Consider the following 144,179-nt stretch of genomic DNA (forward strand, 5'->3'; position numbering starts at 1 on the left):
GAATGCTATACCGGGAGCCCCTCTCCCGCAATATCACCGTAACAGATCCTGTTTCAGGATTAACACAAATAAGTAAGATTGTAGTTTCTGCAAAATACCCAGTAAATCTCTTGGGCAGGGATCTTATGCAGTTGTTTGGCATAGCGGTGGTTCCAACTATGCAGGGCATAGAAGCGCAGTGACGAACTGACACCTTTATGGTTCAATCGGGGAGTGAAACATTTTATTGGTACAGTCAGGACCTGGTTACGACTGGTCCAGGGACTGTGACCAAAGAACTGATGAATGTAGCCATCAGTAAGTTTGCCTCCCTGGACATTGATAAACAGCACCTGCTGCATTGCACCCTGTATTTTTGTAACACACCAGGGCCTGATAATGAGCATGAAAAATAATTATTTAAGCATCGTACAAACAGATTGGTACTAAGAAACTTATACTGGGATGCAGAAGGGAATAGTGTAGCCAGCTGTTCGCTGCCCCAGGAGTTTTTGACACTTTATAAGTCCAATCGACTACCACATGTAAGCTTGACCAGGAATAAAAACATACGGTGGGCAGACATAGGGGAGAGAGTTACAAGATGGGAAAAACAAACAGAACTGGAGTTGTCAGGACAGGGAATACAAGTGCAAAAATTGAACTGGTTGACTCAAGCTAACCCAGCTGTACATCTGCAGTCTCGCGGAGACAGCTGATGGATACTCCTACTGACGGAAGAAGAAAATGCCTTACGAGATATACCAGAGACCCTCTGGTCAGCAGGAAAATCAGATGTAGGACTTATCCGTACTGCAGGTCCAGTTAGTATTACACCAAAATCAGCATTTAGACCACAAAAAAGACAGTATCCCTAAAGAAAGGATGCAGAGGCAGGAATAAAACTATTATAGCAGCATTACTTAAGGGAGGGGTGCTAGTAGAATCCCCTAATTCTCAGTGTAATACACCTTTATTTCCAGTCAAAAAAGGTAATGGAGAATGGCGTATGGTTCAGGATTTGCAAGCTGTAAATGATGCAGTAATACCAAGGGCACCTATGGTGCCGGATCCACACACCTTGTTGAACGACTTAAAACCTCAACAAGAATATTTCTCTGTGGTAGACGTTAGTAATGCATTCTTTTCAATACTAATACACCCAGACAGCCAGTATTGGTTTGCATTTACGTTTCAGGGAAAAAGATACACATTTACCCTATTACCAAAGGGATATTGTGAGAGCCCTACTATATTTTCACAAGAAATGTCAAATAACCTGGCAGAATTTAACCCACCAAGGGGTAGTCAAGTCTTACTTTATGTTGATGACATTCTATTAGCAGCCCCCACCCTGCAGGATTGCAGGGAAGACACAGTAGAACTTTTACGATTTCTAGCTGCTGAGGGACACAAAGTGAATAAGAACAAACTGCAACTTTGGAAAAAAACAGGTAAAGTACTTGGGATATGTAATATCCAAGGGAGGTAGAACTTTAGATGAGGACAGGAAGTTGGCAATTTTGCAGGCACCAAAGCCCACCACCAAGAGGGAAATGATGTCCTTCTTGGGAACGACTAATTTTTGTCGGAGCTGGATTCCAAACTATGCTTTGGAAACTGCACCTTTAACTAACCTTATTTACAAGACACCTATGGCAGCGCAGGACTTGTTACAGTGGACAACGGAGGCAGAATCTGCCTTCTGTAAGCTGAAACAGTTAATAGCCTCCTCTCTAGTTCTGGGTTTGCCTAATTACCATAAGCAATTTTTCCAGACCGTAGATTGCAAGCAGGGTTATATGACATCAGTACTAACACAACAACATGTGGATAAGCAATGTCCCATAGCTTACTATTCATCACAATTAGACCCAGTGGCACAATCTTTGCCACACTGTGTGCAAGCAGTAGTCGTGGCAGCAATGGCAATGCAGGCTTCAGCTTCAGTAGTCTTGTTTCACCCATTCACTCTAAGGGTACCTCATGCAGTCACGATTATTTTATTACAAGAAAAAGTAGCATATCTCTCTCCTGTTAGGCATCTCTCCTGCATGACCATATTGTTGAGCCAACCTCATATGACAATTGAATGATGTATGACCTTAAACCCTTCTACCCTGCTCCCAACTCCTGAAGACGGCACACCACATCGTTGCCTGCAAATAATCGAGCAGAAGACATTACCTAGGAAAGACCTCACGGATGTCCCCTTGGATAATGCCAAGGTGACATACTACATGGATGGCTCGTGCAAAAGGGGCCCTGCAGGACAGAACCTAGTAGGATATGCAGTAGTCTCTGATACTGAAGTTATAGAAGCAAAATCTTTACCGCATCATTTATCTGCACAGGCAGCAGAATTGATTGCTCTGACACGAGCATGTACCTTAGCAAAGAATAAGTGTGTAAACGTCTTCACTGATAGCCAATACGCTTTTTCCACTGTACATGTGTTTGCACAACAGTGGAAAAACCGAGGAATGATAACATCTACTGGCAAACCTATAAAACATGCGCAGCTTATTTTAGATCTCTTAGAATCCATTCAATTGCCTCGAAGGGTAGCTATTTGCAAATGTACAGCTCATACTAAACAACAGGACATAATTTCAAAAGGTAATGTGAGAGCTGATGCAGCTGCAAAACAGGCAGCTACAGAGGTATTCCTTCTAGATAAGGAATTACAACCCTCTGAAACCTTGAATTTAGATATGTTAAAAACAATGCAGACACTCACTACGCAAGCAGAAAAACAGCGATGGATAAAACGAGGAGCAATCCTCGAGAAGGGGCTGTACTTCTCTAAGGAGGGAAAACCAATACTACCCTCTAACTTGTTCCACTATGTGACATTGTTGAGCCATGGGCAGTGCCATGTCTCAGCAGGGGGGATGGTACAGCTGGTGAACCAGGTGTTCACAACGTACAGATTTAAAAGTATTCTAAAAAATGTTGTTTAATGTGTCAAATCTGTAACAAACACCATGCACAGGGGGCGATAAAGCCTAAGCAAGGGAGTTTTCCCACATCACCATATCCGTTTCACACTATCTGTATGGATTTCATAGAACTAAACAAATGTGAAAACAAGAAGTACTGCCTTGTCATTATAGATATGTTCTCCAGGTGGGTGGAAGCTTTTCCAACTAAAAATCCGGATGCAGCTACAGTAGCAAAGGTACTTGTTAAGGACATTATTCCTAGGTTCGGTATTCTGGAAAGAATCTATAGTGACAACGGTACACACTTTGTAAATCAAACCATACAGCAGCTGAATAAGTTTTTTGGTATTTCTCTTACAAATCATTGTGCATATCATCCGCAGTCTGCAGGGCTGGTTGAAAGGCATAACGGCATACCAAAAAGCAAACTAAGGAAATTGATAGCAGAAACAGGAAAAACCTGGCTGTACTGTTTACCTTTGGCATTGTTGAGCATGAGAACTGTCCCTACAGCAAAAGGACTGACTCCTTTTGAAAAGCTGTATAGAAGGGCTTATTACACACCCCAGAGGAAACCTCTCATGTCATCAGACCAGGAAGCTGATTTTACACAAGTAGAATATATGAAAAAGTTGTTGAGTTCTAAACATCTGTTGCAGTTTAATTCTTTTTCAGGTCAGAAGCAAGCCGAAACATCGGAAGTGACAGTGACGCCAGGAGACTGGGTGTGGATTAGAATCGTGAAGCGAAAGAACTGGGCATCGCCAAAGTGGGAAGGTCCCTACCGGGTGCTTCTTTCAACACCCATTGCAGTCAAGATAGTAGAACGGGCTTCGTGGATACACCTGACACACTGCAAGTTGATGAGAAACTTCGAATTGGACAAAGACCTTACCTTTCCATCGGGACCCTAGGCACAAAAGTCTGGCTACAAAGGGGGGGGTCAGATCAATAGGAACTGATCCATCTCAAACGCAGTGAAGCAATCATCGGTGCTAAGGTCCTGTAGGGAAGAGAGTAAGATCATGTGTCTGAATAAAATGACTGAATCAAGAAAATATCTTTTTGGAAGAACCGGAGAAGACAGAGACAATACGGAACAATCATTTCCACAGAAATATTGCATGACCATCCTACTGATCATCATGGTAACAATAATCTTTTTGTTATGGCCATTTCTCTTCTCTGTTATGCAAGTAAAATTTAGTAAGCATGAGTGGCACCCGAACTTCAATACTTACCAGGCAATCAAATATGTGTATGCTGAAACCTTCAATGTTTTGAATTGCTGGATCTGCACAGCTTTACCAACAGCATATGGGGGATTACTGCTAACTTCAACTTTTCTCTCAAACCCATGCTAGCAGCACTTGGAGACCAGTTCAAGTAGAGAGGGTCAAGTCCCTGCTTTATCTCTTCTTTATGTATAGAGAGGCATCCCAAGAATCAAAAGCTGTTTTGTTTTTCTAGACATTCAAGTTATTTTTGTGATCACAAGACTGGGGGAATGAGTGTGAGTCTCACAAGCAGAATGTTGTAGATTATGCTTTAAATTTCAGGACTTAGCTCAGAGAGCTCATGTGACTGGCACAAGAGCCCTTAGCAGAGACAGTGTCAGCAAAAAAGTTTGGCAATGATAGGCCCGTGTGGGCCCAATAATATACAGTCACTCAAAAGAGAATTATACTTAAATTTCTTTGGCACAATAAGATACAGGCAACAAGGGAGAGTGCATTTATAGTAGGTCAGAAAGTAAGTGAAGTTAAGTAAATGGCAAAGTTACCGACCAGGAGGTGAAAACCCAAATGTTATCATGTCATTATGATAAGTCTCTACCAAACTCTAATGCTACTCATAGTGGTTCTTAGCCTTTCTTCCCTTTTGCCTTAGTATTCACTCAAACAACTGCAAGAATATATATAGAAATGTATATATTCTCAATGTACTCTACTGCTTGGTTCAGCCTTTACTGATGTGCAGCAATGTTCTCCATCATTATTTCTTGACTATTTTGATACAATCTCAATGTCTAGTTATTTTCTAAATTACTGTTTATGACTTATATGATATAATCTGATGTAATAACCCTATATTATTTGAATGTACTATGTTATACTTGATTGTTAAATGGTTGTAATTCTTGTGGAGCTTTTCTTTCTGGGCCTCCGCTGTAAAAGGACCTGTGTCCAGTCAGACTTTCCTGGTAAACAGATGTTAAATAAATAAAAATAAATAAAATGACAGAGATGCTCTGCTATGTAGCAGCATCAATGGTTCACAAGAGGATTCAGATGGGAATCTGGTGGTAGATCTCCTAGTCGACACTCATATTAACACCTCAGTGAATAATGTGGCATTGTCACACCAACTATCACTTACACTGGTTCAAGACATGTTTACTGCAAAACTACTGCGTATCCAACTTGTAGAACACAATGCAGACAAAGAAACATGGTAGGGTGTTAAGAAAATGTATAACTGCAATGTGCAAGCTTAGATGCATTTAGGGTTAAAAAGAAATTAATACATTCATTCTGCTTATTCTGTGTGAAATATGTGCAGCTGCAGAAAACCTTGATAAGAGAACAATTGACACTTGAAAGTCTACCATGGTCAGCAGAATGTGTATTGAGGCCAGGGTTGTATCTTGATCCTGGGCAAATGTATCATATCAAGAACTGAACAGCTGAAGAAATGAAAGAAACAAAGAAGAGCTGAAATTAGCCCAAGGCCAGGTTGTTTTTCTCAAACATGTTTTGCAAGACAGCAATTTTCTGACCATGTCAGCAGTAAATCTAACAATGTCTTCTTTCTGACCATGTCAGCAATTAAACTAACAATATGTTCTTGTGTACATGCAGAGAACTGTATAAGAATAGCATGCTGAACCATGGAAAATCAGACAAACCTTGTACCTACATGCTTTGTCTCCTTGCTGCAAGTAATAAAGGATGCCTTACTTGAACCTTACATGCATTGATCTTTGTGTTTTCCTTTACAGATTGGTCCTTCGGACCAGAATCCCTCACTTCACCTTGGATCAGATGGCCAGGTGGCTGAAACCATACGGGCAAGAAACCAAATCAGTTCTTCTTATGTGAAAAGTCCTCTGACTGAATTGTTGTCAAAACAGGCCAGCCACTTTCTGATCTGTGACTGAAGGACGGGTTTTCCGCGAATCAGCGATCAATCATGTGAGCTCAGGTAAGGTGAATCTACTTTTTCTGTTACAAGATCAGGGACTAGATGTGTATTGTTTCTGTCAGATTGTGTTTTCTTACAGTCAGGGATAGAAAAGGTACAATCTTGTCAGAGATCAGGTGAAACAGATCAGTAGGCTTTAGACATTCATTCTGAAGAGACTTTAACAAAATCTGTGGTACACGTAAAATCTGAAGGCATCAGGTAATATTTTTCTGAACAGTCTACGTAGCAAACAAAATAGGGAAAAATGGGTAATAATTGTACAAAGACACCCAGAAATCCACCGTTAACAGAAGATGCAAAATATATGCAGTCACAGCGCGCAGACAATATTCAATACTTTTCAAAATGGGTTAAGTATGAATTTGACAGAAAATTAGAAAAATCCTCACTTATCAAACTTATCAAACAACTCAAAACTGATTCTAAGGGTCAAATTAAAAAACAACGACAGTTAGGAATTCCCCAGGCACACAGGTGGCTGGAGGAAGCAAAAAGCAGAGACCAAAAGAACAAAAACTCAAAAACAATGTTTTTAGATAAAGAAGACAATAACTTGGTAGTGGCATTGGCACCTCTACCTCCCCCTTCTCTGCCAGAGTACGGAGCAAGCGGACAGATTGACCCACCCCCGTTATATCCTATGCTCACTAGAGAAAGAGACTTTATAAAATTGAAACTAGCTAAAGTTAGAGATCCCATTGAAACTAGGTCCCGAACGAAGGGAAATAATCAAGAAGAAGGCTCCGAATTATGGCATGTAGTTAAGGATACACAACCTGTAGAAGAAGAAATATGCCCACTTATAGAAGTTCTGAACCCTCAGGCAGGACAGGAAGATCAGACTTCAACTATCTTAGTATATCGACCCTGGACTCCGGAAGATATCCGGAAAGCTACAGAAGGGATTCCCCATCCGAAACTTAATTTCAGAAAATTTTCGGAAGATTTACAAGGAATGAGGCTAAGTTATAACTTGAATGGGGAAGAGATGGAAAAAGTAGTTTGACAGATTGTAGGACCAGATTGGTACATGATTTGTGGCAACTGGAATCCTCGTGACGCTGCACAAAAACCCCTTCCACACAGCAGCGCAGAATTAGACACTAGAGTGAACGGACTTGCAAACCGCATTTCTGAGAAATGGCAACCTAGGGCAGACTGGACTTGCATTAATCAATGTGTCCAGCAGGAGGGTGAATCAGTTGACCAATATTTTGCTAGACTGTTAGAATGTTTTAACAACCACTGTGGAATGCAGGTTCCTGAAGATCAAAAACAAGATTCCCCATATGAACAGCAGCTGAAGAATGCATTTCTAAAAGGTAGTAGTACACCTATAAGCAGTTTCATTACAAAACACATGGTTGACCATCAAACTAGTAGATTACATTCACTACTCGAATATGCTAGACATGCTGAAAGGCATTTTAATAGCAAAAAGAAGAAAAAGGCTCAGGTATTTTCCGTAGAAGACAGAGCAGAAGTTAATGTAGTGCACCCCGGGAAAAAGGGCAGGAAAAATACACACGGAGGTAATCAGTCTGATCAGCGATCAGAAGACTTTGAAGGATGCAAGAAAAGGGGAGAATGTTTTAAATGTGGTAAAAAGGGACATTTGGCAAGGGATTGCAGGAAAAATAAGAAAGCAACAACGGAAGATAAAGAAGGTGAGGACTGACTATATGATAGTCAGGAATCACAAGAAGAGACCAGTAGAGAAAGGACAAATGAGGATGTGAAAAGGGTAATAGAGGAAGTACAGGAAATCAATAATGGTGCAGAAGAAGATGAAGTACTAGATTTAACTTTATTGAGCCTGGAGCTCTATTTAGCAGATACAAAACTGGAAGTTACACTTTTAGTGGAAGGCAGTGAAGTTAACTTTTTGTGTGATTCAGAGGCATCACGGACCCTGATACACCCCTCCAAATTACCAGACAATTCAGAGTCATCTGATTACATATTGGTCAAAGCAGCGAATGCTATACCGGGAGCCCCTCTCCCGCAATATCACCATAACAGATCCTGTTTCAGGATTAACACAAATAAGTAAGATTGTAGTTTCTGCAAAGTGCCCAGTAAATCTCTTGGGCAGGGATCTTATGCAGTTGTTTGGCATAGCGGTGGTTCCAACTATGCAGGGCATAGAAGCACAGTGACGAACTGACACCTTTATGGTTCAATCGGGGAGTGAAACGTTTTATTGGTACAGTCAGGACCTGGTTATAACTGGTCCAGGGACTGTGACCAAAGAACTGATGAATGTAGCCATCAGTAAGTTTTCCTCCCAGGACATTGATAAACAGCACCTACTGCATTGCACCCTGTATTTTTGTAACACACCAGGGCCTGATAATGAGCATGAAAAATAATTATTTAAGCATCGTACAAACAGATTGGTACTAAGAAACTTATACTGGGATGCAGAAGGGAATAGTGTAGCCAGCTGTTCACTGCCCCAGGAGTTTTTGACACTTTATAAATCCAATCGACTACCACATGTAAGCTTAACCAAGAATAAAAACATACGGTGGGCAGACCTACAGGAGAGAGTTACAAGATGGGAAAAACAAACAGAACTGGAGTTGTCAGGACAGGGAATACAAGTGCAAAAATTGAACTGGTTGACTCAAGCTAACCCAGCTGTACATCTGCAGTCTCGCGGAGACAGCTGATGGATACTCCTACTGACAGAAGAAGAAAATGCCTTATGAGATATACCAGAGACCCACTGGTCAGCAGGAAAATCAGATGTAGGACTTATCCATACTGCAGGTCCAGTTAGTATTACACCAAAATCAGCATTTAGACCACAAAAAAGACAGTATCCCTAAAGAAAGGATGCAGAGGCAGGAATAAAACTATTATAGCAGCATTACTTAAGGGAGGGGTGCTAGTAGAATCCCCTAATTCTCAGTGTAATACACCTTTATTTCCAGTCAAAAAAGGTAATGGAGAATGGCGTATGGTTCAGGATTTGCAAGCTGTAAATGATGCAGTAATACCAAGGGCACCTATGGTGCCGGATCCACACACCTTGTTGAACGACTTAAAACCTCAACAAGAATATTTCTCTGTGGTAGACATTAGTAATGCATTCTTTTCAATACTAATACACCCAGACAGCCAGTATTGGTTTGCATTTACGTTTCAGGGAAAAAGATACACATTTACCCGATTACCACAGGGATATTGTGAGAGCCCTACTATATTTTCACAAGAAATGTCAAATAACCTGGCAGAATTTAACCCACCAAGGGGTAGTCAAGCCTTACTTTATGTTGATGACATTCTATTAGCAGCCCCCACCCTGCAGGATTGCAGGGAAGACACAGTAGCACTTTTACGATTTCTAGCTGCTGAGGGACACAAAGTGAATAAGAACAAACTGCAACTTTGGAAAAAAACAGGTAAAGTACTTGGGATATGTAATATCCAAGGGAGGCAGAACTTTAGATGAGGACAGGAAGTTGGCAATTTTGCAGGCACCAAAGCCCACCACCAAGAGGGAAATGATGTCCTTCTTGGGAACGACTAATTTTTGTCGGAGCTGGATTCCAAACTATGCTTTGGAAACTGCACCTTTAACTAACCTTATTTACAAGACACCTATGGCAGCGCAGGACTTGCTACAGTGGACAACGGAGGCAGAATCTGCTTTCTGTAAGCTGAAACAGTTAATAGCCTCCTCTCTAGTTCTGGGTTTGCTTAATTACCATAAGCAATTTTTCCAGACCGTAGATTGCAAGCAGGGTTATATGACATCAGTACTAACACAACAACATGTGGATAAGCAATGTCCCATAGCTTACTATTCATCACAATTAGACCCAGTGGCATGATCTTTGCCACACTGTGTGCAAGCAGTAGTCGTGGCAGCAATGGCAATGCAGGCTTCAGCTTCAGTAGTCTTGTTTCACCCACTCACTCTAAGGGTACCTCATGCAGTCACAATTATTTTATTACAAGAAAAAGTAGCATATCTCTCTCTCCTGCAAAGCATCTCTCCTGCATGACCATATTGTTGAGCCAACCTTATATGACAATTGAATGATGTATGACCTTAAACCCTTCTACCCTGCTCCTAACTCCTGCAGACGGCACACCACATCGTTGCCTGCAAATAATCGAGCAGAAGACATTACCTAGGAAAGACCTCACGGATGTCCCCTTGGATAATGCCAAGGTGACATACTACGTGGATGGCTCGTGCAAAAGGGGCCCTGCAGGACAGAACCTAGTAGGATATGCAGTAGTCTCTGATACTGAAGTTATAGAAGCAAAATCTTTACTGCATCATTTATCTGCACAGGCAGCAGAATTGATTGCTCTGACACGAGCATGTACTTTAGCAAAGAATAAGTGTGTAAACGTCTTCACTGATAGCCAATACGCTTTTTCCACTGTACATGTGTTTGCACAACAGTGGAAAAACCGAGGAATGATAACATCTACTGGCAAACCTATAAAACATGCGCAGATTATTTTAGATCTCTTAGAATCCATTCAATTGCCTCGAAGGGTAGCTATTTGCAAATGTACAACTCATACTAAACAACAGGACATAATTTCAAAAGGTAATGTGAGAGCTGATGCAGCTGCAAAACAGGCAGCTACAGAGGTATTCCTTCTAGATAAGGAATTACAACCCTCTGAAACCTTGAATTTAGATATGTTAAAAACAATGCAGACACTCACTACTCAAGTAGAAAAACAGCGATGGATAAAATGAGGAGCAATCCTAGAGAAGGGGCTGTACTTCTCTAAGGAGGGAAAACCAATACTACCCTCTAACTTGCTCCACTATGTGACATTGTTGAGCCATGGGCAGTGCCATGTCTCAGCAGGGGGGATGGTACAGCTGGTGAACCAGGTGTTCACAACGTACGGATTTAAAAGTATTCTAAAAAATGTTGTTTAATGTGTCAAATCTGTAACAAACACCATGCACAGGGGGCGATAAAGCCTAAGCAAGGGAGTTTTCCCACATCACCATATTCGTTTCACACTATCTGTATGGATTTCATAGAACTAAACAAATGTGAAAACAAGAAGTACTGCCTTGTCATTATAGATATGTTCTCCAGGTGGGTGGAAGCTTTTCCAACTAAAAAGCCGGATGCAGCTACAGTAGCAAAGGTACTTGTTAAGGACATTATTCCTAGGTTCAGTATTCTGGAAAGACTCTATAGTGACAACGGTACACACTTTGTAAATCAAACCATACAGCAGCTGAATAAGTTTTTTGGTATTTCTCTTACAAATCATTGTGCATATCATCCGCAGTCTGCAGGGCTGGTTGAAAGGCATAATGGCATACCAAAAAGCAAACTAAGGAAATTGATAGCTGAAACAGGAAAAACCTGGCTGTACTGTTTACCTTTGGCATTGTTGAGCATGAGAACTGTCCCTACAGCAAAAGGACTGACTCCTTTTGAAAAGCTGTATAGAAGGGCTTATTACACACCCTAGTGGAAACCTCTCATGTCATCAGACCAGGAAGCTGATTTTACACAAGTAGAATATATGAAAAAGTTGTTGAGTTCTAAACATCTGTTGCAGTTTAATTCTTTTTCAGGTCAGAAGCAAGCCGAAACATCGGAAGTGACAGTGACGCCAGGAGACTGGGTGTGGATTAGAATCGTGAAGCGAAAGAACTGGGCATCGCCAAAGTGGGAAGTTCCCTACCAGGTGCTTCTTTCAACACCCATTGCAGTCAAGATAGTAGAACGGGCTTCATGGATACACCTGACACACTGCAAGTTGATGAGAAACTTTGAATTGGACAAAGACCTTACCTTTCCATCGGGACCCTAAGCACAAAAGTCTGGCTACAAAGGGGGGGGGGGTCAGATCAATAGGAACTGATCCATCTCAAACGCAGTGAAGCAATCATCGGTGCTAAGGTCCTGTAGGGAAGAGAGTAAGATCATGTGTCCGAATAAAATGACTGAATCAAGAAAATATCTTTTTGGAAGAACCGGAGAAGACAGAGACAATACGGAACAATCATTTCCACAGAAATATTGCATGACCATCCTACTGATCATCATGGTAACAATAATCTTTTTGTTATGGCCATTTCTCTTCTCTGTTATGCAAGTAAAATTTAGTAAGCATGAGTGGCACCCGAACTTCAATACTTACCAGGCAATCAAATATGTGTATGCTGAAACCTTCAATGTTTTGAATTGCTGGATCTGCACAGCTTTACCAACAGCATATGGGGGATTACTGCTAACTTCAACTTTTCTCTCAAACCCATGCTGGCAGCACTTGGAGACCAGTTCAAGTAGAGAGGGTCAAGTCCCTGCTTTATCTCTTCTTTGTGTATAGAGAGGCATCCCAAGAATCAAAAACTGTTTTGTTTTTCTAGACATTCAAGTTATTTTTGTGATCACAAGACTGGGGGAATGAGTGTGAGTCTTACAAGCAGAATGTTGTAGATTATGCTTTAAATTTCAGGACTTAGCTCAGAGAGCTCATGTGACTAGCACAAGAGCCCTTAGCAGAGGCAGTGTCAGCAAAAAAGTTTGGCAATGATAGGCCCGTGTGGGCCCAATAATATACAGTCACTCAAAAGAGAATTATACTTAAATTTATTTGGCACAATAAGATACAGGCAACAAGGGAGAGTGCATTTATAGTAGGTCAGAAAGTAAGTGAAGTTAAGTAAATGGCAAAGTTACCAACCAGGAGGTGAAAACCCAAATGTTATCATGTCATTATGATAAGTCTCTACCAAACTCTAATGCTACTCATAGTGGTTCTTAGCCTTTCTTCCCTTTTGCCTTAGTATTCACTCAAACAACTGCAAGAATATATATAGAAATGTATATATTCTCAATGTACTCTACTGCTTGGTTCAGCCTTTACTGATGTGCAGCAATGTTCTCCATCATTATTTCTTGACTATTTTGATACAATCTTAATGTCTAGTTATTTTCTAAATTACTGTTTATGACTTATATGATATAATCTGATGTAATAACCCTATATTATTTGAATGTACTATGTTATACCTGATTGTTAAATGGTTGTAATTCTTGTGGAGCTTTTCTTTCTGGGCCTCCGCTGTAAAAGGACCTGTGTCCAGTCGGACTTTCCTGGTAAACAGATGTTAAATAAATAAAAATAAATAAAATGACAGAGATGCTCTGCTATGTAGCAGCATCAATGGTTCACAAGAGGATTCAGATGGGAATCTGGTGGTAGATCTCCTAGTCGACACTCATATTAACACCTCAGTGAATAATGTAGCATTGTCACACCAACTATCACTTACACTGGTTCAAGACATGTTTACTGCAAAACTACTGTGTATCCAACTTGTAGAACACAATGCAGACAAAGAAACATGGTAGGGTGTTAAGAAAATGTATAACTGCAATGTGCAGGCTTAGATGCATTTAGGGTTAAAAAGAAATTAATACATTAATTCTGCTTATTCTGTGTGAAATATGTGAAGCTGCAGAAAACCTTGATAAGAGAACAATTGATGCTTGAAAGTCTACCATGGTCAGCAGAATGTGTATTGAGGCCAGGGTTGTATCTTGATCCTGGGCAAATGTATCATATCAAGAACTGAACAGCTGAAGAAATGTAAGAAACAAAGGACGGCTGAAATTAGCCCAAGGTCAGGTTGTTTTTCTCAAACATGTTTTGCAAGACAGCAATTTTCTGACCATGTCAGCAGTAAATCTAACAATGTCTTCTTTCTGACCATGTCAGCAATTAAACTAACAATATTTTCTTGTGTACATGCAGAGAACTGTATAAGAATAGCATGCTGAACCATGGAAAATCAGACAAACCTTGTACCTACATGCTTTGTCTCCTTGCTGCAAGTAATAAAGGGTGCCTTACTTGAACCTTACATGCATTGATCTTTGTGTTTTCCTTTACAGATTGGTCCTTCCGACTGGAATCCCTCACTTCACCTCGGATCAGACGGCCAGGTGGCTGAAACCATACGGAGAAGAAGCCAAATCAGTTCTTCTTATGTGAAAAGTCCTCTGACTGAATTGTCGTCAAAACAGGCCAGCCACTTTCTGATCTGTGACTGAAGGACGGGTTTTCCGTGAATCAGCGATCAATCATGTGAGCTCAGGTAAGGTGAATCTATTTTTTCTGTTTCAAGATCAGGGACTAGATGTGTATTGTTTCTGTCAGATTGTGTTTTCTTACAGTCAAGGATAGAAAAGGTACAATCTTGTCAGAGATCAGGTGAAACAGATCAGTAGGCTTTAGACAGTCATTCTGAAGAGACTTTAACAAAATCTGTGGTACACGTAAAAGTTGTTGAATTCTAAACATTTGTTGCAGTTTAATTCTGTTTCAGGTCAGAAGCAAGCCGAAAAATCGGAAGTGACAGTGACGCCAGGAGACTGGGTGTGGATTAGAATCGTGAAGCGAAAGAACTGGGCATTGCCAACGTGGGAAGGTCCCTACCAGGTGCTTCTTTCAACACCCATTGCAGTCAAGATAGTAGAACGGTCTTTGTGGATACACCTGACGCACTGCAAGTTGATGAGAAACTTCGAATTGGACAAAGACCTTACCTTTCCATCAGGACCCTAAGCACAAAAGTCTGGCTACAAAGGGGGGTCAGATCAATAGGAACTGATCCGTCTCAAACCCAGTGAAGCAATCATCGGTGTTAAGGTCCTGTAGGGCAGAGAGTAAGGTCATGTGTCCGAATAAAATGACTGAATCAAGAAAATATCTTTTTGGAAGAACCGGGGAAGACAGAGACAATACGGAACAATCATTTCCACAGAAATATTGCATGACCATCCTACTGATCATCATGGTAACAATAATCTTTTTGTTATGGCCATTTCTCTTCTCTGTTATGCAAGTAAAATTTAGTAAGCATGAGTGGCACCTGAACTTCAATACTTACCAGGCAATCAAATATGTGTATGCTGAAACCTTCAATGTTTCGAATTGCTGGATCTGCACAGCATTACCAACAGCATATGGGGGATTACTGCTAACTTCAGTTCCTCTAGGGGCTAATAAGTCCTGGGAAAACCTAATTCATGACACATCGAATGTTACATCAGAAGATAAAGTAGCATTACAATTGTCTATTTGTCAAAAGGGAACTGTGTGTTTTCATAAGAATGATACAGTCAGGGTAGGATGGAGCCATTGCAATGTAACAGTTCCTTATAGATGCTACACTAAACCTGATAACACCGGATATTATTGCAATACAAGATATGATTTGTTTTTTGAATTGATGCATAAAAAAATGAAGAAGTAAAACGTGATTCTGTTCTCTACAAACAACTGTCCATAATTTACAGGAAAATGTTTCACGCAGGACAAGTGTATGCTTATAGTAAAGCTACCACTAAAGTAGAAGATTGTTACTTTATATGCGGAAGAAAAGCATATAAATGGCTACCTGAAAACTGGTCCGGTAGCTGTTTTTTGGGGTACCTGGTTCCGGCCATACGACACACGGCAGTTTTACCTCAAGGGAAAATTCAGAATGCCTGAGAAATTAAGAAGCCTGCTAATCCAGTGGGACAAATCAATGCACCTTGGAAATACCATCACGACTTAGGCCCTGGAAATAACAAAGGACTATCGCACATGGATCTGGGTGATGACGACATATCATGGGCTGGCATATTACCAGCATATGGAGCAATGAAATCGATCTGGGAGCTGAGAAAACTAAACTTCTTGAAATAATGAGTAATGCAACCTTTTTCTGCCCTAGAATTGGTAACCGATGAACTGACTGCCATGTAAACAGTCGTACTTCAAAATTGCATGGCTCTTGACTTCACCCTAGCGGCGAAAGGAGGTACGTGCACTTTAATCTAGGAGGAGTGCTGTTCGTACATTCCTGACAACAAACACGAGATAGACAACCATCTTGAAGTAATTCAGCAGGTGTCGGCCATGACCAAATCAGGGCCAAACCCATTGACGGGCTTTTTCCAGAAATGGTTCGGGATTGGGGCAGCATCCTGATGAACATTCTGAGTGCCATCTGTGTAGGAATAGCCTTACTGATGGTGTGTGGATGCTGCTGCATCCCCTGTATGAAAGGACTAGTTAAGAATATAGTAGACGTTTCAGTTTCAGAAACTTTATACCAAGATGCTGAATTCGAGGAATTCCTTAAAACTGAAAAAATGCTTTCACAGGCCTAGACTGAATGACTCTCTAACTGCAAATCCTAAGTATGAAATGGTTATGAGAAGAAAAACTGTTTATGCTTGTTTTGAAGGTAGAATAAAGTATTAAAAGGGGGGAAATGTTAAGAAAATGTATAACTGCAATGTGCACGCTTAGATGCATTTAGGGTTAAAAAGAAATTAATACATTTATTCTGCTTATTTCTGTGTGAAATATGTGCAGCTGCAGAAAACCTTGATAAGAGAACAATTGACGCTTGAAAGTCTACCATGGTCAGCAGAATGTGTATTGAGGCCAGGGTTGTATCTTGACCCTGGGGAAATGTATCATATCAAGAACTGAACAGCTGAAGAAATGTAAGAAACAAAGGAGGGCTGAAATTAGCCCAAGGCCAGGTTGTTTTTCTCAAACATGTTTTGCAAGACAACAATTTTCTGACCATGTCAGCAGTAAATCTAACAATGTCTTTTTCTGACCATGTCAGCAATTAAACTAACAATATTTTCTTGTGTACATGCAGAGAACTGTATAAGAATAGCATGCTGAACCATGGAAAATCAAACAAACTTTGTACCTACATGCTTTGTCTCCTTGCTGCAAGTAATAAAGGGTGCCTTACTTGAACCTTACATGCATTGATCTTTGTGTTTTCCTTTACAGATTCGTCCTTCGGACCGGAATCCCTCACTTTACCTCGGATCAGACGGCCAGGTGGCTGAAACCGTACGGGGAAGAAACCAAATCGGTTCTTCTTATGTGAAAAGTCCTCCGACTGAATTGTCATCAAGGTTCGGCTACAGCCTGTTGAAGAAGAGGCATACTCTACCCCAGTTACCAAAAGCAAGGTAAAGATGTTCCTTTGAAAAGTGAGTTGCTACAGGAAGTTTGTTGCCCACTATGGTACAACAGCTCCATATTAAAATGTCGGCATGGCAAATAAAAAGCACTGAAAATCAAAGAGAAGAGCAACTATTGAACATCCCTCTTCTCCTTTCAACATTTTTTTGGGGGGCAAGCCCCTTGTACCACCCCCCAAAAAAGATATTATCAGGAATGGCCATCTCAGACTTAATATATGTACAATTTCATTTTTTGACCATTCAGTCTCAGCATTATAGGACTCACTGAAGTTGGTCCTGGCATTTGAAATGGTTACCTAGTACCACAAGTACTCCACTGATATACCTTAATTGAACAAACACAACAGATCATATTATCTGGCTACCAGCTTGACAGCAAGCATTCCAAAATCTTAGAGGCACTGATATGGCCTCCTGTCCTTGCCAGTAATAATTATAAACATTATGCAAGTTGATGTTTCATATCATGGGTAAGGACTAATACATAGCCAGGTTTTTTCACAGGGAGATCATCCAGTACTATACCTGAATTTCAAACTTCATTGTAGAGATGTACCATATGCAACCACAAAAGAAGATGGTTTCTGAATAGTTTGGCCTCTCCAAATGTTCCTTCCCTATCTGTATGGCAGGAACCTGCCAGTAAGAATAGGCCACAATCCCTTCAATTGGTTACACAGAGCTGGTGGGCATAATATCAAGTTTCTTGCAGGAAGTATAGGATTATAGTTCTATAACACAACCATCCTACATGGAAATGATGTCAGTAATGCAAATGCAGATGGCCTTTGTAATCATGGAAGAAGATACCATGTGTTCAAAAATAAATTAATTTTCCTCACACTCAATTTCTTGAGGAGTTCTCAATAAAACTCACTTGAGTCTAGGGAGAAAGGACATGAGTGAAGAAAACTATGCATAGCAAGTGAACTAAGATGTACTAATGCTAAACAAATACATATCTACACACACACACACACACACACATATATATATATATATATATCTGTATATGTGTATATATATATATATATATATATATATATATATATATATATATATGTATATGTGTATATATATATATATATATATATATATATATATATATATATATATATATATATATATATATATATGTATATGTATATTTATATATATATAATATATATATATATATATACAATTTTAAACAGATAAAAGATACATTTTATCTGCCTTTTCAATGAATGTTAATGCATAAACGATGTGCAAAATGGTATAAAACTTCATTTGCCTCTGTGAAAATATATTACACCTTAACTCATTCACTCAGGAGGATATCAAGAATCGAAACAAAGAAATGCACCACACAGTGGATAAATAGTCCCTTGATAAACAGAACAGCAGCAATCCAAAAGGCACAAAAGACCAACCACATAGCTAAAAACTGAAAAAAAAACTTTAATTGGTAGGAACTTTCACCCCTTACAAGGTACTTCTTCAGACCATAAATACAAAATACATACAACGAATCCTGTATTAAAAAAACAAAGTATTAATTAGCTTCACTTAAAAAGATCGCGTGACTTGAGGAGAGATTTTAAAGAGCAATCCCAATTTTAAATAAACCCCTTGTTTGGTTGTAACATGACCATCCATCTAAGTTAATGTTTTTCAGTTTTATTTCTAAAATCATCAAGCCGCAAATCCTTAGTTAATAACTGTAACACCATAAAAGAAAAAGAATGTGTTGATCCACAATCACTAACGTGTTTAGCTAGTGCATTCTTGCAATCAGTTGTACATATCTCATACAAATGCTCTGAAACATCCTGTTTCAAAGAGCACTTGGTCTTTCCTACATAGAAGCAAGGACAGGCCTTACATCAAGCTAAATAGACCCGTCTCTACTCGCACAGTCAGCATAAAATGTAAACGTATACCTTTTGTTAGTAGTAGGGTGAATGAAACAGTTATCAGTGTTGACAATTTTTCCTCAGTATCTGACATATGGTATCTTTACTTTCAGAGTTTGTTGAGTTTCTTAATACTACTACCCCATTTCTGAGGTTTACCATTAACTTTTCATTTAAAGAAATAGAGCTCCTAGACGTCAAGATAAGAAAGACACTTGATGCACAGTTCAATACTATTCTATACAGAAAATCATGTAGGAAGAACAACATCTTACATAAGAATAGTATGCACCACAGATATATCTATAACAATAATTTGAAAAGTCAGGGAATGAAGGTATCAAGATTAAACAACAATGACAGGACCTTGAATGATTTACTAGGTGCTCTACAAGAAGAGTTTGTGGATAGAGGATACTTGAGAAGACAGGTTAGTATTTTTAAAGGAGACAAATGATGCAAGGAAAGGTAGAACTAGACCTTACTGTTCAGCTGCAGCTATTAGTGAGTTACTGAATATAGTTCAGGAAAAAAGACCAGACAATATGGGTATACTTCTATTTTATTCGAGCAGTCTTGATGCCATATGTGGAATATTGAGGAAAAATTGTCTGATTTTAATGTCCGATGGTAAAATTATACAAATAGTGGGTGAACAGTCTATGTTTTATTTCAAGAATAAAAAATCTCTTAAACGTTTACTCTGTTTTAAAAATTAGCCTAAAGTTAGGGATCACTCTCAACAGACTACCACATTTATTTGAAGATCATGCATTTTTTGTAGCTATGTCAATAATTATAACTGTTTCATTCACCCTACTACTAACAGAAGGTATACGTTTACATTTTTTATGTTGACTGTGCAAGTAGAGACTGGTCTATTTAGCTCAATGTAAGGCCTGTCCTTGCTTCTATGCAGGAAAGACCAACTGCTCTTTGAAAAAGCATATTTGATAACATTTGCATGAGATATATAGAGCTGATTGCAAGAATGCACTTGCTAAACATGTTAGTGATTGTAGTTTGACAAATTCCTTTTCTTTTATGGTGTTACAGTTATTAACTAAGGATTTGAGGCTAGGTGATTTTAGAAATAAAACTGAAAAATGAGAACTTAGATAGATGGTCGTGTTACAAGCAGGCAAGGGGTTTGTTTTAAATGTGACTGTGCCTTTAAAACCTCTCCTCATGTCACACTATCTTTTTAAGTGAAGCTGATTGATACTTTGCTTTTTATATAGGATTCATTGTAAGCATTTTGTATTTAATGTCTGAAGAAGTGCCTTGTAAGGCATGAAAGCGCTTACCAATTAAAGTTTTTTTTTTTTTAATTTTTAGCTGTGTGTTTTATCCTTTGTGTCTTTTGGATTGCTAGAATATCAGGAATGCTAGACATTACTGTTAAGAATTTTGGATTGCTAGGATATCAGGAATGCTGGACATTAATGTTAAGAAGTGTGTGCCTGTTTTTATATTCACGTCATTAGTATAATACCACAAAGACATTAAAAGCAGTTTAAAACATTTTATTTTTCAAATAGATAACACCACATCTAAACTATACTAGTTACAAGCTTAGACTAATTGTAAACACAATTGCAGACTTTTATTTACATGAAAAAAGGGTATCCCTACACAATTCTGCGGAAACATTTCCCAAGTGTCTGTAGCCTACAGGAAAAAATATATGAATTACATACAGCTGAACTCTTTTCTCCATAGGAAATCATTGCTGATGTGATTTCTAATTGTGCACAGGCAATGATTCACTTTTAGGGAACTTTTTCCTTTCTTTGAATCTTTGAGTTGGTACAAAGGGACTTGTCCCCTGCAAAAAAAAAAAAATTCACCTTCTTTTTTTTCATTCTTTTCAAGCGCCAAATTACAGAAAGTCAGAGTTTCATAGTACAACTGAAATAAAGAGAACAGACAGGTTCTGGAATACTTCTTCCTATCATAATTCACAACCGTGATTGGCAGAAGAAGTGTGCAGTTATTATTCGGAGACTGTTGGTCAGCATATTTTCACATTCTCTGCACTTTCTCATGACTTTATTCACTTAGTTACACAAAGCTGTATTTAATATGGAACACAGACCAAGGTCATTCCTTTGCTTCAAAACAAAGCAGCATTATGTGGCTTATTTAGCCTGCAATATTATACAGCTTGCTGTAAATGTTTCTGGCCTGAAATAATTCTACTGCAGAAAACCTTTTCTGGCCCATATTTTGGATATTTCAATATTAGTCCAACAGGTCTTCCTTTGGTTTATTCTTTATCAATAACTCAAACTTTTATCTACTTAAGAAAACGGATATAAGAGATCTGACTCTAGGCTACTTCAGATAACCATCTGATCGTTTTAGCTTTAGACTTACACTGAGAAATAACTCACAAGGATAGACATAAGGTACAAGGAAAATAAACACTAAATTAGAAACACACCTACTGGCTGGAGTGTTTGAATGGTAACACTCACTCCATGCAGTTACATGCTCTGTTATTATCAGTTTTGTAGTATCTATCTTGTGCTATTTTATTAATGTCCTATACATGAAGCACAGCAAGATTAGAATCATGAATACAACAACTAAACACCTTTTAAAAATATTATTTCCCAGCCTGAAAACAGACTAGTGAGCCATTAACTCATGGCATATAGAACATTTACAACTCTCAAGGGTCCGAATGGAGAGATGATGGGGTCCGAATAGAATGATGATGGGGTCTGAATGGAGAGATGATGGGGGTTAAATGGAGAGATGATAAAATCAGCAAGCAAAGGAGAGTAGTGCTGCTGGAACTGAATTCATCCTTAAGTCTTGGTGAGTACCTTCATGAGGTGGACCCTGTTTTTTTTTTTTTTTAAATCTCACCATGGCAACACTAATATATAGACTGTCCTTTACATTCCATGAATCATGGACAGAAGTAGGTTTAAAAATAAAAAAGACATCTGTGTGCAGAAGTCTCAGGATAAAAAAGTCCCCAATTCTGGAAGGCACATTGGCGCCAGGATTGGAAAAAATGACAGTGCTGAATCCTCAAGACACGGAAACATTCTTACAATGTAGTTAGGCCAGGCTTAGGGGGAGGATGCCCCCATTGTAGAAGGAAGTAGTAGTTCACAAAAATCACAAAAAAATGATAGGCCAAAAAAGAGCCATAAAAATGACAGAGTGGACTACTGAGGATAAGAAAGAAATTATGTATTGTTACTACTATGCGAGAAGCCCAGAATTCCAGACAGAGGATATACAAAAAAGATTAAGACAGAAATTAGAGAAAAGAAAAATACTTGCACAAGAAAAACTGTCAAAAGTTTCAAATGCACATTTGTGTTCATTAATACAACAGATTCATGAACAGCACTATATAGACCAAGAAACTGTGGGTCTTTTGAAAAAACAAGCGATTGAGGAAGTGCAAAAATATAAAAAACAAAATCTAGAGATTTTTGGAAGGTATAAAAAGGAAATATGAACATGAGAAAGAAACAGAGATCTGATATGATGCAATACTTATGCAAAGGAGAAAGCCAAATTAATCACTACAAAAACAGCAGTCACAAAGATATTCAATGAGAAATACAGGCAAAGGCACCCAGATATGAAAAATTTCACAACACAAAAAATAAGATCACAAGCAGGGAATGTATTACAGAGGATTAGAAAAGAAGAAGTTAAAAAATAGAAGCAGAAGTTATGAAATACCTGCCAAGTGAAGGATTTAGTGTAAAAAATCTAACACAGATTTTATCACAGCATGATGGAACAGTGAATCCCCCGAGTAAGGAGAAACAGGAGGAACAGGAGACATCTGAAGAAGAAATAAGGACATGGGAAAGAAAAGAGATTTAATATAGTGCAATATTTATGCAAAGGAGAAAGCAAAATTAATCAATACAAAATGAACAGCACCAAAGATATTTGAAGATAAATGTAGGCAAAGGCATTCAGATATGGACATTTTTACAATACAAAAAAAAATAGAAAACAAATAGGGAAAGTAGAAATGAGGATTACCAATGGAGAAGTTAAAGAAATAGAAACTGAGGTTATGGATTACCCACAAAGTGAATGATTTAGTGTAGAAAATCTAACTCTGATAATACCACAGTATGATAGAATAATGAACCCCCAAATTGAGGAGAAATCAGTGGAGTGGGAAACATCTGATCAGTTGTCATATGAAGATATATTGGAGCCTTCAGTAAGAAATCAGTATAAAAGTTCAATTACAGTTGCACAGCAAGGGAAGAGACAGAAAACTGTGGCAGCTCTCATGTAGTCAGTGTTGTTGAGTCTGTGAGTTCCCATATGAAAGAGCAAAGGAAGACACGTGAAGACATTGAAGAGAAAGTGGCACAGGAAGATGCTAGGGAATTTTCTGTGGAATGCCCACAGGAAATGGAGTACAAAGAATGTACCCTCAGTTTAGAAAAAATGATATAAGGAAAGGGATGCTTGATTTAATAGAGATAGATGTATTAAGATCAATGAAAGAAATAGACTACAGAAAGTCAATAAGATGCAAATGTTACAACTTTGATAAAAAATGAATACAGTAATCAGGACTGTTCACAGAAACTCATGCGATATAACAGACGTAAATAGGATATATTACTGTGCAGCTAAATTAATAACAGATAAAGTCTTACCACAAAAATATAGGGAGTAAGAGAAAGGAAGGAGAGAAATCAAACTCCATCATGGGAGTTGTGAAAATAAGAGGAACTGCCAGCCATGCCAGGAGAAGTAGGGCAGTGGATGTGTAATATATGCCAGCACAACTAGTTGAAATTTTGAAAAGAATCAAATGTCATTTGTATATCAAATTGATTTGTGCAGATACTTATGTTGGAAATGTATTTGAAAAGCTGCTTGCGTTAAAAAATGCAACAACAGTATGCCTGCTGGAAAGCAAAGAAATGTGCATGCATTACTGTAACTGTTTAAATGTATATATTGTAACAGAGGATACTGGAAGAGATGAGTTTAATCATATTCCAGCTGCAGCAAACTTTGAAAAATAGCTGAAATTAAATTAGGCCATAAAGATTGTATCTAGTTCTGGTTGCAGCCAGAGGCAAAATGTCTGGGGAAACCAAGTATTAAGAAGCCTTCTTTATTACCTCTAGCAGGAAGCTAATTCCAACTCTGGGAGGGTAGAGGTTTTATGACTTCCAGGAGCTGCAGCAGATCTGAGCAAATGTCTATCTGTGTGTATGGTAACACAAAGGTGCTAAAATATTGGCAGCTTCTAGTGTTGGTGATACTGTGGGAACCAGAAGTCAGATGACCAGATGTATGTGATGTCAGTCTATACAGAAATAATGTTTTAATATTAGAGGAGACTGAAGTTTCTTGGCACTCTGCTTTAGAAACCTGACCAAGAATGAAGATCACTCACCTGCTTCATCTTGCCTTGCACTAGTAAGTAACCATGGACTAGTACTCTTTAGATTAGTCAGGAAATATATAATGAGAATAGTTGAGTATTGTTTTTCTATAAATGTGTGAATATTTCCAGCTATGTTACTTTTAATATTTCCTTTGATTGAAACTCTGGTGTTTATTGCAAATAGATATTTAGTATTTTCATGTTCTTTTATTATTTATTATCAAATATATTTAAACTTTTCATTGTGGCTGGTCCTTTTAGAAAATATTTAAGCTTTGAGAGCATTTGCATATATTTATTTGGTGATTACTGTGACCACTCCTGAAAGCCTGGCTGTTTGGTCAACATTACCACTTGCATTAATGTTAACTTCACTTGACATAATTGGCTACCCTTTTAAGAGCCTTATAGTAACTGATTGGTGGCAGTGAATCTACCTTATACTCTGGGCAAAGTTGATAGAGCAGGTAATCAGTGCTAGCCTTTCCCAGGTGTGCGTGTGTGTGTGTGTGTGTGTGTGTGTGTGTGTGTGTGTGTGTGTGTGTGTGTGTGTGTGTGTGTGTGTGTGTGTGTGTGTGTGCGTGCAAAAATTAAATCTCAAAGAGTGTGCATGTAAGCTACTTTGAGCAGGGACACAAAGCACTGGTTTCACAGAGAGGGTGCTGAACAAAGTTGTGCCAGTGGACAGCTTTACTGGGGACCTGGGCAGAGACAGATATGGAGATATCCAGACCCCAGGCTGACTGTTTGCTCTGTGCTCATTAGGGAAATTGTGTTGATACTGAGAGGTCTGCATCTGGAAATACTGAGCGTACCAATTTGTATTCCAAGTGAACATCCCTCTCCAATGTCAGTGGTGAGGATTCAGGCTCTTGACTACTGGTCCAGAGTGGGGATGTCACATATTGGTGAACATTGGTGTGGATATTAATTGAAATTCTGTAGCCTGGAGGCAGTTGTCACTAAAGGTGCATTCTCTCAGCAGCCACATGGTAAACATTCAGAGTTTCATATCACAACATTTTTTATTTATTTTGTTAGTTTAGTCAGGGTAAGCAGGCACAGGTGTCAGCAGAGGATTATGGCAAGCTGACAAAGAACCAGTTGGCCAAGGTGTGTGAAGCCAAAGGACTGGTGCATGCCAACCTAACTAAAGAGGAAATGGTTTCAGCCTTAGTTACAGCTCAGACCAGCATCCAGGAGGATAACCAGTTTGTTGATGGGAATTGCAGCCCTCAGAAACAAGACAGTTCGACTTTTCCTCAGAGGACTTTGAATCTGTCTGGAGTTAAAGAGACTTCAACTGGAGTCCAAATATTTGGAATTAGAATCAGCACAGAGTATGCGGCATTTGGAGGCAAAAAAAAATGAGAAACAGCATTAATATGAGCGGGAGATGCTGATTCTGCCAGGGTCATGGGGGTAATGGGGAAGGGAATAACCAAACACCAGAAGCCTGCAGTGATTAAAGAGGAGCAGTACTTGCTTGGGCAGTCCATCCAGTCAGACCTTTAGCAGGGACTCCATTCCAAATGCCTTTGGCCAGGGTTCACCTTGACTAGGAGGGTGGAAAAAAAGCAAGCAAGTAGGTGTGTTTGATGATATCCCTGCAGATGTCTTGACAAGGAATGATTTTGATAATGCAGTACCTTGTGTGCATGCAGTTACACATAATAAGGCTTGGAGACAGGCATGTGGGTCTGGTAGCCTGGGGAGGCCCAGTCAGACACCACACCTGAAGCCAAAGCTGGTGGTGTGGCTATTTCAGGGAGGGAGCTACCCTGTAGCAGTAAGCCTGAATGTGAGCCACAGCTGCTGGTAGGTACTGATGTTCCCTTGGACAGAGTAACTGCAAAGGCAGAGGACAGTAGTCGTATCCAGGCTTACAGTGAGGCCCCACTGTCAGAGGATACCAGACTTCCTGTGGAAGGAGAGCTGGGAAAGGTAAAAAAAAGTAGAGCTGAGACAGACTCAGCTCTCAGACCCTACATTACAAGGCTTTAGGGAGGTAGCTAAGGCACCTGATTCTCAAGGAAAGGTGGGAATCAGTATACTTGAACAAAGAGTTACTGTACAGAGAGTAGACCCCTGAAGGAGGGCTAGAGGTTGAGGTAATATAGCAGTTGCCAGTGCCTAGAGCCTACAGTCTGGCGCTTCTAGCCATAGCCCATGATATTTCATTTGAAGGTCATGTGGACATAAAGCATACCAAGAGGCATATTATGCAGAACTTGTATTGGCCTGGGATTGTAAGGGATGTAACAAGGTACTGCAGGACTCGTGAGCAGTGCCAAAAAGTAGGCAAGGCAGGAGACAATGTCAAGGCTCCTTTGACACCTTTGCCTGTGATTGTTCAGAGGGTAGCTATGGATATTTTGGGGCCTCTGAGTACCTCAACTGCCACAAGTAAGAAGTATATCCTGGTGGTAGTAGATTATGCTACTAAATACCCTGAGGAGGTGGCTCTGTCCTCCATTGAGTCAGAGAAGGTGGAAAATGCTTTGCTAGAGATTTTCAGCAGGGTTAGTTTCCAATGAGAAATACTGACTGACAGAGGTGCCAATTTCATGTCAAACCTGCTGGCTTGTCTGTGGAAGCACTCTTGGGTGAAGCATCTAAAGATCACACCCTACCATCCCCAGACTAATGACCTTGTGGAGAGGATAAACTTTGCACTAAAGACCATGCTATGGGCATTTTCAGATCAGTTTAAGAGAGAATGGAACAAATAATTGCCCCATCTGCTGTTTGCATACAGAGAAGTACCCCAGGAACCCACAGGTGTTTCACCCTTTGAGTTGCTGTATGGACATAGGATGGGGGGGGGCTTTAGATTTGATTCATGATGAGTGGGAGGATGAAAGTGAATCACACAAGTACTATGTTGTGGCATATGTCCTAAACCTCAAGACAAGGCTTAGGGAGCTCATAGGTTTGGCCCAGGAAAACCTGACAGGAGTCCAACAACAGAGAGAGGTCTGGTATGACAGGAATGCTTGAGCCAGAGAGGATGCTGTGGGAGAGCAGGGTATGGTTCTCATGCCTGTCCAACACAATCAGCTTCAGGCTCCTTGGGAGAGACCCTTCAAAATAGTAAGGAAGGTCAGTGATGTTAACTACATGGTACAACTGGTAGGCAGGAGACAGGGGCACAATGTTAACATGCTGAAACCTTACCATGATAGGGAGGCCCTGGTGCTGAGTATTTGTAGTAGGAGGCAGGAGGAGTCTAAGAGGGATATATAGCTACAGTGAGCCAGCCAGCAAAATGCCAACTTACTAAGGCGGAGAGTAGGGTTGCAGGCATATGATATGACAGTGCAGCACCATAGTGAGGTTAGCAATGACAATGCAGATGGGCTCTCAAAACAATGTATGGGGCAATGTATTTGCAGACATGTTCATTTCTCTAAAGCAACGTTTCTCAAGGGGCACTTGAAGAACTAGCTTGAGTCTTCAAAGGGGTGACAGATGTGATGATAGGAGGTACTGCCAGCCATGCCAGGAGAATTAAGAAGTGAAAGTATAACATATGCAAGCACAGCTAGCTGGAATTTTGTAAAGAATCATATGTAATTTGTATATCAAACTGATTTGTATAGATGCTTGTGTCAGAAATGTATTTGTAAAGCTGCTTGTGTTAAAAATGTAACAACAGTGTGCCCAGCTGAAAGGCAAAGAAATATAAAGGCATTATTGTAACTGTTTAAATGTATATATTGTAACACAGGATACTGCAAGAACAGAGGTTAATCACAATCCAGCTGCAGCAAACTTTGAAAAAATAGTTGAAATTAAATTAGGCCATAAAGATTGTATCTTACAGTTGTAGTTGCAGCCAGAGACAAAATGTCTGGGAAAACAAGTATTAGGAAGCTTTCTTTATTGTCTCTAGCAGGAAGCTACTTGCTACTCTGGGAGGGTAGAGGTTTGAAGTTGTTTTATGACTTCCATGAGGTGAAGCAGATCTGAGCAAAACTCTATCTGTGTGTATGGTAACACATAGGCGCAAAAATCATGGCAGCTTCTAGTGTCGGTGATAGTGTGGGAACCAGATTTATGTGATGCCATTCTGAACAGAAATAATGTTTTAATATTAGAGGACACTGAATTCTCTTGGCACTCTGTTTTTGAAACCTGACCAAGAAGGAAGACTACTCACCTACTTCATCTTGCCTTGCAGTAGTAGGTGACCACAGACTAGTAATCTTTAGATTAGTCAGAAAAATATAGTGAGAATAGTTGATTATTGTTTTTTTCTGTAACTGTGAAAATCTTTCCAGCTGCGTTACTTTTAATATTTCCTGTGATTGAAACTCTGGTGTTTACTGTAAATAGATATTTAGTATTTCCATGTTCTTTTATTATTTATTATTAAATATATTTAAACTTTTCATTGTGGCTGGTCCTTTTAGAAAGTATTTAAGCTTTGAGAGAATTTACATATATTTATTTGGTGATTACTGTGGCCACTCCTGAAAGGCTGGCTGTTTGGTCAACATTACCACTTGCATTAATATTAACTTCTCTCAGCATAATTGGCTACCCTTTTAAGAGCCTTATAGCAACTGATTGGTGGCAGTGACTCTACCTTATAGTGAGGGCAAAGTTGTTAGAGTGGGTAATCTGTGCTAGCCTTTCTCAGATGTGTGTGTGTGTGTGTGTGTGTGTGTGTGTGTGTGTGTGTGTGCATGCGTGCATGCGTGTGTGTGTGTGTGTGTGTGTGTGTGTGTGTGTGTGTGTGTGTGTGTGTGTATGTGGAAATTAAATCTCAAAGAGTATGCGTGTCAGCTACTTGGAGCTGGGACATGAAGCACTGGTTTCACAGAGAAGGTACTGAACACAGCTGTGCCAGTGGACAGCCTTATGGGGACCTGGGGGAGACAGATATAGAGAAATCTAGACCCCGGGCTGACTGTGTTCCCTGTGTGCTCTTAAGGGAAATTGTGCTTGATGCTGAGAGGTCTGCATCTGGAAATACACAATGTATCCATTTGTATCCCAAGTGAACATCCCTCTCCAGTGTCAATGGTGAGGACTGAGGCTCCTTGATTACTGGCCCAGAGTGAAGACATCACAGATGTATCAAATAGGGAAAAGTATAATGCAATTAAGACTGCTGGAAGAATAGAAAAGATGGAATAGATCAACAAAAATACACAAAAAGATGTGATAACAGTAATGCATTGTATCAGAACAGATCAGGGTCTATCATGGATAATTGCAAATAGTAAACTAAAGATATCACCACAGGCCAAAAGGTTTGGAAGATACACAGATGGATATAAAAGAAAAGTACAAAATAAGCAATTTATTGATGACCCAAAAAAAGTTTTATAAAGAATTGGGAACTAAGGCAAAAGAAACTAAAACACCACCAAAAAAGAAAAAGCATGCACATTTTGGAGAAATATCTATGAGGATCCTGTAGACCATAACAAAGATGCTAAATGGATAGAAGAAGTAAAAGAAAGAATAAGAAGTTCAAATGTACAGGATATGAAATGGGATGAAGTAATGGCCAGAATAAAAATTGAAACAAAATTAAGAAAAACTTCTAACTGAAAAACACAAGGCCGTGATGCAGTGCCTAACTTCTGGCTAAAAGTGCTAACATCTTTACACGATGACTTAGCCATGAGTAAGACGTATTTATATGTGTACCATGAATAGACACTCACCTGGTTAACAACAGAAAAAACAATACTCCTCCTTTACAGCGAACCTACAAGCTATCCTAAAAACTATAGACCAGTAACTTGCCTTCTGATGATATATTGAAATTGATACTGATGGAGTTTATAGTCATTTAGAAGAAAACTCAATCATGGCAATGGAACAAAAGGATAAAAGAACAAAGGATCATTTGTAGTTAAAATAATCATAATGGAGAAGTGTAATAAGAAGAAGAATCTAACTATGGCATGGATAGACTGCAAAAAACTCACTCATTTGACAGCATCCCACATTCATGGATAAAAGAGTGCTTACAAATGTATAAGACACACCCTACAATGATCAATTACATTACAGTGACAATGAAACAGTGACAACCCACTTTGCATTTAAGACAAGATAAAGGACATATTATTATTTCATGGATAAAAAATATTCAAAGGGGGATATTCCAGGGTGACTCTTTGTCACTGCTGCTCTTTTGTCTTGCCCTTAACCCATTAAGTTGTCATAGATTAGATCGTGGCTACAATTTGGCTCCTAGAAAACAAGACAGTGTAAAGACTTTTCATCTTCTTTTTGTGGGTGATTTAAAACTATATATTTCATTAGATGAGGAACTGAAAACACAGCTGCCAAGTGGTCAGGACATTCTCAGATGATATAAAATGTCATTTGCTCTTGAGAAATGTGCAAAAGCAACCTTTAAAGCAGGAGAGATGCAGCACCAAGCAGATATCAGTCTGGGACAGGAATGTGATTGATATAAAAGAACTTGAGCAAGAGGGAGTGTAAAAATATTTGAGAATTGATGAAGGATCAACAATAAAACATGAACAAGTGTGAATAAAACTTAGTAAGGAATATTTTTAGAAGAGTAAAATTAATATTGAAAACACTTCTGATATCTAGGAACAAAGTCCAGACAATAAACCAATTTGCCAAATTTGCCCTTCCTGTTCTAACTTACAGTTTTGTAGTGATTGACTAGCCCCAAAAGGTATTGGATCAGTTGGCCAGAAAAATAAAAAAATGCTTCATGCTTATAAAATGATTTATAAAAATCAGTGTATACCAAGGCTATATATTCCCTGATCTGAAGGAGGTATGGGCCTCCTCGAAATTGATTACATGTACAGATTTGCAATCATAAGACTGCATACATATATGCCGACCTCACAAGACCCAAACATAGTAAAAGTTTTAAAACATAAGGAGAATAAGTCTAAGATGACTTCCCAACTAAGTTTAGTAGAAGCATATCATTGTCAAGCGAGAATGGAAATCAAACCAGAAATAGATAAATATCAGGCAGCAAATGAATGAGCCAAAAAGAAAAAGAAAGAATATAAAGTGAAGGATCAGATGAGAAGGCAAGATATGTGGAAATACATAAATATAGTAGCAAGTATAGAAAACTCTTGGAACAATCTCGTGTTGATCAAGATCAAACTCAGCAATTGTTAAGGAAAGGTGAATTTAAACCAAAAGACAAAAGGTTAATTATTGGTGGCCCAAGATATTGGACTACATACACGTTATTCTGCAAAGTCCATTGAACATATGGGAAAAACAGACAAATGTAGGTTTTGTAAAACAGAATTGTAAACAGTTGCACATCTTGTTGCTGGTTGGGATATATTAATGGCAGAAGGACTGTATACTGAAAGGCATAATAATGTGGCAAAACTGTTGCATTGAAGATTGTGCAAACATTATAATGCTGAAGTAGCTGAAAAACAGAAATATGAGCCATAAAGCATTATAGAAAATGATGAAGTTTATATCACATGGTATCACTCACTACCAACAGTTCAAAAAATAGATGTGAGAAAAACATATATAGTAATCCATATAAAGGAGACAAACGTAACATTGATCATTGAAATTGCTACACCTGGTGTCTACAGTGTCTTATGTACAGAGAGACACAACTTCATTAAAATAAAAAGATTTGCAGGCAGAAACAAGAGCAATGTGGAAGAAGGATACCCAGACAGTTCCAATAGTAGTAGGAGCAATGGATCTTATAGAAAAGAATTTACAGTCATACTTAGATATGTTAACATTACATGTAAGTCTGTATGAACTGCAGAAGGAGTCAGTACTGGGCCCATAGCAGGTGCAGTAAACAGCACTTCAGGCTAACATCAAAGAGTGAAATAATACTATTTTCATGAGCTTTAATCATACTTTGGCTTAGGAATGGTGTTCATTCCAGTCATGGTATTAGAAACACAAAAGTCCTGGCAAAATTAAAAAGAGAGAAAAACTGAACAAAAAAATGCCTTTATAATGTTATCTTCTCTAATTCAATGTAATCTCATGGAAAATGACTTTTGGTGAAAAATTTACAAATTTGCGTATTTGGAAAGATTATGTAAACACTGCTGCAACACATTAATTATCATTAGTGTGAAGCAATTAGTATTGGTTACCACCTCTACATGAATGAAATTTTTTATATCATTATCATCACCAACCCCTGGGCGGCCGTGGTCGTGCAGTAGTTAGCATTGCTGCCTCACAGCAAGAGGTTTTCTGGTTCAATCCTCAGCTGGGATGCCTTCTGTGCGGAGTCTGCATGTCCTCCCTTTAGTCGCGTGGGTTTTCTCTGGGTGCTCCAGTTTTCTCCCACACCCAAAGACATGCTGTAGGTGGATTGGACACTTTAAATTGGCCCTAGGCGTGAGTGTATGTGTGTGTGTGTGTGTGCCTTCTGTGGAAGTAAAACTCCACTGCCAATCATGAGCGGACAGGTGATCTGCGGTGGTGAGCCCTAACCGGGAAAAGACGAAAGAAGAAGATCATCACCAACCCCATTTTTCCCATTTTTTTACATGAGGTCCAGGTGTTGTGTCAACTGTTGCCATCCCTCTCTATTCACTGCCACTCTCCTGGCTTCTTCGATGCTCATGTCTGTCTATCGCAGGTCTTTACTCACACAGCCCATCCACCTCTTTGCTTGAAGTTCTTTCCACTTGTCTTCTTCCTGTCTGTCACAAATTTTCTTCAACAAATTGTCTTCTGCTTTTCTGCACATGTGCCCAGACCACCATGATCTGTTCTTTTACCTTTTCTGCAAGTGGAGCTACTCTAGTTTCTGCTCTTGTGTCATTTCTTTGTCAGTCTCACAATGTGCATCCTACCTCCCATCTCAGGCACATCATCTCCATCAAGTCTAATTTCTTCAATGTCTCTGCCTTTACTGCCCAGGTTTTGGTACCATACAGTAGTACTACTTGCACCACTGTTTTATACACCTTTCTTTTCACCTTCTTTGGCATCCTTCTGTCATATACCACACCTGACACACTGTGCCAGTTGGCTGCAGTCTCTCTCCCCCTAGCCTTGACCTCCTCATTCAGACTTCCCTCCTACCCTATCATCTCTCCTAGATACTTGAAGTGGTTAACCTGTTCCACTGTTTTTCCTTCTGAATCAGTTCTCATCTTCTTCTGAACTCCAACATTTGCTGCCATTACACCAGTCTTATTTATAGTCAGTTGCATCCCATATGTCTTCATTTTGCATTCCACTCCCCTGTCCTTTGCTGAAGTTCTTGCTCAGAGTCTGCCTGTAATGCCACATTGCCTGCATACAGCAACTTTGTTGATCTATTCCCTCTGACCAATTTGCTAATGTAGTCCGTCACTAGTATGAATAGCAGTGGGCTCAGAGGAGAACGCTGGTACACACCCACTCCCACTGGAAAATCTTCTGTGAGACTGAACACTGTTTGTACTTCAGTCATTGGGTCCTTGTACATAGCCTGCACTAATTCTACCAATGTTTCTTGGACTTTGAACCAACACAGGACTGCCCAAATCATCTCTCATGGGATCATGTCATATGCTTTCTCCAAGTCTAGGAATGCCCAGTTGGACTATTTCCTCATCTTTAGCTTCTCCTCAACTATCTGTCTCACTGCAAACATCTGGTCATTTGTGTTGCATCCTGATCTGAATCCAAACTGTTCATCTCCCATTTACCTTCTACTTGTCTGCATATTTGTTTATCAGTCACCCTTTCCAGAACTTTCATGAAATGTGACAGGAGTTTGATACCTTTGTGCTCCCCACAGTTATATATGTCTCTTTTTTGTTGAACACTGACACTAGTATGCTTAGTCTGCAGTCATCTGGGATATACCTTTCTCTCCTTATGAGCTACTTCTCCCCTATAACACCCAGCATCTTTATCATATCTGCTGTGACCTCATCTGAGCTTGCTGCTTTCCCTGACTTCCTTTTCTATAGTCCTATTCTTACTTCTTCCAGGGTGGGCTCCTGCACATCTATCATCATAGGCTGTGTTGGGGCAGTACAGCTTCTGTGGGGTTTTCTTCATTCAGAGGCTACTGAAAGTACATCTTCCACCAACCTTTGATGTCCTGTGGACTGGTGTGCAGGTTGTTCACCAGTCCATGGGACTTTATCTTTATGTCTTTGCCTTGCAACCTGATATAGTGTCTTTGGGCCATCTACTGACTTACTTTCTAAAAGCAGGTAAAGTACCTCTGATGCCTTGTTCTTTGCTATTGCAACCCCTTTCTTAACTTCTTTGTTAGCCAACCAGTATTCTTTCCTGATCTAGTCCATCTTTTCTATTTCCCACTTTTTCCTGCAGTCCTTTTTTTCTTTTGACTTCCTGGACTTCATCATTCCACCACCTGGTTGCCTTATGTACCTTATTTCCATACCTGGCTTGGCCACATATCTGTTCTGTAGTCCTCACACATGCTGTTTTGAGGGGCTGCCATTCTTCCTCAACTCCACCTATTTCTTCTCCTTATTCTTGAGGTGCTTGAGTCCTAAGCAATTCCTTAAACTGCTTTTCTTTCACTCCGGTCAACTTCCAGGTCTTCACCTGGTCTCTGTTGACCTTAGAGCCTTCTCTGACCACTGCTTGCAACTGACTGTGACAACTATTATTATATTTATGCTGTGGGATGACTGTTTCACTGAGATGATTTTGCAATCGCAGATTGTGCTCCAGTACCCTTTCCTTACTAGATGGAAGTTTATAAGTTTTTATATGTTAACTTAGAATTTTAGCAATGTTGAAATCCTTTTGTACAATTTAGGTTTTTTTTTTTTTTTTACAAACTATGGAAAAGTTTAAAAACACTGTTTGCGATTTTTTTAACACAAAACAAATACTTTTACAAAACACCTATTTATTTTTTTTATGTGTCAGACTTGCAGTCAGTGGTTAGTCTGGAAATTAACCTTGAATCCTTTGATTTACATAACTTAAATGTCTCACTTAGTTTCCACAATGAACATCTTTTTTTAGCTTTAAAAATTTCAGTCATATAACAGTCTATCCTTATCTGTGCTTAAAATTTAACTCTAGCTAATTAATAATAGAAGCAACTGAATTTTTTATTACAACTCTTTGTTTTCCGCAGTTGTTGCTGATTTTTAAATATAGGTAGAATTTAGAAAAGTGACTACTTTTTAGCCTGTTTTCTCCATCGTGTATAAAACCGTGATTGATCTTAACTCCACTCAGAAGTCATTGAAATTTCTTTTTTTTTTTTTTTTGTTAATGGTCAGTACATAATTATTTTAGGAGATATGCCTGCCTTATCATTATGTGTTCACTGAGTAAAAGCATATCAAAAAAATTATGTGAACAAACTTGTCTTTCTTGTAACGTTGTTTTATTAAATTTACTGCTGATTTAGGTTTATTTGGAATGTTTACCTTGTGACAATAAGAAACAATGTGAATGCAATCACAATAACGTTTGCCAAAGAATTTACACTTTCACATATTTTCCCTTGGCAATAATGTTATTTTCAGCAATTTGGTCTGTGGCCATTAAGTTAAGTGCTATAGTTTAATATTTTGGAGTTTTAAAGCTCACAAATTATTTTTCACATAACTATAGTGTTGTACTACAATGTTAGTGTTAAACATGTAATACACTTATTGATTATTTTTATCAACAAATACAGTTTGTAAAAAGCATATTTTACCAAAAAAAACTGATTACTCTTCTGTTTTGTTCTTTTTGGAAAAGTAACAAATTAAAACCAAGCCAAATGTATTTTGCAATATTTAATTATCAATTTAGACATACAAAACAATATAATTTGCCTGAATTTCTGTTATTAATGACTTAACAGTCTTGTGTGTATACATTTTTGCAATCAAATTTTGTGATTTACTAAAAAACAAACTTGTACAAGTAATTTTAATGAAATCTTTAGCATTAGAAATGCTATATGAAATCAAATAAAACTCAAAGATACCTGAAAAAATCTTAGTTGCTCCTCCAGTTTATGGGGCTGGGGGATAATAGACTGTATGTCTACATGTGTGTACTTGTGGATGCATGCCAGAATGCATTTATAATTACTTGGTACAACCTTGCACATGCCTTTTACAGCAAATGCCTGCAAACATATTAGAACATATTAACCTTAATATAATACACATTTTTCTGTGTCTAATTATTAGTCCTGTCATTAACACAACAATATAACATCAGCAGTAAATAAAGAGTCACACTGTAACTTTGTAAAAGTGGGAGAAATTACATTTAATACCCTGTAATGTCACATTTAACTAAGCATGAGATTAGTTTTTGAACTTGTGATTTATAACTGTGACATTTTGGCACATTGACAAAATATGGAAATCATTACATATGAATGACTGGGGAAATCTAGAAGGAACATTTTTTAACTTAAAATATTTACTTTGTAGAATTAAGACCTGTCTAGATATGGCTACTTTAGAATATCACTGCACACAGAACTTGTGAAAAGAAAAAAGGTCATTAAAAATGTTTGTGTAAGAGTTTTTTTTAAGCAGCCATTTTGTGGGTGGTATGAAACATTGTTGTGTCTGCATTTTACAACAGACCTTTCCTATCTGAAGCTTTACAACTTATAGCTGAAATTAGTGGAATTTTTTTTCATATGTCGGTTTGAAGCTTTAGGATTTATGGCCCACAGTTATTTCTTACAAAAAGAAGAGCAGAATGGATTCTGTTTTTAAAACTGTCCAGACACGGTGCAGTCTTAATTTATTTGGGAGTAGAACTGCTTAAGAATATTGCCAGGTGAAACACTATTTTAAATTACAACATATTTTTATCTGTCTTTCTTGGGCAACTCAAAAACAACAAGGACCATGTGATGAACTCACACATGCTCTACTACCTTTAAAACAGCTCACAGCTAAATAGTGTGCTGCAATTTGTTTTTGTCATTAATAGCTGCAATGGCAAAGAGTCCTGTCTATAAATGAGAGCTTTCGAGTATCCTGTGAATTTACATTCATCAGCCATTTTTACCTTATCAGTTTTTATGTGCACAGCAGTTAAATATTACTTTACTTATCTTTTTTTTTTTTCATTCATGCGGTTTGGCAGAGATCATCATTTACTACAGCATTAACCTTGTTACCTCAAAGGAATATTTTCTTTGCAAACTTATAGTCACAGCTCATGCATCATATAACAAAATACTGAAGCTGTTACCTATACTGCAGTTCCACTTTTGTTGCTGTTCTAGCCTCCATCCATCGTCATCACTGAACATGCTTCAGAGTCTTATCATTTGGCTAGTTATAAGTGATAGAGATTGCATAAATTAAAATGCTTTTCCCCAAAATTATACTGCGTGCAGTAAAGAAAAACAGCAGTTTTCAAAATAATATGGCTTGCTTTGCAAGAACAGTTAAGTGAAAAAAGATTTCTTGTAAATGTTCAGCTTAGATATTAATAACATATAGCTGTGGGGTTACTGTAAATGGCATCCTGTTATAGAAAAAATGAAGTTGACTTTCTGCAAGCTTTCAGATGCAGAAATAAATTAAATAAAATACAGACACTTCAAGTGACGCAAAGATGACGTGGAGAGATTTTTTGTGAAGTCTTCGGATACAGTAAGGAAGAAAATAACCAAAGAAGGACATAAAACAGAAGTCAATCATGCAAACCAGAAGAACAAGTCACAAGGACATTAAAAATAACATTGGTTGACATTTAAAAGAGTATATAAACTGGACAGTATATTTCACTCTTCAGTGACATCTATGACTAAGTGTGCATTAGTCTGTATCTAGCTGTGTTATAATAGAATTGAAATAGCTCTGACAGTATTAACTGTTTGGCAAGAATTTGTACTAATACAAATAAATATTAACAGATACAGTAGTATGGTGTCAGCCTAGCTCACTGGTAATAATATTTTACAATAAGATTACTTGGGATTTTGTACTTCTTTAATTTTTTTTTTTATCATTGCTTTCTCTGGAGGTGCTCCAAACGATTTGCTTGATGAGCTCATCAGCTATGCAACAAAGGAATGTTTTGCTATTGCATCCACTGAGCTCCTGGCTGGTGTGCCGAACGTCTAGAAGTGTGTTCCTCTTCTTATCTCCTCATGTCATTTGTGCAAAAACACTAAAACATTAAAAAGAGTTCAAAACATGTTACTTTTAAATAGATAGCAGCACATCTAAACTATATTAATTTCAGGTTTAACTCTAACAGAGCAGAATTACAGACTTTTATTAACATGAAACAAAGAACAGACAGCTTCTGAAGTATTTATCCCAGTCATACTTCACAGCATAGACTGGTAGTACAAATATGCAACTATTACACAGAAACTGACGGTCAGTTTATTTTCAATTACCCTGCACTTTCTCATGACTTTATTTGCATAGTTACAGAATCAAAGCTGTATTTAATATAAAACAGGGAAAACACAGACCAAGGCCATTATTTTCTTTCAAGACAATGTGGCACTATATGGCTTATCTAGCCAGTAACATTATAAAGTTTGCTGATAAAGTTTCTGGTCTAAAATTGTCAGTTGTGATAACTAAAACAATTCTACTAAAAAAATCTATCCTGACACTTATATTTTCTGATATTTCAATATTAGTTCAACAATTACCTTCCCCCCAGCAATGTTACAACCTATAACCTGTGGTAATTTTCAGATAATCCAATTATAAAATCATACTTGAATCACATTAAGAACTCATGGGGAATGAAGGACTCAAACCCAGGACTAAAGGCAGTACTTCTTTAATACCCTAACTTCTAAATTGTATGTGTTATCAGTCATACTGCTTGCTTTTTTACAATGTATTGTGGGAATTAAGCTATGGTCATCATGGCCCTCATGTGGAACAGCTTTTTTACAATGCATTCTGGGAATTAAGCTATGGTCATCATGGCCCTCATGTGGAACAGCACCTCTCACAATGGGGAACAAACTGGCAAACTGTGCAATACTAAACACTTTCCAACAACTCCAACTAGGAAACTCAGGAGTGATTGTTTATTTACACATACAAAAAGTTATATTGACTAATTAGTAGGATTCAATGTTTATTACAAAGCATATATGCAGAGCTGGATCCAGCGGTAAGTGACCTAGACAGTTGCCTAGGGCCTGCTGGCTGGGGCGGGGGGTGTACTGGCCAGAAGGCTGCCACATTTACTTTTTAATTAATTTTAAAAAATTAAAGCATTTCTGTAATGCGGCATCTTCTTCTTTAAGAAGGCACACTCAATCTGCATACATTTGAGTGCATGCATGTATTTTTAGTACAATGCACGCACGCCAACTTGGATATACATTCTTTCTTCATTCTATGCAGATGTAATATAAAAACATTCCACATGGAATTTAATTTCTGTAGCCATTCCATTGCAGACTTGCTTTGGTTGCTGTCTTGATGAGTTGCAGACTTTCCTTGTTGCCATTCTGCCATTCATTCAGTAAGTTGAGTTTGTGTATATAACTTGCTTGCTTCTGACATTCTTTTAGTAAGTTGGTGTGTGTGTGTGTGTGTGTGTGTGTGTGTGTGAGAGAGAGAGAGAGAGAGAGAGAGAGATACCTCTCACACTTTTAATACAAAAAAATGGACAAAGCCTAAAATAATTGAGAGGACAAAGATCCAAAATCAGGGACAGATTTTAAGTTACTGGAATAACAGGATCTGTGTTAGCATGCATTTTCTGAAAGATATTAAGCCTGGGTGTCATTATTTAGTGACTTCAATCTTTGGTGATTTGCCAGAAAACCAACAATTTTATGAGGACCAATCCAACAACGTGAGGCAAAAATCTTGACAGTTGAGAGTGTGTGTGTGTGTGTGTGTGTGTGTGTGAAATGCCCTAGTTAAGGATGACAGGTTAATTAATTAACTTACTCAGGTTCAAACCTTCTACCTTGGTTATAAAAAGAAAGAGCCTTAATCCTCCACACCAACTACCAGACTATCCAAGGGATTGGGAGCTTCACTGTATTTTCAAGGAATTGTCAGTTTCAGTGCATTTTCAATTGAAGAGAAGTTTATCATTGCTCATGCTAAGCCTGTTTTCAATGTGCAACTGTTTTGTTTAACAAATGGCAGTCAGTGTTTGCGCTATAGAATTTGAAAGCAGTGCTAGTAGCAAGAAAGGTAGCAAACTTGCCTTTTGTGCAGAATGTTGTGTGGTTCTAATCCCCACCATGTAGATGGATTGCTGATACTGTGATGCACTTAAAGAGGGAAATGGGGATATTGTACGCCTGAGTGTGTCTTTCTTTGGATGAGATGTCTGGTAACTATGAACTTGTTCTCGGATTACCAGCCATTCCCTATTGCAAAATTACCAGTTTACCATCTTTTTTTTTTTTTTAATGTAAGATAGGCAATTAATTCTTCAAGGGCTGCAGGCACTGAATTTGTAGATGAAACACTGAAATGTAAAGTTGTTTGCTAGTAGCAACATCTTCATTAGTTACATATCTCTTTAATGTGGAATTATTCAATTACTTACCGTTTATGCTAAGTTTGTTTTCATTGTGAGACTGTATTATATGTTTAGCAAATGACCATCAGTGCTTCTGCTATAAAACTGGAAATAAAAGTTTTAAATTAAATGCAAATATTTGTAATCACTGTAAAAGTATGGAAACAATAGTATGTATACTATGTATACTAACAGGTTTGAACAGCGTTTATGCTAACTGGGGAGAAATAGACAAGTAATGGGACACTGGAATGGCTGGGGGGGGGGGGGTGAGCCACTACCCTGACTAGGGACCCCATTTGACCATGATCCGGCTCTGGATATTTGCTGCAAAGCATATGGTCGGTGTATGACTCAGTGTAGCGGTTGTGTATGATACTTTGCAAATACTCTGTCGCCCCCTATCCGTTCTTCCCTGAAACGTCCTCGGTCCACTACCAACCGGTGAATGAAGTACATCAAACGAAATCGCCTATGTAGAAATTATATAAATTGCTCAAACTCAGAACTCACACGTCAAGGACTCGGTCTCCAGCTTCTGGTATACCCAAATAAGGATATCTAAGTGGGTACGATTAGTAGTTACACAAAGCCACGACTTCTCTGCAATCGGTAAACAGTAAAACGATGCACTAATGGAAAACAGTAATGACAGACTAGATAAGCAAGTTTTCACACACAAGCTATATATATATATATATATATATATATATATATATATATATATAGACACACACAAACACACATATATATAAATATATATATATATATATATATACACAAACCTTTGATGTAAATTCATCTGTTGCAAAAGGCATATAATTTAGTAAATCAGCCCCCCCCCCCAGTTCCGGCACACACAGTCCTCCTGGGGGCGGAACCTTGAGGATGATGCAATATGTAGGGGGCACTACCTTCTATTACTACAAGTGACAGCGCCACGGTCCTGCTCAGTGGAGTAGCTGTTTGATTGGGGTAAGGTCGGGGAGGTACGCTGCGGCTTCAGTTGCTAGATTACATAGTGCTCATAAACCGGCAACTGACATATACACTGTGAGGAACAGAAACACACCATCATGGCTACGCTAGTAAAGATCGAAAAGAGCACATCGAATGGAGGCATCCACATGGAAGATGGCAAAATCGCGAACGGTACCAATGTGGTTGTCGTTGAGCCCACTGGCAGCTCAAATAGCAAGGCAGCCAAGGTGATGGGATGTTTCCGGGCAAATGCACTAGTACTACTCACAGTGCTGGGGGTTATCATCGGGGTTGTGATCGGACTTTGCGTACGAAGCCTGGACCTTTCCCGTACACACATGCTTTATTTCTCCTTCCCGGGCGAGTTGCTCATCAGACTTCTCAAAATGATCATCATTCCTTTGGTGGTGTGCAGCTTAGTGTCTGGTGCTGCTAGCCTCGATCCTAAAGCTTTAGGCAAGCTAGGCGGGTGGGCAATGCTCTTTTTCTTGGTCACCACTTTGATTGCTTCAGCCATTGGTGTGATCATGGCATTTATCATACAACCAGGGGTAGGGGCTGGAGCGAAACCGGACCTGGGAGATGATGTCTCAGATTTACCTCAGAACAAAGAAGTGGTGGATTCCTTTTTGGATTTGATCAGGTAGGTATTCACCCTTGTTAAATCTAGTTGTTTTTCCGTGTCTTTTATGATTCGAGAGCAACACGTGGCTACCCTAGGAGTGTAATGTAGCATTTTGTTGCATCAGCTTTTCTACCCATTACATACCTCTCAACTGTACATATTTTCACAAACTGTACATTTGTCATGGCAGGTTTCAGACTTCTTATTCTTCAGAATAGTCATGTTAATGCAAAACCTGCTATTCTAGCAACTTTCTCGATTTGTAAGAGAAATATTTAAAATTTTGTCCTATTTTTGGGCATTTGCTCCACTTTTATTTACGACTTTGTCTTGCTCTGAGAGAGAGGTATAAGTGATGGTGTATACCTCCCAACTGTCCAATTTCGCAGAATGTCCATATTTTTGGTTGGTTTAGCACAAAATTGCAGTTTTCTGGTGAATCATTGGTCCGAAAATAATGAGACATTTGGGTTTCAGACTTCGTACCCTTCAGAAAATCCGTGCTAATGCAAAACATGTTATTCTATCAACTTTCTGAGCGATCTTTAAAAATTGTGTTTTTTTTTTCCTCCGTTGTTATGACTTTGTTCGGATTTCTTGCTTGTAGGAGGTGAACCCCAATAGTTTTGGTAGAAAATTGCACGCTGGGCGCCAAGAACAAGCAGTTATTGAAAAACTAATTTGTATGGAAACACAGTTTATGTAAAAATATTTATAATGTGAATAATCACTTGTTTGATGAATCTTTTGGAACGGTTTGGTAACAATTTTAATGTGTTTATTTATGTCCAGTGATTCTTGATTTTTGCGTCTTTCGGCTTTTCCCGGTTAGGGGTCGCCACAGCTAATGATTGGCAGTTGATTTTTACTTGCCAAGCCTGACGGTGACGCTCAACCTTCAACGAAGGTACGCCCATTCACGCGAACCGGCCAGCGTCTTACTGTGAGGCGACAATGCTACCGCAGCACTACCACCGCGGGTGGTTATTGGATATTTTCCACACCTTGTTGTAGTGTGTGTACAATGTTATCTTTGTGCCATTACACTTCTATGTGACATTTCATCTGCTTCAGTCGTAACAGATGCGTAAAAAGTGTAGATGTATATTCTGAATAAAAAAAAGTTACGTAAGTAGTGTAGAGGTCTGTTCTGGAATGGGCAGGCATGAAATCTGTACAGACTGGTCTCACGGGGATTACGCGCAATTCACAGAACTGTCAGTCTGCCCGTAGGAGAGAACGAATCCCCTTAACTCAAGTAGTCAGGGCAAACCCCCAGAAAGCAAATTTAGCTATCGCTCTTGTAAACGTAGAAAGTTGCTAGGACAACATGCTTTGTGTTAGCGTGCAGTTTCTGAAGGATAGAGATTGAAACGCAAATGTATGTTATTATTTAGGTAACTTCATTTATCAGTGATTTGCCAGAAAGTCATATATTTTATGGGGGAAATGGACATTTCAGAGTGAGGGGTATGTTAGACTATTTTTTACTTCAGCAAATGTATATTAATTAATGTGGCACGTTAATCGTTCTAATGTTTTAGAAATGCCCTTTGCTATGCTTATTTGTGCCCCTAATTCATGGAAGCTTCTAGCGTAAAAGCAAACCTACGTACACTGGCGTATTATTTGTTATGGTCCATGTTTGCTTAAATTTTATTTTACTTTTTGGTATTTAAAATTATGTAAAATTGATATTTTTCTACTCCGTGTATCTGAGTTAACATACCTGTAGTCATTAGAATGTTATCTGATGCAATGTTAGTGGTAGGCGTTGATATTTACTTTGATGTTGCCACGTGACGCGCGCGCTCTGACGTTGCTAACCGCCATAATAACTGATATTGTCTACATTATGAAGAGTGTTTAACTACAAGCACTTGTTTAACACTTAGCGTTACTGTATGCCTTCATTTGGACATGTAACAGGTTACAGTTCAGCAGACATCTGTAGATCAGATACTTGGCTGTACATTTTAGAACGTATAAACAAAGAATCCACGTACGCGGTAAAACAAGATGCATTAAACAGTATCTGGGTTGGCATAATGGACAAGGTGTTTACCTTATGAACACAAAGTGTAGGTTTTAATTCTTCCAGGAATCGCATATATGGTTAGGCTTAAAGTAGTTTGCAGAAGCGGATTACTTATTACAAAACCCCATTACACACAGAACTGAAAAAATGGCCACAAACTCTGTGTATTCGTGGAACAGAGCAAATGCGTGATAGTCAAATGTATTTTACAAGTTTGGCTGTCTCTGTATGTGTGTATAGTGGAGGTTTAACGTAAAAGAGTAAAACCTGTAGCTTGACTGCGTTTTTCATGCAGCTTTTGTGTGGCATTTTTGCCCTTCCGTTTATATATTTATGTTATATATTATATGTGTGTGTATTGTTTGAAAAAATGTGTGTGTACTGTGTATATGTATGTATATATGTGTGTGTACAGAATATACATATACGTACTGTGAGGGATGCATTGAGCTGCAGCTTGAAATCAACCAATAATTCAAAACCATGTACTTCTCCTTAATTAACATGGTACCACCACTTTACATGTAATTAAGAGTCCTTGTTGAATACAGCGTTTTGACCTTGTAGAGTGTGTATTATTTGGCCATCTGAACTGCTGACTGTACATTCTGTGTTTCCTTGTAAAATAAAAAAAAAATGTATCCATTTCTTTAGTGATTTGACAGGTGGCATCGGTCTGGATCAGCAAATCCTTATGGGAGTAAGGAAATTCACCCTGGGGATCACGTCAGTCGCCTGCAACGGAGTACTATGCCAACTGAGTGTCACGTTGCCCCATATTACTCTGTTTGCTGACAGCATGTCTGTTGTAATGTAGTCTGCATCAAGCACTTTAAAATTGTCAGCCAGAGTCTGCAGTGTCTAAAAGATTAGCCATGCCAATCAAACTTTAAATGTTAACTAAAGGAAGAGATAAAGACTGAATAAGGAAAAAGCCATTTACATTTACATTCACATGCAGTAAATTGGTTTGGAAGCAGCAGGAGAACATCCAACCAGGTATTACCTTGAAAGCGACCAGTGTTTCTTCAGATATTGATTGACAGTAGAAGCTGTAGATGGCTCCAAAAACAGAATTGCTGTTTGCCATACAGTGCTCTCAGATCAAAGCAACTGGCAGTATGATAGTAATGCAGAAAGTAAAGGTTTGCTCTTGTCCATTGTATCTCAAGGGCTTGTGGGGGTGTTGCAGTGCTCTTTCTGTACAGGACACTTTTCTGGTAACATTACACATGTCTCTGTATACAAATACACTAGCCAGCTGATTAAGCAGCTGCCTTGATGTGCATTTGCCCTACTTTTTTTTACCTATTTTGTCTGATGACTAGATTCATGAAAGCCAATCTCCACAAGGTCAGAGTAATTTTCACTGAACTCCCTTTTGGCCCAGGTAGATTATATTTTCTGTTCATTAGTCCTGCCTCCTCTGGAATCCACTAAGGCGTCAGCCTTCCAAGCACCAGTTTCTCAAGTTTTACATTTTGTCGGATATGGTGGTTGTTTCTAGTTTTCTTTCTGAATAAAATAATGTTCATAGGTGTTTGCTAGGCTAACAACCACAAGAGCCTTTTTAAGCCTAGCCATGCATCCCAGATCTCTGGCAAGTTCTGATACCCTTGGTAAGTGTAAGCGTGGGCCTGGGAGATGAACCATTTACATTTGTTTCCTTCGTATATTTGAAGGTTTGCAGAGCTTCTTTGCTAGGAACCTTTCAACTCGGACCTATGCTGAGGGATCCATTTCTGTCTTATAGATTTCTTTTGTAATTTTGTAGAGGTATACAATAATGGAGTCATGGAATGATAATATTTATAAGTACATTGGGAAGGAATAGTCTAGTGTAATCGTTTGAGTCACAGATGCAGTTTCAGGCTGCATGTTCTCATCTGATGTGGTAGTTCCACTGCATTTACACTCCCGTGTTTTTACTAATTAATTTATTATCCAGGAGCTGTATCAAAATGTGTTTCTAGGAGTAACTGGCTTATTCCGTATGTCATTCGAATGTGCAGTGGTTTGAAGGTTTTCTGAATGAGCTTCACATTTAACTGCAGAATTGTGTACTACAAGGGAGCTACTGACTGCAACCGTTGTCCATCTTATTTATTTTATCTATCCAGAGCAGGATTCTGATCTGTGTGACCTTTTTACTGATCAATGTAACTTTATTAAGACTTTGTCTTTGAGCACCGCCTTGTTATGTACATTGGTCAGTCATGCAGTAGAAAATGGAGACACGAGTCAAACCATGAAATGTGGGTTTATATATATATATATATATATATATATATATATATATATCATATGAAACCATAAGAAACATGCTAATTAATGGCTCATAGCTTTAACACTCTGCACTAATTGCCAGATCATCATGCTATCTTTTCCAACAGTACTCCATTCAGAAAACAGCTTTTCATACTGTAGATATTCATAGTTATCTGACTGACAGGATAAAAAGTTTAAAGAGAGACCAAATGGTTTTATCATCTTTGACAAAGAACACAGTCAGGTTAGTAAACTGTGTCTATTTAAGAGCTCTTTGTTGTCCGATACAGTTATGTCACATAACACTGGATCGTGAGAAGAAACTGACTACACAAAGCGTCCTACCCTTCCACATTCCTTGTCCTTTATCTCATCTTGAGTTGTATATTCCTTTTTAAATTTTTTTCCTGAGTAAGAACTTGGGGTTTCCTGGAAAGTTGTGCATTATGAGAGCATAGTGGGCAGGGTTTTGCATCTCTGCAAATTTCCTTGAGCATGCAGCCAGAGCTTTTTCTTATAGATGCAGCATTTGGTGAACATCCTTAACTTTTTGTTTTGTCTGTAGAGGAAGTTAAATACAAGTGTCACTGTAGTTGGTGCAGCTACAAAGAAGCAGTACAATAATTTTGAGCCTTTGTTATATTTCATTTTCAATTTTTTTGTAGTGATATTACATAACGAATGCCTATTTTTCAAGTAAAACACAGTGAAAGAAATATACATTAGTACAGTACTCTTATCTCCTTAAGTAATTCTGCAATAACCAGTAAGGAAATAAGTGTCCCAACACAGGTTTTTACTGATTGAGCACTTTAAGTAGCACTTCATAGTTTCATAGTTTGGTACTAGGCTATCTGCCCTGGGGCATTTATAAGCCTAGCCATAGTGATGTGGCTTTCGCCACCCCATGTAATGGTACAAAAGTGTACAGAATAGATTTAGAATACTGTGCCTCTGTCTAGTAGTGACACAGAGATGACCCCTGGAGTAAACCTACGATCTCCCATCCACTCGTCAAGATTTCTCTTGAAGAGAGTCAGTGAGGGGCTCTGCCTAACATGAACTGGGATTCTGTTCCAGAGTATGGGAAGCCTGTGAGTTATGAATCTGTCTCTCCAGCATGTCCTATTCATATTTGTGCTGAGGTTCAAATCTTTAGCTCTCGTGGTTCTGATGGGTTTGGATTTTTTGAGGTGGAGCATATCCATCAATTCCTGATTGGACATGGCCGTGTACGTCAGGCACAGATCACCTCTGAGTAGGCGGTATGCTACTGAATAGAGTTGGAGTTTCTTTAGTCTGGCAGCATATGACATATGTTGGAGGCCCTTGATCCTCTTGGTGAGGTATTTTTGGGGTCTCTTTAGCTGTTTCAAGTGCTGGGTGAGGTACATACCAAATGGGGCATTGTACTCAATCATGGGCCTGATAAGGGAGGAGTACAGGGGCACAATGACCTCCTTTGATATGGATGTGAATCCCTTCATGATAAGGTGGGCAAGGTAGAAAGTCTTTCTAACCACTTTGGCAACGTGGGTGTCAAATGAGAGGTCACTATCGACTTGGGTCCCCAGGTCTCCGATTACTTTTTCCGTACTCAGTGGGTTACCGTCTATGTGATAATTTGTGGGCACTTTGTTTTTCCCAAAGGGGATGACTATACATTTTTTGGCATTTAGTTTAAGGCCATGACGCCGGCACCAGTTGTCCATTTCAGTGAGGCCTTTCTGTAGGATGTATGTGTCAGCTGGTGTATCGACTATGGCGCCTAGTTTGCAGTCATCTGCGAACTTTGTCAGCCACAACCCTCCCATGTTTGCTTTCACATCTGAGTTTTAAAACGGTGTGGTGTAATCGCACGAGTCAACTCAGAATCTTGCTAATTTTCTTAAAGAAATTGTGTGTCTAACAATCATTAAATACAAAATGTAATCTGATGGTTTGATTTATGTTGTCATCCACCTCAGACAAAGTTGAAAAACTTCAAATATGAAATATTAGTATACCTATAATATCATCTCAAGCCTTTGTGCCAATTTAATGTTTATGGATTTGTTGAGACTAGGTGGTTTGTCAGCACAAAGGCAACTTGACTCATGGCATTCCAGTTGGGCATTGTAGTTGCCAACAAAGTCATTCAAGTACATAAAACTGGACTTTACTGAAATTTGCACATGTGAGGGCTAGGGCATATTCTTGATAGCTAAACAATGTTCATATATTCTTCTGACAGTTTTCCCTACATAAAAACATGGGCATGAGTCACAGGTTGCATAGTAAACCACCCTTGTGAATTACAGTTGTACCTGGTTCCAGCCCAAAGGTGAAAATTCAGTGCCCTCATATGTACATTCACAGTGTTTGATATAAATCTGCACTGCTTACACTTGCTGCACTTGTAAGTGCCAAAGAAATTCTGTGTCAGTTGGTTCCTTACACTCAATTTCCAGTAAGGATTTAACATTTCAGCCACTTTTATAAGTGGATGCAGGACGTCCACCTAAAATCTTGCATAATTCCATGTTTCCCAAGATGACTTTGTCATTCTCCTTGAAAATGTCTCTGATTACAAACATATCAGTAGAAATTGGAAGCGAGAAAGCCCTGCTGTACTTCTCTACCAAATTATTAAGGGTGGTGACTGGCTCTCCCCTATCCAAATCTGCTGTAGACTGATGTTTCCTCAGAATAGGTGTCTCTTTACTCGGTCTTAGTGCCTCCATGATGATCATTAATCGGTTTACGTCATAAGCTTTCTGTAGGAAAAGTGCTTCTCAAAAATTCAACTTCCACATTATACATAGTTTCCTTACTGGTGAGCCTACTGAGTCGGATGAACTGTCCCTTTGCTACCTCTTTCTTCATGTGGTAGGCGTATAGACTTCCTTTATACAAGTATTGATTCACAGAAGTTTTTTTTCTGAAAACTTGACTTGCAAACTCAGTGGCACCTTCTTCTAAGGAAACAGTGATATCCAAATAGCCCATCATTTTTACATAGCCACTCAATGTGAATTTTAGAAATGAAGTGTTGGAATTGATGACATCCAATAGTTGATGTAATTCCCATTCAGTTCCTGTCCAAACCAAAATGTGGTCATAAATAAATCTCCTGTAGAAAACCACCTTCTCAAAAAGAATGAGGGACATGCTCCACCAGGCCATGACCAAATTTGTACCACAAGTCTTTAAGATAAAATTCTGATTTTTGAACCACTGGGTTGGGTAGATGATCTAAAAGAATGGAATTGGGTTCTATTTTATAGTGGTCAGCAGCAACTACTTGTCTGCAGGGTGGACGAACCATATCTTTGTGTATCTTTGGAATTCTGAAGATCTTAGCCATTTTTGGTTGATCAGTTCTTAATGTATAAATTTCATGGTTGTAGTTCCCTTGACACAGCAAATCGAAAAGGATCGTATCAACATGTGCAAAGCTTCTGTTGATCTCTTCCACCGTGATTTCCTTAGGGTTTCTTTCATCAGCCAAAAGACTATTAATAGCCAGATTGTAATCTTTGTAGTTCATTAACACAGCCATACCTCTTTATCAGCTCTCATCACATGTATTTCTTTGTTGGAGGAAAGTTCCCTTAAAGCTTGTCTTTCATTAAACTCAGGTTATGCACTTTAGTTTTTCCCCCCAACTTTCTTCTTAAGTCCTCCTCACATATATCATGGAAGACCTGTATGGTGCTGTGAAGAGAGGGGTTATATGTGCTTCTCCTTGTGAGTGTGTCTTGTTTCTGGCTGAATTGGGGGATGTTGTGCAATACAAACTGTAAATTTAGTTTTCTCACATACAATTTGAGATCATGGGAAAGGAGTTCCACAAATAAATGTTTGACCTTGATTATGAAGGAGACTATCAAATAGCCAGTTTCCCATCCACCCAACAGCTGCTGTTATCACAGCCCCCTTGTGCTTTGCTACCATTCTATAAATGGTAGCTCATTTTTTTCTTAAAGTACATTTTGAATTTTTCTGTATTAAAACTTATTGGAATGTGAAAAGTGGGGGAAGAAAGAAATTGTAAAAGGTTACTAAACCCATGTAGCTTAGAGTTCAAATACTTAGTGGGATGAAGTAATGGCCACAATGAAAAGATTTTAAAGATAATCATAAACCTTTTTTTGCTCAGGAAACACAATATAGTAATTATTTACAGTGCTTTGCATGAGTATGTGAATTTAATATAGCAGATTTGTATTCAAATTTATGTTTTTCCCTTTTTCTTAGGAATATCTTTCCTGCCAATCTGGTGTCTGCTGCTTTTGTGTCGGTAAGCATAACCTTAGTTTTTGTTTCCTGTATTTTGTGATTCTTATTTCTGACATTAATTTCATTTACCACTTTTGCATAACTAGTGTGACCTGCTCTGCTTCCTTGCATTCATTGTGCAACTTTTTAATGTTCTCTGTGTACTTCATCTGGAGCAGGAAGGGAACCTGCATAGGCAGGTAATGAAGCAATGGTAATAGCTGTAGTAGTTCTTTAAACAGATGTCAGCAAGGACTGAAAAAAAAGCCAATTACCCTTTTCAAAGTTGCTAAAAGATTGTCTTAAGGTAGATAAGCCCTGCATTTGCACCAACATATAAAACTGCATTGTCCCAAAATTGATGACATTACCAACAGAGTACCAGATTAAAAGTTTACAGTTCTCAAGATTGTCCTCCTCAGTACAGTATCTGTGCCAAATGCAATGATTTCGCAGTGCCTCAGTGACTGTGCCATGGATGACGGTGACATCTTAGATTTTGTAGCTGTTGGACAGTTACAGCTTGTAATTACCTGCAGTGAGACAGCTTAGCAATTTTTTCCTTCCAGCTCTTTTTATGCCGTGTCCCCTGTGACAAATCTAGCCTCTGAGCTGGATTGCCCCCAAACTTTAACCTTCTTTTCTTTCTTTCTGAGCTTGAGGTCAGAGATTTTCACTGAAGTTTCAACATCTTCTTCAAATTCTTCAGAAATATCTTCTTTCCCAAATGTACTAAATTATTATTATTTTGAATAGCTATTAGCTTGTGTAAGTAGGTGGTGCTGCTTTGCATTTGCCTTTTTGTAAGGCAGTAGAAGCAAAGCAATTGGTAATATCGTTTGCTATGTAGAGATGATAGGTGGTCAGAATGTCTCATGAAGTATTCTGAAAACAAGCCTCTGGTGTATGTTAGTTTGTCAGTACAGCATACTTATGGATGGTTTGTAGGCAGTACTGCAGTAGTTGTTGAACCCCTCACGCCACTCATCCAGCATTGCAGAAGTGTGTGTCTTGTGCCAGACCCTAGCACTGGTAAGAATAAATCAAACTATTGACTGTTGTGTAATTTTAAAGTCTTCTTAACTTAATTGTTTTATTTGTTTTTTTGTATCCTTAGTATGCCACTAGCTACAAGTTTGTTACTATTAAGAAGAATGTCACGGATGAGTTTGGAAACTGGAATCGAACAATTACTGTGGAAAAGGTATGAGCAATGGGATATTTAAAAAGTTTGAATCCTTATCTTGATGTATTAAGTATGCATTCACCTTTTTTTTTACTAGACAGGCATGTGAACTGTAAGCTAGTTCATTTTCAGATGAGACTGCAGCTGCATCGAGCATGTTTGCAGAGTTAAGCAGGGTGAAAGTGTAACCTTTGGATAATGTGCCCTAAAGAGTAAATACCTTGCTTTGGGGGAATAAAAATGAACAGGGGTTATCTTAAAAGTTTTTCTTATCTTGGTTATGCAATTCACTTTCAGGCTCTACTGATCCTGGTATTACATTATGCTACACTGCCTTTTTTGCATTTATTTTTTTACAGCTGTGATTCTCAGCAATGCATTTGTTTTTTATAATTTTACTTACCATATTTTAAGAATCACAGATGTATGAATGCAACGGTCTTAGTTTTAGTTCCAAGCTACAGCTTCAAGAATACTTCCCTTTCCAAAAAAGCCATAGATGAAGCCAAGACCGTGGTAGAGTGGGCCTTGACCATGTCTGGAATAGTTTTGTTGACAACAGTTTGGAAATAGTCTGCTTTGAGACAGGTTGTCTTAACCTTTCATCACACTTTTTGATGACCTTTGCAGCAGATGTGCCAAAATGAAATCCACAGGAGATTTTAAAATCTGCATTTTAATATCATCTGGTGATCTGAGAATGCAGTTGGCTAAACTTCCTCAAAACAAAACTACATAAGGGTTGGTTCATCTAGAGATATTACTAACTACCGTCCCATTGCCATCCTCTCCTATAGGAAAAATCCTAGAGAAATGTATTCATTTACAATTCATGAACCACCTCACTACTTACAACCTGCTTTCCAGCTCTCAACATGGTTTCATACCTAATCATAGTACACTTACAACCCTCCTATCCTTTACAGATGCCATTTGCCACATCAAAAATGAAGGACAACTAGTCTTTGCTATTTTTCTAGACACGTCTAAAGCTTTTGACACTGTATCCCACCAGCTACTTCTCAACAAACTTGCCTCTTGTAATCTCTCTACCTCAAGCTTAACATGGTTCCATAGTTATCTCTCTACTTCATCCTTAACATGGTTCCATAGTTATCTATCTAACCGCCAACAAGCTACTAAATGGACAAATAACCTGTCCCCACCATTACCGGTCACCACTGATGTTCCCCAAGACTCCATACTTGGGTCCCTCCTCTTTATCATATTTACCAGTAACCTTAATACTGCCACCCAACATGCCACCATCGGCCAATATGCTGATGATTCCTCTTATCTGCTCAGCCCACTCCCTTCAACAACTTCAACATAATATGCAAACATCTTTCCAGGACATTGAACATTATCTAAATAGCCATCAACTTATCCTCAACCCAAATAAGACCAAACTCATTATCTTCTCTAACAAATCATCTAAGCTCAGCACTCTACCCCTCTCCATTTACTCTTCCAATGGTACAGTTATTGAACCCACCAATCAGACCAAGCTCCTAGGTGTTACTATAGATGGTACACTAAAATTTGATAAACATATCTGCCTTACAATTAAAGTCCACTGCAAGCTTAGTCCTCTCTACAGGGTTAAACCTTACCTTACTCGGAAAACTAGTTTGGCCACTGCAACATCTCACTTACTACCCACCCTCCTGTACTGCTCTTATATCCTTACCAACCTATCCAAAACTTCCCAACCTGTTAGCACTGAAACAACTTTCTTTTGTCCATTTCATTAAATCAATTCAATCATTTACAACCCTACAGACTGCATTTCTCTTTCAAACCTAGTCCAACCAAACTCTTAACTCTGGGGTCCTTAGGTCATCTAACAAACTAATGTTAAAAGTGACCCAGTCTCTCAATTGTCGTGGCAACTCCCTCTATTCCTACAAAATAACCAAGGACTGGAACAGTCTACCTCAGCACGTCCAAACAAATCCCAATCTGTCCGCATTTAAAACTCCCCTGATAGATTATTTAAAGACTAACTGGCTTTGCCCTTGTATTTCTCCTGGCTAGTCTCCCTTCCTATTACTGCTCATCTCTAGCATGACATTTTCTGTTACTGCACTTCTGTTGCATTACTTGCATACTATCTCTCTAATGGTACTTATTAACATTGTATATTATCATAATCTCTATGACCTGTATTCCTTGTTTAGACTTGTAACATTTTTTTTAATTTATTCTTTTTCTGAAGTAATTGTATTTCTACTAATCTGTAATCTTGTGGAGTATTTCTCCCTGGGTCTCCACTGAAAACGGGTATTTTTATACCCAGTCAGACACCACCTGGTTAACAAATGTAAATAGAACAGTATCAGTGGCCATAACCTTGAAAGATTATTAACTGATTAATATATGCAGACTGTAAACATTGAGTTCTGACGTGTACATTACAAGAAACACCTTCTTCTCCTTTTCCCATTAGAGGTCGCCTCTGTAGAATGATTAGCAGTGGACCTTTCCTTCCACAGAATGCACACATATGCACACACCACGACTAGGGCCAATTTAGAGTGTCCAGTACACCTGCACCATGTGTTTGGGAGGTGGGAGGAGTCCAGAGCACCTGGGGAAACCCACACAACTACAGGGAGGACATGCAGACTCTGCAAAGAAAGCACCGAGAATTGAACCAGAGAACTTCTTGCTTTGAGACAGCAACGTTAACTTCTCAACCACTGTGGCCAACCCTGTACAATGGAAGAAACTAAATTATTTAAAGCAGATTTTTCCTCACAATAAGAAACTGCCGGTGAAACATTGCTCATACTTTCACAATTAGTCAGACTTTAACATATGAACCTGACAATTCAAAATTTTGAAAATAAAGTTCATAGGCATACACTTTTTTTCCGCATACTTATCAATAATCTTTGACAGAAAGAATAGGATTGGAATTGACTACGTGTTTTACCAGTAGTAAGCTATAGCTGCTGAGTCAGGTTTGGGAAGAGTGCATAAAAACTTAAAAGATTGAACTTTATACATTCTATGTGCCTTTTTAGGGGCAGCTGGCTGACAGGAAAATTGCAGTCAGTGACACACACATGTCTTCCAAAGCTGACAGAACTGGAGAAATGGGTGAAGGTCCTGGAAATTCCTTCTGGAACAGTGCATAATATTTTCTGAGGGACTGACAAACCTCTGTGTTCTCCCACTGAAAGCATTGGCACATTCTGGAAATAGCCTTCGAGAAAGGAGAGCCCTGACAGGGAGAGCCCAAAACTGAGCTCTCCACTGAGTTTGAATCAGAATTCTAAGGAAAAGACCCACCATCTGCTCCTTCAACTTCCTATCCATATTCAGAATCTTGAATCTCTTCATTAAAGGGGGGGGGGTGTCCTCTATTACTAGAAACTACCTTTTAAGAAGGATCGGTAGCCTAAATTAACCCTGAGCCAGACCCCGTACACTACTCCTGTTTAAGGAAATTTGAGGAATATGTAACATGCTTAGTTTTCAGTTCCTTTTTGACAGGAGAACTGGACCGTCGGTGTTGGCAGTAGCAGTTCCCCAGAGATGGGCATGCATAACATTCTAAGAAAACAAGGAAAGCCTTCCCTGTTCCTTTCCATAAGAATGGCTCTTCTTGCCCATTGAGGGATCCACAATAGCAACAGAGGATGTGGCTTACCCCTAGTCCGCAGTGGGTGTAGGTGATACACCAGAGGCAAATTGCTAGCCTGCTGTTGTGACAAAGGCTTTTTGCTTCTTTTTTTTTTTGTGACTGGAAGAAGGACAGACCGTGGGACTGACAGTTTTTGTTTCATGGTCAAGCTGAAAATGGTGCCTCTTTCCTGGGGTGGAGGGAAGGGAACGGCAAAAGCCTGTAAAAGTTTTTTTAACGTCACATTTTTTTACATAAATGCACAGTAAAAAGCAGTGTAAAACATTAGTCACATTTAAACAACTTTTAAACTGACAAAAAAGGAGCGTTCTCTCTCAAAATTTTGTGTCTTGTAAATTGGTATTCTGTGTTTTTTTTTTGCAGTACTTGGAGACAATTGAAGGGCTGTAGCTAATTTAAGACAATGCGTGAATGTCATTTTGTGATTTCTCCAGTACTAAAATTATGTGCATTAGTCGGTTTAAATGTATTTCATTCCAGTTGTATGTCTATCTCATTATATAAATCATTCAATGATTTTATATTAAATATATTTTGTAAACTCAGTTATTTACTGATTTCATATTTGCAAGTTTGCCACTCATATTATATATGTAATATATAATGTGTGTGATATATGTATATGTACGTATGTTAAATGGTATATTGTTTACTTTTTAATTTCAAAAGTTACATTTATAATAACATTAACTTAGAAGTTGTATTTCAGGATTTACTTGTAGTACATTTCGCTTACTGTTGCCAGTGTTAAAGATGCCATTCATAGGAAGAGCTACATGAAAGATGCCATTCATAGGAAGAGCTACATGAACATTAACTTTTAATTGTCTTTAAATTGTACTAGGTTTATTGCTAAGTTATGAACAGCTCTTTCAGAATGTGTTTGATCATGTAATGCAGTTAAGATATGAATGCCTGTATGTATGCCTGCTACACTTCAAAAGACCGAGAGAGTGCAGAATTATACCAACTGAAATTTTCAGTGCACTAGTTGCTCTGATGATTTTTACTGAGACAGTTTCAAACTCTAGATGTGTCTCACTCTTTTTTTCTAATGTATAATGCAGTGCAGTTAAGTACACACAGACACACACACACACACACACACACACACACACACACACACACACGCTGCATCAGATGGGTCACACATTGTTCTATTCTTCTTCTATTCTTCCATTCCATCTCAGTCAGCTAATAAAGAGCTCAAACTTATTCTTCAAGATTTGCTTGTAATTCACATTATTGTGTTATGCTGTTTTATCACATTTTCCATCCTGGCTCACTCTGCCAGTTCTGTAAAGAAATTATGATTCTGGATCGGCTTTCATTGCCTTTGATGATTCTGGATCGGCTTTCATTGCCTTTGTTTGTGTTATACAGGAACCTATCTTTGTCAATGTGACCATGAGATGATATTGTGTAAGACCTTCCAGAAGTACTTGTGCCCAATGCTCTTTCTTTTCACATAATAAGGAAGAGCATGAGAAAAGCTGAATCCATACTAGACATGTGCAAAATGTGAAAGGGGGGGAAATAAACTGCTCCATGGGGTATTGTCTTCATCTGGTAGTGTCAAGTTTCCTTCTGTAATAGTAGTCATGCAGATGCTGGTTTGTGTGCCAGTTAGTGACATTGTGCAGTTTATGCTTTTCCTGTTTTCCAAGCTGTTTAAGAATTACACATCTTCATTGCTAGTGGGATTAGGTTCTTGCACAGGTCATCTGGTGTTGAGGTGGATGTTCTGTCCTCTCTGCTGTTTTCCAGTCCCAGTTAAATCCACTAGTTGGTCATTTAATTCTGATCAGTGGAGCAGACTCTTCTGTTCTTTCCCCTTTTTTCTTCTCATTACAGGAAGTCTGCTAAGAAATCTTCAGAGTTTTCATTTTCAGATGTTAGAGAGAGAGAGCACTGCAGACAAACATCTCTTAGCATACTGCCCCTTCTAGGGCTTTATCTCACTTGAGGTGCCGGGTAGGGTGATAGAGGTTTGGTTTTACTCCTGTTGGTATTCAGGGAGAAGAATGATTCCTCTTTGCAGGAATCTGTCACATGTGTCGATGTGTAAGAAGAGCCCATCTGGCCAACTGGAAAAGAAATGTTTTTTCAGAGTTTCTGAAGATGTGTCAAGAGAAGTGGAAGTTGGCTGTGGGTTTGATGTAATAGTTAAGGTTTTCACCTCATAGACATAAGGTACAGGGTTTGATTTTTGACCTCATTATTGACTAGTTTTAAAATGGCCATTCAGGGTAGTTAGCCTAGTATTCGCATATTAACCATCACTGCAGTATAGGTAAATATCCACTCTTTTGGAAAATGCCCACTGCAGGGACCAGTAGGAACGTGTCTTGTGCAGTCTCATATCTGAGTTGGAAAGACATAAGATGGTAAGGGACCAGGAAGCCAGGCATTAGCCAAAACTTCCCCTCAAAAATTCCATTCTTAAGATGTATGGCTTCTCATGTGCCCCATGCACTTCCTTGTCTGACAAGATTCCATTCCTTGAGTGCCTTTGACTAATGGTGAAAGTGACAAAGGGACAGATGAAATTGATATTGGCAATATTGTATGATGTGTCTTGGGTTGTTATATCTGACTTGATTGTGCTGGAGTGTCCTGATCTTGTGTGTACCAGGTCAGTTTGCATGCAGTGGACCCTTGATTCACGACAGAGGAAACATGGGCAGTCTTTACCTTTCACCTTCTCCCTTTCACAGCGTCTGGCCATAGACCTAGACCTAAGCAGTCTGAAGTAGATGCTCCTCTTTATCTAGATGTTTGGCTTCTCAAGAAACACTGATCTTGAATCTTGGTGAAACTAGACAAGTTACAGCACTGAAGGATTAACCGTATTGTATCTTTGTACTAGGCAGTAGCTGCACAGATGAAATATCGCCCAGGGCAGCTATAAATGGATGGCTCCAGAATGTTATGGAGAAAAGTTAGAAGTATGCTGAGAAGTTGTGTATGAGAACAGTCTTTTTAAGTGGCTCCTCCTGCACAACATGTTATTTCAGTAATGCAAGGTTACGAAGAGTACCTCGTTGTCTTTGTTTAGCTTTGACTTGGTAACCGTACTTGATGCATTTCTATTTTTTATAGTGATTATAATCAGTGCCTGAGGTATAAACACTTGTTGCTTGCTGGCTAATTTATATTCTTAGTTGAATCCATAAATCTTTATGTTTTATATGAAATAGGTCCCATTTGGTGTTGATGTTGACGGGATGAACATTCTGGGACTGGTTGTCTTTGCCATTGTTTTTGGAATTGCCTTGCGAAAACTTGGCTCAGATGGCGAAAACCTTATAAAGTTTTTCAACTCATTTAATGAAGCCACAATGGTGCTAGTGTCATGGATTATGTGGTAAGTGTCAGTGCATATCAATTCAACCAACATGTTGTTGAGTTGAGAATGGGTGCATGATTCCCAACATTTTTGATTGGTTGGGACGCGGTGTTAATGGAGAAAGTGTTATGTTTGCAACCGATGGTTAATGTCTACTAATTAGTGATTTTATGATGTCAGATGAGTTAAATAATGACGCAATATTGTCTGGGTGCATTTCTGGTATGGATTGGGTTGGTTTATTCTACCTGGGGATACATTTTTTTTGAAGGAGCTCCAGAGAGTAACATGAGTTTTTGGCGAATGCAAATTAGAGATTTATTTTATTGCGTTTTAACTTTTATTTTGGATCGATTTGTGAAGGTATTTCAAGTTATGAAGATTTTCCTAAATTTTGTTAACTTGCCATGTTTTCCATCCTTATCCATGTCCTGCATTAATTTTTTGGTTGTTGCAGATATCCAGGGCAGTGTACATGCCAAAACAAAAACACGTGCAAGAAGTAGATGAAGTTTTAATGAAATTCTTTGTAAGCTTTTTCATCCATGTTGCACACTTCAGACTTGACAGAAAAGTGCGTCTTTTTCTATCCTCATAGTAATTCTAATAAGTTGGTCCTTTAGTTTAGTTTAGAGAAGCCACTGGATAGTGTTTTGATCCAGTGTGTTTTAAAAGATAATTAGAAGATTTTGAAAGGAAATTTAGACTTAATAAAAATGATATTTGTAGGGGTCTGTACTAAGAGGGATGAGTGACATGGTGTCAGAATGGGATCCAGAAACCGAGATTCTGGACCGAGAAGGCACTTAGTTAAAACTGGAGTAATATAGAGGAGTGGATCATCCCTACTGCACGTATAACTCGCAAAACAGGTCAGAAACAAATTTATCAAAACTTGCTTAAACTATTTCTTGTACGCAAGATATGAAATAAGGCATTCGGAATGCTCTAAACAAATTTCCAAGTAACAGAAATATCTGAAACTGCGACATATTAATAGAAATATTTTAATAACTACGGGAAATGTTTGAAATGAAGTCCAGATTGCATTAAACGAATAAAATAAGGGAAACAACCACTATTTTTGCTCAGCACTACTTTTTCACATGAATCAAAGCTTTTCGTGTTATCTGAACTATAAGAAGTGTTTGCATGCTTGTGCAGTATTACAATAGTTATTTTAAAAAAATAGCTATTTCCAAGCATCTTCCACAAAGTACAGTATTTTGAAGAGTTTATTATACATTTGAATGTTATTACAAGTGTTGGCTATGTATGCTTGTTTTGTGTATGCACCTGTTGTCTTTGCAGGAGAAGAGGAAACAGTCATATAGTTGTACAAGCTGAGTCAAGAAAGGACCCCAAGTGCTTAAGTGCTTAAAACATAATTTGAGAGAAATTTGTAACCCCCAAACGAATGTTACAATGGAAAGGCACTTATATTACACAAAAGATTAGAAGCCTGGTGAAATGTTTGCAGCATATGTAACTGATTTAAGAAACCAAGCTAAAACATTCAGATTTGGTGATTTAAGGGATGGGTTGATAAAAGACAGACTTGTGTGTGGTATTAAAAATGATGCTGTGAGAGAGATTTTGGTTCGTGACAGTGATTTAACTTTGAATAAGGCCACTGAGATTTCTCAGGTATATGAGCTTATAGAAAAGCACACAAGCATGCTTACAAATGAAAGTGGATTTGGAAGATACTGCAGTAAAGCCAATTTTGATAGTATGTAGCACATGGTTAAAAGAAACAGACCCACGTACATGGCAGCAACTGTAAACCCTGCAACAGTCACTGGGAAACCCCATAACTTTCCATCAAATTCCAGAGTTTGCATACAAGGGTGAAGGCACTTGTTTACCTAGTTTCATTGCCAGCTATTAAGTGTTTAGCGTTTGGTCAGCAATGTCACAGATGTAATAAGTGGAATAATTTCAAAAGGTTTTGTAAATCAAAAGGCACACATCCTTTTATTAAAAGGGAACATTTCAAAGAAACAAGTTGATCAATTAGAAGTCGTGACCCTACATTTTATGTTAAGGGTATGTCCGTGCGTCATGAAACAGTCAATGCAGTAGATTTATGGGCAAAGGATGAAGTATTTTGTACTGTTCAGATAAATGGAGCTCAAAGTTGACACCGGTTCAAAGTGCAATGTTATGTCTGCAGAAACATTTGCTAGAGTATGTGGTGAGAAAGCCAAATCAAGCTTCATGGCAAAGTGTGCAAAGCTTGTTGCCTATGGTGGTGAAGATTCAAACTGAGGGTTCAGTAGTACTTTCATGTTGCTGTTGCTCTACTGGGAGAAGCTACCGTTTGTTGTTTTATGTGGTAAGCTACCGTTTGTTTTATGTGGTCAATAGGCATGTCCAGTCAGTTAGGCCTCGCAGACAGTGTGCAAATAGGACTGCTCTGATTCAGTAAGGAAGTCCATCATGTTAGCTTGAAAGACCACATTTCTAATTTTGTCCAGTATATTTTCTGTACCTGTGCTGATCTTTTCGAAGACAGGCTAGGCGAGCGTTCATTTGTATACTCCATGATGTTAGACCCAGATGTCAGTCCATTTGTCAGACCAGCCTAGAAAGTTCCAGTAGGTATGCAGAAGAGTCCAGGTCAAGCTAGATAAAATGGTGCAACAAGGTGTAATTTGTTCAGTTGATACTGAATGGGTATCTTCTGTGGTGGTAGCTCATAAGAAAAGCTCAGATGATATTAGAATATGTATTGATCCACGAGATTTATACAAGGCAATGAAAAGACCTCATCATCCAATGCGCACAGTCGAAGAAGCTGCAGTACTGATGCCAAATACCACTGTTTTTTCTGTCTTGGATGCAGCGAGTTCATTTTGGCAAATTTTGCTTGACGAGATCCTGTTCAGTCCTCCTTTTGGCAGGTACCGATTTTTGAGAATGCCATTTGGGATATATTATGCCAGGGAAGTCTTTCAGTGTGCAATGGAGCACATTTTTTCTGGGTATCCTAGTGCTATTATAGTAGACCATATTCTTGTAGGAGGTAATGGTGAAGCTGAGCATGACAAACCTCAGTAAAGTTCTGGAAGGAGCACTTCAAGTTAATCTTAAGCTGAATCTCCAGAAGTACATGTTCAGGTTGCAAGAAGTCACTTATGTTGGTCATTTTTTTACCAGTTCAGGCTTATGACCAGACCCTTCCAATCAAACCTCCATTTTTGAGATGCCAGCTCCAGACAGTGTTCAAGCCCTTCAATTTTTCTTGGCATGGTTAACTATCTAGGCAAGTTCATTCCAGACTTAAGCCAACTAGAAGCATCGCTTAGAGAGCAAACACAAAAAGATGTGTCCTGATCTTGGTCAGAACAGCACCAAAGAGCATTTGATGTCCCGAAACAGAGAATTGGCAATCCATCAACTCTCAGATACTATGATGTTCACAAACCAGTTACTCTTTCCTGTGATGCTTTGAAATTTGGTCTTGGTGCAGTCATTCTTCAAGAGGGTCAGTCTGTTGCCTGTGTGTCCAAAACTCTAACCCAAACTGAAATGCAGTATGCTCAGATAAAGAACTCTTGGCAATTGTGTTTGCATGTTCGAAGTTCCATAATTCTATTTATAGTAGACCTATCCAGATCAAAACAGACCACAAACCTTATAGTTACTATTTTGAGAAAACCTATGGATACAGCTCCAGCCAGATTGCAACATATGATGAGATTGCTGAAGTATAATTTCAGTCTTGTCTACACAAAAGGCAAACTTCTTTATCTTTCTGATACTTTATCCACATCACCCAGAAGTACCACTGAACAGCATGAGAATGAGAACCTTTATTTTGAAGTCATGGAAGTGAGAATTTTTTCTTCCATATCTCTTGATGAGCTTAGAAGTTTTGTAGCCTCAGATTCTGTTCTACAGAAGCTCACCCATTTTATCAAATATGGATGGATGTCAGAGCAATCTAGTTTACCTGAAGTGCAACCTTATTTTCCTTACAGAGATGAGATTTTGTCTGACAATGATTTCATTATGAAAAGTCGAACAGTCATTGTTCCCAAGTCCTTGCAACCAGAGTATATTGCTATCTTGCGTTGTGGCCACCCACGAACCGACTCTACTAAAAGAAGGGCGAGAAGACTAGTATTTTGGCCTTATTGAGAGAGTACTTTCATCTTATTCTGTATGTAATAGTAGTAAGCCACATCAACAGTGGGACTTTATCCATGTTACGAGTAGCCCTGAGTACCCAAAGTCAAATGGTTTGGCAGATCATGCAGTTCAAAGTGAGAAGTGGTTACTAGAGAAGTTGAGATGAGATGGTGATGTTTTCCTAAAATCTGTTGAATCTCAGAAATATTCCTCGTGATAAATATTTTGGTTCACCTGCACAGAGACGAACCAGAACTACATTGCCAATCAGTAGTAGTTTATTGGCTCCAACTGCTAAGAATAACAAATTAGTGAAAGCCCATCTGTTAAAGAAGCGCCCGGCCCAGAAGTTTTATTATGATGAGTCCAGCAAACCGCTCACTTCATTACATGAAAATTGGCTAAAGGATAGAACCCATAAAGTCAAAATCGCTGGAGCCATGTCAGACTCAAAGCCAGTGACAAGTGGTGTCCCACAGGGCTCTGTCCTGGGAACCCTCTTGTTCGGCATTTATTTCTCAGATGTGAAAGTAAACATGGGAGGGTTGTGGCTGACAAAGTTCGCAGATGACTGCAAACTAGGCGCCATAGTCGATACACCAGCTGACACATACATCCTACAGAAAGGCCTCACTGAAATGGACAACTGGTGCCGGCGTCATGGCCTTAAACTAAATGCCAAAAATGTATAGTCATCCCCTTTGGGAAAAACAAAGTGCCCACAAATTATCACATAGGCGGTAACCCACTGAGTACGGAAAAAGTAATCTGAGACCTGGGGACCCAAGTCGATAGTGACCTCTCATTTGACACCCACGTTGCCAAAGTGGTTAGAAAGACTTTCTACCTTGCCCACCTTATAATGAAGGGATTCACATCCATATCAAAGGAGGTCATTGTGCCCCTGTACTCCTCCCTTATCAGGCCCATGATTGAGTACAATGCCCCATTTGGTATGTACCTCACCCGGCACTTGCAACAGCTAGAGAGACCCCAAAAATACCTCACCAAGAGGATCAAGGGCCTCCAACATATGTCATATGCTGCCAGACTAAAGAAACTCCAACTCTATTCAGTAGCATACCGCCTACTCGGAGGTGATCTGTGCCTGACGTACAAGGCCATGTCCAATCAGGAATTGATGGATATGCTCCACCTCAAAAAAATCCAAATCCATCAGAACCACGAGAGCTAAAGATTTGAACCTCAGCACAAATATGAATAGGACATGCTGGAGAGACAGATTCATAACTCAGAGGCTTCCCATACTCTGGAACAGAATCCCAGTTCATGTTAGGCAGAGCCCCTCACTGACTCTCTTCAAGAGAAATCTTGACGAGTGGATGGGAGATCGTAGGTTTACGCCAGGGGTCATCTCTGTGTCACTACTAGACAGAGGCACAGTATTCTAAATCTATTCTGTACACTTTTGTACCATTACATGGGGTGGCGAAAGCCACATCACTATGGCTAGGCTTATAAATGCCCCAGGGCAGATAGCCTAGTACCAAACTATGAAGACGAGACAGTGAGAATGCAAACATGCAAGGTTATGATCTGATTGGAGTCATGAAAAGTGTGCGCCGGGATCATACATTGTGGAATCACAAGCAGCAGAGTTTAGGCGGAATCAGAAACATTTGATGCCAGTGTCAGAGTCTATACTACAGCAGCTAGCCTGTGAAAAAGACTCTATCTCACAGTGAGTTATCCAGCATTCCAGTTTCTGAGGACTTTCCAGTAAATTTCACTGTTCCTGAGATGAATCACGAAGTTCCTGATAGGAGTTGTTCACCGAACATTGTCCCAGTTGCTAAACCCGGTTCTGATTACTATATTACTAGATCGGGTCGCATTTCCAGACCGTGTTAGAAATACATGGCAACTTGGGCATGGACAATGTCCTTGTTTCTAATGGGAATATTATTGCATGTCTTATTCCAATGTTATCTCATTGAGGGCAATCTTTTTAAGAGGGGGGATGTAGATCAATGTGTGTATATCTTTAAGAAGTTTTCTAGGGGCTTGCACAAGTGTGTAAATACTGAGCATGTATGAGCCTGACTGCCAATTTTGTAGTAAGCTGTTGAGATGTAAGCATGTATGCCTGGGTAGTCTGTCAGTTAATCAGTTTGTTTATATTTTGTAAAGCTGCTGTCTATCCTGATGCTTCTGTGTAATAAAGCATGTAAACAAATTACCCCACCTATTCATCTATATTAGAGAGGGACGAGCGATTAATCAACCACTTTTTGAATATAAAAATATGTAATACTTTCAGTATTTAAAAACATGCTGGAAATTGGCAACAAGTACATTCCTAGACTTATTAGTAAATAGTGTATATTATTGTGGATGCTGCAGTAATATATATTTGAAGGGGAATAACAATTTTAATACAGATTTAATTCATCTAGACTAAGACCTTAATACCGACTTATTTAATTGTGATTATGTTTTATGTGGCCACTTGCTCAGTACTACGCCTTTTTGTGTAGGTATGACCACTGGATGTTGCTATGTATAGGGAACATTTTTATTCCATTAAAGTAGAAAATAAAAATAATGCAATTTATAAGCATATTAAAGTGAATATTGTTATAGATTGTATTTTGCAGTGCTGGACTATAAACCTTTAAATATTGGGGGGGGGGGGGTCAATATTAACTTGGAGAAACAAAACAAAATGGCAGTTGAGATTAAGTGCTGAAAAATATCCTGGTCTTAACGATATCAACATTAAATATTTTTAAATGCTTGGAGACTAAGGAAGAAATTATATTTTTTTATGTAGTATTTTCTGTTTAGCTTTTATATAGATTCAATATTTGATTTATATATGTGAAAGTTTCTTATTCAGTTTTGATTGCAGTGTGAGCTGTTAGTATGTTATGTAATGTGAATGTTATTTTAAATGTCTGTATTTATGACAAAGTGCTGAATAAATGTATTGCCATTGACTGCCATCCTTTGTTCAGTGTTTTTGATGTTGTTTAGACTTATGAAAGTAAATAATCGTGTAGGTGACTTATTCCTGCTTTTAATGCGTTATATGCATGTAAATATAGTCTGGTGCATAAGGTTGTCATTTTTCCAGGACAGTATGGGGAAAAATGGCAGTTATGCTCATTTAAAGCAGTGAAGGTCTGATGGCATTTCTGAGTAAATAGAGGAAATGGAAATAATTTCTGACGGGTAAGTTTTTTTGCACTGATATTAGAGGATGCAACTGTGCAGCTGAGGAAAAGTTTACCAGGGTGTTAAAAAGAAGTAGCTGTACCTGTCAAGTAAAATAATAGTACCATAAGGGTTCATTGTTTTGACTGCAGTCACAAGCCAGCATGCAGTTGGTTTAACAGCATGACAGCTTTGTGTCATTTAGTACCAGGTATGTTTTGTTCGACATTTGCTAAGACACAAATTGCTAAGAACACTTTTCAGTATGTTTTGACTGGCATGAACCTTTTTATAGCTTGTTAGTTACAAACAAGACGAGGATGGTGGTTTAATTGTTAGTAAGCCATTTCATGATACTCATTTACAGAGAAATCTGTAAAAGAGTCGCACGTAGATAGCAAGCATAATTCTAATTATGTATAGCTGTCCAGATATACATAATTCTAATTATGTATATCTGGACAGCTATGTTATTAAAGGACAACCCTGCAGAAGTTCAGTATTCATATTACTTGCTCGCTAAAAAAATATTGTAATCAGTCCTGAATGTCCATATTGATTTAACGTTTTTTGGTGGTGCTTTACAGTGCCTTAAGGCACCACAAATGTTCACGATACACTAGTTTCTTGGAGTGTGCAACCTATTTTCTGAAATTGGTAAAATGATGGAAAGTTTATGCATCGGGCATGAAGCAGGCATTTTCAGCATACTTTTCTACCTTTCTTGCAGGTATGCCCCTTTTGGTATTATGTTTCTTGTTGCTGGGAAGATTGTTGAGATGGAGGATGTTGTAATGCTGTTTACCAGCTTGGGAAAGTACATCTGCTGCTGCATTGTAGGGCACATCATCCATGGCCTGATTGTCCTGCCCCTCCTATACCTTATATTCACCAGGAAGAACCCTTACAAATTTCTGTGGGGCATTTTCACTGCCCTAGTCACTGCCTTTGGAACTGCATCCAGGTAGGAAATCTCTTTTTTGTACTGTATCTCCTATTTAAGAGGGAAATTTGAATGTTGCACTGCACTGTAACATGGTTTTCAGGGAACGGACAGTGTTCTTACAAAATATCTGTTTGCATGCATATATGTACATATATAAAATATGCTTATACATATTGTTTTTTTTTTACTTTTTATTGCATTTTAAATTAATATGAATAAAATTTAACAAAACCATTAATCAAAAACGAATAAAACTATATACAGAGTTCATGGCATATTTGCAAGTAAGTGTGTGTGTGTGTGTGTGTGTGTGTGTGTGTGTGTGTGTGTGTGTGTGTGTGTGTGTGTAAAATATAAAATCAACTTTCCCATTTTAGATAGTTGAGGTAGACCAAACATTGCAAGATACTACCTTATTTTATTTTTACATTTGGTAGCTGGGTAAGCACACTGGTCAAAAGGAAGTGAAATAGCCTTCTGCCCTGCTATCAGTCAGGGTAGAACCTGTTTTTAATGTGCTGGTTTGTAGACCCTAACAGTGAGAAAAGGAGGAGATGACTTCCCATACATGCCAAGGAGAGCACCTCACTGGCCCTCTTCAAGAGAAATCTTGATGGGTAATATAAAGTTCACCCCAGGGATCACTCACTCCAGTCGCACTTGATAGAGGCACTGGGGACTAATGTCGGGTGGCACAATGCCAGGGCACTTCTGTTGGCTAGGCTTGTAAAGGCTCCAGGGCCATTAGCCTAGTACACGCCTGTGAACAAGGGTTGACAATGAACATATTCTTTCTGGTAGTTTGACTACAGTTTGTTTTATTTTCTATGTTACAAAATATAAATGGCTGAGTTTCATTGCAGATATCCAATTTCAGCAGTGTCATGTGTATAGTAATAGTTTTTTTAAGTAGAAGGTCAAACATTTAAGCAATGCTGACGAATGAATGGAAAAAGAGTTTTTAGCATTAATAAGTCTTGTCAGGTGTAATACTTCTAGAAAGGATAGCTGTTACCTCTGTTTTCAAATGATGACTTGACTTTAAAGTGTGACAGCATATGTATTTGTTAAAAATGTACAAGATTGCATAATTGTGATGCAGTCACACCATAAACTATTTGGCTTAAATATTGAGTTTTGAATTTTCCTGAACTGTTTTTGGTAATGGTTTCAGGAAGCTATGATGGCTTATGTTACCTCGGCTTAACTGTCAAAGTGCAGTTTTTAGGCAATATTCTTGAAAAAATATTTACTTGTAAACTAGCCTTTTGAATGTGTAGAACACACAATTGAAAAATGTCTTTCCTTTATGTAAATGACCATGTGGGATGAATGTTTTTCTCATGCTGACAGCTCTGCTACTCTGCCACTGATGATGAAGTGTGTTGAAGAGAAAAATGGTGTTTCAAAACACATTAGCAGGTTCATTCTACCAATTGGTGCTACCGTGAATATGGATGGAGCTGCGCTTTTCCAGTGTGTTGCTGCTGTCTTCATTGCACAGCTTAATGACTTTTCTCTCAACTTCATCCAAGTGATCACTATTCTGTAAGTACACAAACCATTGTACACTGTATAAATGAGTGGCTGTGAAGACATTACCTAAATATAATGTATACACGAGGTATGCTTTTGTCATCTACTTCTGAAAGAACTCATTTAGTCACAGAAAATGATCTAAAGTACTGGTATCAGTTGCTATCTGATAATAAAGTTAAAAGTTTAGACTTCTTAAAACAAGAATTTGATCTGAGAGAAACTTGTTGGTTAGAAGTTCAGACCTTTAGACAACATCTCATTAATAAAATTGATTTAATATCTATAACAGTTAAATAATCTATTCCAACACTGATTGATTACTTGATATTAAATTTACAACATAAAGTTTCTGATAAAGGTAAGCTTTCATACATACATAAAATTATTAGAGAAGAAACTTATTACAATGTAGATACCTATTGGAATTATTTTACTTCCATTAATGGTGAATTACCAAATCAACAAGATAAACAATATATATTGGAATCTGCCTATAAAACTACTTCTTCCATTATCTGGAGACTTTTTACTTGGAAATTTTTACATAGATCCTTTTATACACCTTTGATGATGAATAAAATAAATAATAAAGACAATCTATGTAAAAGATGTAATGTAGAAATTAATGCTGATTGGGCACATATGTTTTATGACTGTATAAAATTGAATGAATATTGGAAGTCAATTAATGATTTTTTGCAGGCTCTTTTTACAGATAATTTCATTATTTCTAAATCTCTATTATTATTCAACACTCCTGTACCTCAAAGTGTTAAAAAGGTTAAGCTTCCCTTGTTATGGTCTGTTCTAGCAGTGGCTAGAAAAATAATAACCAGAAATTGGATTTCAGATACGCCTCCTTCGTTTAATGAATTTAAAAATGTTATGACTGTAGTGTGCCATATGGAATTGATGACAATAAAATCAAGAACTACTAGAAAAACATCTTACTATATTATATGGGATACTTTACAAAATTTGTTAAAAAAATCTTAACTTCAATAGCATGTTATTTTAGTTTAATTGATTTGATTGTAGTGGATGTCTTTGTAAATACTTTGGTTATTTTATTGAATGTTATAACCATTTTTTTTTAATTACTTGTATAAAATTGTTATGATATTTATTTTATATGTTAAAAACAATAAACTTGTTTTAATAAAAGACATTACCTAATGTGTTTGACTGTTACACTGTATTTGTGTGTGTGCATGCATACCTGTGTACATGTTTTTTAAACATGCAGACAGGAGTGGATAGGTAATGCATAAATTGCTGCTGGTGTATTTCTGTATATTGTCACGTGTGACTAAGTTACGGAGACATTCTTGTTAATCAGCTGCATACATCACAGTATGACTCTAGTCACGGGTATATCTATGCTTACAACATTATTTCAGCGTTGCCTACATGTCCTTCAAGGATGCATCTGCAGTCATAACATATGGGTTGTCCTGCCTCAGGCAGCCCTTCGGTCGACCGGATTCCAAAGTCTGGGTCTGGCCTCGGCTGATGTCGCACTTCACCCGACGTCAGAGCTTCTGGGGTATAAAGGCATCAGCCGACGCCATTTTCCTCCGTCTTTCTTGCCGCGCGGTGCCCGAAGCAGAAGCTGTTCGCAAGTGCCGGTCGGTCAGATCCAGAGATTTCAGCTACCGAAGACTTCTAAAAAAGCTAAGTACCCCGTTGGGGACTCTTTCTTGCCTCAGCCGATGTCAGACAAAGTAAATAATTGTTTAACTTGTGGGAAACAAATACCTCATAAGGATTTCCACTCTTACTACCTTCCTTGCTTAGGCCCAGACCGCGACGTATCAGCTTGTTTAGCCTGTGCTTCCTTCAACCGACGGACACTTAGACGTCGGTCGGAGTTTGCAGAAGAGTTTTTTGGATCCGCTTTTGCATATAAAATGCCGTCGGAAACTCCGACTACACATTTAGCCAAAAAACGCAAGGAAAAGGACCGACACTCGCGGCCCGCGGTTTCGGCTGAAACCACGGTTAGGCCTACCGCGAGTGTCTCGGTTTCGGCTGAAACCGAGTCCTCGGTTCTCCCTTCTGCCGAAAACATTCCTCCGACAACCGAGGCCAGAGAGGCCCCGGCTGAGTCGGCTACAGAAATTCCTACCGAAGAAGCAGGCGCACAAGAATTGTCCGACACCATTCCGTTGGGCATTTCTACTCCTGCACGTGGGGCAGCTAGGCCCCCTGCTTCTATGTCTATTAAGGCCTTCTCCAGGGCTAAAGCAGCTAAAATTTCCAAGGCCTTACCAACAAAATCTTCCACTCAGAGACCTTCCTCAAGTTCACAGATTCTCAGCCTTGCTGAGGACCTTATATCTCTGATTCGGGGTTCCCAACCTCACCCAGACAGGGCCTCACAACCTCCTCCTGACAAAAGGCCTAGGACTGAACCCCCTGAACCTCTCTCCTCTGATTATTCCTCTGATGGATCTGATTTATCAGACCATCAGGAAGGTCCATACTCACCTTATGAGGATTCGGATGCAGAAGACTCAATTCCTTCTGCCTCCCCCCTGAAGAATTTTCCTTTGGGGAGACTTTGCACTCAATGAGGGAACACTTTCAATGGCAGGGTCAGGATTTTTCTGATTCTAGGAAAAGGCTAAGGACCTTTTTACACTTACCACAGCATAGGCCTTTAGCCATACCACCTGTACTATCAGTTGTTGATGATGCATACAGTGATGCCAGTTCTGCCCCTGATTCTCTTCCCACGGCCCCTGCCAAACCTGACCGATATTACAGGGTCCCTGATTCTCACTTCCACTTGTATAAGGCCCATGCTGCAGACCCAGAAACTATTTCTCAGGGCCCAAAGGGTGTTGCAGCTGCTACAGCCAAAAACCCCCTACCCTCTGAACGAGAGTCAAGAGCATTAGAGAGATGGGGGAAAAAAGGTTTATACATCTGCTACTCTTTCTGCCAGGGCTTTAAACTGTCAATTCCATATGATACAGTACCAGGAATTTTTGTTAGATCAGCTGAATAAAAAGCTTTCCTCTCCTGAACCTTTAGACCGTAAGTCCCTTCAGGATTTGGTACACAACTCTCAGCAGGTCAGTAATCATTTTCTTAAAATGTGGCTATGATGCACTGGAGGCTTCATTTAGATCAGCTATGACTGGAGCAGTGATTCGAAGGCATGCCTGGCTAAAAGAGCAAACCTTGCCAGACCATGTCTAAACACCTAGATGCCCCTATGGAGAAGCAAAGTTTATTTGGCTCCCCTGCACAGGAGATTCTAAAGAAAGTGGAAGAAAAAGCTAAATCTGTGCAAACAGTCAAGGAATTTCTGCAGGTCCAACCTCCGAGGTTCAGCAGAAACTGGCCTTCAAAGAATTGGTCCTTTCCAGACACCTCCAGAGCACAGAGGGGCAGGAATAGACGCCCAAGAGGCAGAGGTCAATCAAGGGGGCGCCTACAGGGGTCGTCAGTGGCAACCTGCCAACCAGAGGAGTACCGCCACAGCTGCGACTACAACCACTTCCACAGGACAGACACAATGACTTGGCTCTGATTCCGCCTACCAGGGAGCAACTGGAAGCACCCTTGGGCGGAAAGTTAGCTATATTTTCGAAAAACTGGCATTGTATTACAGGAGACAAATGGACATTGCAAACAATAGACAAAGGCTACAGGTTTCACTTCCACACTTTACCAAAAAAGAGAGGAATGCCAAACCTTCCACCAAGCCAGAAGACAGAGGTTCTAAAACAAATCATCAACCTTCTAAGGATAAGAGCAATAGAAAGGGTACCATCTATGGAACAAGGCCAAGGATTTTACTCCAGACTATTCCTTGTACCAAGAAAAGAAACTCAATGGAGGCCTATTCTCGACTTGTCCGCACTAAACACATATCTCATTGTACCAAAATTCAAGATGCTGACCCTACAGCAACTTCTTCCCATGTTGGGCAAGGAGTCTTGGCTGGTGACTCTAGATCTCAAGGAGGCATACCTGCACGTCCCTATACGACCAGATTGCAGAAGACACCTCAGATTTCTTGCAGGATCAGAGCATTATCAATTCTCAGCATTGCCCTTTGGCTTATCTACTGCGCCCAGAGTATTCACGAAATGCCTGGCATCAGTAATTGCACATTGCAGACTTCAGGGAATTCAGATCTACCCATACCTGGACGACTGCCTAACACAAGCGGACAACGAGACAAAAATAATAAAGGATTTGGCCTATGTCATACAACTGTTACAAGCCTTGGGATACACAGTCAACATCCAGAAGTCAAGACTAGTGCCATCCCAAAGGATAACATTTTTGGGTGCAGATCTGGGCACAATAACTCAGATGGCTTTTCTCACAGAAGAAAAACAAAAGCAACTCCCAGTCTACTTCATGGCTTTGACAAGACAAACTCAGCTTACTGCAAGGAAAGTCCTGCAGGCCCTGGGTTACATGGCATCTTGCATAATCTTGATCCCGCATGCCAGGCTGCATATGAGAAAATTACAATGGTACCTAAGGAATGTATGGTCTCAACACAGACACAGTCTAGAAACCATGATACCAATAATTCCATGCCTGAAAAAAGAATTCCAGTGGTGGGCTCAGGCCTGCCAGACCAACAGAGGGTTGCCTTTCCACAAACCACAACCAAGGCAGACCATCACCACGGACGCCTCAGACCTAGGCTGGGGGGCACACATGGAAGACAAGTGTATCCAAGGCCTATGGTCTCAAGACCAGCTGAATCTACACATAAATCTAAAGGAGATGCTGGCAGTGAAGCATGCAATCGAGGCATTCCAATCATTCCTCCAGCAAGGACATCTGCTGATAAGGACAGACAATACCACAGTCATGTGGTACATCAACAAACAGGGAGGCACGCATTCCTACCCTCTATGCCGGATGGCAATGGACCTGTGGAACCTAGGCCTGAATCTCAACATTCAACTGCAGGCCAAATTCGTACCGGGAAAAGAGAATTCACTAGCAGACAGCTTAAGCAGAACTACCTCGGATGCTCACGAATGGATGCTGCATCCAGACATCTTCAAAAACATAACAAAAAATGGGGAATGCCAGAAATAGACCTGTTCGCCTCCCCACTCAACCACCAACTGAAGAAATTCTGTTTAAGAGAATACCACCCACAAGCCTGGAGGGTGGACTCCCTTTCTTTCAGCTGGAAGGCCCTGACAGTTTATGCCTTTCCACCTCTCCCATTGATGTACAAAGTTCTACTGAAGATCAGGGAGGAACAGCCAAAGGTGATTCTGATAGCTCCAGACTGGCCAAGGCAGCATTGGTATCCGCTACTGAGAAGCATGTCTCGGACGAACTCGTGGCCTCTACCCCTATGGCCTTTACTTCTAACACAGAACAACTACAAGACCCTGCATCCAAACTTGAAAACGCTGCAGCTAACTGCCTGGAAAATTGCATAATTCAAAACCAAACTGTTTTATCTCAGAGGGTCAAGGACATTATCCTGGAGGCTCGCAGACCCTCCACAAGAAAAACATACTCAGCTAAATGGAAGAGATTCCTCATTTGGAGTGCATCAAAGGGTACAAATGTCACACTGGCAAACCTAGCACACATCCTAGAATACTTAGCAGAACTGTTCCACAATGGCCTGTCCTATTCTTCCATTAAGATTCATGCTTCAGCCATTTCAGCAGAGTACAACATGGATCCTCCTATCTTCTCTCACCCTCTCCTCAGACAATTTTTAAGAGGGATCAAAAATGTAAAACCTCCAAGGAAACCACCTCTGCCTGCATGGGATCTCAATTTTGTGCTGGAAAAATTAACACTTCCACCTTTTGAACCAGCAGCATCAGCAGACTTATAGTTCTTATCTTGGAAAACTGCTTTCCTTCTAGCAATCACTTCAGCAAGAAGGGTATCCGAGTTACAGGCATTAATGGCAGTGCAGCCTTTCCTAATCTTTCACCAGGATAGAGTGTCTCTGAGAACCAATCCTACTTTCATGCCAAAGGTGGTATCCTTGAACCAAGCTATTCATTTACCTACGTTCTTCCCTAACCCACAGAACAGGGGGGAAAAACTGTTGCACACCTTGGATGTACACAGACAACTACGCTACTATCTGGATAGAACTAAAACCAGCAGAAAAACTGACCAGCTTCTGGTAGCATATACAACTGGAGTGCAAGGAAAAGCAATTTCCAAACAGACAATTTCAAAATGGATAGGAAATTGCATTCGATTCTGCTACTCTTTTCATGGAAAGACAACTCCTGAAAATATCAGGCCTCACTCCACAAGAGCCACAGCCACCACTACAGCTTTCCTACGAGGAGTGGCTGCCAAAGACATTTTAGAAGCTGCTACTTGGAGCTCCGTGCATACATTTGCCAAGCATTACAATCTTCCTTTATACTCCAGATCCCGAGCAGGTTTTGCAACTGCAGTTTTACAGGGGATCTTAACTACACCATCATTATCTTAGTACCTCCTCCCCCAGTTTGGCTATGGTATTCTACCCATATGTTATGACTGCAGATGCATCCTTGAAGGACATAGTACAGTTTTGTACCTACCATAAATGTAGATGTCCGATAGGTATGCATCTGCAGTCAGGATTACCCACCCTCCTTCCCCTCTGTGGTATTCCTAGGGTGCTTACCCCTCTTTTAGCTAGCTGGGGGAATCTATTATGGTGTATTTGTTTGTATGTATATATGTGTGTATATATATATATATATATATATATATATATATATATATATATATATATATAGTTTGCTTACTACTGTTTGGAATTTTCATACATTTATCCAAATTTAGCCTTCCTAGAGGGCACCTGGCATCTGGGGCAAGAAACACTGAGGAAAATGGCGTCGGCTGATGCCTTTATACCCCCAGAAGCTCTGACGTCGGGTGAAGTGCGACATCAGCCGAGGCCAGACCCAGACTTTGGAATCCGGCCGACCGAAGGGCTGCCTGAGGCAGGACAACCCATATGTTATGACTGCAGATGCATACCTATCGGACATCTACATTTATGGTAGGTACAAAACTGTACTTTTTTCTTAGGGCTGAGCTTAATTATTATGGGTACTTGTATTGATGTTACTTAACAGAGTTAAGTCTTCTAGGATGAGAGAGATCCTCTTTTCTCACTCTGTAAATTGTTTGCCTAATCTGTCCTAGGCATTTTTTACAAGTTTCAGTTATTTCCTTTTCAGGGTATATGACAGCCATTTCTGCACATTATGTAGTCCTGAGGAGAGGCAGACGTTTGTTTTCAGGCACTGATAATCATACCCCTCCCCCCAAAATAAATCCACTGTAAACTAAGCAAACGTCCATAAATCTACAGAAGCACAGTGCTGAGTCAGAGTGTTGCAGCTGTTCATTAAGAGTTTAATGATATTTCCTTTTATTTGTCTTTACAGTCCCAAGCTGTTTGCCACTATGGAGTTAGAAGGCTGTATATGGAATTCAAAGTAACGTTTTGCTATACACAAAGTTGCTTCTAGGAAAATTAATTTCCTTCTTTTGGGTATGGTTTGGTGCATTAAACTGTGCTGTTGACAGATGAGAAGGCAGTTTGTTTAGTGCAAAGGGTGATATCTGATACAACAGTATTCATTACATCTTTGAATTTGTACCTCCATATGTTAACAGATAACTGCTGAGTTGAGGGGCAGAAATAGAGTGAGCAAGATAGTTAATAGCAAACTGTCTACCTCTTCTGGGATTAGACTGCACCAGTCTAAATTTAGTTTGAGGGAAGTTTTTTTTAAAGGCATCATCTCTGGTACACAAGTATTATCCATTTGTAGAAACTGTTCACAGCAGTCACAGTCACTGGTAGAGTATGTATCTTGATTAAAGAAAAGCACCAAAAAAGATAAGTGAATAGATAGCTTATAAGCATGCCTTTTCATTTGTGGTAAAATTTGTGGAGATTCTTTAAGCTATTGGACTGTCTTTGGCACACATCATAGTGTAGAATTTTGTTGTGTGCACTACACTTACCTGTAATTTTCATTACTCCAGGGTTACAGCTACAGCATCAAGTGTTGGTGCAGCTGGGATCCCAGCCGGTGGTGTCCTTACTCTTGCCATTATCCTTGAAGCTGTCGGACTCCCAACAAATGATATCTCACTCATCCTAGCTGTTGACTGGCTTGTGTAAGTGTTGCTTTCTTGTTTGTCATGTTTTTGGAATGAACGCCCTGGCATATTAGCATCGGCATGGCATCCTTTCATAGATGTAACTCTCACTATTTTGTAAATGAATGCATGTTTTGTAAAGCATGTAGTTTATAAATGTGATCTGTGTTGGCACAGTGAATAGATATTTTTATTAGCCAAGGGTGAGTTTTTTTTTTTTTTTAAGATACTCTGGTTCTTTTATAAATGGTTCCAATGGTTTGGATTAAAATGTTTCTGTATAAATAGATAGATAAAATAAGTCAATAAATAAAGATTGAGATGAATGTTATCCATAGAAAGAGGGTATGCCTAAAGTAAAGGATCCTAAAAAAACAAGAGGTGAAAGAGCCGTGTGTGTGTGTGTGTGTGTGTGTGTGTGTGTGTGTGTGTGTGTGTGTGTGTGTGTGTGTGTGTGTGTTTGTGTGTGTGTAATTAAAATAAATAAATAAATATATATATATATATATATATATATATATATATATATATATATATATATATATATATATAATATATATTTATATATGTGTGTGTGTGTAGTTAATTAGTTACTTGCTGTTTGAAAGTTCTTTCTCGGTTAGGTAGTTAATTTTAAATTTAATTTTTTTTTTTTTTTTGTGGGCTTATGGCGGATAAGCCTTTGCCTGGTTTCAAACGTTGCACTTTTTGTGGACATAAAATCCCCAACTAGGATGCCCACAAGGTGTGCATATATTGTTTGGGAGCTGGTCATTTGAAGGCGGATTGCACTGTCTGTGTCTGTTTTAATCAGTTAGCATTGGCCAATAGGAGAAATAAATTGATTCTCAGGGGTCTTCTTCCTTCGTCGGCTCTGGAGGCTCAGAACTCTTCCTTGGCTTCTTCTTCTTCTTCAGCTTCCACAAAAGAGGCAGAAAGGAAGTCTTTCCCTATCTTCCCAAGGGACTCTCTAGAGCCTAGACAAAGAAAACTTCGGATCCAGCTCCCTTGGATCTGAAGAAATTACATCCCCCTTCAGATCCATCAGCATCTTTGAATCCAGGGGATATTATTACTATATCACCACCTCTTCTGTTGGCTTCTATGTCGGATCCCGTGTTTCAGGATCCGAGAGCCTCGACGAAGTCCCTGGCTTACTGTACTAAATCTAAACACTCCTGACCCCCCTCATTGGCTTCATCCAGGTCCTCTAGAAGCTGGTCCAAGATGGATATGGACAGAATGATGAGATTCCTAAAGACCCAGATCCAGATGTGGTTTGTCGCGGCTTTGTCCCCTGTCTGATCTGTGAGCTACCCTGGCCATACCTTCAGAACTCCTCCTCCATTTCGACCTTCAGTTTTGGAATTACAGGATTTGGGACTGCTGTGTATGCCGGGCTTGTTGCAGGGGAAGATGGGGAGAGACTTCCTTTTTGCCTCTTTTGTGAAAGCTGAAGAAGAACAGATGCCTGGTGCTAGAGCCATGGGCTCAAGCTTAATGCCAAGAAATGTGTAGTTATCCCCTTTGATAGGTGGCAGGATGCTAATCATCGAAAGTGTGATGAGAGACTTGGGGAGGATGCTAATCATCGAAAGTGTGATGAGAGACTTGGGGACACAGATGGGCAGTGGACTCACTTTCGATACATCGCCACAACAGTCAGGAAATCCTATGTGGCATACCTCATCACTAAGAGCTTTTCATCCAGAAAAAAGGAGGTCATTGTTCCACTAAACTCATCCCTCATTAGACCCATTATAGAGTATAATGCCCCGTTTGGTATGTACCTCACAAGACATCTGCAACAGCTGGAAAGGCCACAGAAATACCTCACTAAAAGAATCACAGGCCTAAAGCAGATGCCATATGCTGACCGTCTAAAAAAAAAAAAAAAAAAAAAAAAAAAACTCCATCAATACTCTGTGGCATATCGTCTACTCAGGCGATCTCTGCTTAACATACAAGGCCATGTCAAACCCTGAGCTGTTGGACATGCTCCACTTAAAGAAATCCTAATCCCTCTGAGCCATACGGTCCAGGGATCTAAACCTTGTCATCACAATGAACAAAACATGCTGGAGGGATAGGTTCCTGATCCAGAGACTCCCCGTACTCTGGAATAGACTGTCCATACATGTCAAGCAGAGCGCCTCATTGGCCCTCTTCAAAAGGAACCTTGATGATTGGATGGGAGATAGGAAATTCACCCCGGGGATCATGTCAGTCGCCCTGCTAGACAGGGGCCCGGAGAAGTAAATATTGTGGGAAGAAATATCCAGGGAATTGGGAATTACTATGGCTAGGCTTGCATAGGCCCTAGGGCCGATAGCCTAGTACCAACCTATGAAACCTCATGCCCTGGTTGATTTGGTATCCCTCCGGGTATGAAAGGAATCCGACACCATCTAGCCCATACCCAAGCGACCTAATAGGTTCCTGGTACCCCCGGCAGATAGGAAACATTGGGCATTTATGCCTCAGCCACCTTTGAGCTGAGGTCGTTGAACTACCCGACCTCTCTGTGAGTCCATGCCTGCAGAGGAATTTAAAAAGTTTCCCCAAGCTGACTGCTCTATCTTCCGTCGCCAGCTCATCAACGAGGTTGATCTCCCATACCATGGAGGGCACCTCACGAGCAGCTGGTTCAGGACTTTCCCCAAGTAGGCTTGCTTGGATGAGGCTTTGTGAATGCCCCTTAACAATAGCTGCTCGCTGTTTGAGCCATTGGTTCGAGATATTCTCACCCACAATGAAAAGGGCGGGAAGACCCTTTCTGCTGTAGGAATCAAATTTTCTGTGACCCAGGGGTCCTTCTCCAGGCACCAATGTGGGGGCAAGAAAATGTGGTTTCATAAATTCCAAGGGCCTTTCCAGGGCATGTGCAGGGAATCCTTCTCTAGAGGCAGAGGAGGAGGGTTTGATGGTAGGTGTCATCCTAGAGGCAGAAGGGGCTCGCAAAACCAGAGCTTTAGAGAAACCTTTTCCGACAAGCCCTATCATTGCTCCTGAAGCACTGCCCGACTGTCTGTCTCTGGAGGCAGTCGGGGGGGGGGGGGTCAACTGGCTTTGCACTCAGAAGCTTGGACCCATTTGAGTCAAAACCGCTGTGTGCTAAGCATAATATCCAGATACTACAACATTCCCTTTTCTCTTCTTTCAAACTCTTAAGAACCTCCCCCACATGCCACCCAGTTGGAGGGAGCAGGCAGCATAGGAAATTCAACAACTGTTGCAAAAAAGAGTCATCCAAGAGGTCCCAGCTGCACAAAAGGATTCAGAACCTACTCCTGCTTCTTTTTGGTGCCAAAAAAAAACAGGGGACCTAAGACCCATTCTGGATCTAAGCAAGTTAGGTAATGTAAAGAAGTTGAGGTTCCAAATGGTTACAGTTCAGTCCATTCTGCTATTTGTTTTGCAAGGACGACTGGATGTGCTCAGTACGTGTCCTTGATCTATCATCACATCAAAATAGACAGGCACTCCAGCAGATATCTGCACTTCCGGCTGGGAGCCAATCATTTCCAGTTCAGAGCACTGCCCCTTGGTGTTCCAAATGCATGGCAGTAGTAGCAGCTCACATGAAGCTCAAAGAATTCTGAGTGTTTCCATACTTAGATTGGCTCCTTACCGCTCAGAGTTCAGGTGGGTGTGGGGGGGGGGTAGTACAATGAGAAGATGGTCCAGGACACATAGTCCCCTATTGAGACCAGGTTGCATATCAGTGTCCTAGAGATGAGAGCAGTTCTAATGTTGCGTGCCTTTCAGGGTGCTCTCCCCTTAGGGACTGTTGCAGTACACACTGGCAACATGTCTGTTGTCTGGTGCATCAACAAATGAGGAATTCATTCTTGCCCCTTGTGCAGAGAGGCCATGAGGGTGTGGGAGTGGACAGTATCTTCAGACTGCCTTCTAATTGCAATGCATATCCTGGGGGAAACCCAACTATCTGGAGGACAGACTCAAATCGCTCTTGGTCCCGCATGAGTGGTCCTTCAGTCACTGACAAACATGGCCTTCAGTCGCTAGGGCCAAGTTTGCTGTGACCTGTTTGCCTCTCCCCTTCACAAATGCAGCTTTCTTGGTTCTAATCCCTCCGGGGGAGTCCTTCAGGTATGCACTAGTCCACAATTGGCCCCCGGGTCACCTATATGCTTACCGTCATCTTCCTCCCATCCTAAAGTTTCTTCAGAAGGCAAGCAATCATCATTGCCCCCTTCTGGCCTCGACAGCTGCAGTTCCCCTTCCTCTGGTCTCATCTGAAATATCCCCCTTGGATACCGAAGCCAAGTCAGGGCCTCCTTTCTCAACTGTCAGCGATACAGCATTCAAATCTTTGTGCACTCAGACTGACCTCTTGGTTTCTCCACTTCCAACCCTAGTGTGACAGTCCTGGAGTAATACTCCGGTTTGAAAGATACTTCTAGCTTCGCAAAGGACTCCCACCAAAAAAATCTACACCAGTAAGTGGAAAAGGTTTGCCTGTTGGGCTGCAAACAAACATTGACCCTTTCTCAGCACCAGTTTGACATTTTGCTGTGCTATTTCCTAGTACTCCATTCGAAGATGATGCTAGCTTCTCTACTTTCAAACTTCAGTTAGCTGCCATTTCTAATTTCCATACTGCAAGTTTATCTGTTTCCCTGTTCACCTTTAGGTTGTGCAAATCCTTTATGAAAGATGTTTTCTTGTTGAGGCCTCCTGCCGAGGACCCCTACTGTCCTTGGATTCTCACTGTTGTGTTGCAGCCTTTGACCCAGGGACCCTTCAAATCAGCTGAAGTTTTTGTTATGGAAGACCATCTTTTTGGTGGTTATAACTTCCGCTGAGAGAATTTCTGAACTACAAGCCTTATCCTCCAAACCTCCTTACATAGTCTTTCATAAGGGCAGGGTTTCTTTACATACCAATCCTTCCTTTATGCCTAAAGTAGCCATTGAAAACATTATCAACCAATCCATTCAATTCCCAGTGTTCTCTCCATATTTCTTCAGTAAAAGGGAGTATGTACTTCACCTTCTAGACGTTCATAGACAACTCCATTTTTACCTGCACAGGACCAAGTAACACAGGAAGTCTGAACAACTTTTTGTAGCCTTTTCATCTAATAGATTGAGACAGACAGTGTCCAAAATTACCTTGGCAGAATGGGTATCTGGCTGCATTTCATACATTTACTCACTCAAGGGACTGGAATTACCTAGACCTCCCAGAGCACATTCCACAAGAGCCATGGCTACTACTTCATCCATTTTCTATTCTAGAACCTCCCATCGATGATATTTGCACAGCAGCGACATGGTCTAGCAGTCGCATCTTTGTATCACACTGCAACTTGGATATCATTTCTAGGAGCAGGGCCTCCTTTGGCTCGATGGTGCTCTCGCATATCCTTCCACGAGGCCATCAGGGATCTACGTATCTATGGACTCTGATCCTGTCATGAGGAGGAATGAAGAAGACAACAAATTAAAAGGTTATGTCTTACTATAATTTGGCATCTGTGTTGCCTTGCTTCATTCCAGCTCACCTTCCCACCCAACCACCCCCTGCCTCTTTTGTTCTAGAGGATCCTGGAGTATGCAGAGACTCCTCATCTGCTATTCCTTTGTTGTATGGGTGTTGGATGTATAGAATCAGCAAACTCAATCTGAGGTATTTAGGTGGAAGTAATGCATTATGGGTAATAGGAAGGAGATTGAGAGTAGGATCCGAGTCTGTAGAATGTGGCCGAGCCAGATCTAAATGTCAGATCTGAGACCCTATCCTGAGGAGGAATGAAGACAACACAGGTGCCAAGTTATGGTAAGACACAACCTTTTACTTGTCAGTGTCATGCTTTAGTCTATGCCTTGGAAATCACTGTGCAGGTCACTGACAGCCTTAATATTTCCCTAAAATTCACTCCATGTATCTTTAGCTGTGGATAGTGAACAAAACATCTGCTGGGATCTAATGCTGGAAAGTTTTTCAACTGGAAAAAGACCTTGGCTGGTCTGTAGTTTTTAAGAGTTACTCTAATCCTTCTGAATGGATAAACTGCATTACAGGCCTTAAGGGTTTGACATTTGATGAAACACACTAGCATTGAGCTTTCTTTTCTAACTAATTACAATAATGTAAGTGATCTGAAGTAGTTAACTTCATTTGTGCATCAACCTATGGGTTATTGGATCCACATCGGATCCGAGCCGGTAGTTTCCAACAGCTAAGATCTGAGCTCCAGGCTCCTCCCCCTTACCCATAACTCCCTGCCATCCCTTCCTGACCTCAGATCTAGTTTGCCGCGGTTACACCAGAAGCTTGATCTCGAGCTTCCAGGTCTTCAAGAGTTTTTCTGTGAGAAAAATCTTTTCTTTTTCGATTATAGTTAAAGTTTTTGAGTGAGTTTTGTGTGTGCGTTACCTTTCCATTAGTTTTAGAGTAATTGTTAGCCTTTCCTCCCCCGTTTCTCGTGAGAGCGTTAGGGTGTGTGTGTGTGTGTGTGTGTGTGTGTGTGTGTGTGTGTGTGTGTGTGTGTGTGTGTGTGTGTGTGTGTGTGGTTTTCGGGGCCTAATGTGTGCGTTTTTAGGTTATGTCTGAGACCGCCAAAACTTTTTTTCTCCAAGTGTACAGAGTGTGGCCATAAGCTTTCCCCGGCTGATGGCCACACTCGGTGCGTTATATGCCTTGGGGGTCCAGAGCGAGAAGGACGGGAAGACGTCTGCCATCGGAGTCTGCTTTTCTGCTCCCCAGAGGTCCTTCTCAAAGAACCAAAAGGGACAGAAGAAGATGTAGTTCCGAAAGTCTCAACAATCCCGTTTTGCTCCGGAAAACCCGTCCTTCAGAGGCAGGAGGAGGACAAGGTGGATGCCGCCCTAGAGGCAGAGGGGGCCCGGAGAACTTTCGGTCCAGAGAACCTTTCTCTGATCGGCCCACACAGCAACCCTGAGGGGTTACCCGACTGCTCCACTCTGGAGGCAGTCGGGGGGGGTGGGCATTTCTCGAAGCATCTAGCAACTTCGGAGTCCATCATGACAGACCGCTGGGTGCTTCCAATTATATCCAGAGGCTACAAGATTCCATTTCTCCATCCCCATCTCAGACCCAGGTACCTCGGAGATTTCCCACCCGATCAGAGGGAGGCCGCAGCCGCAGAAATTTGTCAGTTGCTAGAAAAAGGAGCAATCTAGCACGCCCCCCCCCCCCAGACCAGTACGAATCGGGCTTTTACTCCAGGTTCTTCTTGGTGCCAAAAAAGACGGGTGATTTAAGACCAATCCTCGACCTATCCCTCTTGAACCTGGCAATAGCCAAAGAAATGTTCCGGATGGTCACTCTTCAATCCATTCTCCCCCTCTTGCAGGAGAATGACTGGATGTGCTCCATAGACCTCAAGGATGTGTACTACCACATCTTGATGGACAGACTATCCAGGAGGTTTCTCCGCTTCAGGCTAGGAGCCAGCCATTACCAATTCAGGGTCCTCCCCTTTGGTCTCACCACGGCCCCCCGGGTGTTCACCAAAGTGTTAACTGTGGTAGCGGCCCACCTGAGACTCCAGAGAATTCAGGTCTTTCCATACCTGGACGACTGGCTCCTGACCGCCCCCACAAGGCATCTACTCTGCACAGCCAGGAATTTCTTTCTTCGACTAGCTCCCCGGCTGGGAATCACGATCCATGCTGGAAAATCCTCCCTGCTCCCGACTCGGATCATAGATTTTATCGGAGCCAGATTGGACACAAACCAGCTCTTAGCCTTCTTAACCCCGGACCGGATGTGATCTCTATGACTCCATGTGCAGGCCATTCTTCATTGCCCAGCCCCTCCGGCAGAATTGGTCCTGAGGGCCCTAGGCTCGATGGCGGCTACCATCAATCTCCTTCCCATGGCGCGCCTAAATATGAGGATTCTGCAATGGACCCTCCAAGTCCAATGGTCCTTCCTGCCTTATCCCCTGAGCCATCCTTTCCCTCTCAGCAGGGTTTGTAGGAGAGCCCTCTTATGGTGGCTCCAGTCTCTGGACCTCCAAAAGGGGCGCCCCTTCTCTATGTCCCCTCCCCTAGACACGGTGACCACGGACGCCTCTCGCCTCTGGTGGGGGGGGCATTGGTTGGGCAGGACCGTCCAAGGTACGTGGAACCAGACAGAGACCTCACTGCATATCAATGTCTTAGAGATGAGGGCGGTGCTGTTAGCATTGCAAGCACTTCAGAGCCTTCTTCCCGTCCTGACTATTGTGATCCAAACAGACAATATGTCAGTCGTTTGGTATGTCAACAAACAAGGGGGAAACCAGGTCCTATCCACTTTGTCGAGAGGCCGTGAGAGTTTGGGAATGGGCGATTTCCACCAACCGCTTTCTTAGCGATGCACATTCCGGGCCGGTCCAACATCCTAGCAGACAAATTGAGTCGCACCATCCTCTCGCCGTACGAGTGGTCTCTGAATCCCAAAGTAGCGAAGCAGATCTTCTCCAAATGGGGTCAACCTTGTTGCGATCTTTTCACCTCTCCTTCAAACACTTAAGTGCAACACCTACTTCGCTCTAATTCCCCCACCCGGGGAATCCTCAAGAGACGCTCTGGTGCATGCTTGGCCACCCGGTCTACTTTATGCTTACCCGCCTCTTCCCCTGATGCTGAAGTTTCTGCAGAAAGCCAGACTGTTGGGGAGCACAATAATCCTCATTGCCCCATTCTGGCCTCGTCAGGCATGGTTCCCATATCTATGGTCTCATCTAGCGAATCCTCCCTGGATTCTAGATCCTGTCCCGGATATGATATCTCACCCTTTGGGCGTGCCGGCCCCGAACCTGGACAACCTCAAGCTCGCGGCTTGGTTGATCCAGTTCCACTGTTAGCTAGGACTCCCGGTATCTCTTCCCCGGTTAAAGCGATCCTAGTAGCTGCTCACAAGCCGTCTACTAGGAAAGTTTATTGTAGCAAATGGAAACGCTTTTCTATTTGGGAAGAACATCAGAAACTAGATCCTTTTACAGCTCAGTTACCAGCTGTGCTGGATTTTCTGTCAGGATTATTTGATCAGGGTGCTAGCTCTTCCACAGTCAAAGTCCAATTGGCGGCAGTCGCTCATTACCATGTTGGATGTGATCTTGGCCCTTTGACTTCATCCATATTGTGTAGGGCCTTCTTAAAAGGCACCTTCTTACCAAGACCTCCGGTGAAGGATGTAATTCCTCCTTGGGACTTATCGCTGGTATTACAGGCTTTAACAGCTTCTCTCTTTGAGCCTGCTGCTTCGGTAGATCTCAAATTTTTATCCTGGAAAACGGCTTTTCTGGTTGCTATTACTTCGGCGAAAAGGGATGTTGTCAAACTCGCCTTCATTCTTGCTGGATGGGTTCGGAGCCGATCCTCGGCTCCGACTCGGCATTTGCTAAGCTCGAGAGCTAATTTTACCAGCTCAAGGCAACCCTATATCCCATGATGCAAGGCGTGACTACCCAGATCTCGTTTGCCGCTTCGCGAAGAGGTCTTCTTTTACCAGCTCAGGTAAAAATTTTAGTATTTTGCTACTAAAGTCAGTCAGGAAATTCCTTTTTTTCCTTAATTCTCTTTCCTTAACAGTTAGTGTAAATTAGTACCTATCTGTCTTGCCCTTTATTCCCTTTCTCCTCTGTATAGGGATAGTTTTTCCTCCCTTCAGGCCTTAAGCCTCCCTTCCATTAATTTTCTGTCAGGAAGTGTGGGTGTGTTAATTAGTTTCCCCCCTCTTTTTTATTAGATATCTGTGTGACTGGGTTTGTGTGTGTGTGTTTTTTTACATAGCCATGTCAAAAGGCTGGGTCGGGAAAGCCCTCTAAGCCACCTAAAGCTGAGGCTGTGGTTCCTAAGCCTTTGGAGGTGGCTCCGACTCCTTCGGAGTCGAGATCGGTTCCGGGCGGAGCCGATCTTTCTATTTCTGAGGTGGTGGTGGTATCGGTGCCGGCTGGCTCCGATACACTTGCACCGATGTTGATGTCAGCTCTGATGCCGATCAGCTGTTGGCTCCAGCTGGAACCGAAGGGTCTTCGGCTCCGATGGCTCCTTCCAAGAAGAGATCTCGGTCTCCTTCCCTGGAGTAGATTCGCTCGGCTCCGGGATCTCCTCTCCTTTCGGAGCGGAGCCATCGGAGCCGATCTTCGAGGTCTTCCAGGCTGTCAGACCATGACTTGGAGAGGGTGGTAAGTAGACTGCTGAAGTCACAGGCACTGGCCCAGATGCTCCATAGCCCGTCTCAGCAGAAGACCGTTATCCCTCATCCCCCTGAAATTCCTCCTCCTACTCTCCTTCAGAGTTCGGAGCCGGAGCTTCTAGGAACGTTGACCATTTGTGCGCCGGAGCCGATACCTCCCCTGTCGGCTCCGTCGGCTTCGACTCCGATTTCCTCCATGAGACCTTCCTTGGAGGGATGCGGTCGTCTGGTCTCCCTTGTAGGCTCTGAGGGGGCGAGTGCCATCGGACCCTTGTCCGACCCCGCTCTCCCTCTTGGAGCTTCGGCATTGGTGAGCTCGGCACCGACATCAGCCTCGGAGTCTTCTCTTTCGGCGGGACTGGGGATTCCTGTTTCTTCGGAGCGGGAGTCTGCTGGCCTCCCTGGAAGGGGAGCCTTTGAGGTGATGAGGAGTGTTCTAGCCCCGGAGCTGAGTCAGAGGTCAATCCCATTAGCTCCTCCCTCTTCGGTGCCTGTCGATGTCTCTTCCCATTCTCTTGCTCCCGGACCCAGAGATCCATCGCCCCAGGTTTCCCCATTGGGAAGAACTTCCTCTTCCGAGGTTTTCCTGATCCTTCGGGAGAACCCCCGTGTAAGAGGACGTGCAAGAGGAACCACACAGACTCCCCTGAGTCTACGACATCAGATACCGACTTAGATGAGTTGGAGGGTTCCCCACGGTCCCCCTCTGAGGATGTCTCCTTTTCAGACATCCTGGAACTCCTTAAGCAGAGGGGGAACTGGCCTTCCATCAACCCCTCCAAGGATGAGTCGGTATACCTGGAGGCTTTTGGATCTTGACCCTCCACCTCCTGGGTGTCTCCGCCTTTCGACCCGCTCATGGAAGTGGTGGCTTGAAAGGCATGGGCGGCCCCGGATTCTGTGGAACCAGTCCCCAGGAGGCCTTCTAAATTCATCACGGCCCCCACGACAGACAGTTTCTCACTAAGGGTGTCCTTGTTGATGCCATGGTGGTGGTGGCTGCCACCAAGAAGGAACTTGCCGATCCTTCTGTACCTGTCCATCCTCCTAACAAGGACTCTAGGACCATGGATAGGTACGGTAAGCAGATGTTTTCCTCAGCGACCTTCGCTATGCGCTCGCTGAACTATCTCTGTCACTTTACACGGCTTCAGAGAGATATTCTCAAGGAGCTAGGTGAGGTAGTTCAGGATCCGTCAGCTGCTGGGGCTCAAAAAAAGATAGCCTCACAGCTCGGAATCCTAAATTCCATAACTAACTCCTCCATGCGGCTCATTTCTTATGCAGCCGATGGGGCGAGTAGAGCCGCAGGCACAGGAGTGACACTTAGGCGTCAGGCCTGGATGCGGCTTTGTAATTTTGCAGACCCTTTTAAGGCGTCCTTCACTAATACTCCCTTCGATGGTTCGGCTTTGTTCGGACCTCAGGTGAAGGACACATTGACCAGGTGTGAGCAAGACGGCAAAACTCTTTCTGCCGTAGGAGTCCATTTCTCTACCCTTTCAAGACCCTATCCCAAAGGTCAGAAGGGAGGGAAAATGTGGTTCCGTAAATCTCAGGGAGTCACGCCCAACACACGTGGTCATTTTACCCCCAGAGGCAGAGGGGGTAATAACAATAGACGCAGCCGTAGGGGCAGAGGTGGCCCGCAGAATCAGGGTAGCAGAGAGCCTCTCTCTCTGATAAACCCTTCCAGCATCCCTGAGGTGTTGCCCGACTGTCCACCCTTGGAGGCAGTCGGGGGAAGATTGTTGCTGTACCCAATAGCCTGGCGTTCCCTTTCTCAAGACAAATGGGTACAGTCGATCATATCAGAGGGTTACAATATCCCTTTCGCAAGATATCCTGTTCCTCATCAATCCCTTCCAGACGTTTCACCCGGTCTAAGGGAGTTGGCAAAGCTGGAGGTATCAAAGCTTCTGGCAAAAAGAGCCATCCAACTAGTGCCAGCAGACCAAGTAGGATCCGGAATCTACTCAAGATTCTTTTTGGTTCCCAAAAAGACGGGAGATTGGAGACCAATCTTAGACCTCAACAAACTAAACAAGTTTGTCAAGAAGGCAAGGTTCCGGATGGTCACGCTGCAGTCCATTCTACCCTTTTTGGGCAAGGACAACTGGATGTGCTCAATAGACCTTCAGGATGCATACTATCACACAAAAATTCACAGGCGCTCCAGAAGGTTTCTCCGCTTTCAGCTGGGGACCAGTCATTTTCAATTCAGAGCCCTGCCCTTTCGTCTCACTACAACCCCCAGAGTGTTTACCAAATGTATGGCAGTGGTCACGGCTCACCTGAGATGTCAAGGATTCCAGGTGTTTCCGTATCTAGACGACTGGCTCCTCTCGGCCACCACCAGGCATCAACTTCTCAAGGCCAGAGACTACACTCTTCACATCTGCAGCCAGTTAGGGATCTCTATAAACTTCGAAAAATCTTCATTGTCTCCTTGCCAATCTGTTACCTTTATAGGCGCAGAATTAGACACTGTCGGGATGTCAGCAAGACTCACAAACCAAAGAATTCTGGCCATCCAAAAGTATGTTCGGATCATACTACTCAGCAAAAAGATCAGGGACAGATTTGTCCTGAAGGTGCTAGGTCTTATGGCTGCGGCCATCGTGCTGCTTCCTTTAGCTCGCTTCCACATGCATCTTCTGCAGTGGATGTTGTTCACCCAGTGGTCCTTCCAGCAGCTTCCCATGCGCCACGAGATCTTCGTGACGCAATCTTGCAAGAGTCACCTAACCTGGTGGATGTCCTCTCCGCAACTCCATCAGGGCCGACTGTTTGTTCCCCCAGCCCCGGTTGCCACAGTCACTTCGGATGCCTCTCTGATCGGGTGGGGGGGGGATTATCAGGGCAGGATAGTCCATGGGACTTGGCAACCCATCGAATACCATCTGCACATAAATGTCCTAGAGATGAGAGCAGTGCTTTTAACGTTGCAAGCCCTCAGCGACTTTCTTCCTTTAGGGACTATTGCAGTTCAGACGGACAACATGTCCATAGTCTGGTATATCAACAAACAGGGCGGGACCAGGTCCATCCACTGTGTCGAGAAGCTCTCAGACTTTGGCAATGGGCAATCTCCTCTCATCGGTTTCTGATAGCAACGCATATCCCCGGGAAATCCAACCTTTTAGCGGACAGACTGAGCAGAGCTATTCTCATGCCTCACGAGTGGTCTCTCAAACAATCAGTAGTGGACGAGATATTTCAGAAGTGGGGCGTCCCTTGCTGCGACCTTTTTGCTACACCCAAAAACAACAAATGCCCAGATTTCTTCTCCCTCTCTCCACTACCAGGCCATCCCCCCAGAGACTCTCTAACCCAGGATTGGCCCCGGGGACTTCTCTATGCCTTTCCTCCATTCCCACTAATACCTCAAGTGATTCAGAAAGCTACCGTCTTGAGAGCCAAGTTGATTCTCGTTGCCCCTTACTGGCCTCGACAAATTTGGTTTCCATCCCTACATCGTTATCTCTTGGTTCAGCCTTGGCATCTAGATCCAATTCCAGATCTCCTGACCCACCATTCGGGTCATCTGCACCAGGCCATTCATTCTCTCAACCTCACTGCTTGGTTGCTCCACTTCCTTCCTTAGCCAGGCTCCCTATGATTTCTAATCCCGTGCGAGATATCATAGTAGCTTCTCTAAAGTCCTCTACCAGAAGGATTTATTCTAGTAAATGGCAGTGTTTTTCCTTCTGGGCAAAGTCCAGGGACATAGATCCCTTTACTGCTCCAGTGCATTCAGTATTGGAATTCCTAGCTGAGATTTTTCAATTGGGTTCTTCTTCCTCGACGGTTAAGGTCCAGCTGGCAGCGATCGCAAATTTTCATGTTGGCCTAGCGGATCAAAACATAATGTCTCACAAGCTTTGCAAAGCTTTTCTTAGAGGGATCTTTCTGCTGAAACCCCCAATCAAAGATCCCCCTCCGCAATGGGGCCTGAATTTAATGCTGGCATCCTTGATTCTGCCTCCCTTTGAACCGGCTGCTACATGTTCATTAAAATTTCTCTCCTGGAAGACAATTTTTCTGGTTGCTATTACTTCAGCCAGGAGGGTGTCTGAACTTCATGCTCTCTCTGTCCGTCCCCCATACTTTGTTTTCCACAAAGATAGAGTATCTTTAAGAACTAATCCATCTTTCTTGCCCAAGGTTGCTTCCCAGACGAATATTAACCAATCTATTGAATTGCCAGTTTTTTTCCCTAATTATTCTAACAGAGCGGAACAGAAACTCCATTGTTTGGATGTCCATCGCCAACTCAGATATTACTTGGACAGAACTAAACAATTCAGAAAATCTGATCAGCTGTTTCTTTCTTATGCAGAAAACAGGAAGGGTCTTCCGGTCTCCAAGGTGACCTTATCCAGGTGGCTGTCTTCTACCATTACTCATGTTTATCTCCTTAGGGGCAAGCAGCTGCCCTCGAAACCAAAAGCACATTCTACCAGACGCCTAGCCACTTCTGCAGCATTTCAGGATAGGCTTCCTATTGACACCATTTGTGCGGCAGCCACTTGGGCCACTCCTCACACCTTTGTTTCTCATTACAAACTGGACTTGGCCTCCAGGGACAGGGCTAGGTTTGGTTCCACAGTTCTCAAGAGTCTGTTCCATTGAGCCACCCAGGATAGAGGTGCGAGGGACGCGGTCCCATCCAGCAAGAATGAAGGCGAGTTTGACAACTTAACATTAAGAAGTTATATACCTACCATAACGTTCCATGTTAGTTGTCTTCTCTCGCCTTCTTTCTTGCATCCCTCCCTCCTTCCCCCTAGCCTGGACAGACCTTGAAGTTGTACTCTTCTCTGGGAACTATCCATTCCTTCTATGGGCTCCAGTAGGAAGTGTCACTAGTATCTAGTGGTTACCTTACTTTGTTTATTTCCACATTTAGTTCCTCTTCTTCCTTTCTGGGAAGAAGGTTACTGGCAGGGTTTTTTCTATAGCTACCAAACGAGATCTGGGGTAGTCACGCCTTGCATCATGGGATATAGGGTTGCCTCGAGCTGGTAAAATTAGCTCTCGAGCTTAGCAAGTCCGAGTCGGAGCCGAGGATCAGCTCCGAACCCATCCCGAGAGAAGACAACTAACATGGAACGTTATGGTAGGTACATAACTTCTTATTTCGGAACTTCAAGCCCTTTGTGCCAAGTCACCGTACTTGACTTTCCACAAGGATAGGGTATTTATCAGGACCAATCCCTCTTTTCTGCCCAATCTAACATCAACCAGTCTATTAATTTGCCAGTTTTCTTTCCCAATTACCAAAACAAAGGCGAATACAAGTTACACTCTTTGGATGTACACAGACAGTTAAGATTCTATTTGCATAGGACAGCCGGTCATAGGCAATCAGACCAGCTGTTTGTGTCCTTTGCTAAATTCAGTTTGGGGAAATCTGTTTCTAAAGTCACACTGCCCAGGTGGATTTCCCAGTGTATTCTCCTGGCTTATGAGAGTTCTGGCCGGCCTGCTCCTCATGGAGTCCATGCCCATTCTACCCTGTCTGTTTCTACCTCTGCTGCTTTTTGAGGTAGAGTTTCGTTGGATAACATTTGCTCTGCTGCCACGTGGGCTTCTTCTCATACATTTATAAACCACTATAAGTTGGATCTGGTTTCCAGAGGGAGAGCATCCTTTGGCTCCACAGTGCTCTGGAACATCCTTCCATAGGGCCTCCCAAGATTCAGGTAGCTGGGGACTCTGTCCCATAGGTTGATGCACAGATGAAGTTAACTACTTCAGATTAAGAAGTTATGTACTCACCATAACGTTCCATCTGAGTAGGTAAACTTCATTTGTCAGCAACCGTCCCTCCCTCCGCCCCCCTGTCCTCTTCGGATGTTCATAGATATTCCTACTTCATGGTGGATTGTATCCAGTTTACACTAGGCAGGTTGTGATTGCAGGTCTTGCTTTTAGGCAAACTCGATCTGAGGTCAGGAAGGGATGGCAGGGAGTTATGGGTAAGGGGAGGAGCTTGGAGCTCTGATCTTAGCTGTTGGAAACTGCCGGCTCGAATCCAATGTGGCTCTGATAACCCATAGGTTGCTGACAAATAAAGTTTACCTACTCAGATGGAACGTTATGGTGAGTACGTAACTTCTTATTCTTTGAATAGATATCATATTGTTTACCTTTTTTTTCTTTGGTATGTGTTTTCAGGTCATAGCTGAAATGTTTCCTTTGGGGTCGGCTTACCTACCTCGTTGGGTAGAAAAGGGAAAAATGTGTAGTTTTTCTTTTTTTTTTTTTTTTTTTTTTTTTTTTGTGCAGTGGAGATAGAAAATTTTGTGTTCTTTCAGAGTTTTCTTTCTTAGGATCACAACTTGGAGACATGTATAAAAAGACTTGACAAACACTACTTTAACTGTAAACCATAGTCCGTGATCCCTTGTATACCACCTGACATGCATATTCAAAGCAACGTGTACCAAATGCTTCAGAGATAGCTGTTAGAATCAGAAGTGTGCAGACATCTCTTTCTGTTCTTCAATTGACAGATCATGCTTGCAGTTTTGCTACTTTTATTAGTTCTCCCTCCCCCAGTTAGAGTACTGTTCATGTTTATTCCTTTCTTCTTCTCCAACAAATGCTGATAAAACCAAAAATTCACAGAAAAAGAATGCTAAAAGCTCAGGATAACCATAGAAAATGTTTTATTCCAAAACACAAGATGAATGCTTTTGTTTTAAAACATTTAAAACTTCATCACATCCTCGTTTTCTTTGGCTATCCTGAACTTTTAGCATCCTTTCTACTTCTGTTTGAAGTTCCCCTTGTAATTTACTGCAAGCTAGAGTTCTTGAATGATACTGGAGCTGCATTTCATCCGGCTGTAAAGATTTGCTGGTCTCAGAAATAGAAGATGTCCTTGTATTTCTATGTTGCAGTATTCTTTTTTTGTGGGATTTCCTGCCCCCAGGAGACTCGTACGTCAGCTCCTATACAAAAGCTTCAGCTTGGCTATTGCAGCTGCATGGGACGTCACACATTTTAGGCCCCTGGTTTTGTAGCCTTAAGTGACGTCTGCACTCACAGTCCTCAGAACTTTTCAGATGCAGACCGATGCATCATGTGTTTGCTCCTTCTCATCAGACGTCCAAATAAAGCTAAGTAACCTGTTGGGTTTTTGGTTTTTCATATCGTTATTGCTTAGGCTTGGTCAGTTGAAGCAGTTTATAGCCAATGTCAGGTAAAAAGGCTAAATGCCGATGTGGGCACTAGGTATCCCATAAAGATGCCCATGATATGTGTGTTAATTTCGTAGGCCAGGAGCACGACCATTCCGCTTGCTCCATTTGTCAATCATTTGTGCCGAAGACCCTCTACTTAGAAAACCAGCACCTTAAGCGGTTAGCCCTAAGAATGGATCCCGCTTCGGAGGCCACGTCAGAACCTCCGCATAAAAAGCCCAAATTTCCTAGGCCGTCTTTTCCTGCCGCTCCTTTACCCGATTTAGGAGCTGAGGAGCGCCCGGCGGATCCATCGACTTCAGTGACTACTTTTGGGGAAGCTGCTGCTGCTCAGACGACGACCGACACGTCCAAGGAGCCAACCCAGACCCTGACTACCATCGATTGAGGGGGAACCGGAATCAGTGGTATTCTGACTTCAGATACAGTTCCTGCTAAACCCGATTCCAGGCCGGTTCCAACATCCCCGCCAGCTAAAAAGAAGCAGAAAACCAAGCATGCCTCTGCCACTGCTGAAGGCCTACCTAATTGGCAGTCCTTCACTTCTTCCGTGATGCAGGCCTTTATGCCCCTTAGGCCATCAGCCTCATTTTCCACTACTCTGTCTTTGCTCAGTCCTAGGCCTGCTTCTGCCACCCCCCTCATGACATCTCAGGTTAGGGAAGAGGAGCATGATGCATCCTTTTGCTCCTCAGAGGACTCCATGTCTTTTACCTCCCAATTTGCATCTCCCCAAGAGTATTATTCTCCTGATGAGGAATCTGTTGAGGGGGAGTCACCCCCTGAGGATATTATATTTGGTGAGACCATCACCAAGATGAAATACTATTTCAAATGGGATACCTCACAGATGTCTGACACCCAAAAGAGGTATTTTCAGCTTGTTCAAGTTGAAGCCCCCTCCCCTTCTGCTGTTCCTCCAGTTCTACCTGCATAAATGGATGCCTTTAATTCTGCATCTAAGGCCCCAGACTCTCAGCCACCTGCCCCCAAACGACCAGATCGCTTCTACAAGGTGCCTGACAACCAAAAATACTTAGTCAAACCACCCTTGGCAGACCTAGCAGTGATTGCCACCTCCTCTGCAATCCAGATTCCTTCCATCCGCCTCACTCCTACCCACTGATAAAGACAACAAATATATGGATAGGATTAGTAAGTAGGTATACACATCCTCCACATTGGCTTTCAGAGCCATTAACTATTAGACTCACATGACTAAATAAGCTTTGGGCTTGGTATCTCAAGCCTCCTCTGTGCTGGCCTCTATTCCTGACAGCCCCATTAAGGCTGACATCTCTTCCAAACTTGCTCTGGCTACACAGGTAGCCAGACACTCTATTAGATGCAGCTATGATGCTGCAGAAGCCTCGGCTCGCTCTGCAGCGTCTGCTTCTGTTCTCAGTATATACTCCTGGCTGAGACATCAGAATCTCCCAGAAGACTTCAGGTCAAAGATCCTGGATGTCCCCTTGGATCACAGTTTCCTTTTCGGAAAACAATCTGCAGATCTTTTTAAGAGTCTGCAAGAAAAAAGTAAGGAATTGCAGGACATAAAACATTTACTGGTGTTCCCCATTCCCAAGTACTACATAACCTATCCAGCTAAAGCCACCGTTGTGAGGCGAAACCCAACACAGGCAGGTTCTTCCTCTTCCAGATCTAGAAGAGGTGCAAGAAGACCCACTGCTTCCAGATCTGCTGCCCCACATCCTCAGCCTAGACGGCCCTTTCAGGACAGAAGAGGCCCCAACAATGCATGAATGCCTTGCCCCCCCTTCCACTCTCAGCACACTTTTCCCACTGCCTCCCCTTCTGGCAAACCATAACCTCGGACCAGTGGGTACTATCCATAATAGAAAGGATATTTCCTCTCCTGGAAAGAAAAAACACCCATGAGAGGCATACCATACCCACCCAGAAACCAACAGCATCTCCTTCCACAGGTTCTGACAGACCTGCTGAAGCTGGGTACCATAGAACCTGTTCCCTCAGGACAAGAAGGAAAAGGTTTCTACTCCTAGTTCTCAAGAAAGACGGCCCTTGGAGACCCATCTTAGATCTCTACTTCCTAAACCTTTACCTTCAGGTGCCCACCTTCAAAATGCTGTCACTTCCAACCCTACTAATTCTCATACCAACCAAGGCTTATATGGTCACCTTGGACCTAAGAGGCCTACCTACACATACCCATCAGAACTTCCCACAGAAGATTCCTGCATTTCTCTGGACCCTCCTCTCATTTCCAATTTACTGCTTTGCCCTTTGGTTTGTCTGCTGTCCCCAGAGTGTTCACAAAATGCCTGGCCCTCGCCATTGCCTTCTGCAGAACCCAGGGAATCCAGATTTACCCCTATCTGGATGATATCCTAATACTGACTGAGTCAAAAGATACCCTCTCTAAGCATCTGCACTTCACCATGTCCCTTTTGCAGAATCTAGGGTTCACCCTCAACCTTGCAAAGTCCTCCTTGCACACAGACCAGGACAAGATTTTCCTGGGTTGCAGAATCCGAACGGACAGAATGAAGGCCTTTCTTCCTCCGGACAAAGTCCTATCCCTGACCTCCCACTTCCAAGGAGCTGCTACTGTCTCAGACAGTAACTGCAAGGCAATTCTTTTGACTCCTGGGCTTAATGGCAGCAACCATCCCTATGCCACCACTGGCCAGAATGCATATGCGCAAGCTACATTGGTACTTCAAAAACATTTGGTCCCAGCACCTGAATCACTTGGAACAAGTAATCCCCCTCCTTCCGTGTCTAAAGAAAGAAATCAGCTGGTGGATCCAACAAGTCCAGCTAAACCCAGGGCTTCCAGTTCAGCCCACCCTCCCAACCCTAGTAATGCATACAGATGCCTCAGATTCAGGTTGGGGAGCAACAGTGACGGCTTACAGGGTTCAAGCAAACTGGCACCCTCCCCTGAAGGCCAAACACATCAGTGTCAGAGAAATGACTGTAGTCGTCTTAGCTCTAAAAACATGTACCCCTCTGCTTCGACCAAGGGTCCTTCAGACAATACCACGGTAATGTGGTACATCAACAAACAGGGAGGGACGAAGGCATATCAGCTGTGCAGACTAACCCTACTGGTATGGGATCTAGCCTCTTGCCACAACTTGTCCCTGCAGGACAAGCAAGCAAGCAGCTCTCCTAAGCAGGACATCCTCTCTACAACACGAATGGATGCTGGACAGGACCATCTTCCTAGATGTAGTCCACTGGTGGGGCACTCCTCAAATAGACCTGTTTGCCTCCCCCCAGAACAGGCAGCTGAAGACCTTTCGCTCAAAGACCTACTCCCCTCTTGCCTGGACAGTAGACGCTTTCAACATCTCCTGGGAGGGGATGTTTCTTTATGCCCCCCGTCCACTGATTCAGAAAGTCGTCCTGAAAATCAGGAAGGACAAACTGAAAATCTTGTTAGTCATCCCCTACTGGCCAAGGCAGCACTAGTTCCCCCTACTTGACAATCTAGCCAAGGGCAAGTACTACAAGTTACCCTACAAGGTGGACCTCCTGACACAAAAAAAAAGGAACTCTCCTCCATCCACACTTGCAGATGTTAATGTCCTTCAAGGATGCATCTGCAGTCATCACATATGGGTTGTCCTGCCTCAGGCAGCCCTTCGGTCGGCCGGATTCCAAAGTCTGGGTCCGGCGTCAGCTGATGACACCCTTTCCACGACGTCAGAGCGCCTGGGGTATAAAAGCGTCAGCCGACGCCATCTTCCTCAGTCTTTCTTGCCGCGTGGTGCCCGAAGCAGAAGCAGTTCGCAAGTGCCGGTTGGCCAGCTCCTGTAAATCAGCTAAACCGAAAACTTCAAAAGCTAAGTACCCCGTTGGGGACTCTTTCTTGCCTCAGCCGATGTCAGATAAAATTAATAATTGCTTAACTTGTGGGAAACAAATACCTCATAAGGATTTCCACTCTTACTGCCTCCCTTGCCTAGGCCCAGACCACGACGTCTCGACCTGTTCAGCCTGTGCTTCCTTCAACCGACGCACTCTTAGACGTCGGGCGGAGTTTGCAGAGGAATTTTTTTGGGGCTAGTTTTGCTTACAATATGCCGTCGGAGACTCCGGCTTCACATTTAACAAAGAAACGGAAGGACAAGGACCGACACACGCGGCCCGCGGTTTCGGCTGAAACCACGGCCAGGCCTACCGCGAGTGTCTCGGTCTCGGCTGAAACAGAGTCCTTGGTACTTCCGACCACCGAAACCGTACAACCGACAACCTCGGCCCCGGAGGCCACTACTGTATCGGTTATTGAATCTCCATTAGAATCTGGTGTCCAGGAACCTTCCAACACCATTCCCTTAGACAAAAACTACACCAGCACATGGTGCAGCCAGGCCTCCTGCATCCATGTCCATAAAGGCATTTTCTAGGGCTAAAGCTGCTAAACACTCAAAATCTATGCCTCCCAGGGTTATCCCTCAGGGACCCACTACAGGTTCTCAGATCCTTAGTCTAGCAGAGGACCTTATTTAATTAATTAGGGGCTCAAAGCCTCATCCGGACAGGGGCTCTCAACCTCCTACAGAAAAAAGGCCCAGGGTTGAGCCCTCTGATCCCCACTCCTCAGATGAGGCCTCTGATGGCTGTGCTCTCTTGGACTACCAGGAGGCGGCTTTTTCGGCCTACGAGGATTCTGATGCAGAGGAATCTATACCTTCGGCCTCCCCTCCTGAAGAGCTGTCCTTTGGGGAAACTCTGCACACTGAGGGAGCATTTCCAATGGCAGGGCCAGGAATTCTCTGATTCCAAAAAGAGATTAAGGACTTTCTTGCATTTGCCTCAGCATAGACCTTTGGCTATTCCCCCTGTTTTGAATGTCATTGATGATGTGTACTCTGAGTCTAGCACAACCCCTGACACTCTCCCTCCGGCTCCTGCCAAACCCGATAGGTATTATAGGGTCCCGGAATCACATCTTTTCCTTTACGAGGCCCACTCTGCTGATCCAGAAACTATTTCCCAGGGCCCTAAAGGGGTTGCAACTGCCACTACAAAAAATCCACTCCCCTCTGAAAGGGAGTCCAGGGCTTTAGAGCGATGGGGTAAAAAAGTGTATACTTCTGCTACCCTTTCTATGAGGGCTTTAAATTGTCAATTTCATATGATACAGTACCAAGAGTATTTGTTAGATGAATTGCATCAAAAACTGTCTTCACCCGAACCCCTAGATCGCAAATCACTTCAGGATCTGGTACATAACTCTCAACAGGTTAGCAACCATTTCTTGCAGTGTGGTTATGATGCATTGGAAGCTTCATGTAGGTCAGCTATGACAGGTGCAGTCATACGTAGGCATGCTTGGCTGAAGGAACAATCTCTGCCAGACCATGTTAAAGCAAAGCTTCTGGATGCTCAGCTGGAAAAGCAAAAGTTATTTGGCTCCACTGCTCAAGAGGTCTTAAAGAAATTTGAAGAAAAGGCAAAATCTGTACAAACAGCCAAAGACTTTCTGCAAGTACAACCACCAAGATTCAGCAGAAATTGGCCTTCCAAGAACTGGTCCTTTCCAGACACAGAGAGATTTCAGAGAGGCAAGAACAGGCGTGCCAGAGGTAGAGGGCAAGCTAGAGGCTCCTACAGAGGACGTCAATGGCAGCCTCCCAACCAGAGAGGTAGTGCAGGGCCTACAACTGCTGCACAAGGACAGACTCAATGACTTTACTTTGACACCGCCAACCAGGGCTCAATTGGAAGCACCTTTTGGCGGAAAGCTTTCCTTATTCTCAGAAAATTGGCACATTATTACAAGGGACAAATGGACACTACAAATAATAGACAAAAGGATACAGGTTCCATTTCCACACATTACCAAAAAGAAAAGGCATGCCAGACCTGCCACCATATCAAAGGGCAGAGGCTTTGAAACAAATCTCCAACTTAATGCAAATGAAAGCTATAGAAAAGGTTTCTCTCTCAGAACAAGGCCAAGGATTTTACTCCAGACTATTCCTTGTTCCAAGAAAAGAAAAGCAATGGAGGCCTATTCTCGACTTGTCCGCACTCAATACTTATCTCATTGTGCCAAAATTCAAAATGCTGACTCTACAGCAACTCCTTCCCATGCTGGGCAAGGGGTCTTGGCTGGTAACTCTGGACCTCAAGGAGGCATACCTGCATGTCCCTATCAGACAAAGCTGCAGAAGACACCTCAGATTTCTTGCAGGTTCAGAGCATTATCAATTCTCAGCATTGCCCTTTGGCTTGTCTGCTGCACCCAGAGTATTCACGAAATGCCTGGCATCAGTAATTGCACACTGCAGGCTTCAGGGGATGCAAATATACCCGTATCTGGAGGACTGCCTTATACAAGCGGACAGCCAACAAACTTTGGTAAAACACTTGAATTGTACCATCCACCTACTTCAGGCCTTGGGATATACAGTCAACATTCACAAGTCAAGACTTGTTCCATCCCAAAGAATAACTTTTCTGGGTGCGAATCTAGACACAACCACCCAAATGGCTTTCCTCACAGAAGAAAAACAAAGTCAACTACCGGATTACTTCAAAAATCTGTCAAGACAAACTCAGCTGACTGCAAGGAAAATCCTGCAGGCCCTGGGTTACATGGCTTCTTGCATTCTTCTGATTCCACAAGCAAGGCTACATATGAGGAAACTGCAATGGTACCTAAGGAGTTTATGGACTCAGCACAGTCACAGCTTGGAAACTTTGATACCACTCATCCCATGCCTTCAAAGGGAATTTCTGTGGTGGGCTCAAGCAAGCCAGTCAAACAGGGGTCTGCCTTTCAGCAAACCAATAGCCAGCCAGACCATTGCAACGGATGCTTCAGACCACGGATGGGGAGCGCACATGGAGGGAAGGTGCATTCAAGGACTATGGTCACAAAAAGAGCTACGCATGCACATAAACCAAAAGGAAATGCTGGCAGTGATACATGCAATCGAGGCCTTCAAGCTCTTTCTACATCAAGGCCACCTGCTAATAAGGACAGACAACACCACAGTTATGTGGTACATAAACAAGCAAGGAGGCACCCATTCCTACCCTCTTTGCAGACTGGCTATGAATCTATGGGAACTTTCTTTGACACTCAATATAGAGCTGCAATCCCAGTTTGTGCCAGGAAAGGACAATATACTGGCGGACAGCTTAAGCAGGAACATCATGGATGCACACGAATGGATGCTGCACCCAGACATCTTCCATCAGATAACACAATCATGGGGGAGACCGGACATAGACCTCTTTGCCTCCCCTCACAATCATCAGCTGAAGAAATTCTGCTCAAGGACATACCACCCACAGCATGGAAAGTGGATGCTCTCTCTTTCAGCTGGAGAACTCTAACAGTGTATGCATTCCTACCTCTTCCATTAATGACCAAGGTCTTACTGAAGATCAGGGCAGAGCGGCCAAGAGTGATTCTGATAGCTTCAGACTGGCCAAGACAGCACTGGTACCTGTTGCTAAAGAGCATGTCACGGCGAAACCATGGCTTTTTCCACAATGGCCACTTCTCCTGACACAGCATAATTAAAAAACTCTGCATTCCAACCTGAAAACATAGCAACTAACTGCCTGGAAAATACCTTGATTCATCACCAGGATAAGCTATCCAAGAGAGTGAAGGATATCATCATGGAAGCTCGCAGGCCTTCCACAAGAAAGGCATACTCAGCAAAATGGAAAAGATTTCACACTTGGAGCACCGCAAAGGGCCTAGATGCAAAAGTTATGAGCATGGCACATATCCTGGAATATTTGGCAGAAATGCTCCACAATGGCCTGTCTTACTATTCCATTAAAATTCATGCTTCAGCAATTTCAGCAGAGTACAATACTGATCCACCTGTCTTCTCTCATCCTCTCCTAAGACAGTTTCTAAGAGGAATTAAAAACATCAATCCTCCAAGGAAACCACCAGTGCCTACTTGGGACCTTCACTTCGTGTTGGAAAAACTAACACTGCCTCCCTTTGAACCAGCAGCATCTGCTGAACTACAGTTCCTGTCTTGGAAGACTGCTTTCCTTCTGGCCATAACCTCAGCAAGAAGAGTATCTGAGTTACAGGCCCTCATGGCAGTGCAGCCATTTCTTATCTTTCATCAAGACAGAGTATCTTTCAGAACCAATCCTTCATTTATGCCAAAGGTGGTATCCAGGGTCTCATTAAACCAAGCTATTCACCTGCCTACCTTCTTTCCAAATCCATAAAACAAAGTGGAAAAGCTTCTGCACACCCTGGACATACACAGACAGTTGCGCTACTACTTGGACAGAACTAAAAGTTACAGAAAAACTGACCAGCTGTTTGTAGCATATGCTGCTGGTGCACAAGGAAAAGCAATTTCAAAACAGACAATTTCTAAATGGATAGGGAGTTGCATTCGTTTTTGTTCCTCCTTTCATGGAAAAACTGTGCCAGCTAACATTAGACCTCATTCGACCAGAGCCACAGCCACCTCCACAGCCTTCTTAAGAGGGGTGGCTACCAAGGACATTTTAGAAGCTGCTACATGGAGCTCCGTGCATACATTTTCCAAGCATTACAACTTACCTTTATATTCCAGATCCCGAGCAGGCTTTGCTACGGCAGTCCTGCAGGGCATTTTAGCTACACCATCCTTTACATAGATCCTCCACCCCCAGATTGGCTATGGTATTCTACCCATATGTGATGACTGCAGATGCATCCTTGAAGGACATAGTACAGTTTTGTACCTACCATAAATGTAGATGTCCGATAGGTATGCATCTGCAGGCTAGTGGGGGTTATCTATTATGGTGTATTTGGTTTATTTATTTATATATATATATATATATATATATATATATATATATATATATATATATATATATATATATATATATATATATATATATATATATATATATATATATATATATATATATATATATATATATATATATATATATATATATATATATATATATATATATATATATATTTATATATATATATATATATATATATATATACTTATGTATATATTTCTGTGCATGTTTGGAATCTATTTCATTTCTCCAAATTTAGCCTTCCTTAGAGGGCACCTGGCATCTGGGGCAAGAAAAACTGAGGAAGATGGCGTCAGCTGACGCTTTTATACCCCGGGCGCTCTGACGTCGGGGAAAGGGCGACATCAGCCGACGCCGGACCCAGACTTTGGAATACGGCCGGCCGAAGGGCTGCCTGAGGCAGGACAACCCATATGTGATGACTGCAGATGCATACCTATCTGACATCTACATTTTATGGTAGGTACAAAACTGTACTTTCCTGACTCTGTGGGTGCTAACTTTTTTGATCCCCTTCAGACACCACTACTCAGAGGACGTGCTTTCAGTCCTGAGGGAGGCCAAGAAACCTACAACCAGAAAATCTTATCTAGCTAAATGGGAAAGATTTACTAAGTGTTGTCTAGACAAGGGAAGGGACCCTTGCATTACTGACCCCCCCCAGTTCAACTGATAAAAAATGGACTTTCCTATTATTCAGTGAAAGTACACCCTTTCTGTAATATCAGCCAGCTTGCCTCTTGACCCCCCCCCCTTGATGTAAAACCCTTTCTTAAAGGGGTGTTACACCTTAGACCTCCAAAAAAGCCGATCCCTCCACCCTGGGACCTTAACTTCATCCTGGAAAAGCTTACCCAACACCCATTCGAACCTGCTGGGATAGCTTTCCTTCGGATATGTACATGGAAAACAGTCCTTCTAGTGGCTATCACTTCAGCCAGAAGGGCTTCTGAGATGCAACCCTTAATGGCTTGCCCCCCCCCCCCCTACACACACACACACACACACACCACGTTACACAATGATAAAGTCACCCTGAGAACTAACCCCGCCTTTATGCCCAAGGTGGTCAAATGACTTGTCATAAACCAATCCATCCACCTTCCCATCTTCTTTCTCTCTCCCACAAAGGAAGGGGAGAGGATACTCCACTCCCTGGATGTACACAGGCAACTAAGATTTTACCTGGACAAAACTAAATCCATTAGGAAATCTAAACAACTCTTTGTTTCCTTCCATCCCAGAGCATTGGGCAAGGCAGTCTCCAAACAAACCATCGCATGTTGGATCAGGAAAGGCATCTGTCTTTACTACTCCCACCACAGGGAAAAAAACCCCCGTGGGAGTAAAGGTCCATTCCACAAGGGCAGTGGCTGCCTCCAAGGCTTTCCTGAAGGGGCTGGACACTGCTTCCATTATGGAAGCAGCCACATGGTCTACTGTCCACACTTTCACCAAACATTACAAGCTAGACCAAGTCTCCAGAGTACGTGCAGGATTCGCCACCCACTCATCTAACTAAGCCGTGGTGCTCTCCCACAACAAGACTACTGCAACATAGGAATAGAAGGACATAGAATAGTTGTGTAAAATGTTACCATAACCATAGCTGTCCTTCTCTTCCATGTTGCAGTATTCCTTCCCACCCACCAATAACCCCCTCATCATTCATTTTTCATTCATTTTTCATCCCAGCATCACCCTGGACCTATCTATGCTACAGAAGGACTCCAGGGTCCCATACCTGACACCACTAGCACCTACTCCTGCTGGGCCTTCTACTCTGCCTGCTTAGCTTCAAGTTCTGAGGATTGTTTATAGGTTGATACTAGGCTATCTGCTCTAGGGCATTTATAAGCCTAGCCAGAGTGTGTTTGGCTTTCACCACCCTTTTAGATTAGTTGACTGTGCCTCTGTATAGTAGGTCACAGAAGATAGCCCTTTTAAGGTTAGTTTACTGTGCCTCTGTCTAGTAGGGACACAGAAGAGATCCCAGGGGTAAACCTACGATCTCTCATCCACTCGTCAAGATTTCTCTTGAAGAGGGTCATTGAGGGGCTTTGCCTAACATGGATTGGGATTTTGTTCCAGAGTGAGGGGAGCCTCTTGGATATGACTCTGTCCCTCCAGCATGTCCTATTTATTTCTGTGCTGAGGTTCAAGTCCCTGGAGCATGTGGCTCTAAGGGATTTGGATTTCCTGAGGTGGAGCATGTCCATTAATTCTGGTTTGGACATGGCTTTATACTTCAGGCACAGATCGCCTCTGAGTAGGCAGTAAGCAACTGAGTAGAGCTGGAGTTTCTTTAGCCTAACTGCGTAGGGCATCTGTTTGAGTCCCTTGATCCTCTTGGTGAGGTAGTTTTGGTGTCTTTCCAATTGCAGGTGTCTGGTAAGGTACATCTCAAATGGGGCATTGTATTCAATTATGGGCCTGATGAGTGATGAGTAGAGGGGCACAATGACCTCACTTGATCTAGACGTGAACCCTTTCGTGATAAGGTGGGCTATGTAGAAGGTCTTTCTAACCACTTTGGCAACATGATTGTCAAAGGAGATATTGCTATTTACTTGGGTCCCCAAATCTCTAATTACTTCTTCCGTACTTAATGGATTACCACCTGTGTGGTAATTTGTGGGCACTTTGTTTTTCCCAAAGGGGATGACTATGCACTTTTTGGCATTTAGCTTTAGGCCATGGCTCGGGCACCAGTTATCCATCTCTGAGAGACCCTTTTGGAGGATGCTTGTGTCAGTCGGCGAGTCGATTATGGCACCCAGTTTGCAGTCATCTGCGAACTTGGTCAGCCATAGTCCTCCCGTGTTAGCCTGTACCTCAGAGAAATATATACCGAACAAGAGAGGTCCCAGGACTGAGCCCTGTGGGACGCCACTTGTAACTGGGTCAGAGTCTGACATGGCACCTGCAATTCTGACCATGTGGGTTCTATCCCTGAACCAGTTTGCAACCCATCTTGTGACATAGGGGTTGGTATTTAAGCTGGTGAGCTTATTTATGATGCCCGAGTGGGGTATTGTCGATGGCTTTTGAGAGGTCCAGGTAGGCTGTGTGGACTACCTTCCCTTCATCTATGGCCTTGGTGACCGTTTCAAAGAAGTCGACCAGGTTCAAGAGGCAAGATCTGCCCTTATAGCCGAATTGGGTAGGATCCAGTGTTTGGAGGTTCCCAATGTCTTTGTTTATGAGTTCCATGATGATACGCTCCATAGCTTTGCCGACCAGGCTAGTCAGGCTTATAGGGTGATAGTTTCCGGAATCCGTTTTGGCACCACCTTTGTGGAGAGGGACCACTGTTGCTGTACGCCATTCCTTTGGTACATATCCTGTAGTAAGGCTGAGATTGAACAGTGACTTTGTGAGGGTTCAGTTCTTCTTGGACCTCGTGTAAGACGCCGCCCGGGACTGCATTGATGCAGTGTTTTTTGCTTTGGAGTGGGCAGCTCTCACCTGTGCATCTGTGATATCACGGAGGCTACACTCTGTTGGGATAGACATTTGCTCTTTTGGGGGGGGGGGGGAGTTTGCACTGAACCTGTCTGCCAGGATGTTGGCAATGTCTGTGGGTTCAGTGTGTTTTTTCATTTTGCACTAACTCAGAGCATATGTGGGAGTTGCCACCCAGGTTCCTGACATAACTAAAGAAGGCCTTGTGATTATCTTTAGCATCTTGTGCAATTTTTCTTTCGAAGCTGGCCTTAGATGATTTTATGAGGGATCATAGTTTCTTGCTAGTGCTGATCAGAGATGCCTTCCTTTTTTGGGATTTTGCTCTATCATGTAGTGGCTTCCTCCTCCTGTTGTATAGCTTATTTATGGCTGGGGTCCACCAGACAGGTCTCCTGCCTTTGGAGGAGTGAGTCTTGGTTTTATTTGGGATAGCACAATCCATGCATTCCTGTAGGTGTCCATAGAATGCGTTTGTAAAGGATTCTGCGGTTTGAGCCGTATTTTCTACTGGCCCGGGGCTTTGAAGGATTCCACTTCGGTTTTGTGAAGTGTGAAGTTTGCTTTTGAGAAGTTCTTCACCGTGGTTTCCTTGGCTGGGGCTGGGGACGGGATATGGATGTCCAGTGAGATTAATTTATGGTCAGATTTTACCAGCGAGGGGTATACCTCTGGTATGGAACATAGAATCCCCATGTTGGTGATGATCAGGTCCAATATGTTTTCTCCTCTTGTGGGAGTGGTGACCAGTTGTTCCATAGCATTTGAGTTTATAAATTCTAGGAACCGTTGGGCGAGGGTGTTGGGGCTTGAGTAGTGCTCCCAGTCTATGTTTGGGTAGTTGAAGTCACCCAATATGATGGTGTTTGGAGAGACCTTCATATTCTCCAGTGTTCTCAGGAAAGCCGAGTGGGGTTCCCGAGTTTGGGAGGGTGGTCTGTAGCAGGCTACAAACTGAAAGGCAGTTTTGCCCACTGTTAGTTGCACATGGATGGTCTCCGATGCTTCGTGCAGTGCCACTAACCTGGAGGTGTGGGTGTCTTTGATGAATACGGATACTCCCCCTCCTTTTGTGGTTCGGTCCGAGTTTTGGGGCCGAAAAGCATGGTATGAGGTATAACCTGGTAGTGCTGGGGTGCTCTCGGGAGCCTTGAACCAGGTTTCTGTTACTGCACATATATCGATATTCTCCATACTGAGGAGAGCCTCAAGTGTGTGCATCTTGAGGTTTAGACTTCTGGCGTTGAGCAGCATTACCCATAAGTTTCTTTTTCCTTGTGTTGTCTATGTAGGTGGGTTTGTCTTGAGCCTTGCCTAAAAAAGGCACTATGGGGGTGGCAAGAGCCTTAGCCAGTATTCGAAAACCCAGGGGTGACGGGTACAAGCCGTCCCTAACGAAGCAACGTGGCTTGTCGAGCATGTCATCCCAGGCTGACAGACACTGGATCCCCTTTGAATGACACCAATACTTTAGCCAATTGTTAAAATTGATCATTTTTGTCTTTATACTGTGGCATCATTCTTGGTGAGGGTAAGATGCTACTCAAGGTCAGGGTCATACCGGCCTGGGCTACATGATCAGAGAGCTCCTCTGTCTCGTTTCATGTAGTCCAGGGAGGTACATCTCATGTCATTCACACCAGCATGGACAGTGACGGAGTCCTATTTGTACTTGCTTTGGAGTGACCTGAGTGCATGTGTTATGTGGCGGATCCTGGCACCCGACAGGCAGCTTACAGTGACCTTCTCCTTGTTCAGCCTGGTGAGTGGGACGTCAGTGTGTCTGACAATAGAGTCACCTATTACAAGTGTATTAGGTGTGTTTAGCCTTAAGGGCTGTGACTGTGTGGCACACTGACTTTGTGAACTATGTGATACGTGAGTATTGCTGTGGGGTAGCAGTTGCTTGGAAGTCTGCTTTGGAGGTCTCAGCTGCTTGGGCAGATTTTTATTTAAAGCGTCCGATTATGTTTTTGTGCGTTTGTGTTTGGTTTGCTGTTGCGATAGGTCTATGTGAGACTGGATTTGTGGTGCGTGGTTACATTCTCCTCCTGACTGACTGCGACAGTACTGGGTTGAGAGAGCTCAGCCTCCAGTTTGGCTATATAGTTGCATCTCACATATATTTGAGCTTGTTGAGAGGAGGAGAGGGTGGTCTGTGTACATAAGGCAGTTGTAACATTGCCTCAAGATTCCCAGATTCACCAGCTGGACTGGAGAGTAAACCCGAAACTGACTTTTGGACATGCCAGAATAGTATAAGGAACTACTTTTTGACTGATCAAAAAGGACCAATAGTAGTTAAAGGGAGTATAAGAGGGTGTAGTGCTTTAGTTTATTAGTGCTTACTTGTAAGATTACTTATACGAGCAACTATTAGTGCTTACTTGTAAGATTACTTATATGAGCAACTGCAGGGCTTTAGAATGAAAATAGAGTGCTTACTTTGAGATTTAGAACAGTTCTAAGGGAAAAAGTGAAGAGCAGACTTTGGGGAGCCGGGAAGAGTTTAAACCCGTTTAAGTGGCACTGCCCGATGCCGCGCTATGCGCAAATCGTGCAAAACCACGCAAATGCGGGTATTAAAGCAGGGAAACTGATAGAGATAGGAATTGACCCAAAACGGCCAATACGCTACTAGTTTCAGGGCTGAGACCACTCCTCCAGGGACAGATAGGCTGCTCAAAGCTCCCCACTCTCACTGGTGAACAGAGAAGCTTCCTCCTATCCAAGTAAGGATATGGGCAACACAGGAAACTTTTTCCACAGTCCAGAATTCAGCAAAACCTGAAATCTGGACTAATCTATTTCAGCAAAGGTGGGAAAAGAGAATATATATATATATATATATATATATATATATATATATATATATATATATATATATATATATATTTTTTTTTTTTTTTCAGGAAACAGCAGAAAAACATACAGAAAACACTGTAAATGCTATAAACAGGCTAGCGCAAGAGGTCTGAAGGCTATGTCATTGATTAGAAAAGGGATGCCGTTTTAAATTACTGTAAAAAGGCTAGATGAGGAAGGCAGGTATATAGCAATCAAAAAAACTGACAGATCCTCTAATTTCTGTTAATAGACTGCTGCTCCTCCACCCTCCATGGCAACTGCAAATACTGGCAAGTCTGTCTAGAGAGTGGATATAATTTCAGGAGGATGTCACCTTGTGGGTAGGGTACTGGAATTTAGTTTGCGCTAGAGACAAAGTAAGCTTGGTACCTAGAATGCAGGGTCAGTCAGTGGAGTAGGCAAAGTTTTGTCTAGATACTTGCCAGTGATCGTTGTGATGATATACGTGGGGCAAAGGATGCCAAGGTCAAGATGCAAAATTGTTGAAGGTTAGATAATATAATAATGACCAAACAGCAGAGAGAAAGTAGAGAATGGGGACTCATTCCAGTTGGATTAACAAATCTCACGCTCCTTTTGTTAATGGAGTTTGACTTGGGTAAGGAGGTCGTAGGGAGATTATGTAGGATGAATCTTTCTATGGAAGGGGAAAGAATTTGTGAACAGTCTTGGCACCATGTTTAAAGGATAAAGGAGTTGGGTGCCCAAAGAGTATTGGAAATATGGTAAAAAAATAAAAAAAAAATTGAGGGACTTATTAGATTTCTTGAAAGTCCAGAATATAAGTCAGCAAAATATCATGAATGCTAATTTTGGTGAGGTCAACAGGAAATATTAGGAGCACAGGAAAGTATGACTGCAGGAAATGTGAGGAGCACAGGAAAGTATGACTGCAGGAAATGTGGAGAGGAGGAGAGTAAAGGTGCTTAAAGAAGATTTAGACTAATTTAAAACAGTATAATAGGAATAAAGGAAGAAGAACCCTCAGAGTTAAAAACTTTGTGATTGATTAACCAGAAATAATTGACTGTCCAGCTTAAGCAGCAGACAGATGACAGGGCAGTCTGTAAAATAGCTGGCACAAGAAATGGACACTGCTGTGTCGCACCTTTTGATATTTTTGTGATTTACAGAATATTATGCATCAGAATATCAAGATGACTGTTATCCAAGTAGATAAACTTTTAACTTGAACATAAAAGGTAACTGACTGAAGAGGTGACTGAAGATAAAGTAGAAACAAATCTGAAGAGCAGAGACAAAGGAAGAAATCATTTAAGATGAGGTGTGTATGGGGATAAGTGAAAAGAGGAGAGTTTTGTGTAAGACTTCACAGAACTTGTGAATCAGATTGTTAGTGTAGGATTCCTCCTTCCTGGGACAAAAAAGGTCCAAATGAAGCTAATTCATATAAGCTGGTTTCCATCCTAAAGCACAGATACAAGTTATTCACTTCAATAATAACTAATAGGGTAGCAAAATTGAATTCTTCCACAGCTTATATGTGAGAATCAAATGTGATTTGTTATGGCATTAACATTTTATAACTTGATAAACACTTTCCTGTTTATAGAAGATGCTAATGAATAGTCTTATCCATTCCTAGTTGCTAATATTGGGGAAAAAGCATTTGACATGGTGGATTGGGAGTTCTTATTTAGGGTGTTGTACTATGTGGGATTTCCAAAACAATTTCTGAACTTAGTTGTGGTACTGTGTAAGGGAGCTTACAGCTGCAATAGAAGTAGTGAGCTGCATATTCAAATCCACTGGGATACAGAGGGAAGCTAGATGGGGCTGATCACTTTCCTCGTTGTTTGCTTTAACCTTGCAACCTTTAGCAGTTATGAAGGGAGTATGTTTACATGGTACATGGTGCAGGAAAGGGAATACAAAATCTCATTCTCTGCAGACCTGTAATTTATTTGGTAGCAAAGAATGAAGACATGATATTATCAGAATTACTGTGGTTTTAAAGGATCTTTGGCAATAAAATCAATGAGTAAAAAAACTAGTTCTGTTAGTATGACTGTAACCTGGCCCCGTGACTGATAGCACAGTACTTCCTTCTAAACAGGCCTAGAGTACGTAGGACCTGCACGAAGAGCATAAGTAAAGCTGTTATATAAGGAGATCCTCAGCATACTGGAAGATTTTGTGGTGGCACCATGGAAGGAGTTTGCTACTTTCCTAAAGAGACTGTCATCGAGATTTTTATGGCAGAACCTAAAACCTAGAATTTGTTACGGTATATTAACTTTACATTCTACATGAGGTTGAATTGGAGTGCCAGGCCATTTGTATATAATGGCTACTAGGTTGAAGTTGTTTCATTTAGTACTCACTTTGAGTTATGGGGTGGAGGGGTAGAATTTATTTATGGATGAAGTAGGGGGACTGTGTGGTATAGGATAGAAAAGATTAGCTCAGAAAAACAATGAATAGGGACTTAGGGAGGTAGTGACAGAAGTAGTGTAGAACATTAAAATGACGAAACAAGAATGGAAAATTGGCAAAAAAAAGTTAAGGGCAGTCAGGGAATCTGATTTGTAGCACCAAAGGAAAACCGGATCAGAAGGATGCCTGGAACTCGATATACTGGGAACAGCTCTGTAATAGTGGGTCTCTACTGACATGGAAACAATTTTGAGATACAGTTAGAGGTCAAGTTATCAGTTAAACTTTGTTCTGGCTGTTATTGGCTAGACCAAAGAAGCTTAAACTATAAACAATTTATGATAAAAAGCATTGGCCTGGTTGGATTAGGTGGGTGTTAAAGGTCATAGCTAGATGGGGAAAGAGAGATGGCAAGTCAGGCGTATAAAGACTTGTTGGGCACCAGGGTAAAAGAGAACACTATAGAAGATGTTGGAGAAAGAATGCTTGTCATACGTAAAGTAGAGTAAAATTGGTTTAATCATAAATCTTAGCTATGCCACTAGATCCAGCAAGTTTAGATTTTTGGATGACCGTGTTTGTTTAAATACTTTTGTTCTCGGTCTCTGAAATTTTATCCAAGGAATACAGACTTCAAAGTGCTAGAGATTTGTCGCAAACAAAGTAGGAGAATGGTCCTGTATATTCTGAGATTGTGCAACGGTTTACACTTACAAGAGATTTGTAATGAGATTTAGCCAGGCCAGGAGGTAATAGTTAGGGTCAGTTATTTTTGGTTCATAGGATGATACAAAGTTTGAGCAAGACGGACTTGTTATTTATCCTGTTAATATTAGCAGTGAAAAGAGCAATAATTTCTTATCTGGAAACAAACATGAAACTTGCTTGAGAAGATTTAATAACATTAATGTATTCAATCCAGAAACCTTAACTAGAAACATCCGGTATGCACTTAAAACAAAAAATGCAAGAGAAATAAAGAAATAATCTCTTTGGTCAAGAATGGAACCAAAGGATCCTGCTAAGGAATATATATATATATATATATATATATATATATATATATATATATATATATATATATATAAATATATCTGAAGTTAGATGCACATTTGAATTTGTTGCGATTTTTATGTATCATTTTATGTTCTACTAACCACTGTGTTTGTTCTGCTAACCACAGTCAGAAATAGCTAGTTGTCTTTGCATACTTTAACATCTTGTCTGACAACTTTGTTACTAATATTATAAACAACAAGAAACTATCTTAACTTGCAACATTTACTGTATATATACTGTTAATAATCAATGTCTTGTTATTGTATTAAAGCCAACCACCTGTAATGTTTACTATTGCTGCAACTTTGTATCTCTCTATTTATCCTGTACATGATGTGGAGCTTTTCTCCCCGGGCATCCGCTGAAAAAGGACCTGCGTCCAGTCGGAATTTCCCAGTAAATAAATGTTGTTATATCTTGGTATTATAGTGGTATTCTATATTTTTAATAAATACACTGGAGCAATTGGGATGTTTGGTCTTTCTGCTCTCGTGGTGGCATTTGTTAGAAATAAGTGAGTACAATCGGTAGATGATATTCATTTAACTGGTTAATAGGTTCACAGTGTTTGGCATTGCAACTTTTTGTTGGTGGGGGGGGGGGTCCACTGTAAATGAAAAACCTTTACAAAAGGTAAGTTTGCAGAGCTTCATTTTGTACAGGACAATCTTTCTTGTGGGTGTAAGCTGTTGAGGCTAATTCATTTTTTTCATCTAATTTTAGAGACCGCACTTGTACTGTTCTCAACGTAGAAGGTGATGCTTTTGGTGCCGGGCTGCTACAGCATTATACTGACAGACTTGAAAAGAAAGAGCCAGTGGAAGAACTCAATGAAATTAAAACGGAACCAGCTGCTGCTACCAAGGAACCCGAAGAAGAAGGCACTCCACTTATCAAAAAAGACCTCAAAGTCACTTTGGAAGGCCTCCCTTCTTGTGAGAAGGAGTCTGTTATGTAACTGTTTATTTATTTATTTATTAGTGATGTACAGATGTTTATATTAATTTGGACAATAGACTTGAAAATGCCTGTTTGGCTTTATTTCTAAACACACAGGATGTTTAAAAAGAAGCTCATGGACAGTCAAAGCAAAAGCAAATGAGCTTAAATATTGCACAGTTTCAACACCTCCATGTTTTACCTTCTAGTTATTCCAAATTGAAGTGGTCAATTATTGTGTCAGAGTGCTGTTATGCCCTAGTTCTCTTTCATCAGTGCAAATTGAAGCACTTGTGCTGTACCTAGAATAGTATAAGAAGACTGAAATATGTTACCCCATGATTCTTCCTGGCCTGTGCAAGAGGCTATGTTTAAGCAAATTCTTCCTGGTGATAAGACTGAGCTGCATTCTTCCTGGTGATGAGACTGAGCTTCGGAGTACTTTGCATTATGCTCACATAGCATGTAGGGAGAAGATGGTTCCAGAGGGTACTTCATTCAAGTTTACGCTTGGAGTTAGTGTGGAAAGAACTGTAAAGGAAAATCAGGAAGGGAGTGAAAAATGCAAACTGTTCAGTTTTCAGAAATTATCTTTCAGTGTTATTTTCATTTGAGTGACTATCAAGTGCTGGATCTTGGTGGATTCTAATATTGTACGGACAACACTGCCTGGTTGCAACAACTAAGCTGAGATGGTCATTTACAATTCATTCTTGTTTAGTATGTGTCATCAGTTTTCCTATCATTTGGATTTGACATGGGAAGCGAGGAAACTTGGCACATTAGCCAGACAGAGGATTCAGCAACTGAAACCACAGAAAACAGGTCCCCTTTCCCACAGCTGTAGGCTTTTGTGATGCCGACTTGTGACACTAATGAATAGTGATGTGATCTGATTTTATGTGAAGAAATATTGTGCCTTGTTTTACATCATAATCAATGTTACAGCATTGCACAGTTATTTTAAGATGTGGAGGTTGTAATTTTATGATGTGTGGTCCTTCTAAATATTCCATATGTAAATGGCTGTTTTTGAAGCAACGGTGTTTTAGATGTAACTTTGTTAGTAGGGACCTATTGTCACATTATTATGGTGTCGTGTAAAATTCCTACTTGTGGTGATCTTGCATCTGATTCTGCACTACATTCGCAGTTCTGCAGGATACAGGTAAATACTTAGGTCGGTTATCTACAGTGGTAGTGTGTCATCAAAATCAATACTGTTTGTCTTTTGTGCATGTTGTAGAAGGACTGACAACAACACAGCTCTGATATTAATGACCTCTGTACTTTGTAATTGTAATAAGAAATAGATATATTTTTTATAAAAACCGGTTATGTTCTTTTGTGTTTAATACTGGAAAAACATTGCCAAATTTGACTTAGTTGTAAAAGGACCAGCTAAAAATAAAACAAAATGTACCTTGTATTTTTTAATCACTTTTTTTCTACTCTAGTATTGATGATATATGAAAATTCTATTTTTTTCTGTTTGAGTGTTAAACACACACAAAAAAATAACTACTGCATCTTATATTATCCCGTGTATACCCTTCGAATTATGGGATATTTGTTGCCAGGAAGATCTTATTCAGTAATTGATCACTGTTCCCAAGAGCTCTAGCTCCTTTTCCACTCCCTTCATCCTTCTGTCCTCTCTGTTTCTTCAGGTCTTGATTTGCCGCTTCAGCAGTCAGCATCACTTGGCCATCTTGCAGATAACTGCTAGTTTAAAAAAACATTTTTTAGCTCCTCTTGGCCCTCCCTTGAGCCTTTTTTCTACACAGTTTTTTTTTTTCATTTTTCTCCATCTTGAGCATGTTATAACAAGGAAAAAAAAGGAAAAAAATCTTAACAAGAAAAAAAAGTAAAAAATCTTAACTGTTTTTTTTTCTCTATGTATCCATAGTGTAATGTATTTATCTTGCGTTTTTTGTAGTTGTGGTACATTTTTGTTTCTATAATGCTGATTACGTTTTTCTTCATTATGGACAAGGGTTTTAATAAATGAATTCATTGTGGTCATAAATTCCTGCCTGGGATATTCACAACCTCCACATGGAATCCCTATGGCTGGAGCGTTTTCAGGTACTTGTGATATCTTTAATGGCTTTGGCCCTCACTGTCTCCATGAGAGAGAGGAAAAATTAGTTCTGAAGGGTCTTACTTTTTCTCTTCCTCAGACTTAAAAGCAAAGACAGTGATAAAGACAAAAAAGAGGAAGCTTGAGAAAATTAGAAAGATGAGAAGAGGAAAAAAGTCAGATTAAGCTCCGGCTTGAGATTCTTCTTTTTCCATTATAGACTGGCTGTTCCTCTATGGCTTTGGCATAGATTTCTTCAGTGATTTCCTTGTCTCCATTGCTAGAGCCTTCCCACACAAAGGTCAGTTATTTGTAATTTGCTTCCCCAAAAAGACGAGAGCTTTCCTCTCATCCCTCATCCACGTCTGTCTTGAGATTTACTAGGTCAGTCCTGAGCACCTCTGATTTTGACTGGGAAAGGAAGATGATTGCTTTTGTAAAGGCTGAAATTAACATAGGTCTCATCTAATCTCCCCATCTGTATCTAGGGTGGATATTTTGGCATCACTACTCCCATCAGAGAAGCTCCTTCCCCAGTATGTGTTTCAGGAAGAGAAGTTTCAGAGCTATCGTCTTTTCTGGGACTTCCCACATCGGGACCAGCAGGTACTTTTCCTTGTTGCCACCCGCAAAGTGTCCGACTCGCTCAGGAGTTCCTGACCCACTAACCCACCCCCCATCCCCTGATGAGAAGTTTCACTTTGAGGCCTTCAGGGCTGTCCACTGTACCACTTAGGTGATTCCTACCATCAATCATATGATGGGCCTGGTGGCTAAGAAGGTATGACTGAAGTCTGATGGCTGAGAAGTTATGCGGAAGAAAGTATTTCCTGCATACAAGATAGTCCTACCCTACCCATAGACATACAGTCCTGGAATAAGGGCCCCTCTGGTGGGCTGCATTATTGTCTGACAGTCCAGCAGTTCATTCTCCCAGCAGAAGGTCCCAACAGAGACATGATAAATCAGCAAACAGAGTAGTATTGCTGGAATTTAATTTATCCTCAAGTCTTGGTGAGTGTCTTCACGAGGTGGACTTTTTTTTTTTTTTTTTACAAAACCTCACCAAGACTACATATCTTGGACAGAGGTAGTATTAAACAAAATAGCTGGGTGCACAAATACCCAGAATAAAGAAAAAGATGATGTTATGTGATCCTATCTCGCCTACATTCTGAATGATGGGTTCGGAGCCGATCCCTCGGCTCCGACTCGGCACGCTTATGCCAAAGAGCAAAGTCTCTTATTGGCTGAGCTTACTATATCCCAGGATGCACCACTACCAGTCCCCCAGATCTCGTTTGCCGCTTCCCTGCGAAGACGTGGTCTCGAGCTGGCTGGGCTGAGTAGTTATTTTAACTAACTTTTTCTGTCAGTTTTTTGCTGTTTTTTGTCTCAAAAGCTGTTTTAACGGCTAACGCTCTTATTGTGTGTGTTTGGATTGTGAAAACTTGTTGTGTGATTGGGTTGAGTTTGATTTCGGCCCCCCCTTCATCTAGGGCCTTCCCGGTCAGTCAACCCTTCTAAAACTTTACAGGGTTTCAGAGTTCCCTGTCATTTGCGATCTTAAGCTATAACTGTAAGCCTATTTGTTTAGGTTGTCATCAGTAAATCAGTAGTTGTATTTTTTCCTGTCAAAAGTTACTGGAATTGTTTACTATAATGTCTCAGACTCCTAGGCCTTCGGGCTTTAAAAAATGTTCAAAATGTGGTTTCAAAATGTCTATCACAGACGATCATTCGCTCTGTGTGTATTGTTTAGGTGCAAAACACTTGCAGGAGTCATGCAGCGTATGTCACGCTTTTTCCTCAAGGGTCCTCCAGGAGAGGAAAAATAAATTGATTCTTAAGGGGTTAATCAAACCTTCCTTTGAAGAAGCCTTGGCATCCTCTCCTTCTCCAGCTAAAAAGAAAAGGGCGTCGGTTCCGACCAGTCCGTCGGATCCGACCGCCAAGAGACATAGGCAGGCCTCTCCTTCGGCTCCAAAGACTTGGAGCCGAGGTCGAACAGTCTGCCTCGATGCCACCAGTATCGACTCCTCTGGCTTCAGAGCCGATGGCTGGGGCATCGAGGCGGGTCACCTTCGCCGGCTCCACTGCTCGGAGCCGACAAGGGTCGCCGCTCAGACACTTCCTCCTCTGCGCGAAGTCTACCTCGGCACCGATGGAATCTGGTGTGTGTATTCCTCGGCGCCGCTACTCATCCCGTCGCCTCGGAGCCGGTCCCCTAGCCCTTTGGGGCCGTTGGAGAGGCCGTCTCGAACCCGCTCTGTTTCCTCTCGGTCTTGAGAATGTCAGATTCGATATAGACAGGGTGCTCCAAAGACTGTTCCAGTCCCCAGTCTTCCAAAAATTTGTTTCGTTCCGACCCAGTTGGCTTCGGAGCCGATGACCTTGGCCCACCCATTGCCATTCCTCCTCCGACTGCTTCGCCGCCGGAGCAGGTGCTGTTGGAGCCGGTGGAGATCTCAGGGTCGGCTCCGACCCTTACTCCAACCCGGGCCTTCGGGTCCGAGTTTGGTACGCGGACTTCTTCAGCTGGACCCGGGGGTGATGTTTCGGGACCTATGCTTTCGGTTCCGAGCCTCCCCCTCGGTGCTTCGGCTGCGGGACTTCCGTCGGCTATCACGGCTCGGAGACCGGTCACTCCCAGGATTCTGGGGGTCCGGCTTTCAGGGCCATGAGGAGTGCCTTGGCCAAGTCCTCTTCGGCCATCTCTCCGGCTTTACCGGCACCTTCCCTAGGCGTGGAGACTGGGTCTTTGGCAGTTCCCCTGTCCGTAGTCAGCGGAGCCCCGAGGCCTGAGGTTACCCCAGTGGGGTTCCCTCCTCCTGAGGGTTCTTCGAGTTGTCTTCGGAGGAACCCCAAGGAAGAGATCGTGCAAGAGGAAGCACGTGGACTCCCCCGAGTCTATTACATCAGACACTGATATGGATGATGCAGAGGGGTCCCCGAAGTCGTCCTCGGATGATGTTTCATTTGCAGACATCTTAGAGATCCTCAAACAACGAGGCGGCTGGATATCCAAACCCCCCTCTAAGGACGAGTCAGTGCTCCTCAAGGCCTTTGGGGCTCAGCCCTCCGCCTCCTGGGTGTCTCCGCCCTTCGACGAGCTTCTGGATTTAGTTTGTCGAAGGGCGTGGGAACATCCAGATACCGTGGAACCAGTCCCTTCTCGTCCAAATAAATTTTTGTCTGCTCCCCCCGAGAAGGAGTTCCTCACTAAAGGCGTGGCTGTAGATGCCATGGTGGTGGCATCTGCTACACAACAGGACGTGGCAGAGGCTTCAACGTCTGTCCATCCTCCTAATAAGGAGTCTAGGAGTATGGACAGGTACGGGAAGCGCACCCTGACTTCAGCGGCCTTTACTTTAAGGTCGCTGAATTATTTGGCACATTTTACCAGGCTTCAGAGGGATCTGGTCAAGGAGTTGTCAGATTCGCTCTCGGGTAACCTACCTGAGCAGCTAGCCCAGTCGGTTAGCTCTCAGTTGGCTATCCTTACGTCAATTTCTAACTCGTCCATGAGGCTCATTTCCTATGCGGCGGGTAGAGCGGCAGGCACAGGCGTGGCTCTCACGAGACAAGCCTGGCTCCGCTTGTGTCAGTTCGCGGAGGCCTTCAAGTCTTCCTTCCGACGCTCCCTTTGATGGGTCCTCATTGTTTGGACCCAAGGTTAAAGACACCCTTACCGCTGTGAGCAAGAGGGAAAAACTTTATCTGCCGTAGGTGCCCGTTATTCCACTCCCTTCGGCCTTACCCCCAGGCTAAGGGAGGAAAATGTGGTTGCGCAAATCTCGCAAGTTTTTCTCCCAACAGCAGGAAGATTCCCCTTCCAGAGGCAGAGGACGGGGAAATTTTTCAGGGAGACGCCGTCCCAGAGGCGGCAGAGGGTCCCGCAATTCTGGAGACCGCGAGTCCTTTCGTGGCTCTTCAGCCTCCCACACGTCATGAGGGATTGCCCGGCTGTGCTGCTCCGGAGCCAGTCGGGTGTCGTTTTGCCAAGCACCTAAAAGCCTGGGAGTCAATCACTCAGGACAGATGGGTGCTTCGGATCATTGCCGGAGGTTACACCATCCCATTCACGTACTCGCCCCCACCGTCCAAAAGAATCCCGGACCCACCACCCAGTCAAAGGGAAATGGCAGCCGCAGAAGCTTTAAAGCTGCTAGAAAAAGGGGTCATCCAACCGGTCCCCACAGACCAGATCGGATCAGGAAATTACTCCAGGTTCTTTTTAGTGCCAAAAGACAGGGGACCTGAGACCAATATTGGATCTCAGCAGACTGAACCAATCCGTCACGAAATGCAAATTGCGAATGGTCACGTTACAATCCATTCTCCCATTGTTGGAGAAGGATGTTTGGATGTGCTCCATAGACCTCAAGGACGCCTATTATCACATACCGATACATCAGGCGTCCAGAAGGTATCTGCGCTTCAGCCTGGGAGTCAGTCATTACCAATTTTGCTCTGCCCTTTGGTCTCACCACAGCCCCAGGGTGTTCACCAAGTGTTTGGCAGTAGTGACGGCTCACCTGAGAAGTCTTGGATTCCAAGTGTTTCCCTATCTCGACGACTGGCTCCTGACTGCCACCACCAGGCATCTACTAATGGACAACCTCAAAGCCACCATCTCCTGGGTATTACCCTGGGGATTACATTCAATTGGTCAAAGTCTGTCTTGCTGCCCTCTCAACGCATAAAGTTTATAGGAGCAGAGATAGACTCAAGATTGATGCGTCTTTCTTCCTGCCGAAAGGATCCAAACTTTACAGGGCCAAGTTCAAGCTCTGATCTCGAGATCCAAAGCCCCAGCCAGGATGGTTCTACAAGTTTTAGGCTCAATGTCTGCCACGGTTCTTTTAGTTCCTCTGGCAAGATTACACATGAGGATTCTTCAGTGGCTATTGTCAACTCAATGGTCCTTTCAGGATCTTCCCCTCAATCATCACATCATGATTACGGATATATGCAAAAGGGACCTTCGCTGGTGGCTTCAGACATCCAATTTGGATCAAGGAAAACCCTTTGTTCTTCCCTCTCCAGTGGTTACCCTGATGACAGATGCCTCCCAGATAGGGTGGGGGGGGCATTGTCTGGGCAGGCTAGTTCAGGGCTCCTGGCTTCCGGACGAAGCTCTTCTCCACATCAACGTGTTGGAGATGAGGGCTGTACTTCTATCCCTACAAGCCTTACACAAGTTTCTTCCTCAGGGCATCATCGCCATCCACACAGACAACATGTCGGTGGTTTGGTATCTGAACAAACAAGGAGGGACCAGATCATACCCCCTTTGCAGAGAGGCCATGAGAGTATGGGAATGGGCTGTAGCTACCAACCGCTTCTTGGTAGCGACCCACATCCCGGGAAAGTCAAATGTATTGGCAGACAAATTAAGCAGGACAATTCTCTCTCCTCACGAGTGGTCTCTAAACCACACAGTAGCAGCTCAGGTTTTCAAGAGATGGGAGACGCCGTGCTGCGACCTATTTGCAACTCCACAAAACACCAAGTGCCAAAGGTTCTTCTCCTTGATCCCACATCAGGGAGTACCAGCCATGGATGCTCTAGCACAACCTTGGCCAGCGGGGCTACTTTATGCCTTTCCTCCAATTCCACTTCTTCCCAAAGTTATTCAAAAAGCTTCTCAACTGGGGTCTTCAATGATACTGATTGCCCCATACTGGCCTCGTCAGATATGGTTTCCTTACCTGAAGAAGCATGCAGTGGACGATCCGTGGATCTTAGACCTAATTCCGGACTTGCTAATCCATCAGTCGGGACATCGTCATCAGTCCCTTCGATCTTTGAAATTGACAGCTTGGCTCCTCCACTTCCAACCTTAGTTAGAAGGCATACACTAGACCCGGAAGTTGTTCACATTTTATCTTGACCCACAAACCCACCACTAACAAATTGTACCTCAGTAAGTGGAAGAGGTTTGCTATCTGGGCTCAACTCAAAGGCTTAGACCCTATCACTGCTCCTGTCCCAGAGGTTTTGAAATTCTTAACATCCCTGTTTAATCAGGGATCTTCTGTCTCAACTATTAAAGTCCAACTAGCGGCTATCTCTAAATTCCACGAATCCATGGATCCTCCTCTAATGAGCAGCAGACTATGCAAAACTTTCATTAAAGGTGCGAGCCTATTAAGACCACCAATTTTTCATCCTGCACCTCCGTGAGATCTTGATTTGGTGCTTCGCGCATTAACATCTCCCCCTTTCGAACCGGCTGCTACATGCGAGTTAAAATATCTGTCTTGGAAAACTGCATTCTTAGTTGCAATTACTTCTGCAAGAAGAGTTTCAGAGCTTCAAGCCCTGTCTATTAAGCCACCGTACTTAATTTTCCACAAGGATAGAGTATCACTTAGGCCTAACCCATCCTTTGTCCCAAAGGTCTGTTCTAGTTTCTGTCTCCAACAATCTCTAGAGCTACCAGTTTTCTTTCCAAAATTCTCCAATGAAGCAGAATACACTCTCCATAAATTGGATGTTCACAGGCAATTACGCTTCTATTTAGACAGGACTCAGCAACTTCGTAAGTCAGACCAGTTGTTTATGTCCTTCTCAGATAATAAATTGGGCCAAACCATCACAAAAGCTACTATCTCAAAATGGATCAGAGATTGCATAACTCAGGCTTATTCTTCTTCGAATAAGCAACTTACAACATCTATCAAAGCTCATTCTACCAGAGCTATGGCTACTTCTATAGCTTTTCATTCCAAGCTCGCTATATCGTAAATTTGTGCTGCGGCTACTTGGTCCAACCCGCACACTTTCATTTCCCACTACAAATTGGATGTGGCATCTAAAGGACGAGCATCATTTGGTTCCACGGTACTCAGGAGTGTTTTCCAGTGAGCCACCCAGGATTCAGGTGCTAGGGACGCTGTCCCATCATTCAGAATGTAGGCGAGATAGGATCACATAACATCTTTTAGTTATGTACTCACCATAACTTCAGATGTTTGGGATCCATCTCTACATTCTAATACCCACCCTCCTTCCCCTGCCTTGGAGATCAGAAGAGATTGAACGGTTTTGAGTTCTACTGTTTTATCTTGTTTCATCTGACGATGTTATATAAGCAGGGTATGCATGTGTGCATGTATGCGGACAAACTAGATCTGGGGGACTGGTAGTGGTGCATCCTGGGATATAGTAAGCTCAGCCAATAAGAGACTTCGCTCTTTGGCATAAGCGTGCCGAGTCGGAGCCGAGGGATCGGCTCCGAACCCATCATTCAGAATGTAGGCGAGATGGATCCCAAACATCTGAAGTTATGGTGAGTACATAACTAAAAGTTCATCGTGTTTCACTGTTGCAGTCATGACTGTAGGGTTCTCCCCTGCCGGCAGGCAGTCCTCGGTCGGCCAGAATCCTAAAGTCTGGGTCCGGCGTCGGCTGTTCAGCCATGCTCCCTGACGTCAGAGCACCAGGAGTACAAAGCTGATAGCCGATGCCATGTTCTCCAGTCTTTCTTGCCGTGCGGTGATAGCAGTTCGCATTTGCCGGTCGGCTGACTCCTGACAATTTTTGCTAACGTACTTCAGTCCAAAGACTTTCTTCTCCTACTCAAAGCTAAGTACCCCGTTGGGGGAAACTTTTTTCTTGCACCAGTCCGATGTCAGAAAAAGTTAATAATTGTATTTCATGTGGGAAGCGAATACCTCATAAGGATTTTCATTCTTACTGCATTCCTTGCATAGGCCCTGACCACGATGTAGCTAGTTGTCGGTTTTGTGCTAGATTCAATCAACGTACAATTAAACAAAGGTACGATTTTGCATTTCATTACTTCGGTAGGCGCTTTAATTACAAAATGTCGTCTGATTCGGTTCCGGCTACCAGAGTTCACAAACGACGCAAGGATAAAGACAGGCCTCCGAGGTCCAAATCGGACAATATTGTACAAGCAGAGCCAGCTTCAGGTTCGGCCGTCGTCAGTGAGGCGCTTTTGCAGCCCCTGTCGTCGGCCATTTCTGAACCGATGGTCGAAACGGACTCCCACGAGGAGCCAACTAGGCCTTTGAATATTTCTGTTGCAGGACCTTCGGACAATGCTCCTTCGGATGGGTCCGGAGCTGCTGTGCAGGTACCGGCTTCCGAAGGAGTTTTCAGGCCTACTCAGCTTTTAATAAAGGCAAAGACTCCTTCCAAATCAAAGACTACAGCTCAGGCCTCTTCTGATCCGGCACCCAAGTCCCAGAAACAGTTACTTAAGATGGCGGAAGATTTACTTACTATGATTAGGGGTTCACATCCCCCTCCAGATAAAAGGCCAAGGCAGGAAGTGTATTATGACTCTCCTGATCAGGCTTCTGTTTCTTCAGTTTCTTCTTCTGACCAGGAATATTCTTTCCCTCCTTATGAGGATTCTGATGCTGAGGAATCCATTCCTTCAGCTTCTCCCCCTGAGGATTTCTCTTTTGGGGAAACTTTACATGAAATGAGGGAACATTTTCACTGGGAAGGACAGGAGTACTCGGAATCTAAGAAAAGACTTGGGGATTTTCTTCTTCTTCCCCAACATAGACCCCTGGCTATCCCTCCTATTTTGGATATTGTGGATGATGCTTTTTCGGAGGCTAACTTAACTCCGGACTGTTTTCCTCCAGCTCCTGTTAAGCCAGACAGATATTATAGGGTTCCTGATTCCCACCAGTTTTTATACAAGAATCCTACTGCTGATCCTGAAACCATTTCTCAGGGTCCTAAGGGGGTTAAGGCCGCTACTGGTAAAAACCACATTCCCACTGAGAAGGATTCCAGATCTTTAGAAAGATGGGGCAAAAAAGTGTACACTTCTGCTACTTTATCTATTAGGGCTTTAAACTGTCAATTTCATATGCTGAAATACCAGCAATTTCTCCTGTCTGTTTTGAAACAAAAGCTAACTTCCATTTCTGCCTGTGCAGATAAGGAATTACATGACTTAATGCATGCCACTGAACAAGTTGGGAAACATGGTTTACACTGTGGATTTGATGCCTTGGAGGCTGCTTGTAGGGCTGCTGCCTCTGGTACAGTCATTAGAAGGCATGCTTGGTTAAAGGAACAATACTTGCCAGATCAAGTAAAAGCTAAGTTATTGGATGCTCCTGTTGAGCATAATGTTTTGTTTGGACCTAAGGCTGAAGAGGTGATAAAGAAAATGGAGGACAAGGCAAAATCCATGCAAACGGTTAAAGATTTCTTACAAGTACAGCCACCCAGATTTAGTAGGAATTGGCTTACAAAAAATTGGTCCTTTCCCAATTCAGACAGGCCTCAGAGGGGTAGATACAGACGCTCCAGTGGAAGGCCTCAAACGCAAGCCTCTTATAGACCAAGACAGTGGACTGCTTCCACCCCTAGGGGAGGAGAGGACAGGTCGCAAGTTCATAGAAAACAGGCTCAATGACTCCCTCTGTTGGGCTGCAGGAACTTCTTGCCTGGAAGCCCCACTCGGAGGAAAACTTTCTCTTTTTCACCTAAATTGGACTCGTATAATCCAAGACAAGTGGGTTCTGGATGTGGTTTCCAGAAGTTACAAATTCCATTTTCATACCCTACCAAGACCAAGCGGATGGACGGATCTTCCAAAACATCAATGGTTAGAGGCCTTAAACCAGGTGGAGGCTCTCTTGGCTATGAAAGCCATAGAACTGGTTCCACTTTCAGAGATGGGACAAGGTTTTTACTCAAGACTCTTTCTAGTCCCCAGAAAGCAAAATTCATGGAGACCCATTTTGGATCTGTCAGTCTTGAACACTTTTCTCGAGATACCAAAATTCAAGATGCTTACTCTACAGCAGCTACTTCCAATGCTGACCAAAAATGCATGGATGGTAACTTTGGATTTAAAGGAGGCATATTTACACATTCCCATCAGGCAGGAATGCAGAAAATACCTCAGGTTCAGGGCCGGATCGAGGCACTATCAATTCTCTGCGCTGCCCTTTGGATTGCCTACTGCGCCCAGGGTCTTCATCAAATGCCTGGCTCCAGTAGTAGCTTATTGCAGACTCAAGGGAATTCAAATTTACCCTTATCTGGACGATTGTCTAATTCAGGCAGACAGCAAGGACGTCTTACTCCAACATCTAGAATTTGTTCAGAACCTTCTCAAGTTCCTGGGATTCTCTGTAAACATAAAGTTAAATTTGACACCCTCACAACAGATAACTTTTCTGGGTGCTCTTCTAAACACCACAACCCAGATGGCATTTCTGACATCCGAAAAACAATTACAGCTGGCTTCAACTTTCAAAACCTTGGCAACTTTAACTCCGCTTGAAATTCCTGCAGGCTTTGGGTTACATGGCCTCCTGCATCCTTCTCGTACCATATGCAAGACCTACATATGAGGAAAATTCAGTGGTACCTAAAAAGTGTATGGTCTCAGCATTGCCACAGTTTAGACATACAGATCACCGTCCTGCCTTGTCTCCAAAAGGAATTCCTTTGGTGGTCCAAGGCATGTACTCTAAACATAGGAAAACCCTTCAGTCTGCCTCCAGCCACTCAGATACTAACCACGGATGCTTCAGATTATGCATGGGGAGCCCATTTTCAGGGCAACTGTCTGCAGGGCCTTTGGACAAAGGATCAGAAGCTCCTGCATATCAATTTAAAGGAAATGTTAGCCGTACAGAACGCTCTGTTGGCTTTCAGGAATCTTCTACAACCAGGACAGCTACTGATACGGACAGACAACACCACAGTTATGTGGTATATAAACAAGCAAGGGGGATCTCATTCCTATCCCCTTTGCAGACTAGCCATGAATCTATGGAACACAGCTCTAGCTTGCAAACTGGACCTTCAAGCTCAGTTTCTACCAGGGAAGCAAAACTTCCTGGCAGACGGTCTGAGCAGAAACCTGTTGGATCCACACGAATGGATGCTCGACACCAAAATATTCAGGATGATTACAGCAGTCTGGGGATGTCCTCACTTAGACCTCTTTGCATCCCACCTCAATCATCAACTACAGATTTTTTGTACCAGGACTTTCCACGAACTAGCTTGGAAAGTGGATGCACTATCATTCAGTTGGAGAAACCTCTCGGGGTATGCCTTCCCACCTCTACCTCTTCTTCCACGGGTGTTATTAAAGATAAAACAGGACAAGCCCAAGATGATAATTTTGTTGGCCCCAAATTGGCCTCAACAATTTTGGTACCCAACTCTGAAAAACCTTTGGAGCCCCCTTTGGTATTACCACAGACTCTGAACCTTCCGTCCCAGCACCAGGGTCAGGTTCTGCACTCCCATGTCAAAACTCTCAACCTGGCGGCCTGGTTAATCCAGGGTCTTTGATTCATTTTCTCCTACCCAAGCAGGTTATGGATGTCATTTTAGAAGCCAGACGTCCTAGCACTAGAAAATCTTATGCAGGAAAATGGAAAAGATTTTGCTCCTGGATGCAGGCTCAGGATTCAGATCCTCTTATTCCTAACATTCCTCTGATTTTACTTCACCTGACAGACCTCTTACATTATGGAAGAGAAAGAGAGACCCTTAAGATCCATGCTTCTGCTCTTTCTGCTCATTATAATACAGACCCTCCTATCTTTTCCCATCAGCTCATGAGACAGCTTCTCAGAGGAGCTAAGAACTTAAGGCCCCTTAGATCTCCTCCCATTCCTGCTTGGGATCTCAACTATGTTTTGGAAAAACTCACCTTACCTCCTTTTGAGCCTGCTGCCACTTCTGACATCAAGTTTTTATCTTGGAAGACGGCCATCCTGTTAGCTCTGAAAGTTTCGGAGTTGCAAGCTCTCATGGCTGTGGAACTTTATATTATTTTTCATCAAGACAGGGTGTCTTTAAGGACTAATCCTACTTTCATGCCTAAGGTGGTTTCCAAAGTGGCTTTAAATCCAACTATTCACTTGCCAACTTTTTTCCCCAGTCCTCAAAATAAGGGGGAAAGGATCTTGCATTCCTTGGATGTACACAGACAACTACGTTTTTACCTGGACAGAACCAAGGACATCAGGAAATCAGAGCAATTGTTTGATCTGAAGTAGGAGATTCATTTGTCTGCAACCTGTGGGTTATGGATCCGATATCGGATCCGAACCGGCATGGTTTACCAGCTATGGATCCAAGCTCTCAGCTCCTCCCCTCACCCATAATGCCCTGCTCTACCCTCATGACCCCAGATCTCGTTTGCCGCGCTGGTGACCAGATTGTGTTTCTAAGCTCTTCAGCTAAGTGCAGTTTTTTTAGTCTTTAAAGTGCTAATTTTTGAAGTTTTGTGTGAAAGTTGTGTGGAAGTGTAGGTTTCCCTGTTACTTAATTATACTTTTAGTGTTTTAAAATTTAATTTTACTTATCCCTCCCCTGGCTGGTAGCGTAGTGTGTGTTTGGGCCTGTTGAGTGGTTTTGTTACTTTGCTTAACTCTAGTTTAAGTAACCTTTTTTTGCATTTGGGATGTCTGAACAACCCAAAGCTGTGTTCTCCAAGTGTGGCCATAAGCTTTCCCCGGCTGATGGCCACACTCGGTGTGTTAGATGCCTTGGGGTTGAACACCTCACTTCTGGATGTTCCATTTGTGCAGGGTTCAACCCCAGGGCATTGAAGGAGCGGAGGTCCAAGCTTGTCTTGGTGGGTCTTTTGCCACCGGACTCGCCCGCCTCCGCTCCTTCGGGTAACCGCTTTACGGTTGTCTCCTCTCGGCTCCCTCCTCCTCCTGGGACTCAACCTCCCTGTAGTGGTTCGGAGGAGAGGAAGCTAGAAAGAAGGACCGGAGGAGAAGCACCATAAGCGGCGGGCCGAGACCTCTGTTTCGGCCCCGCCAGCCAAGCGGGCTTCTCCTCCGGCCTCCTTGTCTGCTGGCTCTCCCCCTCCTCGGCTCCGGTCTCCAGTGTGTTTTTCACCGGGACCTGAGGAGGAGGAGACCCGATCTCCGTCGAGGCTATCGAGGAGGCACTCAAGGCCTACCTCGGTAGCCTCGTCGAGATCAACTTATAGCCTGTCAGACGCTGATCTGGACCGGATGATGAGAAGGTTCATCCAGGCCCAGATGCAGATGGGAGTGCTCTTGCCTCCCCCCCCTCTGGGGGGGAGCTCGACCCCTTTTTTCAAGCCAATTGCTCCTTCTCCGACTCGCTACCCGGGTTCGGAGCAGTTGGAGCCGAGCAGCCGAGCGGGTGGGTCGGCGCCGATAGTACTTGGTACTTCGGATCTGACCCTGCCCTCGAGTGCTTCGGATCCGACCTCTCGGAGCCTGGATCCGAGCTTCGGATCCGGGGGGATCAGTGCTCCTTCGGTGCCGTCTGTGTCAGAGCGCACTGTCCCTTCGGATCAGAGCGCTTCGGCGCCGGCTCCGATCCACTCCTCGGATCCGAGGGGGAGCCGATTGTCGGATCCTTTGGTCGAGGTCGGCTCCCCTTCGGCTTTTGATGTTGTGGAGAGGGCCCTGTTGAGGGTCTCCGGACCCCCGGTACTTGCTTCGGCTCCGTCCCGCGCTCCCTCTGCACTGGGTCAGGCATCCACCATCCGGCCCTTGGGACAGCCCGCTCCTGTGCCCCAAGCTGTTCCCCTGGAACAGGTTACTGTTTGCAGGAGTCCTCTGACAGCCCCGGAGGATGTTCCCGCAAACATACGTGCAAAGGAGGCACATTGACTCCCGAGTCTCTCACAGAAGACACGGATTTGGAGGAAGGGAAGGCTCCCCACGGTCACCCGAGGATGTCTCATTTGGAGACATCATGGAAATGCTCCGCATAAGGAGGGGTGGTCTGCCCCCAAGTCTTCCTCGGACGAGTCCGTGTTCTTGGAGGCATTTGAAGCGGGCCCGTCTACCTCTTGGGTGTCCCCTCCTGCCGACCCCCTGGTGGACCTCATTACCACCAGGGCGTGGAAGGAACCGGACACCGTGGAGCCAATCCCTAAAAGGCCCGACCATATTCTCAGTCCCCCGGCTGACCGTGCCCATTGAAGTAAGGGGCCTCCGGTAGATGCCATGTTGACGGCGGCGGCCACCAAGAGGGAACTTGCTCAGGAGAGTCCCTCAGTCCATACGCTACATCCCCCCCAGAGTCCATGTCGGAGGAGGACAAAGTGCTGCACTCCACCCGCATGGCCACTCTCAGGTCCGTCACCAATACCTCTATGCGGCTACTCTCCCATGCTACGGAAGGTGCCGCTAGAGCCGCAGGGGCAGGCCTAGTTACTAGACGTCAGGCCTGGCTCCGTCATTGCGATTTCTCAGAGCCCTTCAAGGCGTCATTTGCGAACGCCCCCTTCGATGGTTCTGCCCTCTTTGGCAAAACTGTTCGCGACACTTTGACCCAGAGCGAGAAGGACGGGAAGACACTGTCTGCCGTCGGAATCCGCTTCTCTGCACCCCAGAGGCCCTATTCTAGGAACCAAAAGGGTCAGAAGAAGATGTGGTTCCGGAAGTCGCAGCAATCCCAGCCTGCTCCGGACAACCAGTCCTTCCGTGGCAGAGGAGGACAGGGAGGACGCCGCCCTAGGGGCAGAGGGGCTCCTAGGAACTTCGGGTCCAGAGAACCCTTCTCTGAACGGCCCGTGCAGCAGCCCTGAGGGGTTGCCCGGCTGCTCTACTCTGGAGGCAGTCGGGGGATGTTTTTCAGAGCACCTAGCTGCATGGGAGTCCATAACTTCAGACCGCTGGGTCCTCCAGATCATATCCAGAGGATACCGTATACCCCTTCTTCACTTGCCAAAATTGAAGTCCCTCCCCGATGTTCCACCCGGTCAGTGGGAGGCCGCTTTGGCAGAAATTGGCCATTTGCTAAAGAAAAGAGCCATCCAGCCCGTCCCCCCAGACCAGATCGGATCAGGGTTCTACTCCAGGTTCTTTTTAGTGCCAAAAAAGACGGGGGATCTAAGACCAATTTTAGACCTTTCACTCTTGAACCTGGCAGTTCCCAAGGAGAAGTTAAGAATGGTCACGCTGCAGTCTATTCTCCCCCTTCTGGGAGAAAATCACTGGATGTGCTCCATAGACCTCAAGGATGCGTACTACCACATACTAATGGACAGGCGCTCCAGGAGGTTTCTCCGCTCGGCTGGGAGCCAGTCACTACCAGTTCCGGGTCCTTCCCTTTGGTCTCACCACAGCCCCCAGGGTGTTCACCAAAGTATTAGCAGTGGTAGCGGCCCACCTGAGGCTTCAGGGGGTACAGGTCTTTCCCTACCTGGACGACTGGCTCCTCACCGCCCCAACAAGGCATCTACTACTATTGGCGCGGGACTCCTTTCTCCATCTTGCTACCCGCCTGGGCATCACTATAAACACAAAAAAATCCAACCTAGCACCCACGCAGTTCATAGATTTTATAGGTGCCAGGTTAGACACAAGGAGATTAAAAGCCTTCCTCACTGCGGACAGAGTTCAAAATCTGCAACTCCAGGTGTGGGCCATTCTCCACTCAAGCTCAGTTCCGGCGGAGTTGGTCCTGAGGGCTCTAGGGTCCATGGCGGCTGCTATAGCGCTTCTTCCTCTCGCCAGGTTCAATATGCGCATCCTCCAATGGACACTTCTAGTCCAGTGGTCGTATCTTGCTCTTCCTATGCATCATCCCATTGCGATCACCAAGGCTTGCAAGCGGTCCCTCCTGTGGTGGCTACACTCTCCAGATCTCCACGGAGGCCGCCCATTTTGTGCTTCTCCCCCCCTCGCCACAGTGACCACGGACGCCTCCCACCTCGGGTGGGGGGGGCATTTTGCAGGCCGGACCGTCCAAGGCACGTGGAACGATTCAGAGACCTTACTGCATATCAACGTTCTAGAGATGAGAGCAGTGCTCTTAGCGTTGCTAGCACTTCAGGCCTTTCTTCCCTTGGGAACAATTGCGATTCAATCGGACAACATGTCGGTTGTCTGGTATATCAACAAGCAAGGAGGAACCAGGTCTTACCCTCTTTGTCGAGAAGCCATGAGAGTTTGGGAATGGGCAATCTCCACCAACCGCTTTCTCATAGCAACGCATATTCTGGGTCGGTCCAACATCCTGGCGGACAAACTCAGTCGCACCATTCTCACCCCTTACGAGTGGTCTCTCAATACTCAGGTAGCGGAACGCATATTCGCACGGTGGGGAACTCCTTGTTGCGATCTTTTTGCCTCTCCCTCAAACACCAAATGCGACAGTTTTTTCGCTCTGATACTTCCTCCCGGAGGTTCCCCAAGAGACGCTCTGGTGTATGCTTGGCCACCCGGTCTTCTTTATGCTTATCCCCCCTTGCCTCTGATGCTCCAAGTTCTTCAGAAAGCCTCTCGGTTGGGGTGCAGAATGATTCTCATTGCTCCGTTTTGGCCTCGACAGATCTGGTTCCCCTTCCTAAGGTCTCACTCTGTGAATCCTCCTTGGATTCTAGATCCCATTCCGGATCTGATATCTCATCCATCCCACTTATCTCCTCCGAACCTGGACAACCTGAAGCTGACCGCTTGGCTGCTCCAGTTCCACTCTTGATCAGGACTCCCGGTATTTCGTCCCTGTTAAGGCCATCCTGGTGGCAGCTCATAAGCCATCCACTAGGAAAGTCTACCGCAGCAAGTGGAAACGGTTCTCGTTGTGGGCGGAGCGGCAAGGCCTAAACCCCTTCACAGTTCCTCTCCCTTTGGTGCTTGATTTCTTAACCACTCTTTTTAATGATGGTGCCAGCAGTTCCACGGTCAAAGTACAACTTGCGGCAATTTCCCATTATCACATTGGTCATGACTCCAATCCACTGATGTCGGCCAAGTTGTGTAAGATTTTCCTTAAAGGTACTTTTCTTCTCAGGCCCCCTGTAAAGCAAGCGGTTCCTCCTTGGGACCTTTCCTTAGTTCTCCAGGCCTTGACCGCCCCCCCTTCGAACCGGCTACGGTAGATCTGAAATTCTTATCTTTCAAGACCGCCTTCTTAGTAGCCATTACTTCGGCCAAGAGAGTTTCTGAGCTTCAAGCATTATCAGCTAAACCTCTTTACTTGGTCTTTCATCCGGACCGTGTTTACCTCAGGACCAACCCGTCCTTTCTTCCTAAGGTAGCTTCTGAAGCAAACATTAATCAATCCATTAACCTCCCTGTCTTTCCTAAATATGAAAACAAAGGTGAATACAAGCTTCACTCCTTAGATGTTCACAGGCAACTTAGATTTTATCTAAACAGGATGGCTGGTCATAGGCAATCCGACCAGTTGTTCATTTCCTTTGCTAAATTTAATTTGGGCAAACCAATTTCTAAAGTTTCATTATCTCGCTGGATTTCACAATGTATCTTATTGGCTTATCAAGCTTCGGGAAGGCCCGCACCGGAGGGTGTACATGCCCATTCAACCCGGTCAGTCTCTACCTCGGCAGCCTTTAAGGCTAGGATTCCTCTAGATGATATTTGTGCAGCAGCCACGTGGGCTTCATCTCATACTTTTATTTCCCACTACAAGTTGGATCTTGCATCTAGGGGTAGAGCATCCTTTGGCTCCGCGGTGCTCCGGAATATCCTTCCATGATGGCCGCCCAAGATTCAGGTAGCTGGGGACTCTGTCCCACAGGTTGCAGACAAATGAATCTCCTACTTCAGATTTAGAAGTTATGTACTCACCATAACGTTCCATCTGAGTAGGTGTATTCATTTGTCTGCAACCATCCCGCCCTCCTATCCCCCTGGCCTTTCAGTTTCCTGCATATGATGTGTTACCCTTTTCAGGGTGTTCTTGCTGTTGGCAAACTCGATCTGAGGTCATGAGGGTAGAGCAGGGCATTATGGGTGAGGGGAGGAGCTGAGAGCTTGGATCCATAGCTGGTAAACCATGCCGGTTCGGATCCGATATCGGATCCATAACCCACAGGTTGCAGACAAATGAATACACCTACTCAGATGGAACGTTATGGTGAGTACATAACTTCTAATTTCTTATGCTTCAAGTTTCCAAGGTAAAGCCATTTCAAAACAGACCATTTCTAAATGGATTGCTCATGGAATTAGATTTTGTTATTCACACCATGGAAAGCAAATCCCAGGGAGTATAAGGACTCACTCTACCAGAGCTGCTGCCACTTCAGCTGCCTTCCTCAGGGGAGTTCCTACCAAAGACATTTTGGAAGCTGCAACTTGGAGTTCAGTGCATACTTTTTCCAAGCACTACAATCTACCTCTCTACTCTAAGTCTAGGGCAGGCTTTGCTTCTGCTGTCTTGCAGGGCCTTTTAGCCGCCCCCTCTTCTTTATGACCACTTCCTTTTATTCTGCTTTGGGATTCAACCCTACAGTCATGACTGCAACAGTGAAACACGATGAACATAGTACAGTTGTGTACACTTAACATAAATGTAGATGTTCGAGTGTCTTCACTGTTGCAGTCTGGGTTTCCCTCCCTCCTGTCCCCTCTTATTTTTTCTTTTGTGTGGTTCCCTTCTTCACCCTTCTTTTGAGGTGTATTTGCAAAGGGTATGGGATCTTACTCATTTTGGAGCACCTGACATCTGGGGCAAGAAAAACTGGAGAACATGGCGTCAGCTGTCAGCTTTGTACTCCTGGCGCTCTGATGTCGGGGAGCATGGCTGAACAGCCGACGCCAGTCCCAGATTTTGGTACCCTGGCCGACCGAGGACTTCCTGCCGGCAGGGGAGAACCCTACAGTCATGACTGCAACAGTGAAGACACTCGAACATCTACATTTATGGTAAGTGTACACAACTGTACTTTCCTAATCATGGTGGATGCACTGGTGCCAGGGCTGGAAAAAATGACTGTGTAGAAGCCGCAAGACACAGCAACTTTGCTACAATATAGCTAGGCCAGGCTCAGGAGGAGGATGCCCCCTCCCCCCGGTTGTAGAAGAAAGTATTAAAAGTAATGTCTTTTGTCTTTTCCCGGTTAGGGGTCGCCACAGCAGAACTCCGGTTCGCTAATGATTGGCAGTGGAGTTTTTACGGTGCCGAGTTGCCAGCCCAACACCCATCCTTCAAAGAAGGCACACCCATTCACACACGCACCTACCTGCATGTCTTTAAATGTCACACAGAAGGCGCTCCAGCCAAGAATCGAATGGGGAGAACCTCTTGCTGTGAGGCAACAACGCTAACTGCTGTACCAAAAATCACAAAAACTGATGGGCCACAAAAGACCCATGAAGACTATAGAGGGAATTATTGCGGATAAGAAAGAAATTGTGTATTGTTTATATCATGCACGAAGCTCAGAATTTCCAGACTGAAGATGTACAAAAATATTGAGAGATTAGAAAAGCTGTCAAGAAGCTTCTAATAAAAATGTGTGTTCATTAATACAACAGATTTATGAAAAACATTACATAGACCAAGAAACCTTTACCTGTTTGTAAAAAGAAGCAACTGACGAAGTCAAAAATAGACTTTTGAAAGATATAAAAAGGACATATGGACATGGGAAAGAGAGATCTGATATGGTGCAGAATTTATACAAAGAAAGCAAAATTAATCAATACAAAAAAGGCAGCACCAAAGATATTCTAAGAAAAGTCTAGGCAAAGGCATCCAGATATGGAAATTTTTACAATAAAAAATGAGATCACAAAGAGGGAAAGTAGAACAGAAGATTAATGAAGGAGAAGTTAAAAAAAAATAGCAGTTGCAGTCATGGAATACTTGCAAAATGAAGGATGTATAGAAAGGTTATATCACCGCATAATGGAATGAGTCCCCAAAGTAAGGAGAAATAGGAGTATCAGGAGACATCTGTAGAAATATGGACATGGGGAGAAAGAGATTTTAATATGGTGTAATATTTATGCAAACCTGAAAGCAAAACTAATCCACATAAAAAGAGCAGCACCAAAGATATTTGAAGAGAAATATTGGCAAAGGCATCCGGATATGGAAAATTTCACAATACAAAAATTAGAAAAAGAGGGAAAGTAGAAAGGAGGCTTAGTAAAAGGAGAGTTTAAAGAAATAAAAAATGAGGTTATGGATTACTGTGAAATTAAGGATTTAGTATAGAAAATCAAACGCAAAAAACATCACAGCAGGATAGAACAGTGGATCCCCAAATTAAGATGAAACCAGTGGAGCGGGAAACATTAAACATTTCATCAGTTGCCAGAAAACAGTACAAACATTTAGATGGAGCTTCACAGAAAAGGGGGGGGGGGCAGGAAACTGTGTCAACTCTGATGCAGCCACTGTTGTGGGGTGAGTTCCCATATGAAAGTGCAATGGATGGCACAGGATGAAACCGAAAATAATATGGCATAGAAAGATGCTGTGGAACTATCTATAGAATGCCCACAGGAAATGGAGAACAAAGGATATGCCCTAAATTTAGACGAAAATAATCTAAGAGAAGAGTTGTTTGATTTAATAGAGATGGACAGACATATTGAGATCAATGAAAGAAATAGACTACAGAAAGTCAATAAAAAACAAAAAGTTAGAAGTTTGATGAAACAAATGGATGCACTAATTAGAACTGTCCATAAGATTCATGCGATAGAATTAAATAGGTTACAGTGCAGGGCAGCACAGTTAAAGTTTTATCACAAAAACACAGGGTAATAAGGGAAAGGAAGGGGAGAAATCGAATGCCATCATGGAAATATCAAATACAGAAAACTATAAAGCAATTAAGACAAGAAGTGTCACTGTTAGAGTATAGAAGAGGGAATAGATTAACAAAAATATTCAGACATAATAAAAGCAATGCACTGTATCAGAACAGATCAGGATATATCATGCACTATCGCAAATAATAAACTTAAAATATCAGCACAGGCACAAAAAACTTAGAAGGTACAAAAAGTACAAAATAAGCAATTTACTGATGAACCAAAAAAGTTTTTTAGGGAAATGGGAAACGAGGCAGAAGAAATTGAAACCCCACCAAAAAAGAAGAAATAAGATACATTGTGGAGAAATATCTATGAAGACCCTGTGGAACATAACAAAGATGCTAAATGGATAGAAGAAGTAAAAGAATAAGTTTAAAGGTACAGGATATGCAATGGGATAAAGTAACAGCCAGAAAGATTGAAACAAAATTAAGAAAAGCTCCTAATTGGAAAGTCCCTGGCCCAGATGCAGTACCTAACTTCTGGTTAAAAGTGTTGACATCTTTACATGAAGATTTACCCAGGAGTATGAGCTATTTATATGCTCACTCCAAACAGACACCAGCCTGACTAAAAGGAAAAACAGTACTCCTACTTAAGAGTGAACCTGCAAGCTATCCTAAAAACTATAGACCAATAACTTGCCTTCCGACGACATATAAACTGTACACTGGAATTGATGCAGACAGTGTATATAGTCAGAAGCTATAGACCAATAACTTGCCTTCCGTCAACTTATAAACTGTACACTGGAATTGATGCAGACAGTGTATATAGTCAGAAGAAAACTCAATCATGACAATAGAACAAAAGGATAATAAGTCATATGGAACAAAGGAACATTTTGATATTAAATTCATAATGGAGAACTGTAAAAAAGGGGAAGAATTGAAGTATAGCATGGATAGACTGTAAAAAAGCATTTGACTATATCCCACATTCATGGATAAAAGTTTGCTTAAAAATGTATAAGATACACCCTACACTGATCAATTGCATTACAGTGACCATGAAACAGTGGCAAACCACTTTGCAGTTAAGCCACGGTAAAGGACAAATTATTATTCCAGAGATAAGGATTCGAAGAGGGATATTAAACTGCTCCTTTGTCTTGCCCTTAATCCATTAAGTTGTCTACTTAACAGATTAGGTCATGGCTATAATTTGGCTCCCAGAAAACAACAGAGTGTAAAGACTTCTCATCTTCTCTTTGTCAATGATTTAAAACTGTATAGATGTTTTTCGTGTTTCACTGTTGCAGTCATCACACACGGGTTATCCTGCCAGGGGTAGCCCTCAGTCGGCCCGAATACCAGAGGCTTAGTATTTCTGCGTCGGTTGCTGTAGCTCCTGGACTGACGTCAGGTCATCAGTGGTATAAAAACAGGCAGCCAACGCCATTACATCAGTCTTTCTTGCCTTGGAGCCCAAAGCAGAAGCCATTTTCACAAGGGCTGGTCAGCTGCTACCCGAGTTTCAGTTTCTGAAACTGAAGTTGAAGTCTTCTAAAGCTAAGTACCCCATTGGGGATCCTTTTTTCTTCCTCTAACCGATGTCAGAAAAAGTTAACCATTGTCTCGCCTGTGGAAAGCAAATACCACACCGAGATTTCCATTCTTACTGCGTCGCCTGATTAGGCCCAGACCGTGACATCCCTAGCTGTGAGTTTTGTGCTTTGGTCAACGCTAGAACTATACGTCATTGGGTCCTTATCGCATACTTTCGCACTCAATCTCTGTATTCCAAAATGGCTTCGGTAAGCCATCCGACTACCGATCTTCCGAAAAAATGTAAGGATAAAGACAGAGACAGATCTCACAGGTCCAGCACTGCCGACGATGCTTCCGTTAAGCTAGTCACCAGTTTGCCGGTACTCAGTGAGGCACTTTCACAGCCCCTAATGCTCCCTTCTATGGATTTGCAGGCCGCTACCGAGACCCGTACAGAGTCCGGTATGCCGCGAGACCCTTCTTTGACTATGGAACCTGCGGATATCTCTACCTTGGATGGGTCCGGAGCCGCTGTGCAGGCACCGGCTTCTGAGGAAGTTCTTTGCACTACAGATATTCGACACAAACCAACTTCTTTCACATCTTCAGTTCTTTCTAAAACTACCGAGTTTCGAAGGCCCAGAGTAGGAACTATGCCTAAAAAACCGATGACCCAACCTCAAGCGCCTGCTTCCATGCCTCAATCTCAGATGCTTAAAATGGTGGAAGACCTTTTCATGCTGATTAGGGAAAGCCAGCCTACCCCTGCTAAAAGGAAAAGAGACTTATCCCCAGAAGCTTTATCTGATCAAGAGTCCGACAACTCTGAGGTTTCTGATTATGAAGACATACCCTTATCTGTTTATGAGGATTCAGATGCAGAGGAATCTATTCCTTTTTCCTCTCCTCCAGAGGATTTTTCTGTTGGTGAAACCCTACATATCTTGAGAGAGCATTTCCATTGGGAATGCCAGGATTATCCTCAGTCGAAAAAGAGACTCAGGGAATTTTTACATTTACTACAGCACAGACCCTTAGCTATTCCTCCTATTCTGGATGTTGTGGATGATTTTTTCATGGAATCCAGTCTAACTCCTGATACTCTTCCTCCTGCTCTCAGAAAACCTGACAGGTAGTACAGAGTCCCTGACTCGCACAAATTTCTTTTCAAACATCCTACTGCTGACCCAGAGGTCATCTCCCAAGGATCTAAAGAATAAAAGCAACCACAGCTAAGAATCCCACCCCTTCGGACAGGAATTCCCGAGCGTTAGACATCTGGGGTAAAAAAGTATACACCTCTGCAACTCTTGCCATTAGAGCATTAAATTGTCAGTTCCACATGCTGCCTTCCCTAACTGTGCAGAAAATAAAGAATTATAGGAGCTTACGCATTCTGCAAGCCAAGTTAGTAAGCATATCGTGCAATGTGGGTTTGACGTCCTAGAAGCATCCTGCAGGGCAGCAGTCACAGGTTCTGTACTTAGAAGGCATGCTTGGCTTAAGGAACAGACATTGTCATATCAAATTATTGGACACACCACTGAACAAAGACCATCTGTTTGGCACTAAAGCAGAAGAGGTTTTAAAAAAAGATGGAAAAAAAAGCAAAGTCTATGCAGACAGTTAGACTTTTTGCAATCCAGCCTCCAAGATTTAGTAGGCATTGCCCCTCAAAACATTGGTCCTTTCCAGCCCCCTCAAGGCCACCTTAGACTAGACCTAGGGGAAGCAGACCCCCCCCCAGACAGTAGTCTCAGGGTATGCAGAGATCTAAGTAATGGAGTACCTCCACTTCTAGTGCAGTGCTAAGCCACCCCCTTATGGAAAGAATTCACAATGACTTCTCAACTCCACCTGTCACCTCTGCCCATCTGCTTGTGCCCCTAGGAGGAAAACTTGCCTCCCATGCAAAAAACTGAGCCTCATCACCAAATATCGATGGGTCCTCAACATAGTGTCCCAGGGGTACAAATTTTATTTCTACACACTGCCAACCCCAAAAGGGTTTCCAGATCCTCCAAACCATTGGGCAGAGGCACAAAACCAAGTTCATTTCCTACTCTCCATGAGGGCAATTCAGCCTGTTCCTGCAGAACAGATAGGACAAGGTTTGTATTCCAGACTTTTCTTGGTACCCAGAAAAGAGGGCATCTGGCACCCAATCTTAGATGTATCCATTCTAAACACCTTCCTGGTGGTACCAAAGTTCGAAATGCTCACCCTACAGCAGCTTCTCCCTATGCTGTCCAAAGATGCCTGGTTAGCCACCCTGGACCTAAAAGAGGCCTATCTGCACATCCCACTTAGAGACTCTTGCAGGGAATATCTACATTTCAGGGCAGGATCTATGTATTATCAGTTCCTGCACTTCCCTTTGGCTTAACCACTGCTCACAGAGTTTTCACAAAATGCCTGGCTCCAGCCATTGCTTTTTGCAGACAAAAATATTCAAATATACTCCTACTTGGATGACTGCCTGATTCAGGCAGACAGTCAGGAAAAGCTGTTGCAGCACCTGACATTTGTAAAGGACCTACTAACCTCACTGGGGTACACTGTAAATGAAAAGAAATCCAAACTAGTCCCCAGTCAAAAAACTGTATTCCTGGGAGCAAGCCTGGACACAGCATGCCAGATGACATTCCTTACTCCAGAAAAACAAGTCTATCTGACAGGCTACTTCTCTCAACTGGCCACCAGAACCCAGTTATCAGCAAGGAAAATCCTGCACGCTCTAGGGTTCATGGCCTCCTGCATTCTACTAATTCCATATGCCGGACTGCATGTGAAGAAACTTCAGTGGTACTTAAAAAGCCTTTGGTATCAACATTCTCTGGACCTGGAAACTATATTATTCCTATAATACATTGTCTAAGGAAAGATTTCCTTTGGGTGGGCTTCGCTTTTCACAACTCCACGCCGCCCAGACCCTAACCACAGAAGCATTAGACTATGCCCGGGGTGCACACCTGGACGGCAGGTGCATTCAGGGCCACTGGAGCCCAAATCAAATTTGTCTGCACATCAGCCAAAAAGAGATGCTAGCTGTTCATGCTCTGACCGCTTTCAGACCCCTACTCTCTCCGGGGCCTCTACTAATCAAAACCGACAACACCACAGTGATGTGGTACATCAACAAGCAGGGGGGAACACACTCTGTAGGCTAGCCATGACCCTTTGGAACACGGCCTCAGCCATGCATATTCATCTGCTAGCACAATTCCTGGCAGACAACTTTAACAGAAATCTCCTAGACCCACACGGATGGCAATTAAACCACAACACCTTCAGCCTTGTGACCCAGAAATGGGGTACACCAAAGGTGGACCTATTTGCATCCCCCAAAAACCACCAGCTCAGCAAATTCTGCATCAGGGGACCTCACAGCAAGGCCTGGAAAGTGGATGCCCTATCCTTCCAGTGGGCAAACCTCTCAATCTATGCATTTCCCCCTCTACCTCTTCTTACAAGAGTATTACTCAAGATAAGGGAAGAAAGACCAAGGGCAATCCTGATTGCCCCAGATTGGCCATGCCATCACTGGTACCCACTACTGCGCAGTCTGTCACCGTTGCCTCCATAGCACCTCCCTCAGATTCCAACTCTCCTGACTGAGCAGGAGGGGGAGTTCTTGCATCACAGTTGCAGACCTGAACCTGGCAGCCTGGCTTATTCCTTGACTTCTCCTCCTGTGGCCAGCCTAAGCAAGCAGGTCCTGGCCATTATACTTGAAGTCAGGTGACCCAGCACTAGAAAATCCTATGCTAACAAGTGGAAAGTGTATTGTTCCTGGATCCAGACTAAATGAGCTGACCCAGCACAGCCCTTCTTATCTCTCATCCTGGATTACCTAGTAGACCTACTTCACAGGGGCCTATCCTTCTCTTCCATTAAAATTCATGCCTCTGCCATCTCTGCACATTACTGCACTGAGCCACCTCCCTTTTCACACCCTATCATCAAGCAGTTCCTTAGAGGGGCTAACAACTTAAGGCCACCAAGAGGAACCCCCTATCCCTGCTTGGGACCTTAACTTTCTGTTGGAAAAGCTCACACTACCCTCCTTTGAGCCTGCAATTTCAGTGTTAAAATTCCTCTCTTGGAAAACAGCCTTGCTTCTGGCCATCACTTCAGCTAGAAGAGTGTCTGAGCTACAAGCACTTATGGCTGTGGAACCCTTCATAATTTTTCATGCTGACAGGGTCTCCCTCAGGACTAATGCAACTTTCATGTCTAAAGTTGTGTCCAGTGTGGCTCTCGACCAATCTATTCATTTGCCCACCTTTTTCCCTAACCCTCAAAATAAGGGGGAAAGGGTCTTGCACTCTTTAGATGTGCACAGACAGCTCAGATTCTACCTGGATAGGACTAAGCCCTTTAGGAAATCTGACCAGTTACTAGTCAGCTTTGCACCAGGTCTCAACTATGTTTTGGAAAATCTCACCTTACCTCCTTTTGAGCCTGCTGCCACTTCTGACATCAAGTTTTTATCTTGGAAGACAGCCATCCTGTTAGCTCTGACCTCTGCCAGGAGAGATTCGGAGTTGCAAGCTCTCATGGCTGTGGAACTTTATATTATTTTTCATCAAGACAGGGTGTCTTTAAGGACTAATCCTACTTTCATGGCTAAGGTGGTTTCCAAAGTGGCTTTAAATCCAACTATTCACTTGCCAACTTTTTTCCCCAGTCCTCAAAATAAGGGGGAAAGGATCTTGCGTTCCTTGGATGTACACAGACAACTACGTTTTTACCTGGACAGAACCAAGGACATCAGGAAATCGGAGCAATTGTTTGTTTCTTATGCTTCAAGTTTCCAAGGTAAAGCCATTTCAAAACAGACCATTTCTAAATGGATTGCTCATGGAATTAGATTTTGTTATTCACACCATGGAAAGCAAATCCCAGGGAGTATAAGGACTCACTCTACCAGAGCTGCTGCCACTTCAGCTGCCTTCCTCAGGGGAGTTCCTACCAAAGACATTTTGGAAGCTGCAACTTGGAGTTCAGTGCATACTTTTTCCAAGCACTACAATCTACCTCTCTACTGTAAGTCTAGGGCAGGCTTTGCTTCTGCTGTCTTGCAGTGCCTTTTAGCTGCCCCCTCTTCTTTATGACCACCTCCCTTTTATTCTGCTTTGGGATTCAACCCTACAGTCATGACTGCAACAGTGAAACACGCTGAACATAGTACAGCTGTGTACACTTACCATAAATGTAGATGTTCGAGTGTCTTCACTGTTGCAGTCTGGGTTTCCCTCCCCCCTGTCCCCTCTTATTTTTTCTTTTGTGTGGTTCCCTTCTTCACCCTTCTTTTGAGGTGTATTTGCAAAGGGTATGGGATCTTACTCATTTTGGAGCACCTGACACCTGGGGCAAGAAAAACTGGAGAACATGGCATGAGCTTTGTACTCCTGGCGCTCTGACATCAGGGAGCATGGCTGAACAGCCGATGCCGGACCCAGACTTTGGTATCCTGGCCGACCGAGGACTGCCTGCCGGCAGGGGAGAACCCTACAGTCATGACTGCAACAGTGAATACACTCGAACATCTACATTTATGGTAAGTGTACACAACTGTACTTTCCTAATCATGGTAGATGCACTGGTGCCAGGACTGAAAAAAATGACGGTGTAGAATCCGCAAGACACAGCAACTTTGCTACAATGTAGCTAGGCCAGGCTCAGGAGGGGGATGCCCCCTCGCCCCGGTTGTAGAAGAAAGTATTAAAAGTAATGTCTTTTGTCTTTTCCCGGTTAGGGGTCGCCACAGCAGAACTCCGGTTCGCTAATGATTGGCAGTGGAGTTTTTACAGTGCCGAGTTGCCAGCCCAACACCCATCCTTCAAAGAAGGCACACCTATTCACACACGCACCTACCTGCATGTCTTTAAATGTCACTTGACCGCAGGGAGGACATGCAGA

At 42.4% G+C, this 144,179-nt stretch overlaps 1 protein-coding gene across 1 annotated transcript; it reads left to right on the forward strand.

Moving 5' to 3' along the window:
• The first annotated feature begins 41,852 nt into the window (after positions 1–41,852).
• SLC1A5 (solute carrier family 1 member 5) lies at positions 41,853–115,561 on the forward strand. The gene is made up of 8 exons (XM_044055625.1): positions 41,853–42,527; positions 51,055–51,097; positions 52,193–52,279; positions 59,114–59,280; positions 67,307–67,540; positions 68,876–69,070; positions 77,084–77,218; positions 113,917–115,561. The coding sequence occupies exons 1-8, from the start codon at positions 41,980–41,982 to the stop codon at positions 114,149–114,151; spliced, it is 1,644 nt and encodes a 547-aa protein (XP_043911560.1). The 5' UTR covers positions 41,853–41,979; the 3' UTR covers positions 114,152–115,561.
• Positions 115,562–144,179: the final 28,618 nt, after the last annotated feature.

Source organism: Protopterus annectens, chromosome 1.part0 (genome assembly GCF_019279795.1).
Source record: "Protopterus annectens isolate FY-2018-M chromosome 1.part0, PAN1.0, whole genome shotgun sequence".
NCBI lineage: Eukaryota > Metazoa > Chordata > Ceratodontiformes > Protopteridae > Protopterus > Protopterus annectens.

What these genes read in the sequence shown, in the direction of transcription:
- SLC1A5 (XM_044055625.1), top strand. Translation starts at nt 41,980, where the DNA reads ATGGCTACGCTAGTAAAGATCGAAAAGAGCACATCGAATGGAGGCATC. An exon ending in GAACAATTACTGTGGAAAAG is followed by an intron (nt 52,280 to 59,113) that starts GTATGAGCAATG and finishes TATATGAAATAG; the next exon opens with GTCCCATTTGGTGTTGATGT. An exon ending in CTAGTGTCATGGATTATGTG is followed by an intron (nt 59,281 to 67,306) that starts GTAAGTGTCAGT and finishes CCTTTCTTGCAG; the next exon opens with GTATGCCCCTTTTGGTATTA.